The sequence below is a fragment of the Thamnophis sirtalis genome, unplaced genomic scaffold (assembly GCF_051295495.1).
Source record: "Thamnophis sirtalis isolate CommonGarterSnake01/CBP01778 unplaced genomic scaffold, rThaSir2_p1.2 scaffold_4, whole genome shotgun sequence".
NCBI classification, from domain to species: domain Eukaryota; kingdom Metazoa; phylum Chordata; class Lepidosauria; order Squamata; family Natricidae; genus Thamnophis; species Thamnophis sirtalis.
In genome coordinates this window covers 106618013-106762191 of record NW_028261384.1, presented here as the reverse complement: position 1 = coordinate 106762191, position 144179 = coordinate 106618013, and the positions used below count along the sequence as shown (strand labels likewise).

The 144179-nt window shown below is 40.7% G+C and overlaps 1 protein-coding gene and 3 pseudogenes across 1 annotated transcript; all 4 read right to left on the bottom strand.

The window, feature by feature from the left end:
* Positions 1 to 14448: 14448 nt before the first annotated feature.
* LOC148046031 (E3 ubiquitin-protein ligase TRIM69-like) lies at positions 14449 to 16303 on the bottom strand (annotated as a pseudogene).
* A 17730-nt stretch (positions 16304 to 34033) lies between these two features.
* LOC148046030 (E3 ubiquitin-protein ligase TRIM39-like) lies at positions 34034 to 34539 on the bottom strand (annotated as a pseudogene).
* A 43644-nt stretch (positions 34540 to 78183) lies between these two features.
* Positions 78184 to 111291, bottom strand: LOC148046029 (E3 ubiquitin-protein ligase TRIM7-like; annotated as a pseudogene).
* Positions 111292 to 129051: 17760 nt separating this feature from the next.
* LOC148046028 (erythroid membrane-associated protein-like) lies at positions 129052 to 134651 on the bottom strand. The gene is made up of 4 exons (XM_087713694.1): positions 134581 to 134651; positions 133711 to 134009; positions 131497 to 131601; positions 129052 to 130815 (listed from the first exon to the last, which is right to left on the bottom strand). The coding sequence occupies exons 2-4, from the start codon at positions 133985 to 133987 to the stop codon at positions 130292 to 130294; spliced, it is 906 nt and encodes a 301-aa protein (XP_087569820.1). The 5' UTR covers positions 133988 to 134009; positions 134581 to 134651; the 3' UTR covers positions 129052 to 130291.
* Between the last annotated feature and the right edge of the window lie 9528 nt (positions 134652 to 144179).

Genomic DNA, 144179 nt, shown 5'->3' with positions numbered 1-144179 from the left:
AGTCGCGCCCAGCCGCCTTGTTCAGGATAACCCACTCCCTCCTGAAGGGGAGGGATACAGGTAATTCCCTACGAGGTAGAGCTGAGGAATTTGTCCAATTTCTCGCGGATAAAGTTGCTCGGCTTCGGACAGACCTGGACTCCAATTGCGCAGAGCCAGCCGAGGTACTGGGGGTGGGTCTTGAGCGACATCTTTGGATTGATTTTCAACTTGTCACTCCTGAGGAAGTGGACAAGGCCATGGGAGCTATGAGTGCCTCCACATGTGCGCTGGACCCGTGCCCCTCCTGGCTGGTTGCAAACAGCAAGGAGGTGACACGGGGCTGGATCCAGGCGATAGTTACCGGCTCCCTTTGGGAGGGGTTCTTTCCCCCCCCCCATTAAAGGAGGCGGTGGTGAGACCCCTCCTGAAGAAGCCATCTTTGGATCCAGCCATTTTAAATAACTATCGTCCAGTCTCCAACCTCTCCTTTGTTGGGAAGGTTGTTGAGAATGTGGAGGCCTTTCAGCTCTGGCGGTCCTTGGATGAAACCGATTATCTAGACTCCTTTCAGTCTGGATTCAGGCCTGGCTACAGCACAGAAACTGCTTTGGTCGCACTGACTGATGATCTCTGGCGAGCCAGGGACGGGGGTCATGCCTCCGTCCTAGTGCTCCTTGACCTCTCAGCGGCCTTCGATACCATCGACCATGGTATCCTTCTGCGACGGTTGCGAGAGGTGGGAGTGGGAGGCACCGTTCTTCGGTGGTTCTCCTCCTACCTCTCGGACAGGTCGCAGTCAGTGTTGGTTGGAGGGCAGAGGTCAACCTCTAGGCCCCTTAAATATGGGGTGCCGCAGGGTTCGGTCCTGTCTCCCCTCATGTTTAACATCTACATGAAGCCGCTGGGTGGGATCATTCGGCGGCACGGGATAAAATATCATCAGTATGCAGACGATACACAGTTGTATCTGTCCCCCCTGTGCCAACTCAGTGAAGTGATTGACGTGATGTGTCAGTGCCTGGAGGCTGTTAGGGTCTGGATGGGGGTAAACAAGCTTGCACTCAATCCTGACAAGACCGAGTGGCTTGTGTTTTTTCTTCCCAACAATTGGTCATGTATTCCATCTCTCAGGCTGGGGGGTGAAATTTTACGCCCCTCAGACAGCGTTCGCAATTTGGGAGTCCTCCTGGATCCACAGCTGACTTTAGAACATCATTTGTCGGCTGTGACCAGGGGGGCATTTGCCCAGGTTCGCCTGGTGCACCAATTGCGTCCCTACCTGAACCGGGAGGCTCTTGCAACAGTCACTCACGCCCTTGTGACCTCAAGACTGGACTACTGCAATGTGCTCAACATGGGGCAGCCCCTGAAGAGCATTTGGAGACTTGAGCTTGTCCAGAATGCAGCCGTGCGAGCGATCGTGGGTGCGCCTCGGTACACCAACGTTACACCTATCCTCCGCGAGCTGCACTGGCTACCTATCGGCCTCCGGATACGCTTCAAGGTGCTAGTCGCAACTTATAAAGCCCTTCGTGGTATTGGACCTGGGTACTTGAGAGACCGCCTGCTGCCAATTACCTCCCAAAGACCTATTAAATCCCACAGACTAGGCCTCCTCTGAATTCCATCCACCAGCCAATGTCGATTGGCAACCACTCGGAGGAGGGCCTTCTCTGTGGCTGCTCTGGCCCTCTGGAACGAGCTCCCTGTGGAGATCCGGACCCTCACCACTCTTCAGGCTTTCAGCAAAGCTGTTAAAACCTGGCTGTTCTGGCAGGCGTGGGGCTGATGAGTTGCCATCCCCGCTCGAATTGTGTGGCTGTTGATTGTTTTTAAATTGTTTTTGTATTTTGTTGCTTGTCCTTTGTTTTTTGTTTTGTACTATCCCCTCCCTGGTTTGTTAGCAGCCCTGAGTCCCTCTGGGAATAGGGCAGCATACAAGTGAAATAAACCTTTGAAACCTTTGAAATCTTTTCCATTACCATTTTTTTCTTTTTGATGAGCACATTTTGCTGATTTCCTTCAATGTCAGATTCAAGCCTTTACAAATCAGCAGTTAGGTGCTTCTGAAGCAGAACTTCAAGCTACGCCAAATGTGAGTGTGAAGCAGTGTACTACTTTGAATCTTATAACTCTGCTTTCTGAAACTACTAATGAAGGCAGTTGCCAACATCACTGTTCCCAGACCATAATCCTGGTAGAAAAACTTTGCTTAGATATATGTCCTGCAGAATCAGTAATGGGTTTATTCAAAATCCTGAATCTGAATTCCTTTCAGAATAAATCTTCTATTTTGAATCTATTTAATGGTGGCTGCATTTTCTTTCATTAATACACACACACACACACACACACACACACACGTGTGTGTGTGTGTGTTTGTGTGTGTGTTTGTTTGTTTGGTTTTTTTTATTTGTGCTGATAAATAAATAAAGGGAGACTAGTGTAGATCTATTTCAAGCTATTTAGCTCTCATCAGCTAGCCATACCCTTACTGGGATTTGAACCTGGGCTATATTACATACTAGGCAGACTTCTTAGCCGTTAGGCCACAGGCTCTTATCCGTTATCAGCAAAGATATATATATATATACTTAAAGTCACAACCCCTGGTATGCCCAAGTATGGGAGGAAGGTCACACTTCCACTCTCTGTCATTAGGCTCGTCACAAGAGACCATACAGACGTGTGACGAGCCTAATGACAGAGAGTGGAAGTGTGACCTTCCTCCCATACTTGGGCATACCAGGGGTTGTGACTTTAAGTATATACCTTCCACCCTGGCTGGCTGATAAAGGAGTCGTTCTCTGTAGCTCAAATGGTTAACTCCCTGCCTGGGAGGCAATGGAGCACAGGTTCGATTCCCAAACTTGGGTATGGCTAGCTGATGAGAGCTAAATAGCTTGAAATAGATCTATACTAGTCTCCCTTTATTTATTTATCAGCATAAATATAATATACTTTAAGTATATATATATATATATATCTTCGCTGATAACGGATAATATATATATTATCTCCCGGATGAAACTCTTACTAACTTTCTGGGAACCTTGGCAGCTGAATGTATTCTTTCATTGCCAGATATTAAAAGGTTAACATCTTTATTGGCTACAAATATGGTTTTGGTGTTTGCCATGCTTCAAGTACTTTATGGAAGCTTAGAGGATTCTTCAGTACCTAATGGGTAATTGATTGCCCCATGTACTTTTCTTTGCGTTTGGACATTTTGGTACTTAAGGTATTACAGACTGACATGTTCCTGGATCCTATGTGGAAACTTCCAGCAATTTCTTCTAGTAAAATTGATGGGCTATTAGGTACCAAATATTTGAGAAATACCTAACTTGAATTTGTTGGCCCCAATCTCATCTATCTCTCTCACACGCACACTCCCCAAACAAAAGAGAAGCAATTCTCTACTTCCCCCTTCACTGGACAGTCACACTTTGTGGCACCCCAAGGGTGGACCTGGAGTTGGGCTTGGACCTCATGTCAGTCTTAGTTACACAACTGCCCTTCAAAAAGGTGGCCTCAGTGTTCCATTCCCAGAATCTCATCACTTATATTCCGGCAGTGGCTTTTTTTTCCTGTCGACAGGCCCTTGTAGCCTATCTGAAGTTCCGGCATGCACAAGGCCTTCATTCTTGAACTTCCTTTTGAGATTCATCTTCCATGACCTCTGAAACCACTGAAAAGAATATTAATTCTTTGGGGATTTATCATTTTTAAGCAATCAAGACTTCTGTGAGACTTATGCTACTTTTATAATCCTTTTATGCAGCGAATGGGTGAGACAGGGTGGAGAGCAATGTTGGGAGGAAAAATCAAAGATGTGACTGAGATCCTAACCAAAATAATTAGGTCCTCAGATTAATACCCTTTCCTCCTCCTTTACGTTGAGACAAATGACCCTACACAAAGGTCTCTTGGCAAGGGATAGCCTGCACTTCACAAAACAGGAAAAGTGTACTCAGAAAAATGCTTGCACAATTTATCAAAAGGACTTTAAACTATATGCATTGCCAAAGGTGTATCTTATAGGCAACCCAACAAATGAGAAGAAATAGATCAACTCTTTGCCAACCAGTTAGCAAATGTATGTAGGAAGCATACAACCGAAGTAATAGAAGACTTTAACTGTCCAAATATCAACTGAAAGACAAATTCTGCTGCAAATGGAGGATCAACCTTATAGAGACCTTTGTCATCTAGAAGGTAGAAGAGGGAACTATAAGTAAAGCTATACTGGATTTAATTCTTATTAATAAAGAAGAAGTGATAGAGGGAATTGAAGTTGGTGAAACCTTGGGTGAAAGTAAGCACATCATACTGGAATTCAGTCTAATGCAAACACAAGCAATAGAAAATAATCCAACCGATGTCTTAAAACCACACCTAGAATACTGCAACCAATTTTGGTCACCATACTACAAAAAAGTCATTGAGACTTTGAACAAAGTGTAAAGAAGAGCAACTAAGACAATTAAAGGCCAGGAGACTAAAACATATGAACGGTTGCAGGATTTGGGTTTGGTTACTGTAAAGAAAAGAAGAATTAGGAGCAACATGATAGCAGTATTCCAATATTTGAGGCGCTGACATAAAGAAAGGGGGTTAAATTAATGTAAAATGCACCAGATCTCAACAAGAAGCAATGGTTGGAAACAAATCAAACAGAGAAGGAAACTGGGATTAAGGAAAAACTTCCTAAGAGTGAGGAGATTTAACCAGCTTCCCTTCAGAAATCATGGGGGGGTCAATCACTGGATTTTTTTAAAGAAGAAACTAAACCAGTGATGGCTAACTTTTTCTAGACAATGCTCAAAGTGCGTGCATGCACCCAAATCCCCAATATTCAATGCACACGCACCGCAAACATTCACTCACCTCTGTATATGTGTACATGGCCCCACATATCCTTCACCCCACATATGCATGTGAGGCTCCCACGCAAGCACCCCATCCTCTGAGCATGTGTGGCAGAGATCCGAAGACCATCTCGCTGGCACATGTACATTGTGGTGGAGTTGAAATGAAGCTATGGGTCGCATTCCCACCGACAGTGTGCTACATGCCACCTTTGGCACACATCCCATAGGTTTGCCATTGTGGGATTAGAAAGATCAGAAATAGTATAGTTTCTCTTGCTTAAGCAGGAGGCTACACCAATGGTGGGATTCAAATAATTTAACAACTGGTTCTCTGCCCTAATGATTACTTTCAACAACCAGTTCACCAAACTGCTCAGAAAGTTAACAACCAGTACCCGCAAAGTGGTGTGAACTGGCTGAATCCAACCAGTGGGTCAGACTAGAAGTCCCCCATGGTCCTTCTAGATTCTGTTTTGTTTTGTTTGATCCTTCTGTATCTTTAGCCTATCTTCCTTCAGAATCCTGGGGTGTAATCCATCCAGTCCTGGTGATTTGAACTCAATCTAGGGTAGACAGGTGCTAACTTACCATTTTCTTCCCTATTTCAACTCGTGTTCCTAATCTGATTTTTGTGATGCTGTTTTTGATATGTTGGACTGTTTTTCCCTTTGTGTAAACACAGATGCAAAACATGAGTTAAATAGTTTGCTTTCTCTCTGTTGCTTGTCACCTTCTTGCCACTTTCTCCCAGCAATGGACCAATTGTTTCCTTATTTTTTTTATTCTTTTTAACTTGTTGGAAGAAGCTTTTTTTATTATTTTTTATTTTGTGGCAAGCTTTTCTTCATTGTGAGTCTCAGCTTTCCTCACGTCATCTTTACATGCTCAGGCTATTTGCTGATATTTTGCCTTAGTTATATGCTCCTCTTTCCATTTTTTATACTTATCTTTTTTGTCTTTCAATTTGTCAGAGAGTTCTTTATATAGCCATGCAGGTTTCTTTTGGGAGCTGTTACTTTTCTTCTTCATTGGTATTGTGCTAGACTGGGCCTTTGTAATCTAATTTTTCAAAATTTCCCAAGCTTCTTGAATTGTTTTCCCCTTGAGGATTCTCATCCATGAAATTTCTCCCAAGCTCTCTCTAAGTTTATTGAAATTAGCTCTCTAAAAGTCTTAGACCCTAGTTTGACTTTGTTCTTCTACTTGTGTTTGCATAATGTTGAATTCCAACATTGCATGGTCACTTGCCCCCAGGGTTCCTGTGGCTTCAACACCTTCTATCATTTCCTCTCTGTTAGTGAGAATTAAGTCCAATATGGCTGATCCCCTTGTTCCCTTCTTTACTTTTTGGGAAACAAAGTTGTCTGTTAGGTTTGTTAGGAACCTGTTGGGTCTTTCACTTGGTGCATAGTTTGTTTCCCAGTTAATGTCAGGATAGTTAAAATCCCAATTACTATTGTGTTGTGCTTCCTACATACTTTAGTTAGCTGACTAGCAAAAAGTTCATCTACTTCCCCTGCTTGGTTGGGTGGCCTGTAATATAGACTTATGGCAATGTCATTTCCCCCTGCAACCTTTAATATTGACCCAAATGCATTCAAGATAGTTCTCATCATTGTTGTGCTCTATTTCTGTAGATAGGTAATTATTTCTTATATATAGTGCAACTCTAATAAGGATGAGGTGAAAAGAGATCTTAGTAGTTTGATCTCTGGGATCAGATTGGTGCCACAATATCCTTTGTGCGAGGATGGTGGAAAAAATCTTCCAATGCTCCAACTGAGGAATGAAGCCTGAGCAGAGGACACCTGGACACGATTCATTTGTCTCTTGGAAGCTGTCTGAATTGCAGCATTACCTCCTGAACATTTTGGAAAGAGAATCGTAGTTTGGATGCATTGTTTGGACATAATTCAAAGTGGGACAAATTGATTCTTATCTAAGGACATGAGGCAGCTTTTAGAATGCACATTTCCACAGGTATGAGAGGGAATTATTTGCCTTCTACATTTGCATTTAGACCAATATGATTAGCTATATCAGCAAAGTCCATCCACAAAACCATTTCAGGGGGTCCATCATGTAAAATATGTTAGCTTGCCTTACTTTTAATTTCAAATGCATTATATGTGTTGATAGCATATATGACCAAATTAATTTCTAATTCATTACATAGAGGGAACACATAACCAAAACTCTTTGGAGTCCTCCATCATTTTCAAGAATATAAAATGTTCTGGAGATCAAAATGTTTGAGAAACAGGGGTAGTTGTTACAAGGAGCATCCATGGATTAAGTGCATTAAATGTGGACCTTGCATTTGCTGGAAAGCAGGAAGAATAAACGGAGGATGAGGAGTTGTTCAAAGATGGTAGCTAATCCTTAGAGGACTTACAGATTTTGTTTCAGAGAACTTGATTCATGAAAAATCTAATCCGAATCTCATATCTGTTATTCATGTTGTTTGAACAGACCAATACAGAGCATGATGTTACTGAGTCTGGTAATGATTGTCTGCAAACAAACAATAAAACTCAGAGTTCACTAAAAACTCAACATTTCATCCCTGCGTTACTTATTTTTTTCTTTTTTATCTATTTTTTATTTGATAAAAGTTAAAATACAAAACTACAGAAAAATTATTATTTTTATTTTCATTACAATTTAAAAATAACAAGAACAACAAAACAAATAAGACATTAAAAAGTTCATTTAAAGAAAAAAGGTTATATGACACACACATACTGAGTTTCCCCACAAAATAAGGTCAGACCTTATTTTCTTTTGGGCCCCAAAATAAGCACTAGGACAAATTCTTGGGAAAACATGATTTCAGGATGATTAGCCCAGCTGGGCACCCTGCTCCCTCGCACACACAAAACATCTGGCAACCACACGCGGTCCAGGCAGCAGCTGCAGCATGCTCGTTCCTTGGTCATGTGTTCATGGCATGTGTCAGTTTGATTTGCGTGGTGGTCAAATGAGGGTGCAGCAGTTGGTGATGCTGTTCTGGTTTGATGTCTGGATTGTGGTTGCATTTCGTCTACGGGGTGGGTTTGGGTTTGAGTCTGGTGAGGTTGATTGGTGATGGCGTCCTGGGTTGTTCTGGGTTCAGTGTCAGTTTTCGTGGCTGGGACTCGTTTGATGACTAGGGCTAGTTTCCAGATGTCTGGTAGGCAGGAAATATTGTCATGTTTATTCATGTTGTGGGGGTGTTTCTCTATTTTGATGGCTTCCATGATGGTGATGCCATTGTGTCTCAGTTCTTGGGGGGAGTCTCCCTTTGGATTAGATTGGTAATTGTGTTTCTTTGGAATCTGTTGGAAAGTAATACATTTGGGAGAGTGTGTAATTCAGTTTTCAAGTGGTATGTGCAAAGAACAATTTACATCTAACAGTGCACACGACTAGCAAATGAGTGCACACACAGGTTGCATGTGGATTGCGAACCAGTAATAACACTGGCAGCAGCCCTTTTATTTCCAGATGTAAAACAGTTAACATCTTTATTGGCTATTAATATACTTTTAGTATTTGCCATTCTTTAAGTACTTTACGGAAGCTCAGAGGACTCTTCAGCACATAATAGGTAATTGATTGCCCCAGGTATTTTTCTTTGTCTTTGGGCTGAGCAAGTCCATTTGAAAGGACATTGTGGTACTTAAGCTATTACAGACTGACATGTTCCTGGAGCCTATGAGGAAACTTCCCGGAGCCTATGAGGAAACAATAACACTGAAAAAGAAAAACAGAAAATCAGGAAGAAACCAGCATGGCTGCACAAAGATCTTTCTGATAAACTGAAAGACAAAAAGGACAAGTACAAAAAATTGAAAGAGGGACAGGAAAATTCAAAGATATAGATAAAGATTAGGAGAGACCTGGCTCAAAAACGATGAGAGGGACTTTGGAGTTCTAAAGGATGATCAATGGAATATGAGCCAGCAGTGTGTAGCAGCAGCCAAAAAAGCTCATACAACCCTGGGTTGTATAAACAGTGGGATAGAATCAAGTTCACGTGAAGTCTTAGTACCTCTGTATGAAAGCCAAGTAAGACCACACCTAGAATACTGTAACCAATTTTGGTCACCATACTACAAAATGATGTACCATATGTTGGTTTGACCTATTTAAAGAGCAAAAATATATTTTAATATGCAGATGAAATCTCAAAAAATTTCACTTTTGTAAATAGTCCTTGCTTTCCCTTTCTGTAATTTCATTTCAATTATAGATAGTATTTTCACTTTTAGATAAGTCTTCTAATTCTGCCTATAGCCTTTTGCCTATTACAGGTAGTTCTTGTTTCAAAACCATCTCCTTAGTACCCATTCAAAGTTACTGGCACTGAAGGAAATGTCTTACAACTAGTCATTGCACTTGCAACTATCCTAGGATTCCCAGGATGACAGGATCAAATTCATGCAGTGGGCAATGGAATGACATGGTGTCTAAAATGGTTGGAGTCATGGTATTTGCAATCTTCCCCATCACCTTTCAGCAAGCAGTCAACAGGAGAAGTCAGACTCACTTAAGAACATCAACAACTCATTTAACAATTGTGGCCAAAAAGGCCACATAGTTGGTCATGATTCACTGGACAATCACCTTGTTTAGCAATTCTGGAAATTCTGGTCTCAGTTTTGGTCAGAAATGAGAACTACTTGATGATGATGGTGATGATGATGGTGATGGTGATGATGGTGATAACAACAACAACAACAACAACAACAACAACTACGCCGTTGCCGGTCCCAAGCCCGGATGAGAAAGGAGGAGGGTTGGGGTCAAAAAATTAAGCCAAAAAATTAAGGACAGATGCTAGTAACTTAAAGAACATGCATGAGCAACAGCTTAAAAACAACAAAACCATAGATCGGCTAATCAGAAGGTATAGATTGGATACAAGAAACATCAATGAAGCTGTAGACATTGTAAAACAGCGGATAACAGCAACAGCTAGAAAAATTGAAAGATATGAGGCACGAATCATCCAATATAAACAAATCAGCAATTTCGATTAGACCAACGGCGTTTTTATCAAAGACTTAATGTGAATGGTGACACCAAAAGTGAAAAACCGGAAAAGCAGGTCACAGTTGAATTCTGGAAAGAATTTTGGGAAAATGCAAAGGACTACAATAAGGAAGCAAAGTGGATACATGACTTTGAGAAAAGCATTGGCAACAAACAAATGCAAGTATTAGAAATAACAACTGAGATGGTCAAAAATCGAGTAAAAAAGGTAAAGAATTGGACATCACCTGGAAAGGACCAATTACATGGTTTCTGGCTCAAATATCTGACCATTTTACATGCAATATTGGCCAGGCAACTGAATGAAATTTTACAAAAGGGCCAAATTGATGAATGATTGACAACTGGAAAAACATACTTGATTCAGAAAGATGCAACTAAAGGGATAACAAGGGAAAATTACAGACCAATAACATGCTTGCCAATAACCTTCAAATTACTCACAGGCATTATTGCAGATAACATGATGGATTATTTGGAAACAAACAACATCTTGCCAGTAGAGCAAAATGGCAACAAAAGAAGGAGCAGGGGCACAAAAGATCAGCTCCTAATTGATAAAATGATATTAGAAAATTGTAAGAACAGAAAAAAGAACTTGAATATGGTCTGGATTGATTACAAAAAGGCATTTGACTCACTGCCACATAGTTGGATCATAAAATGCTTAGAAACAACTGGCATTAGTAAAAATATTACATCCTTTACTGAAAGGCGATGAAACAATGGAGAACTGAGTTGGCAGTAGGGAATGAGATCTACGGAATGGTTAATATCAAGTGAGGAATTTTCCAGGGTGATTCACTTTCACCCCTTCTCTTCATCATCACAATGATCCCACTATCAGTAATCTTTAAAAAAAATGAAATTATGCTACCAAACAGCCAAAGAAGCTGAAAAAAATTTCGCATTTACTATATATGGATGATCTATGGAACGTCAGAAATAGAAATCCAATCATTGACAAACACAGTCCGAGTATTCAGCATCGATATTTCAATGCAGTTTGGCATGGAAAAATGTGCCACTGTATCCATAAAAAGGGCAAAATCACTGCATGTGAGGGAATTGAAATGCCCAATGGCCAACTAATTAAATGCAACGAAAATGAAGCCTACAAATACTTAGGCACTCTGCAGTTGGATAATATCAAGCATGGAGAAGTAAAAACTATTGACCGAAAAACCAGGAAACTAATGACAATGCACTACAGTTTACATCCATGTGGTGATACTGATAGACTATATCTGCCCCGAAAGTCAGGTGGCAGAGGATTATTACAAGTGAAGCAAACAGTTGAAGAAGAAAAACATGCACTGGCTGATTATTTAAAAGAAAGTCAAGAACATCTATTAATTGAAGTAAAGAACAAAAAACCACTGAAGGCCCAACAGATGAAACAAGAATACAGAAAGCATGTGATAAAATCAAGAATGGAGAGATGGCAGAACAAAGCACTGCATGGCCAATTTCTGGAAAAAATAAAAGATAAAGTGGACAGTGAACAAACTTGGTTATGGTTAACAACAAGTATATTAAAGAAAGAAACAGAGTCACTAATCCTGGCTGTGCAAGAACAAGCTATCCGCACCAATGCCATTAAGGCCAAAATCGAAAAATCCTCTGATGATGCCAAATGCAGACTTTGCAAAGAAGCTGATGAAACTGTTGATCACATACTCAGCTGCTGTAAAAAAATCGCACAGACTGATTATAAATTGCGGCACAATTCAGTAGCACAAATGATCCATTGGAATTTGTGCAAAAATTATAATATTAAAACAGCAACAAACTGGTGGGAACATCAGCCTGAAAAAGTCACCGAAAATCAGATGGTCAAGATCTTGTGGGATTTTCGCATACAAACAGACAAAATACTGGCGCATAATACAGCAGACATCACACTGGTTGAGAAAAATAAGGTCACAATCATAGACATTCGCAATACCAGGTGATAGCAGGGTCGCCGAGAAGGAACATGAAAAAAATCGCAAAATACCAGGACTTAAAAATTGAAATTCAACGACTATGGCACAATCCAGCAGTGGTAATTCCAGTGGTAATTGGCACACTGGGTGCTATTCCAAAAGCACTGGAATTACATTTAAAACAGTTAAAAATTGACAAAATCACCATCAGTCAAATGCAAAACGCCGCACTGCTTGGATCGGCACGTATATTACGAAAATACGTTACGACATCCTAGGCTCCTGGGTGAGGCCCGACTAGTAACCAATGCCAAATCCGGCGAAACAACTGGCTGCTCTGATACACTTGTATAACAACTCCGCCGTTACCGGTCCCAAGCCCGGATGAGAAAGGAGGAGGGTTAGGGTCAGGTTGGCAACCTGGCCCTATAAAAAAAACCCGCCAACCCATGCAATATGGTGAAAGAAATGAATAAAAATTTTATACCACATCGGTCGTCACATGGGTTAACAAAGGCCACGGCGGATGTTGGGGTCCCTAGACATCCGTCAACAAGTGGGCTACAAGTGGACCAGCCAACAAAACAACAAAAATATAGTGCAAATGAAAACCGTGCCATAATGGCCTGTTACTACAACTCAGAGCCGGAAAAAAGAGGTTATTTAAAGCGAATGTATGAATTATGGAAACAACAATATCCAGATTCAAATGTTAGTAAACAACGACTAGCAGATCAAAGGCGATTTATTATACGGAATAAAGTATTAGGTGAAGTTGAACTTGAGGAAATTCAGGCAAATTGCAAAACTAAAAAAACAACATCACAAATGGAAATAACTGATATTCAAGACACAACTAAAGACATTGTAGTAGAACTCCCAGAAGAAGCTGTGAGGGAGGAAATAACAACACTACCACCAGAACCAGTTATCACTGAAGCAACTGATGAACTAACTCAAAAACAAAAAGAATTAAAGGAGAAGATCATGGAGCATTTTCTGTCTAATGAGGAAAGGCAACGTTTACCATCATTAAAAACTGTCCCTAAGAAAATTTTGGCCATTATCATGAAAATGGTTATTGCAGTGTTTTCAACAATTGAATCGGGATCCATCTTGGAAATGAACCAGTTAATGTACAGTCCAGCTGTAATAGTCACTAATGAACTAGGCATTAAAGTCAAAGCACCTAATCACACAAGGGAAAAAGCATCGAAGCCAAAGTGAGATTGAGTGTTTCGTAGGATTATTGTCAGTGGAATTAATGTGATGTTGAACAGTAGTGGTGAAAGTGAGTCTCCTGGAAGATTACTCATTGATGTTGACTTCAGGTGGCCCGCCTCTATGTTGGAAATAGCAGCAGGGCAGGCAAAAGAAAGCCGGCGGTGGGCTGCCGCTTTCTTTCTTTTGCCCAGAGGCTGCAGTCCTCCTGAGCTGCCCGCCTCTGGACAAAAGAAAAAAGCGCCAACCCACCGCTGGCTTTCTTTTGCCCACCCCGCCACTATGTCCGACATAGAGGTAGACCGCCTCTATGTCTGACATAGTGGCGGGCAAAAGAAAGCCAGTGGCGGGCTGCCGCTTTCTTTCTTTGCCCAGAGGCTGCAGCCCGCCTGAGCTACCCGCCTCTGGGCAAAAGAAAGAAAGTGGCAGCCTGCCAGCAGAGGCAGTTAAAGGACCCGCCTCTGCTGGAGGGCTGCCCTGGACACAGAGAAAGAAAGCTGGCAGGCTGTCCTCCCTGCCTCTTCTATCTCCATCCCTCTCTTCACTTTCAAACAGTCTCTCTCAAATTGATAGACATTTTGTTTGAGTGAAGAAACAAACACACGCACGCATACACACACACACACACACACACACACACACACACACACACAAATTACTTACAATTACTTACAAATTACATTAATTTTGAATTCCTCCCTCCGACCCACATAGATTTTCCAGCTGTTTCACAATCACAGAGGATTTCAACTCTGCTCTTGCCTGCCATCATAAAAATGTAAAAATGTAAAAGGAAAAAGGAAGAACTGCTGAGATCAGGCTGGGCTAGCTGCTCTCAGAGTCCCCAATGGATGACTCTGCTTAACTGTTTTAAAAAAGCCTAAAAAAAACACCCTCTACAGTAGGTGGCAAGAGAACCACGTGCCTCATCTACATAAGGAATTTTTCAGCTTTTAACCCTTCCTTAACTCTGCTCGAGTGATCATAAAGTCAGACTAAATGAGGCACGTGGTTCTCCTGCCTCCTCCTGTAGAGGGCACTTTTTAGAGGCTTTTTTAAACAGTTAAGCACTAAGCAGAATCATCCACTGTGACTCTGGCAGCAACTACCTCAGCCTTTTTCCTTTTACATTTTTTTTATTTTTATTTGATTTGATTTTGATTTGATTTTATTATATTTATATGCTGCCCTTTTCCCCCGAAGGGGACTCAGGGCGGCTCACAATTCAACTTATGATGACACTGGTGAGGCTCTGCCTCCCCTGCCTCCCCTGACTGCACATCACTGATTGTATTTATTCAAAAGTAAGATTCTCTGAATCTAATAGCAATCACTTCAAGGTCTGAACATACCATTCCTCAGGTTGGGTCATTTCCCAGAGCTGTTTCTTCTTGTTCTTCCTCAGATTATTTGATGGAGTTATCTGTACTGATTTTTAATGGATTCTTTTTGTCCCAAGTCAAGAAGAAAGGGAGCATTTTCTCATAAAATGGATTGTTGAAAGTAAAGATAATCTCCATAGAGTCCAAATCATAAGAGGATAATTTGCCTAAACAAAGGTAATGAGAATCCGTTGTACTGTCTTCCACAGTGGAAGAATTGTTTTCGGTGTGGTGATGACCTCGTTTTCTCCATCCATCAGATGCAATAGCCAAAACCCTTCAGTAGCCCTTATATGTAAATGTCCTTTTTTTAAAATGGATTTACGCACAACACCAATGGCCCATTGTTTGGCCTTGCCCATCCACTGTGAAGTCCCAGAATTTATGCTTTCTATTTCCAGGATGCAAGGAAAATAATTAATGCATTCAAGATTGTCAGGAAAGTCCTGGGCTTGTTCACCCATGTACAGGGCGGGGCATAACCTTTTCCTAGGGGGTCACAGCAACACTTGTAATAACAACACAAATAATTCATACACCATTCGAAAGCCCATCAAAAACTGAGTTTATTGACACGATTTAATAGTCAGTATGACCACCATTAGCCCTTCGAACAGCATTCAAACGAGGTGGATAAGAACACAACAAATCTTCAAACAGTTCCGTTCGATTTTCCAGATTTTTCAACACAGTTTCCAAATTCATTCTCAAAGTTTCAACCGAATATCGATTTTGACCTTGCTCCTGAATCATCAGAGCTTCCACTTCATCCTTAATTATGGCCCCAATGTTCTCTGCCGGATTGAGATCTGGCGAATTTCCCGGCCAGACGTCATTGCCCCAAAATTCGACATTGTTTTCCTTTAACAATTGCTGAGTCGCATTTGCACGCATGCAAGGAGCTTTGTCATGAAGAAAGACAGCCTCACCAACCACCAAGACATTGTCTGGATCACTGAGAAATGGAATGACATTCTCCAATAAAATTTTCTCACGGAAATAACTGCCATCCCAGGATTCCCCTTTATCCTTCAAAACCCAATGCAGTTTCTTGGCTGTGAAAATGACGAAAATCCCGATGCAAGTCGGATTGCGAACGATTTGTCGATATCGTTCATGTTTGGCGATGTCGTCGACGTCTTTAGCCCAAATTCGATCGTTCTGGAAATTCGGTTTTCGAATGGCATAAACGAAGAATTCATCAGATGGCGCCAAATGAAGAAAATCTTCCTCGGTCCATTCAGACAACCAATCGCACAACCAAAGCCGATCTTGAACGTGTGTTTGAGTTTTCAATGGTTTGCAAATGACGTGGAATGGCTTCAAACCTTCTCGTTCTCGATATCGGCCGATTGTCCTTTGATCAACTCGTTTTCCACGAATTTGAAGGATTTCTTGGGCCACTTTTCGGTTTCCTTTTCGTTGTTTGCGACTGCCAGTTGCAATGATGGCTTTGCTTTCTTGGGACAGTTGCAGAGGACGCCCTTCTCCAAATTTTGTGAAACATTCTTGGGCTGTTTTGTTCCAATTATCAGTAACCCAATCCGGATGACGTTTCAATTTGTTTGCAATCCATTTTCGATTGATAAACGTCGCTCCAGCATCGCGAGCCTCTCGAAAGGCAATACATTTTATTCTGTCAATGATCCTTTGTTCTTCCGAATCGAATTTTCCAGCCATTCTTAAAGCAAATTTAACATTTAATAGCTCATTCAATTCAGTTTTTTATGGGCTTTAAAATGAGGTGTCGCTGAAGTTGTAAACTGCTGTCGATCTTGCTGTGACCCCCTAGGAAAAGGTTATGCCCCTCCCTGTATATGCTTTCCCAAACTTCTGAAAGGATCAGGGTGGGAGAAGCTCTCTTGGTATCCAGCATCATCCCCATTAAAGAGAAGAGATGGGAAAAGGTTAAAATGACATTAAAACAGCTCTCTAAACCTTAAACCTCCAATTTGGAGCTACTGTCCCATACGTTCCCTGTAAGCTGCACGGCTGTGCATTGCAACAAAACACCGTGCAGCAATTTTCAACTGCCACACAATGGTTTTTGTGAGACATTCAAAAAATTATTTTTCTGTCAAAAAATTTTCTGACTCTGTCTTATATACAGGAACTTGTAGCCCACTGTTAGCGAGGGACTTGGAGGAGATCCCGTACTGAATCTGGAGAGGTGCCCATTTTGGAAACCGCCACTCTGAAGGCGCTGGGACGGGCTGGTGGCGGCGTTCAGCTTCGGTGTTCGGCTTCGGTGTTTCTGCATGCGCGTGAACAGCTGCGGCTCGCTGGGAAGCACCCCCTCCCCTTGCACGATTGGCAGCTGAGTTTGGGCTATGCCTGCCTCTGGCATGAAGAGAGCGTGGAGAGTGCTTGGGGCATAGTTTGTCGATTGCTGGGGGGCTGCTGTGCTCAGTGGGAGATTGATTGACTTAGCGGGAGATAGACTGGCCACGGGCTGTGGAACTGCTGCTCCTGCTCCTGCCGTTTTGTGAGGAAAGAACTTGGTAGCTGTACTGGCTGCTGGGACTGCCGCTCCTGCCATTTGCGAGAAAAGAACTTGGTAGCTGCACGGGCTGTTTGGATTGCTTGGACTGCCGCCCCTGATTGGTTTGTGCCCCAAACAGCACCAAGGGGTGGGCGGCCGGCGCTGGGTTCCATGCAGGGGAAGCACCCCCCCCCCTTCTTAGGAAGGCTAGACCATTTTGCGGACCATTTTGCTGATTTTGTGGTGGCCACTTTGAATCTGCTGTGACGAGCGACTGGCTTGAGACTATTCTGACCACCAGAACCTGGAGGAGCATATTGGAGCCTGGAAGAGCTGGCTGAGACCGCCATTGGCTTCTGTGGGGACAGCTACCGGAGACTGGTCTTGGGGGGGCTCGACCCCTTGGACTTTCTGACACCTCCAACCGCTGTTTGTGCTGCTGCAGGGTCAGGCTAGGGACAGGGCTAGGGTTAGAGTTAGGATTAGTTAGGTTAGGGTTAGTTTAGGATTAGGGTTAGGGGTAGGAGTAGGGGTAGGTATATCTGATTAGGGTTAGGGCTAGGGTTAGGGCTGAGCTTAGGGATAGGGTAGGGTAGGGTTAGGTTCAGAGTTAGGGTTAGAGTTAGGGTGAGGGTAGGGGGTGAGGTTGCTAGCCTGACAGCCTACAGGTTGGCTGCCACCACTGAGAGCGCTGCGACCCAGCTGGGAGTGGGGTTCTCCCCCCCCTTTTTACCGTGGGGTGTCCCTGGCTTCCTTTGTTCCTCCTGTTTCTGAGGGAAGGAGTGGTTGCCTGACCTGTCATCGCTCATGGCTGGCCCTACGATCCTTGCCTTTGCTTTTATATCCGCCACCTATGGCCTACTTGTCTCCCAGCTATTTTTCTCCTTTGCTTTGTCCTCCGGATCATCTTCGGGGAGCGAATCGAGACTTACGACCTTGTCACCGGCCCTTCTGAGCCCCCCATTTATACCTCTACCGACTATTCTTCAAGCCTATTCTGGCAGAGAGAGAGGGCACTGGACGGAAAAGACGTGGTTGGGAAGTGTGGCTCCCTCTCCAGTTGCTATTAACATTCTGTCTCCCAACTTTTGGACGTTGGGCCCGGCGAGGGAGGACCGGGACATTAATTTCCTCTCTTACATCAGACCAATTTTGAGCAATTTTCACTTTTCTGCGCAGCTTATATTTTAAAATGTATGGGGAGTGTTTGGTATGACTGGTTGATTGAATGTACCCACTTTTACTGATTATATTGTTGGTTCTTGTTTTTAACTCATTTGTGGGGATTGACTGATTGTATGTGTGTGTATGTGTGAGTAGGCTGGGACTACAGCTGGGTACATCCTACACTGAGTGTTTTGCAGAAGTTAGGGGGGACCGGGCCCATTCCCGGCCTTAGGATGTCTGTGTCGAAGGGCCTGCCGGGGAACTCGGTGGCCAGGGGTGGTAGTGGAGGGACCATAGACGCAGGAGTGGGCCGGAACATTAAGGTCATAATGGGGAGGGGCAGATATGGCGGGGACTTTAGGGCGAGCCATTACCGGGGAAGGAGGGTTCGCTACGTCACAGAGATCCCTCCTTCCGGCCCTATTAGTCCCACTCCAAGGCCAGATGACGTGAGTAGTCAGGACCCTGGTCTCAGGCTGTTGTCGCTAAATGCCAGGTCTGTGGTTCACAAGGCTCCCCTCGTCTGGGACCTAATTTTAGATGAGAGGGCAGACCTGGCATGTATTACTGAAACCTGGCTGGGCCCGGAGGGAGGAGTCCCCCTCACTGAAATGTGCCCAGAGGGTTTTCAGGTGCTTCATCAGCCGCGACCTCAGGGAAGGGGTGGAAGAGTGGCCATTGTTATCCAGGAGTCTTTAGTTCCTCGTAGGATCCCTGCTCCGGAGCTTGTCGGGTGTGAGTCCTTGCTGGTGAAGTTGGACCTTGCGGGTCAAGTGGGCTTGTGGTTAATGTACCTGCCTCCCAACAGCGTGACAACAGCTCTCCCCTCACTTCTCGAGTCAGTAGCTGAGCTAGCAGTTGAGTTCCCCAGGCTTATGGTGCTGGGGGACTTCAATTTGCCTTCGCTCGGTGAGCACTCCGATGGAGCGCAGGAGTTCATGGCTTCCATGACAGCCATTGGCTTGACCCAAGTAATTCGGGGCCCGACTCACTCAGCGGGTCACTCGCTCGACCTCGTATTCCTCTCGGAGAGTTGTGATCTTGGTTTGAGGGGTATTGAGTTCTTGCCCCTGTCATGGTCGGACCACTTTCTACTGAGCCTTGACTTTCGGAGGCCAATCCCCCACTGTAGGGAGGAGGAACCAATTAGGTGGTTCCACCGGAGGAGCCTTATGGACCCTCAGGGCTTTCAGACGGCGCTTGGCGTTGTACCTGATTCTCTCGTCCACAGTCCGGCAGAGACCTTGGTCGCTGCTTGGAACTCAGCAGCGTTGGAGGTTCTCAACTGGATTGCACCTTTACGGCCGATCCGAGGCAGTGGATCCAGGAGGGCTCCTTGGTTTACTGAGGATCTCTGGGAGATGAAACGCCAAAAGAGATGCCTAGAGCGCCGCTGGAGGTCCAGTAAATCAGAGTCAGACCAAGCACTGTTAAAAGCCTGCACCAGAGCTTACCTTCTGGCAATTCGGACTTCTAAAAAACACATATATTGCCGCTCTGATTACATCCATTGAGTCGCGCCCAGCCGCCTTGTTCAGGATAACCCACTCCCTCCTGAAGGGGAGGGATACAGGTAATTCCCTACGAGGTAGAGCTGAGGAATTTGTCCAATTTCTCGCGGATAAAGTTGCTCGGCTTCGGACAGACCTGGACTCCAATTGCGCAGAGCCAGCCGAGGTACTGGGGGTGGGTCTTGAGCGACATCTTTGGATTGATTTTCAACTTGTCACTCCTGAGGAAGTGGACAAGGCCATGGGAGCTATGAGTGCCTCCACATGTGCGCTGGACCCGTGCCCCTCCTGGCTGGTTGCAAACAGCAAGGAGGTGACACGGGGCTGGATCCAGGCGATAGTTACCGGCTCCCTTTGGGAGGGGTTCTTTCCCCCCCCCATTAAAGGAGGCGGTGGTGAGACCCCTCCTGAAGAAGCCATCTTTGGATCCAGCCATTTTAAATAACTATCGTCCAGTCTCCAACCTCTCCTTTGTTGGGAAGGTTGTTGAGAATGTGGAGGCCTTTCAGCTCTGGCGGTCCTTGGATGAAACCGATTATCTAGACTCCTTTCAGTCTGGATTCAGGCCTGGCTACAGCACAGAAACTGCTTTGGTCGCACTGACTGATGATCTCTGGCGAGCCAGGGACGGGGGTCATGCCTCCGTCCTAGTGCTCCTTGACCTCTCAGCGGCCTTCGATACCATCGACCATGGTATCCTTCTGCGACGGTTGCGAGAGGTGGGAGTGGGAGGCACCGTTCTTCGGTGGTTCTCCTCCTACCTCTCGGACAGGTCGCAGTCAGTGTTGGTTGGAGGGCAGAGGTCAACCTCTAGGCCCCTTAAATATGGGGTGCCGCAGGGTTCGGTCCTGTCTCCCCTCATGTTTAACATCTACATGAAGCCGCTGGGTGGGATCATTCGGCGGCACGGGATAAAATATCATCAGTATGCAGACGATACACAGTTGTATCTGTCCCCCCTGTGCCAACTCAGTGAAGTGATTGACGTGATGTGTCAGTGCCTGGAGGCTGTTAGGGTCTGGATGGGGGTAAACAAGCTTGCACTCAATCCTGACAAGACCGAGTGGCTTGTGTTTTTTCTTCCCAACAATTGGTCATGTATTCCATCTCTCAGGCTGGGGGGTGAAATTTTACGCCCCTCAGACAGCGTTCGCAATTTGGGAGTCCTCCTGGATCCACAGCTGACTTTAGAACATCATTTGTCGGCTGTGACCAGGGGGGCATTTGCCCAGGTTCGCCTGGTGCACCAATTGCGTCCCTACCTGAACCGGGAGGCTCTTGCAACAGTCACTCACGCCCTTGTGACCTCAAGACTGGACTACTGCAATGTGCTCAACATGGGGCAGCCCCTGAAGAGCATTTGGAGACTTGAGCTTGTCCAGAATGCAGCCGTGCGAGCGATCGTGGGTGCGCCTCGGTACACCAACGTTACACCTATCCTCCGCGAGCTGCACTGGCTACCTATCGGCCTCCGGATACGCTTCAAGGTGCTAGTCGCAACTTATAAAGCCCTTCGTGGTATTGGACCTGGGTACTTGAGAGACCGCCTGCTGCCAATTACCTCCCAAAGACCTATTAAATCCCACAGACTAGGCCTCCTCTGAATTCCATCCACCAGCCAATGTCGATTGGCAACCACTCGGAGGAGGGCCTTCTCTGTGGCTGCTCTGGCCCTCTGGAACGAGCTCCCTGTGGAGATCCGGACCCTCACCACTCTTCAGGCTTTCAGCAAAGCTGTTAAAACCTGGCTGTTCTGGCAGGCGTGGGGCTGATGAGTTGCCATCCCCGCTCGAATTGTGTGGCTGTTGATTGTTTTTAAATTGTTTTTGTATTTTGTTGCTTGTCCTTTGTTTTTTGTTTTGTACTATCCCCTCCCTGGTTTGTTAGCAGCCCTGAGTCCCTCTGGGAATAGGGCAGCATACAAGTGAAATAAACCTTTGAAACCTTTGAAATCTTTTCCATTACCATTTTTTTCTTTTTGATGAGCACATTTTGCTGATTTCCTTCAATGTCAGATTCAAGCCTTTACAAATCAGCAGTTAGGTGCTTCTGAAGCAGAACTTCAAGCTACGCCAAATGTGAGTGTGAAGCAGTGTACTACTTTGAATCTTATAACTCTGCTTTCTGAAACTACTAATGAAGGCAGTTGCCAACATCACTGTTCCCAGACCATAATCCTGGTAGAAAAACTTTGCTTAGATATATGTCCTGCAGAATCAGTAATGGGTTTATTCAAAATCCTGAATCTGAATTCCTTTCAGAATAAATCTTCTATTTTGAATCTATTTAATGGTGGCTGCATTTTCTTTCATTAATACACACACACACACACACACACACACACACGTGTGTGTGTGTGTGTTTGTGTGTGTGTTTGTTTGTTTGGTTTTTTTTATTTGTGCTGATAAATAAATAAAGGGAGACTAGTGTAGATCTATTTCAAGCTATTTAGCTCTCATCAGCTAGCCATACCCTTACTGGGATTTGAACCTGGGCTATATTACATACTAGGCAGACTTCTTAGCCGTTAGGCCACAGGCTCTTATCCGTTATCAGCAAAGATATATATATATATATACTTAAAGTCACAACCCCTGGTATGCCCAAGTATGGGAGGAAGGTCACACTTCCACTCTCTGTCATTAGGCTCGTCACAAGAGACCATACAGACGTGTGACGAGCCTAATGACAGAGAGTGGAAGTGTGACCTTCCTCCCATACTTGGGCATACCAGGGGTTGTGACTTTAAGTATATACCTTCCACCCTGGCTGGCTGATAAAGGAGTCGTTCTCTGTAGCTCAAATGGTTAACTCCCTGCCTGGGAGGCAATGGAGCACAGGTTCGATTCCCAAACTTGGGTATGGCTAGCTGATGAGAGCTAAATAGCTTGAAATAGATCTATACTAGTCTCCCTTTATTTATTTATCAGCATAAATATAATATACTTTAAGTATATATATATATATATATCTTCGCTGATAACGGATAATATATATATTATCTCCCGGATGAAACTCTTACTAACTTTCTGGGAACCTTGGCAGCTGAATGTATTCTTTCATTGCCAGATATTAAAAGGTTAACATCTTTATTGGCTACAAATATGGTTTTGGTGTTTGCCATGCTTCAAGTACTTTATGGAAGCTTAGAGGATTCTTCAGTACCTAATGGGTAATTGATTGCCCCATGTACTTTTCTTTGCGTTTGGACATTTTGGTACTTAAGGTATTACAGACTGACATGTTCCTGGATCCTATGTGGAAACTTCCAGCAATTTCTTCTAGTAAAATTGATGGGCTATTAGGTACCAAATATTTGAGAAATACCTAACTTGAATTTGTTGGCCCCAATCTCATCTATCTCTCTCACACGCACACTCCCCAAACAAAAGAGAAGCAATTCTCTACCTCCCCCTTCACTGGACAGTCACACTTTGTGGCACCCCAAGGGTGGACCTGGAGTTGGGCTTGGACCTCATGTCAGTCTTAGTTACACAACTGCCCTTCAAAAAGGTGGCCTCAGTGTTCCATTCCCAGAATCTCATCACTTATATTCCGGCAGTGGCTTTTTTTTCCTGTCGACAGGCCCTTGTAGCCTATCTGAAGTTCCGGCATGCACAAGGCCTTCATTCTTGAACTTCCTTTTGAGATTCATCTTCCATGACCTCTGAAACCACTGAAAAGAATATTAATTCTTTGGGGATTTATCATTTTTAAGCAATCAAGACTTCTGTGAGACTTATGCTACTTTTATAATCCTTTTATGCAGCGAATGGGTGAGACAGGGTGGAGAGCAATGTTGGGAGGAAAAATCAAAGATGTGACTGAGATCCTAACCAAAATAATTAGGTCCTCAGATTAATACCCTTTCCTCCTCCTTTACGTTGAGACAAATGACCCTACACAAAGGTCTCTTGGCAAGGGATAGCCTGCACTTCACAAAACAGGAAAAGTGTACTCAGAAAAATGCTTGCACAATTTATCAAAAGGACTTTAAACTATATGCATTGCCAAAGGTGTATCTTATAGGCAACCCAACAAATGAGAAGAAATAGATCAACTCTTTGCCAACCAGTTAGCAAATGTATGTAGGAAGCATACAACCGAAGTAATAGAAGACTTTAACTGTCCAAATATCAACTGAAAGACAAATTCTGCTGCAAATGGAGGATCAACCTTATAGAGACCTTTGTCATCTAGAAGGTAGAAGAGGGAACTATAAGTAAAGCTATACTGGATTTAATTCTTATTAATAAAGAAGAAGTGATAGAGGGAATTGAAGTTGGTGAAACCTTGGGTGAAAGTAAGCACATCATACTGGAATTCAGTCTAATGCAAACACAAGCAATAGAAAATAATCCAACCGATGTCTTAAAACCACACCTAGAATACTGCAACCAATTTTGGTCACCATACTACAAAAAAGTCATTGAGACTTTGAACAAAGTGTAAAGAAGAGCAACTAAGACAATTAAAGGCCAGGAGACTAAAACATATGAACGGTTGCAGGATTTGGGTTTGGTTACTGTAAAGAAAAGAAGAATTAGGAGCAACATGATAGCAGTATTCCAATATTTGAGGCGCTGACATAAAGAAAGGGGGTTAAATTAATGTAAAATGCACCAGATCTCAACAAGAAGCAATGGTTGGAAACAAATCAAACAGAGAAGGAAACTGGGATTAAGGAAAAACTTCCTAAGAGTGAGGAGATTTAACCAGCTTCCCTTCAGAAATCATGGGGGGGTCAATCACTGGATTTTTTTAAAGAAGAAACTAAACCAGTGATGGCTAACTTTTTCTAGACAATGCTCAAAGTGCGTGCATGCACCCAAATCCCCAATATTCAATGCACACGCACCGCAAACATTCACTCACCTCTGTATATGTGTACATGGCCCCACATATCCTTCACCCCACATATGCATGTGAGGCTCCCACGCAAGCACCCCATCCTCTGAGCATGTGTGGCAGAGATCCGAAGACCATCTCGCTGGCACATGTACATTGTGGTGGAGTTGAACTGAAGCTATGGGTCGCATTCCCACCGACAGTGTGCTACATGCCACCTTTGGCACACATCCCATAGGTTTGCCATTGTGGGATTAGAAAGATCAGAAATAGTATAGTTTCTCTTGCTTAAGCAGGAGGCTACACCAATGGTGGGATTCAAATAATTTAACAACTGGTTCTCTGCCCTAATGATTACTTTCAACAACCAGTTCACCAAACTGCTCAGAAAGTTAACAACCAGTACCCGCAAAGTGGTGTGAACTGGCTGAATCCAACCAGTGGGTCAGACTAGAAGTCCCCCATGGTCCTTCTAGATTCTGTTTTGTTTTGTTTGATCCTTCTGTATCTTTAGCCTATCTTCCTTCAGAATCCTGGGGTGTAATCCATCCAGTCCTGGTGATTTGAACTCAATCTAGGGTAGACAGGTGCTAACTTACCATTTTCTTCCCTATTTCAACTCGTGTTCCTAATCTGATTTTTGTGATGCTGTTTTTGATATGTTGGACTGTTTTTCCCTTTGTGTAAACACAGATGCAAAACATGAGTTAAATAGTTTGCTTTCTCTCTGTTGCTTGTCACCTTCTTGCCACTTTCTCCCAGCAATGGACCAATTGTTTCCTTATTTTTTTTATTCTTTTTAACTTGTTGGAAGAAGCTTTTTTTATTATTTTTTATTTTGTGGCAAGCTTTTCTTCATTGTGAGTCTCAGCTTTCCTCACGTCATCTTTACATGCTCAGGCTATTTGCTGATATTTTGCCTTAGTTATATGCTCCTCTTTCCATTTTTTATACTTATCTTTTTTGTCTTTCAATTTGTCAGAGAGTTCTTTATATAGCCATGCAGGTTTCTTTTGGGAGCTGTTACTTTTCTTCTTCATTGGTATTGTGCTAGACTGGGCCTTTGTAATCTAATTTTTCAAAATTTCCCAAGCTTCTTGAATTGTTTTCCCCTTGAGGATTCTCATCCATGAAATTTCTCCCAAGCTCTCTCTAAGTTTATTGAAATTAGCTCTCTAAAAGTCTTAGACCCTAGTTTGACTTTGTTCTTCTACTTGTGTTTGCATAATGTTGAATTCCAACATTGCATGGTCACTTGCCCCCAGGGTTCCTGTGGCTTCAACACCTTCTATCATTTCCTCTCTGTTAGTGAGAATTAAGTCCAATATGGCTGATCCCCTTGTTCCCTTCTTTACTTTTTGGGAAACAAAGTTGTCTGTTAGGTTTGTTAGGAACCTGTTGGGTCTTTCACTTGGTGCATAGTTTGTTTCCCAGTTAATGTCAGGATAGTTAAAATCCCAATTACTATTGTGTTGTGCTTCCTACATACTTTAGTTAGCTGACTAGCAAAAAGTTCATCTACTTCCCCTGCTTGGTTGGGTGGCCTGTAATATAGACTTATGGCAATGTCATTTCCCCCTGCAACCTTTAATATTGACCCAAATGCATTCAAGATAGTTCTCATCATTGTTGTGCTCTATTTCTGTAGATAGGTAATTATTTCTTATATATAGTGCAACTCTAATAAGGATGAGGTGAAAAGAGATCTTAGTAGTTTGATCTCTGGGATCAGATTGGTGCCACAATATCCTTTGTGCGAGGATGGTGGAAAAAATCTTCCAATGCTCCAACTGAGGAATGAAGCCTGAGCAGAGGACACCTGGACACGATTCATTTGTCTCTTGGAAGCTGTCTGAATTGCAGCATTACCTCCTGAACATTTTGGAAAGAGAATCGTAGTTTGGATGCATTGTTTGGACATAATTCAAAGTGGGACAAATTGATTCTTATCTAAGGACATGAGGCAGCTTTTAGAATGCACATTTCCACAGGTATGAGAGGGAATTATTTGCCTTCTACATTTGCATTTAGACCAATATGATTAGCTATATCAGCAAAGTCCATCCACAAAACCATTTCAGGGGGTCCATCATGTAAAATATGTTAGCTTGCCTTACTTTTAATTTCAAATGCATTATATGTGTTGATAGCATATATGACCAAATTAATTTCTAATTCATTACATAGAGGGAACACATAACCAAAACTCTTTGGAGTCCTCCATCATTTTCAAGAATATAAAATGTTCTGGAGATCAAAATGTTTGAGAAACAGGGGTAGTTGTTACAAGGAGCATCCATGGATTAAGTGCATTAAATGTGGACCTTGCATTTGCTGGAAAGCAGGAAGAATAAACGGAGGATGAGGAGTTGTTCAAAGATGGTAGCTAATCCTTAGAGGACTTACAGATTTTGTTTCAGAGAACTTGATTCATGAAAAATCTAATCCGAATCTCATATCTGTTATTCATGTTGTTTGAACAGACCAATACAGAGCATGATGTTACTGAGTCTGGTAATGATTGTCTGCAAACAAACAATAAAACTCAGAGTTCACTAAAAACTCAACATTTCATCCCTGCGTTACTTATTTTTTTCTTTTTTATCTATTTTTTATTTGATAAAAGTTAAAATACAAAACTACAGAAAAATTATTATTTTTATTTTCATTACAATTTAAAAATAACAAGAACAACAAAACAAATAAGACATTAAAAAGTTCATTTAAAGAAAAAAGGTTATATGACACACACATACTGAGTTTCCCCACAAAATAAGGTCAGACCTTATTTTCTTTTGGGCCCCAAAATAAGCACTAGGACAAATTCTTGGGAAAACATGATTTCAGGATGATTAGCCCAGCTGGGCACCCTGCTCCCTCGCACACACAAAACATCTGGCAACCACACGCGGTCCAGGCAGCAGCTGCAGCATGCTCGTTCCTTGGTCATGTGTTCATGGCATGTGTCAGTTTGATTTGCGTGGTGGTCAAATGAGGGTGCAGCAGTTGGTGATGCTGTTCTGGTTTGATGTCTGGATTGTGGTTGCATTTCGTCTACGGGGTGGGTTTGGGTTTGAGTCTGGTGAGGTTGATTGGTGATGGCGTCCTGGGTTGTTCTGGGTTCAGTGTCAGTTTTCGTGGCTGGGACTCGTTTGATGACTAGGGCTAGTTTCCAGATGTCTGGTAGGCAGGAAATATTGTCATGTTTATTCATGTTGTGGGGGTGTTTCTCTATTTTGATGGCTTCCATGATGGTGATGCCATTGTGTCTCAGTTCTTGGGGGGAGTCTCCCTTTGGATTAGATTGGTAATTGTGTTTCTTTGGAATCTGTTGGAAAGTAATACATTTGGGAGAGTGTGTAATTCAGTTTTCAAGTGGTATGTGCAAAGAACAATTTACATCTAACAGTGCACACGACTAGCAAATGAGTGCACACACAGGTTGCATGTGGATTGCGAACCAGTAATAACACTGGCAGCAGCCCTTTTATTTCCAGATGTAAAACAGTTAACATCTTTATTGGCTATTAATATACTTTTAGTATTTGCCATTCTTTAAGTACTTTACGGAAGCTCAGAGGACTCTTCAGCACATAATAGGTAATTGATTGCCCCAGGTATTTTTCTTTGTCTTTGGGCTGAGCAAGTCCATTTGAAAGGACATTGTGGTACTTAAGCTATTACAGACTGACATGTTCCTGGAGCCTATGAGGAAACTTCCCGGAGCCTATGAGGAAACAATAACACTGAAAAAGAAAAACAGAAAATCAGGAAGAAACCAGCATGGCTGCACAAAGATCTTTCTGATAAACTGAAAGACAAAAAGGACAAGTACAAAAAATTGAAAGAGGGACAGGAAAATTCAAAGATATAGATAAAGATTAGGAGAGACCTGGCTCAAAAACGATGAGAGGGACTTTGGAGTTCTAAAGGATGATCAATGGAATATGAGCCAGCAGTGTGTAGCAGCAGCCAAAAAAGCTCATACAACCCTGGGTTGTATAAACAGTGGGATAGAATCAAGTTCACGTGAAGTTTTAGTACCTCTGTATGAAAGCCAAGTAAGACCACACCTAGAATACTGTAACCAATTTTGGTCACCATACTACAAAATGATGTACCATATGTTGGTTTGACCTATTTAAAGAGCAAAGATATATTTTAATATGCAGATGAAATCTCAAAAAATTTCACTTTTGTAAATAGTCCTTGCTTTCCCTTTCTGTAATTTCATTTCAATTATAGATACTATTTTCACTTTTAGATAAGTCTTCTAATTCTGCCTATAGCCTTTTGCCTATTACAGGTAGTTCTTGTTTCAAAACTATCTCCTTAGTACCCATTCAAAGTTACTGGCACTGAAGGAAATGTCTTACAACTAGTCATTGCACTTGCAACTATCCTAGGATTCCCACGATGACAGGATCAAATTCATGCAGTGGGCAATGGAATGACATGGTGTCTAAAATGGTTGGAGTCATGGTATTTGCAATCTTCCCCATCACCTTTCAGCAAGCAGTCAACAGGAGAAGTCAGACTCACTTAAGAACATCAACAACTCATTTAACAATTGTGGCCAAAAAGGTCACATAGTTGGTCATGATTCACTGGACAATCACCTTGTTTAGCAATTCTGGAAATTCTGGTCTCAGTTATGGTCAGAAATGAGAACTACTTGATGATGATGGTGATGATGATGGTGATGGTGATGATGGTGATAACAACAACAACAACAACAACAACAACTACACCGTTGCCAGTCCCAAGCCCGGATGAGAAAGGAGGAGGGTTGGGGTCAAAAAATTAAGTCAAAAAATTAAGGACAGATGCTAGTAACTTAAAGAACATGCATGAGCAACAGCTTAAAAACAACAAAACCATAGATCGGCTAATCAGAAGGTATAGATTGGATACAAGAAACATCAATGAAGCTGTAGACATTGTAAAACAGCGGATAACAGCAACAGCTAGAAAAATTGAAAGATATGAGGCACGAATCATCCAATATAAACAAATCAGCAATTTCGATTAGACCAACGGCGTTTTTATCAAAGACTTAATGTGAATGGTGACACCAAAAGTGAAAAACCGGAAAAGCAGGTCACAGTTGAATTCTGGAAAGAATTTTGGGAAAATGCAAAGGACTACAATAAGGAAGCAAAGTGGATACATGACTTTGAGAAAAGCATTGGCAACAAACAAATGCAAGTATTAGAAATAACAACTGAGATGGTCAAAAATCGAGTAAAAAAGGTAAAGAATTGGACATCACCTGGAAAGGACCAATTACATGGTTTCTGGCTCAAATATCTGACCATTTTACATGCAATATTGGCCAGGCAACTGAATGAAATTTTACAAAAGGGCCAAATTGATGAATGATTGACAACTGGAAAAACATACTTGATTCAGAAAGATGCAACTAAAGGGATAACAAGGGAAAATTACAGACCAATAACATGCTTGCCAATAACCTTCAAATTACTCACAGGCATTATTGCAGATAACATGATGGATTATTTGGAAACAAACAACATCTTGCCAGTAGAGCAAAATGGCAACAAAAGAAGGAGCAGGGGCACAAAAGATCAGCTCCTAATTGATAAAATGATATTAGAAAATTGTAAGAACAGAAAAAAGAACTTGAATATGGTCTGGATTGATTACAAAAAGGCATTTGACTCACTGCCACATAGTTGGATCATAAAATGCTTAGAAACAACTGGCATTAGTAAAAATATTACATCCTTTACTGAAAAGGCGATGAAACAATGGAGAACTGAGTTGGCAGTAGGGAATGAGATCTACGGAATGGTTAATATCAAGTGAGGAATTTTCCAGGGTGATTCACTTTTACCCCTTCTCTTCATCATCACAATGATCCCACTATCAGTAATCTTAAAAAAAATGAAATTAGGCTACCAAACAGCCAAAGAAGCTGAAAAAAATTTCGCATTTACTATATATGGATGATCTATGGAACGTCAGAAATAGAAATCCAATCATTGACAAACACAGTCCGAGTATTCAGCATCGATATTTCAATGCAGTTTGGCATGGAAAAATGTGCCACTGTATCCATAAAAAGGGCAAAACCACTGCATGTGAGGGAATTGAAATGCCCAATGGCCAACTAATTAAATGCAATGAAAATGAAGCCTACAAATACTTAGGCATTCTGCAGTTGGATAATATCAAGCATGGAGAAGTAAAAACTATTGACCGAAAAACCAGGAAACTAATGACAATGCACTACAGTTTACATCCATGTGGTGATACTGACAGACTATATCTGCCCCGAAAATCAGGTGGCAGAGGATTATTACAAGTGAAGCAAACAGTTGAAGAAGAAAAACATGCAGTGGCTGATTATTTAAAAGAAAGTCAAGAACATCTATTAATTGAAGTAAAGAACAAAAAACCACTGAAGGCCCAACAGATGAAACAAGAATACAGAAAGCATGTGATAAAATCAAAAATGGAGAGATGGCAGAACAAAGCACTGCATGGCCAATTTCTGGAAAAAATAAAAGATAAAGTGGACAGTGAACAAACTTGGTTATGGTTATCAACAAGTATATTAAAGAAAGAAACAGAGTCACTAATCCTGGCTGAGCAAGAACAAGCTATCCGCACCAATGCCATTAAGGCCAAAATCGAAAAATCCTCTGATGATGCCAAATGCAGACTTTGCAAAGAAGCTGATGAAACTGTTGATCACATACTCAGCTGCTGTAAAAAAATCGCACAGACTGATTATAAATTGCGGCACAATTCAGTAGCACAAATGATCCATTGGAATTTGTGCAAAAATTATAATATTAAAACAGCAACAAACTGGTGGGAACATCAGCCTGAAAAAGTCACCGAAAATCAGATGGTCAAGATCTTGTGGGATTTTTGCATACAAACAGACAAAATACTGGCGCATAATACACCAGACATCACACTGGTTGAGAAAAATAAGGTCACAATCATAGACATTCGCAATACCAGGTGATAGCAGGGTTGCCGAGAAGGAACATGAAAAAATTGCAAAATACCAGGACTTAAAAATCGAAATTCAACGACTATGGCACAAACCAGCAGTGGTAATTCCAGTGGTAATTGGCACACTGGGTGCTATTCCAAAAGCACTGGAATTACATTTAAAACAGTGAAAAATTGACAAAATCACCATCAGTCAAATGCAAAACGCCGCACTGCTTGGATCGGCACGTATATTACGAAAATACGTTACGACATCCTAGGCTCCTGGGTGAGGCCCGACTAGTAACCAATGCCAAATCCGGCGAAACAACTGGCTGCTGTGATACACTTGTATAACAACTCCGCCGTTACCGGTCCCAAGCCCGGATGAGAAAGGAGGAGGGTTAGGGTCAGGTTGGCAACCTGGCCCTATAAAAAAACCCCGCCAACCCATGCAATATGGTGAAAGAAACGAATAAAAATTTTATACCACATCGGTCGTCACATGGGTTAACAAAGGCCACGGCGGATGTTGGGGTCCCTAGACATCCGTCAACAAGTGGGCTACAAGTGGACCAGCCAACAAAACAACAAAAATATAGTGCAAATGAAAATCGTGCCATAATGGCCTGTTACTACAACTCAGAGCCGGAAAAAAGAGGTTATTTAAAGCGAATGTATGAATTATGGAAACAACAATATCCAGATTCAAATGTTAGTAAACAACGACTAGCAGATCAAAGGCGATTTATTATACGGAATAAAGTATTAGGTGAAGTTGAACTTGAGGAAATTCAGGCAAATTGCAAAACTAAAAAAACAACATCACAAATGGAAATAACTGATATTCAAGACACAACTAAAGACATTGTAGTAGAACTCCCAGAAGAAGCTGTGAGGGAGGAAATAACAACACTACCACCAGAACCAGTTATCACTGAAGCAACTGATGAACTAACTCAAAAACAAAAAGAATTAAAGGAGAAGATCATGGAGCATTTTCTGTCTAATGAGGAAAGGCAACATTTACCATCATTAAAAACTGTCCCTAAGAAAATTTTGGCCATTATCATGAAAATGGTTATTGCAGTGTTTTCAACAATTGAATCAGGATCCATCTTGGAAATGAACCAGTTAATGTACAGTCCAGCTGTAATAGTCACTAATGAACTAGGCATTAAAGTCAAAGCACCTAATCACACAAGGGAAAAAGCATCGAAGCCAAAGTGAGATTGAGTGTTTCGTAGGATTATTGTCAGTGGAATTAATGTGATGTTGAACAGTAGTGGTGAAAGTGAGTCTCCTGGAAGATTACTCATTGATGTTGACTTCAGGTGGCCCGCCTCTATGTTGGAAATAGCAGCAGGGCAGGCAAAAGAAAGCCGGCGGTGGGCTGCCGCTTTCTTTCTTTTGCCCAGAGGCTGCAGTCCTCCTGAGCTGCCCGCCTCTGGACAAAAGAAAAAAGCGCCAACCCACCGCTGGCTTTCTTTTGCCCACCCCGCCACTATGTCCGACATAGAGGTAGACCGCCTCTATGTCTGACATAGTGGCGGGCAAAAGAAAGCCAGTGGCGGGCTGCCGCTTTCTTTCTTTGCCCAGAGGCTGCAGCCCGCCTGAGCTACCCGCCTCTGGGCAAAAGAAAGAAAGTGGCAGCCTGCCAGCAGAGGCAGTTAAAGGACCCGCCTCTGCTGGAGGGCTGCCCTGGACACAGAGAAAGAAAGCTGGCAGGCTGTCCTCCCTGCCTCTTCTATCTCCATCCCTCTCTTCACTTTCAAACAGTCTCTCTCAAATTGATAGACATTTTGTTTGAGTGAAGAAACAAACACACGCACGCATGCACACACACACACACACACACACACACACACACACACACACAAATTACTTACAATTACTTACAAATTACATTAATTTTGAATTCCTCCCTCCGACCCACATAGATTTTCCAGCTGTTTCACAATCACAGAGGATTTCAACTCTGCTCTTGCCTGCCATCATAAAAATGTAAAAATGTAAAAGGAAAAAGGAAGAACTGCTGAGATCAGGCTGGGCTAGCTGCTCTCAGAGTCCCCAATGGATGACTCTGCTTAACTGTTTTAAAAAAGCCTAAAAAAAACACCCTCTACAGTAGGTGGCAAGAGAACCACGTGCCTCATCTACATAAGGAATTTTTCAGCTTTTAACCCTTCCTTAACTCTGCTCGAGTGATCATAAAGTCAGACTAAATGAGGCACGTGGTTCTCCTGCCTCCTCCTGTAGAGGGCACTTTTTAGAGGCTTTTTTAAACAGTTAAGCACTAAGCAGAATCATCCACTGTGACTCTGGCAGCAACTACCTCAGCCTTTTTCCTTTTACATTTTTTTTATTTTTATTTGATTTGATTTTGATTTGATTTTATTATATTTATATGCTGCCCTTTTCCCCCGAAGGGGACTCAGGGCGGCTCACAATTCAACTTATGATGACACTGGTGAGGCTCTGCCTCCCCTGCCTCCCCTGACTGCACATCACTGATTGTATTTATTCAAAAGTAAGATTCTCTGAATCTAATAGCAATCACTTCAAGGTCTGAACATACCATTCCTCAGGTTGGGTCATTTCCCAGAGCTGTTTCTTCTTGTTCTTCCTCAGATTATTTGATGGAGTTATCTGTACTGATTTTTAATGGATTCTTTTTGTCCCAAGTCAAGAAGAAAGGGAGCATTTTCTCATAAAATGGATTGTTGAAAGTAAAGATAATCTCCATAGAGTCCAAATCATAAGAGGATAATTTGCCTAAACAAAGGTAATGAGAATCCGTTGTACTGTCTTCCACAGTGGAAGAATTGTTTTCGGTGTGGTGATGACCTCGTTTTCTCCATCCATCAGATGCAATAGCCAAAACCCTTCAGTAGCCCTTATATGTAAATGTCCTTTTTTTAAAATGGATTTACGCACAACACCAATGGCCCATTGTTTGGCCTTGCCCATCCACTGTGAAGTCCCAGAATTTATGCTTTCTATTTCCAGGATGCAAGGAAAATAATTAATGCATTCAAGATTGTCACGAAAGTCCTGGGCTTGTTCACCCATGTATATGCTTTCCCAAACTTCTGAAAGGATCAGGGTGGGAGAAGCTCTCTTGGTATCCAGCATCATCCCCATTAAAGAGAAGAGATGGGAAAAGGTTAAAATGACATTAAAACAGCTCTCTAAACCTTAAACCTCCAATTTGGAGCTACTGTCCCATACGTTCCCTGTAAGCTGCACGGCTGTGCATTGCAACAAAACACCGTGCAGCAATTTTCAACTGCCACACAATGGTTTTTGTGAGACATTCAAAAAATTATTTTTCTGTCAAAAAATTTTCTGACTCTGTCTTATATACAGGAACTTGTAGCCCACTGTTAGCGAGGGACTTGGAGGAGATCCCGTACTGAATCTGGAGAGGTGCCCATTTTGGAAACCGCCACTCTGAAGGCGCTGGGACGGGCTGGTGGCGGCGTTCAGCTTTGGTGTTCGGCTTCGGTGTTTCTGCATGCCCGTGAACAGCTGCGGCTCGCTGGGAAGCACCCCCCTCCCCTTGCACGATTGGCAGCTGAGTTTGGGCTATGCCTGCCTCTGGCGTGAAGAGAGCGTGGAGAGTGCTTGGGGCATAGTTTGTCGATTGCTGGGGGGCTGCTGTGCTCAGTGGGAGATTGATTGACTTAGCGGGAGATAGACTGGCGACAGGCTGTGGAACTGCTGCTCCTGCTCCTGCCGTTTTGCGAGGAAAGAACTTGGTAGCTGTACTGGCTGCTGGGACTGCCGCTCCTGCCATTTGCAAGAAAAGAACTTGGTAGCTGCACGGGCTGTTTGGATTGCTTGGACTGCCGCCCCTGATTGGTTTGCGCCCCAAACAGCACCAAGGGGTGGGCGGCCGGCGCTGGGTTCCATGCAGGGGAAGCACCCCCCCTTCTTAGGAAGGTTAGACCATTTTGCGGACCATTTTGCTGATTTTGTGGTGGCCACTTTGAATCTGCTGTGACGAGCGACTGGCTTGAGACTATTCTGACCACCAGAACCTGGAGGAGCATATTGGAGCCTGGAAGAGCTGGCTGAGACCGCCATTGGCTTCTGTGGGGACAGCTACCGGAGACTGGTCTTGGGGGGGCTCGACCCCTTGGACTTTCTGACACCTCCAACCGCTGTTTGTGCTGCTGCAGGGTCAGGCTAGGGACAGGGCTAGGGTTAGAGTTAGGATTAGTTAGGTTAGGGTTAGTTTAGGATTAGGGTTAGGGGTAGGAGTAGGGGTAGGTATATCTGATTAGGGTTAGGGCTAGGGTTAGGGCTGAGCTTAGGGATAGGGTAGGGTAGGGTTAGGTTCAGAGTTAGGGTTAGAGTTAGGGTGAGGGTAGGGGGTGAGGTTGCTAGCCTGACAGCCTACCGGTTGGCTGCCACCACTGAGAGCGCTGCGACCCAGCTGGGAGTGGGGTTCTCCCTCCCTTTTTACCATGGGGTGTCCCTGGCTTCCTTTGTTCCTCCTGTTTCTGAGGGAAGGAGTGGTTGCCTGACCTGTCATCGCTCATGGCTGGCCCTACGATCCTTGCCTTTGCTTTTATATCCGCCACCTATGGCCTACTTGTCTCCCAGCTATTTTTCTCCTTTGCTTTGTCCTCCGGATCATCTTCGGGGAGCGAATCGAGACTTACGACCTTGTCACCGGCCCTTCTGAGCCCCCCATTTATACCTCTACCGACTATTCTTCAAGCCTATTCTGGCAGAGAGAGAGGGCACTGGACGGAAAAGACGTGGTTGGGAAGTGTGGCTCCCTCTCCAGTTGCTATTAACATTCTGTCTCCCAACTTTTGGACGTTGGGCCCGGCGAGGGAGGACCGGGACATTAATTTCCTCTCTTACATCAGACCAATTTTGAGCAATTTCCACTTTTCTGCGCAGCTTATATTTTAAAATGTATGGGGAGTGTTTGGTATGACTGGTTGATTGAATGTACCCACTTTTACTGATTATATTGTTGGTTCTTGTTTTTAACTCATTTGTGGGGATTGACTGATTGTATGTGTGTGTATGTGTGAGTAGGCTGGGACTACAGCTGGGTACATCCTACACTGAGTGTTTTGCAGAAGTTAGGGGGGACCGGGCCCATTCCCGGCCTTAGGATGTCTGTGTCGAAGGGCCTGCCGGGGAACTCGGTGGCCAGGGGTGGTAGTGGAGGGACCATAGACGCAGGAGTGGGCCGGAACATTAAGGTCATAATGGGGAGGGGCAGATATGGCGGGGACTTTAGGGCGAGCCATTACCGGGGAAGGAGGGTTCGCTACGTCACAGAGATCCCTCCTTCCGGCCCTATTAGTCCCACTCCAAGGCCAGATGACGTGAGTAGTCAGGACCCTGGTCTCAGGCTGTTGTCGCTAAATGCCAGGTCTGTGGTTCACAAGGCTCCCCTCGTCTGGGACCTAATTTTAGATGAGAGGGCAGACCTGGCATGTATTACTGAAACCTGGCTGGGCCCGGAGGGAGGAGTCCCCCTCACTGAAATGTGCCCAGAGGGTTTTCAGGTGCTTCATCAGCCGCGACCTCAGGGAAGGGGTGGAAGAGTGGCCATTGTTATCCAGGAGTCTTTAGTTCCTCGTAGGATCCCTGCTCCGGAGCTTGTCGGGTGTGAGTCCTTGCTGGTGAAGTTGGACCTTGCGGGTCAAGTGGGCTTGTGATTAATGTACCTGCCTCCCAACAGCGTGACAACAGCTCTCCCCTCACTTCTCGAGTCAGTAGCTGAGCTAGCAGTTGAGTTCCCCAGGCTTATGGTGCTGGGGGACTTCAATTTGCCTTCGCTCGGTGAGCACTCCGATGGAGCGCAGGAGTTCATGGCTTCCATGACAGCCATTGGCTTGACCCAAGTAATTCGGGGCCCGACTCACTCAGCGGGTCACTCGCTCGACCTCGTATTCCTCTCGGAGAGTTGTGATCTTGGTTTGAGGGGTATTGAGTTCTTGCCCCTGTCATGGTCGGACCACTTTCTACTGAGCCTTGACTTTCGGAGGCCAATCCCCCACTGTAGGGAGGAGGAACCAATTAGGTGGTTCCACCGGAGGAGCCTTATGGACCCTCAGGGCTTTCAGACGGCGCTTGGCGTTGTACCTGATTCTCTCGTCCACAGTCCGGCAGAGACCTTGGTCGCTGCTTGGAACTCAGCAGCGTTGGAGGTTCTCAACTGGATTGCACCTTTACGGCCGATCCGAGGCAGTGGATCCAGGAGGGCTCCTTGGTTTACTGAGGATCTCTGGGAGATGAAACGCCAAAAGAGATGCCTAGAGCGCCGCTGGAGGTCCAGTAAATCAGAGTCAGACCAAGCACTGTTAAAAGCCTGCACCAGAGCTTACCTTCTGGCAATTCGGACTTCTAAAAAACACATATATTGCCGCTCTGATTACATCCATTGAGTCGCGCCCAGCCGCCTTGTTCAGGATAACCCACTCCCTCCTGAAGGGGAGGGATACAGGTAATTCCCTACGAGGTAGAGCTGAGGAATTTGTCCAATTTCTCGCGGATAAAGTTGCTCGGCTTCGGACAGACCTGGACTCCAATTGCGCAGAGCCAGCCGAGGTACTGGGGGTGGGTCTTGAGCGACATCTTTGGATTGATTTTCAACTTGTCACTCCTGAGGAAGTGGACAAGGCCATGGGAGCTATGAGTGCCTCCACATGTGCGCTGGACCCGTGCCCCTCCTGGCTGGTTGCAAACAGCAAGGAGGTGACACGGGGCTGGATCCAGGCGATAGTTACCGGCTCCCTTTGGGAGGGGTTCTTTCCCCCCCCCCATTAAAGGAGGCGGTGGTGAGACCCCTCCTGAAGAAGCCATCTTTGGATCCAGCCATTTTAAATAACTATCGTCCAGTCTCCAACCTCTCCTTTGTTGGGAAGGTTGTTGAGAATGTGGAGGCCTTTCAGCTCTGGCGGTCCTTGGATGAAACCGATTATCTAGACTCCTTTCAGTCTGGATTCAGGCCTGGCTACAGCACAGAAACTGCTTTGGTCGCACTGACTGATGATCTCTGGCGAGCCAGGGACGGGGGTCATGCCTCCGTCCTAGTGCTCCTTGACCTCTCAGCGGCCTTCGATACCATCGACCATGGTATCCTTCTGCGACGGTTGCGAGAGGTGGGAGTGGGAGGCACCGTTCTTCGGTGGTTCTCCTCCTACCTCTCGGACAGGTCGCAGTCAGTGTTGGTTGGAGGGCAGAGGTCAACCTCTAGGCCCCTTAAATATGGGGTGCCGCAGGGTTCGGTCCTGTCTCCCCTCATGTTTAACATCTACATGAAGCCGCTGGGTGGGATCATTCGGCGGCACGGGATAAAATATCATCAGTATGCAGACGATACACAGTTGTATCTGTCCCCCCTGTGCCAACTCAGTGAAGTGATTGACGTGATGTGTCAGTGCCTGGAGGCTGTTAGGGTCTGGATGGGGGTAAACAAGCTTGCACTCAATCCTGACAAGACCGAGTGGCTTGTGTTTTTTCTTCCCAACAATTGGTCATGTATTCCATCTCTCAGGCTGGGGGGTGAAATTTTACGCCCCTCAGACAGCGTTCGCAATTTGGGAGTCCTCCTGGATCCACAGCTGACTTTAGAACATCATTTGTCGGCTGTGACCAGGGGGGCATTTGCCCAGGTTCGCCTGGTGCACCAATTGCGTCCCTACCTGAACCGGGAGGCTCTTGCAACAGTCACTCACGCCCTTGTGACCTCAAGACTGGACTACTGCAATGTGCTCAACATGGGGCAGCCCCTGAAGAGCATTTGGAGACTTGAGCTTGTCCAGAATGCAGCCGTGCGAGCGATCGTGGGTGCGCCTCGGTACACCAACGTTACACCTATCCTCCGCGAGCTGCACTGGCTACCTATCGGCCTCCGGATACGCTTCAAGGTGCTAGTCGCAACTTATAAAGCCCTTCGTGGTATTGGACCTGGGTACTTGAGAGACCGCCTGCTGCCAATTACCTCCCAAAGACCTATTAAATCCCACAGACTAGGCCTCCTCCGAATTCCATCCACCAGCCAATGTCGATTGGCAACCACTCGGAGGAGGGCCTTCTCTGTGGCTGCTCTGGCCCTCTGGAACGAGCTCCCTGTGGAGATCCGGACCCTCACCACTCTTCAGGCTTTCAGCAAAGCTGTTAAAACCTGGCTGTTCCGGCAGGCGTGGGGCTGATGAGTTGCCATCCCCGCTCGAATTGTGTGGCTGTTGATTGTTTTTAAATTGTTTTTGTATTTTGTTGCTTGTCCTTTGTTTTTTGTTTTGTACTATCCCCTCCCTGGTTTGTTAGCAGCCCTGAGTCCCTCTGGGAATAGGGCAGCATACAAGTGAAATAAACCTTTGAAACCTTTGAAATCTTTTCCATTACCATTTTTTTCTTTTTGATGAGCACATTTTGCTGATTTCCTTCAATGTCAGATTCAAGCCTTTACAAATCAGCAGTTAGGTGCTTCTGAAGCAGAACTTCAAGCTACGCCAAATGTGAGTGTGAAGCAGTGTACTACTTTGAATCTTATAACTCTGCTTTCTGAAACTACTAATGAAGGCAGTTGCCAACATCACTGTTCCCAGACCATAATCCTGGTAGAAAAACTTTGCTTAGATATATGTCCTGCAGAATCAGTAATGGGTTTATTCAAAATCCTGAATCTGAATTCCTTTCAGAATAAATCTTCTATTTTGAATCTATTTAATGGTGGCTGCATTTTCTTTCATTAATACACACACACACACACACACACACACACGTGTGTGTGTGTTTGTGTGTGTGTTTGTTTGTTTGGTTTTTTTTTATTTGTGCTGATAAATAAATAAAGGGAGACTAGTGTAGATCTATTTCAAGCTATTTAGCTCTCATCAGCTAGCCATACCCTTACTGGGATTTGAACCTGGGCTATATTACATACTAGGCAGACTTCTTAGCCGTTAGGCCACAGGCTCTTATCCGTTATCAGCAAAGATATATATATATATACTTAAAGTCACAACCCCTGGTATGCCCAAGTATGGGAGGAAGGTCACACTTCCACTCTCTGTCATTAGGCTCGTCACAAGAGACCATACAGACGTGTGACGAGCCTAATGACAGAGAGTGGAAGTGTGACCTTCCTCCCATACTTGGGCATACCAGGGGTTGTGACTTTAAGTATATACCTTCCACCCTGGCTGGCTGATAAAGGAGTCGTTCTCTGTAGCTCAAATGGTTAACTCCCTGCCTGGGAGGCAATGGAGCACAGGTTCGATTCCCAAACTTGGGTATGGCTAGCTGATGAGAGCTAAATAGCTTGAAATAGATCTATACTAGTCTCCCTTTATTTATTTATCAGCATAAATATAATATACTTTAAGTATATATATATATATATATATCTTCGCTGATAACGGATAATATATATATTATCTCCCGGATGAAACTCTTACTAACTTTCTGGGAACCTTGGCAGCTGAATGTATTCTTTCATTGCCAGATATTAAAAGGTTAACATCTTTATTGGCTACAAATATGGTTTTGGTGTTTGCCATGCTTCAAGTACTTTATGGAAGCTTAGAGGATTCTTCAGTACCTAATGGGTAATTGATTGCCCCATGTACTTTTCTTTGCGTTTGGACATTTTGGTACTTAAGATATTACAGACTGACATGTTCCTGGATCCTATGTGGAAACTTCCAGCAATTTCTTCTAGTAAAATTGATGGGCTATTAGGTATCAAATATTTGAGAAATACCTAACTTGAATTTGTTGGCCCCAATCTCATCTATCTCTCTCACACGCACACTCCCCAAACAAAAGAGAAGCAATTCTCTACCTCCCCCTTCACTGGACAGTCACACTTTGTGGCACCCCAAGGGTGGACCTGGAGTTGGGCTTGGACCTCATGTCAGTCTTAGTTACACAACTGCCCTTCAAAAAGGTGGCCTCAGTGTTCCATTCCCAGAATCTCATCACTTATATTCCGGCAGTGGGTTTTTTTCCTGTCGACGGGCCCTTGTAGCCTATCTGAAGTTCCGGCATGCACAAGGCCTTCATTCTTGAACTTCCTTTTGAGATTCATCTTCCATGACTTCTGAAACCACTGGAAAAGAATATTAATTCTTTGGGGAGTTATCATTTTTAAGCAATCAAGACTTCTGTGAGACTTATGCTACTTTTATAATCCTTTTATGCTGCGAATGGATGAGACAGGGTGGAGAGCAATGTTGGGAGGAAAAATCAAAGATGTGACTGAGATCCTAACCAAAATAATTAGGTCCTCAGATTAATACCCTTTCCTCCTCCTTTACGTTGAGACAAATGACCCTACACAAAGGTCTCTTGGCAAGGGATAGCCTGCACTTCACAAAACAGGAAAAGTGTACTCAGAAAAATGCTTGCACAATTTATCAAAAGGACTTTAAACTATATGCATTGCCAAAGGTGTATCTTATAGGCAACCCAACAAATGAGAAGAAATAGATCAACTCTTTGCCAACCAGTTAGCAAATGTATGTAGGAAGCATACAACCGAAGTAATAGAAGACTTTAACTGTCCAAATATCAACTGAAAGACAAATTCTGCTGCAAATGGAGGATCAACCTTATAGAGACCTTTGTCATCTAGAAGGTAGAAGAGGGAACTATAAGTAAAGCTATACTGGATTTAATTCTTATTAATAAAGAAGAAGTGATAGAGGGAATTGAAATTGGTGAAACCTTGGGAGAAAGTAAGCACATCATACTGGAATTCAGTCTAATGCAAACACAAGCAATAGAAAATAATCCAACCGATGTCTTAAAACCACACCTAGAATACTGCAACCAATTTTGGTCACCATACTACAAAAAAGTCATTGAGACTTTGAACAAAGTGTAAAGAAGAGCAACTAAGACAATTAAAGGCCAGGAGACTAAAACATATGAACGGTTGCAGGATTTGGGTTTGGTTACTGTAAAGAAAAGAAGAATTAGGAGCAACATGATAGCAGTATTCCAATATTTGAGGCGCTGACATAAAGAAGAGGGGGTTAAATTAGTGTATAATGCACCAGATCTCAACAAGAAGCAATGGTTGGAAACAAATCAAACAGAGAAGGAAACTGGGATTAAGGAAAAACTTACGAAGTTTTTCTAAGTGAGTGAGGAGATTTAACCAGCTTCCCTTCAGAAATCATGGGGGAAATGAAGTTTTGATAAGCGGTGGTTCAGAACAGAGCTGTAAAAATGAACTCGAAGAACTCATTAAAATGGTAAAAATACATCCTTGTATATCCAATTATTCATTAACAAGATCATATTAAGAATATTATGCGATAACATGAACACTTACATGGAACAAATATACTACTGATCATAGTCTCTCGATGCATTATGACTCAAATTATGCTAGCCAATCAGAGCATAAATTCCAAAGCCAAAAATGTTTGAACAGTATATAAAGTGATTTTCCCCTTCTCTAAGGGTCTTTCTGACTTGTACCTGTGGCAGACGTATCCTTTACTTAGAATAAGTATCTACCTTTTCTACTTGGTTGTCTTTTTGGTTAGGAAAATACCAGACTAAAGAACCTTATTATCATTTACCGCTAACAATCCCAACCAAAATGGAATCAAAAATGCTGACCTTTAAAATAAAATCATTGGATTTTCTCTTTGGACATTCCATGAAGGTAAGTCCTCTCCTCCTTCTCCTTTGCTCTGAGCATTGATTGGCGAGTAAATCACATTATTGCAACACCTCTGTCATATCACTCAAGTCTTCTTTTCATTCACCAAATTCCAGCAAGTGGTTTTTATCAGTTCATTCCATCAAGTTTCAATATTGGCAATAATATCATACCTGCCCTCATGTTCTTTGGTTTCTAATTCATTGTGTTTACTCCTCCTATTTTGTGGATTATCTAAATGACTTTGAGTCTTTTTTGATTGACCCGGTGTTTGTTTTCTAAATGGCCTGTTTTGTATCTGAGTTCCCCTTCTTCCTTTTCCCTTCTTTTTTTTAGTGTCCATGACATGGAATACCATACGTGTTGTGTGGCCAATGATATAGCACTCCCATGTTTGTATTAATCCAGCTAGTTATGTAGCAGCTGGCATGTTACCACACAAACCTGCATAGGACAATTGGCTAAACATGACCACATTTGTACTTTAAAGAATCTTGCCTGTAACAGTAACACCCTGAGCCCTAGATTATCTCATGGATTGCAGTGGACATACAACAATAATGGCTTTAAAACTTTACCTTACAAAGAATTTGTATTTTTTTCCCTGCTATTACTTGGCTATAATCAAGAGGAGTTCCAGTCCTATAAGAATAAATTAAATGGTCATTTAGATATAACTGTAAAACTTGAAAGAAGAGATGATTGTAGCGCAGGGTTGAACTGTGGGTCTCAGAGTTTAGTTGTTTAATGCTCAGTCTGAATTATTTGGGGATTCATAGTTTTTGGTGGGTAAGGAAGTCCCTTTGCAATGGCAAATGTGTCTCAAATTCAAGGATGAAGTTTTTACCAGTTTGACACCAAACTTGGTGTTTCAGGCAAAATCCTCACTGATCCCTTGAACTCTACCACCATCATAGCAATAGCAATAGCAGTAGACTTATATACCACTTCATAGGCCTTTCAGGCCTCTCTAAGCGGTTTACAGAGAGTCAGCATATTGCCCCCAACAATCTGGGTCCTCATTTTACCCACCTCGGGAGGATGGAAGGCTGAGTCAACCCTGAGCCGGTGAGATTTGAACCGCTGACCTGCTGATCTAGCAGTAGCCTGCAGTGCTGCATTTAACCACTGCGCCACCTTGGCTCATCAGCTGCAGTTTCATAGACCCATCTTTAGTTTGTTATACTTCCCCTGGAGGGTCATGAATGCAAACATTTGCTAAATGAGGCAGTCACTCACTGAGACCCACATATTCTCTCAGCATTTGAATAAGTACTTTAATCCAACCACCTCCAATTAATCCCAACTACATGTTAAACTGGGATCCCTAGAAAATCTCTTATACCTCTGTTCTAATGGGTTGTGGTGCTGGTGGGGGATCTAGTCTTTGTCTGTGAACTCCAGAAGAAAGCCTCAACTGTGCAGAAGAAAGAAATTTTCTGTCCTGAAGCAAATGTTCAAAAAAACCTGACCGTCTAGTATCAATAATATCCTTTTGAATGCATTTTGGGCATAAACAGAAAGTTTTGGGAGATGGCTAAACATTCTAATTTAACTGTGTTGACACTTGCCTCAACTCCACGCCACTTTAAGAAGAAGGATTGGTAGATGCTGGTTGCCCTTAAACAGGTCTTTGAGGATTTCTCCTTGTCCATTGCCTTCATCACCTGGGAATCTGTGGTCAATTTCAAAGCAGTGTTCAGCTGTCATTCAAGTGCACTTTGGTAAGGTGTTTATACTGTTAGGCTTCCATGTCTTATTTTATTGAATAATAATTATCTATATTAAATTATGTTATAAAATTGCTGTATATAACATTTACAATAAAATCTCATCTTTTCCAGAATCTTCTTCTTACCTTAGTTTTCTCATCCATCATTCTTAATTTGTGTCATGGAATTTGCTTTTATCGACAAATAAGACGCATAGATGATAAAGGTAAAAATGGTAATGTTATGCCTATTGTGCCCTTCTATGTTTCTTTGAATTGTGTAACTTGAATATGTTTGTATTCAGTGCAGTTTCATTGAATCTTTAATTCATAAGTGATCTATGCTGGCTTCTACTTTCTTTTTGAGTGCAATTCCAGGTGCTGATCATCACCCTATATAATACTGGCATATGTTATCTGCAGAACCATCTTTCTCAAGGACCTTTATTGCCCTACAAGGTCAGATAGAGTGGTCTTAGTCCTAGTCCCATCCCCAAAATATTGCCATTGGATGAGAACTAGGCACGGTGTCTTTTCGTTGCAGTCCCTCCCTTTGGAACACCCTGCCCCTTGAAGTTCAGTAGGGCTCCATCCTCCTAGCCTTCCCTAAAGCTTTGAACACCTGGTTGTTTGACCAGGGTGTGCGCTCCTTACCTGTGCTTTAAGCTTTTGGCACTTCCAGCATGTGCATGGCATGTATGGTGCCTGCGTGGTGCTCTGCTGAACAGCTGGAGTGTTGTGGAGGCTTGCGGAAGCATCATTTGATATTACAATGCATGTGCGCATGTGCCATGTGCATGCATGTGGGTAACTCCGGGGCAATTCCATCTATATCGGTTGGAACGGAATCTGGAACCCACCACTGGGCAGGGACGTGCAGTCAGGGGAGGCAGCGCCTCCCCACTGTCATCATGAAAAATGTAAAAGGAAAAAGGCAAGAGCGGAGGTCAGGCTGAGCTAGTTGCTGCCAGAGTCACCATGGATGACTCTACTTAGTGCTTAACTGTTTAAAAAAGCCTCTAAAAAAGTGCCCTCTACAGGAGGAGGTGGGAGAATGATGTGCCTCATCTAGTCTGGCATTTTATGATCAGTCAAGCAGAGTTAAGCAAGGTTAAAAGCCAAAAAATTCCTGACATAGATGAGGCACGTCATTCTCCCGCCTCCTCCTATACACTTTTTTAGAGGCTTTTTAAAACAGTTAAGCACTAAGCAGAGTCATCCACGATGACTCTGGCAGCAACTAGGTTAGCCTGACCACAGCTCTTGCCTTTTTCCTTTTACATTTTTTTCTTTTCATGATGGCAGGCAAGAGCAGAGTTAAAATCCTCTCTGAAACAGCTGGAAAAGATATGTGTGGGTCGGAGGGAGGGGGAGGAATTCAAATTTCATCTTCCTGGTACGGGGCTTTGGGCAAAAACTGGAGGGAAATGCTCTTCCTCCCCAAGTGTAGTTTGATTGCAGGCAGAGCCACATTGTCTTTTCAAACCTGTAATCAGTGAAGCTGGGCTGCATCCTTCCGGCACTGGGGGAAAGTTTGTTTGCTCCAGTATGGCTCTTTGACTGGCTTCCTGCCTCCTCCTGTGGTCTCCCTGACTCCCTCCAATCCAACTTTGTGTGTGTTTGTGTGTATGCTTGTTTGAGAGAGAGTTTGTTTGAATGAGAGAGGGAAGGGGGTAGGAGAGATAGTTCAATTCAACTTCTGTCTGTGTATGTGTGTGTGATTGAGAGGGGGGAGGGAGGGAGAGAGGGAGAAAGGAGGGGAAGGGAGAAGAAAAAGAAAATGAATGAAGAAAACTTATATAGCAAAGGAGAAAAACAAATGCTGTTGCTTTAAATCGGAACTGAGCATGCCTGGCTGTGGGATTCTGGGAGTTGAAGTCCACAAGTCTAAAAAAATTGCTGTCTCACTATCAATACATCTCACCGCATGTCACTGCCATTGGGCAATTGAAAAAGGAACAATAGAAAATGGGATAACTGAACACAAGATAACTCTACTATTATCTGTCATTGTGGTTTTTAAATATTATTTGTCTCTCCTTTAGAATTTTTTCAAAAATGATTCTTTCCTTAATGATTCTGTTCTGCCATTTCTTTGATATTAGTATAACTCTTGTATTTCTTTTTTTATAAAAAAAGTTTTTATTTTAGACAAGCATAAAACATACAGACATAAACACAGACAAAATAAAAAACTTTCTCCAATTACTTACAGTGTGTCGACTGGTTACAAAACTTATATGCTTTCTCACAATAATCTTCACTTGCAATTTACATAAAAACTCATATCATCATTCTAATATATATGCATACAATTATTATGGTTATTAAACATTCATTTGACTACAGCTATTATTACATCCTTTTAATGTAAAATATTCTAAATTTCATATAAATTTATATTTTAGCATTTACATCATCCTGAATTCATCTAATAGTATTACATGTTTATGTTCTATTCTATATATAATTATTTATCTTTTATGACAAAGCTTTTAAGCATCCTCTCCATATTCCTCACTTACAATTTATATAAAATTTCATATTATCAATCTAGTATATGTATGTATGTATGTATGTATGTATGTATGTATGTATGTATGTATGTATGTATGTATATATATATATATATATATATATATATATATATATATATATATATATATATATATATATATGTGTGTGTGTGTGTGTGTTTATATATATATATATATGTGTGTGTTTATATTCATTATTAATCTTATTTAGCTTTAACTATTATTACTTTATTTTATACATAATACTATAAATTTAACTAAGCTTAACTTAATTTTTATTTGAACATTTCATTTCTTCCTCCTGTATCCTCCCAGTAGTAGTGCAGTCCTATATCTCTTGCCATTTGTGGTATTTGTATTCTAATTGTTTTCTTGATAAGTCTTATGTGGACTTCTCTTGGCACCTTGTTGTTCCTTGCATATCTTGTAAAGACTTGAAACCCTCCATCTGTTCCTTCCATCCGCATGCCTTTGGTTATCACCAGTGCTTCTGCCAGAATTTCTCTCATTGTTTCTGCCAAATTTTCTCCCTTTTCTTCTTCCATATTTTGGCATTTGAGATAGAGTTCCAGTTCGTTAATATCTCCTTTCAACATTCTACTTATGTCGTTTCCAACCAGGCTCAATTTGCTGTCAATGTTAACAATTTTCCTATCACTTTGTTCCTATTTTTCTTCAATTTTTTGAACTCTATCTTCAAATTTCATCATCATTTTATAAATATTCTCAAGTCTTCTCTCTATTTTTTCTGTTTTTTGTTGTATGTTCTCCATCCTCTCTTCAATGTTTTTTGTACTTATTTGTACTTTTTGAATTTCAAACATGATCATTTGCAATGTTAATTCTTTCCCTTCTTCATATTGCGCCTGTCAGTGTTCCAAATACCATGTAGAATCAAATCAGAATCAAAGGCAAAACTATGCTTAAAGTTCCAATTTAATAAAGCAGGCATGTTGGCACATAGCTGTGTGATCCCAACTCTGGAAGTTACATCAGAATCCCACCCAGTTAAAAGTTCATTATCCACACCCATGTGGTGGTCTCTCATAAGGAATAAGACACTCAGGCAAGATGTCGGGATGAGAGCGTTCAGAACAGACTCTGAAGCCCCCTTTTATTCTTATTACATTCATTACCATACAATGTTATCACCAGAATTGCCTATGGCCAGTTATTTTTAGGATTCTTTTTTTAAAAAAAAATTTCCCCCTAATTTAAAGTTATAAAAAAAGGCAAGATTTACAAAATACAAGATACAAAAAGAGATAAAGCTCTTTACATATTTACAGCGCAGACGGCGCTGTTCATCTCCCATAGTTCATCTCGCCTTATCTAGTATAAGACTAGGTTACTCATTCCATGCAGGTAGTTATAAAGGATTTCCTATCAGATTTTCAAGTTTTTCCAACATTGTGGTCTAATGGTATTACTCGTCGGTGCATTCTCACCTCTAATACATTTCTACTCTCGTTTGTCACTCAGTCTTTGTGTATTGTATATTTAAGTTGTTGCTTAGATCATTTTAAGTTAGTCAACTATCTCCTTTTATATCTTAATCCTCACTGTCTTGTCAAGCCATTTGTATAATTTCTCTCAGACTTTGTAGAAGTCTGAGTCTTCTTTTTCATTAATCCGCATTGTCAAGCTGTTCATTTCCGCTATTTCTAGGATTTTATTCATCACCATTGTGCTAGTGGGGGCATTTTCATTCTTCCAGCACTGCACATAAGCGATCCTTGCCGCCATCAAGATATGGACGAGAAGGTATTGATTGGTTTTACTTATTTTTTGATCTGTTATCCCTAATAGAAACATTTCCAGCTTGAAACTTAATTTAATTGACATAATTTCATTCAGCCATCTTAGCGTTCACTTCCAATATGTCTTAGCCACCGGACACGTCCACCACATGTGGTAGTAAGTGCCAAGTGCTATTTTGCATTTCCAACATTTGGCCGATAATTTTGTGGAAATTTTTGCCAGTCTTGTCAGAGAGAGATGCCAGCATTTTGTATGCATTTTCTTTATAGGCCGTTAGTTTCAGATTCCAGTCATCTAGGTCAATTGTATGGCCAATATTCTGGGCCCAGGTTACCATAACTTCTTTCACTCTTTCTGTTTCCATTTTTCGAATCAGGAAACAGTTATATATTTTCAAGATTAATTTCTTGTCTGGTCCTATTAAAATTTTATCCAATTACTGGTCCTTGTCCTGAAAGCCAAATTGTGCTAGATCTGATTTGTATTTATTTTGTATTTGAAAGTATGGCCACCAATCAATATTTATTCCCATTTCAGCCAAATTTTCCCTGGAATTTAGTTTATTTTGGTCATCTAACAGTTATTTGTATGTAACATTTTTGTCAAAATTTATCAGATTTGGGTATATCAGGGCTTCCGTCGGGGATATCCATTTGGGTAGTTGGATATAGAATTTCCTTCTAATTTCAAGCCAATCATTAATCAGTACCACTCTTAAATGGTGTCTTTTAAAATAATTGTGGACTTTGTTTCCCTCACACCATAAGTAATTGTGCCACCCCCATTGCAAGTCGTGGCCCTCTATCGTTAGGATTTTTTTGTTGGTTAACATTACCCACTCCTTTATCCACATTGTTGTTGCTGCTTGATGATATGATTTCCATTCCGGTAGACCCATTCCACCTTGCGCTCTTTTATCTTGAAGATGTTTATATTTTATCCTAGGCTTTTTGCCATTCCACACAAAATGTTGTACCATTTTATCCAAATAGTTATAAAAATTTTCTCCTAATTTGACCGGTGCCATTTGAAATAAATAAAGTATTTTTGGCAAGACATTCATCTTGATTACTGCGATTCTTCCCATCAACGATATTTGTAGCTTCGACCAATTTTTAAAAACTTTTGGAGTTCAATTTTTGGATGTTCCGCAATAGTTTATCATAGTTATCTTCTTTTATAGAAGAACATTTCGCAGATAGCCAAATCTCTAAATATTTGACCTTTTTAGTTACCTTTAATTCCATTGCTTTCTCTAGTTCTTCTATCTGTTTTTTGGGAAAGTTCTTTATAATCATTTTTGTTTTTTCCTTATTTATTTTTAATCCGGTCACACACCCAAAGTCCTCAATGTCCTTCATTAATTTCGGTCCTGAGGTTAGGGGGTCTTCAATAATAAAGACCATGTCGTCAGCGAAGGCCTGTGTTTTATATTGTTCTTTTTTTATGGTCAAACCCCTAATTTCCTGATTTGATCTTATCTGATTTAGGAGTACCTCTAACGACATAATAAATAATAATGGGGAGAGCGGACACCCTTGTCTAACACCCTTTCCAATTCGTATCCTCTCTGTTAATTCTCCATTAATTATAATGTTTGCTAATTGCTGTGAATATATAGTTTCTATGATCTTAATTTGTCGCCAAATTTCATCATTTTTAGTTTTGTGATTAAAAAATTCCAATCTAAGTTATCAAATGCTTTCTGCACATCAACAAAAATTAATGCTAATTGTTTCTCAGATCTTGTTTCATAGAATTCCAGGGTGTTAATTATTATTCTTGTGTTGTTCCGAATGTGCCTTTTAGGGAGAAAGCCATTTTGATCCGAATGAATGTTTTGATTTAATATTATTTTTAATCTTTCCACCAGAATTGATATAAAAATTTTGTAATCTGCGTTTAACAAGGATATAGGTCTATAATTTTGGATTTTACTACTGTCCACCTCTTCTTTTGGTATTAGGGTAATGAAAGCTTCCCCCCATGATTTTGGGACCTTACCTTTTTGTAGTGCCTCATTAAATAATTCTAATAATTTGTCTTCTAAGGTATTTTGGAGTTTTTTATAGATTTCTGACGGAAGCCCATCTGGACCAGGTGTTTTATTGTGTTTTTTTGTTTTTGAATGGCCTTTTTCAATTCCTCTTGTGTAATTTCCTTGTCAAGATCTCTCTCATCTCCTCCGGCAAGACTGGAAGTTTCTGTTCTATTAGGTATTTTCTGATGTCTTGTTCACTAATTTCATCCGGTTCATATAGTTTCTTATAGTAGTTCTGTACAATCTTTTTCTTTCCCCCTATTTCCTGTTTCCGGTTTCCCTCCTCGTCCCTCAGCTGTTTAATAGTTCTTTTTGCATGGTCTTTTCTTATTTTGTGAGCCAGCCATCTCCCAGTTTTATTTGCATGTTCAAAGTAGTTCTGCTTCATTCTCTTTATGTTTCGTGCTACTTCCTCTTGAGAGATCAGATTTATTTGGTGTTTAATTAACTCTCCTTTTTCCCTGTATTTGATAGTGTCTGGCTCTTTCTGAATCAGCAGTTCTATCTCTCTCAATTCTTTGTTCAATGTATTAGGTTTTTCCCTATGCATTTTATTTCTTCTTGCTATATAAGCTATTGATGTTCCCCTCACGACTGCCTTCATCGTACCCCAGACATTTTGTGTTGATGTCTGCTCTTTACCGTTTTCTTGGAAAAAGTATCCCAATTCCTTTTCTATTGATTGTACAAATTGTTTCTCTTGTAATATGTTCTGGTTTAATGCCCACCTAGGTTTTATCTTTGTCTTTCCTTTCCATTGCCATAGGACTGGATGATGGTCAGCCCATTTGTTTGTTGTTATTTCAATATTTACAGTATCCATAAGTAGTGCCGGGTTTGACCAGACCATATCAATACGTGACCAAGAATTATGTGGTTGAGAGTAGAATGTGTACTGTTGTATCTTGTCATTCAGTGTTCGCCAGACATCATAGAGGTCTAGTTCCTTCACCATATTTGCATAAGCAGTCGGTAGTTTCCTTCTAGTGCTTTTCTTGTGTATACCCTTATAATCCATTTTACCATCTACTACTGCGTTAAAGTCCCCTAGAATACATATATTTTGCCACTTTATTTCATTTATCCTCTTGTGTAAATTTACATAAAATCTTTCTTGTTTTTGGTTTGGGGCATAAATTCCAACTAGTAAGATTTTTTCCCCACCATTCGTTATCTCCACCATTAATATTCTACCCTCTTTATCTACATATTTTAATTTTGTGTTTAACCATTCTTTTATGTACATCACAATTCCCCTTTTTCTAGTTTGTTGTATTGTTGTATTTTTCTTTAATGTGGGTTTCCTGAAGACAGATTACATCTAACTTTTGTTTCAATAAATCCAACAGTACACGTTTTCTTTTTAATGTTATGTTAAAACCATTTATATTTGCTGATAGTATATTCGTTTCCCATTCCTCAACTTCTTTACATGTTGTTTGCTTTGAGGGCACCTTTAGATGTTGTCTCAATTGGTGACTTTGCTCTTGATTCTTCTCTGCCATATATCTCTCGTTCTCTGACCTCTCTCGTCTCTCACTCCTCCAGTTGGGATTCAGTTATAGTCTCTTCCTGTCCTCTACTTGAGTTTCCTTCTTTATTAAACTCTCTTCGTCTGCAAATAAAAGTTCCTGGAATTCTTGCGCTTTCTCCAAGGTATCTATCCAGTACTTCTTTTCCCTTCATATTACTAGCATTCCTTCCAGAAGGACAGGATTCTATGTCTATTTAATTGTGAGTAGAGGAAGTTATATTTCCTTCTTTTCTCTCTAACTCTCCGGGGGATCTGCTTTAAAATAAGGATTTCTTAAGTTAATGAATCCCCTCTTATTGTGCTTAAGATATCCTCTCTCAATTGTCTTCTTAGAACCCTCACATGGATCTCCCTTGGAAGTCAATGACGTCTCGCAAAGCTTGTGTTAATTCTGTAAACTTCATCCAATTCATTAATGATCTTGTTTTGGGGTCTGTCGAGTACTAGTCCCAGGATTTCTGCAATCAGTTCCCGAAGATTTTCATCTCTCGCTTCTTCTACATTTTGTAATCTCAAATAAAATGCTGATCTCTCTAATTCTAGGTGGAGGATAGCCTCCTCCAGATTTTTGTTTATGGATTCCAGTCTATCCTCTGTCTTGTCTATTCTTTTTTCTGCTATTTCCATTCTCCCCTTAACTTCTTTTATTTCCTGTTCATTTCTTGACAAAACTGCTTGGATAGCCCCTACACGCTCTTCAATCCTCCCCATATTGTTTTTGACTTCACTCATTTCATTCTTTACTCCCTCCAGGCCTTTGGTGATGTTTTCATTCATCTTCAATATTGCTTCCTGTAGAGAGCCGATCGTTACCTCCTGGCCTTGTGAAGTTGAGGCTGTCTTATCTCCCGTCAGCCTGCCCTCAGGTGACTTTTCCCTCACCGGAGTGGATAGAGAAGTTTGTTTTTTGCTTCCTTTAGTTAAGGTTACTATTCTTGTTGCCATTTAACCTAATTCAGCTATCCCCCTTTAATCTGTAGTTCCAGTACCTTCTAGTTGCTGTTAGAGTATTTATACAATTCTATTACATTAATCTATAAACTTTTTAAATAACTTATACTTAATTAATTAATTGATTAACCAATGAGTTAAGTATCTAGTCAGTAGTGTTAATAATATATCAGTTACCCAAGTCTCAATATGTTGTTCAACAATCAATCCACTATAATGAACACCCCCCAAAAAAGAGAGATAGTTAAATTAGAGCAGTACTATACAGTAGAACAGTTCTATAATATCTAAGAGGCGTCCACTAGATAGGGAGAGAACATTTCAGTGGAGAATCAAGAGACTGGAGAGGTCAGAGCTCACAATAGTCATTTCAAAGCTCACCCATCAATTACTTCTTGTTGTCAGTGAAATAAAGAAAGAGGCAGGGAGAGAGATGATTTCCCCCCCCCCCCGCCGCTCAGTTTTCGCTTTCAAGATATCGCCCCTCTGTTGTCTCTATCAATAGAGTTTTAAAGAGTTTTAAAGCTGATTCAAACCCTCGTGGCTCGCGGATCTTCTTCCCCCTTTTCCATGAGGAGGGCAGATCCAACCCACTGTCTTTCTCTTCACCATCTCGCCCACTGTTAATCCTCCAAACTTAAATATTCAAAAACTCAGTTCTTCTCTATCTGATCTGCCGCTCAGCTCTCTTAAATCTTTCCGTTCTTCTTTATTCGCCGCTTGAACTCAATGCACCCACTTACGTATCCGTGCTCTGATTTATTAGGTTCTTAATTTCTTCAAATTTAGTCTCTTAAATCAAGGTCTTTCGTTTACCGTCTTCCAATCCAATATGTTCCCTGCAGCTGTCTTTCCCTTCCTTGTTAAAGGCTGGCAGTCACGTCTTATGGTCGGCCATTAATCAGCCGACCTCCTTTGCACTCAATCTGAGGGAGCCTCTCGCTTCGTGGGGGAGATCGCCTTTCTCCCTCCGCTGCTCCACTGCTTCCCCTCTCCACTGGTCCTCACACCTCAAAAAGACCTTGCCTGCTATGGCCACACTCGTGCAAAAGGCCGGGCGAACCGAGCAGAGGATCTGTCAGCAGCTCGCACCAGCGTGACGCCAGACCGGAAGTTAAAATCCTCTCTGAATCCTCTCATTCATCCTGTTTTCCACATTCCCATGCGCTTTCATTGTTTCGTGTACACTATGGGACATCCTGTGGGAGCATTTCTCTGTAATTATTCCCACATCTCCTCCTTTTTTATATTATCAACAGAGACCTCCTCTAAGTTCAAACGGACCTTGGTTTCCATGGCCAAAGCGTCTGCCCTATTAGAGGAAAGAAGGGTTTTGCACACTTGTAGCAGGGATGGGAGGCATTGGATACAACAACAGAGTAACACCAGCAATACAATGATGGTTATTATCACAGGAATCAGTGATCTCAACCAGGAGCCATCAGGTAGCCAGGACCACAAAGCCCCCCATAAGTTGATGGTACCAGAGCCATCACTATGCAGGGGGTTGTTACGTACCAAGGACTCCATTTTTTCCACTGTGGCAGAAATATTAGGTTGATTATCATGAATGTACATGCAACAATGTGGATGAATCAAAGCACAAACACCACCTTTTGCAGCCAAAATAATATCCAAAGCAAAACGATTCTGCAATGTTACACTACGTATATCCCCCAGTTCCTGATTAATTAATTTTAGAGCAGTAATAGTTTCATTAAACATAACAACAGTCCAATTATTTAACAAATGCAAATCTCTATAATTCATTGCAACACCTAGTGGAGGGAGAACACCTCTAGAAAATTGAGTCCAGGATGATTCTCCCAATGTCAGGGGGGATTCGGAGAAGGTGTCTCGTTTATTTCGAATTCTTCCACTAGGTAATTCTTTCATAGCATATATAGCCAGGGCCCACAATCCCAACGTACATACACCTTGACAATTTCTTGGAGTCTGTCAGTAAGCCCTTCTACCACATATGAGCCACATATTAGGTATGTCATAAGTTCTTTTTTTCGAGGAGTTGGCAAACTGTACCATGGCCTGCATTTGACTGCAAGCCCAGTATTTATTGACTCCATCTGGCGCTGTTGTATTGATGGCATTACAACAAGTAGCCAATCCATTCCACGGAATCAGAGTCTTACAATTAGTGTAGTTGCCAAGATATGTTGTATTCCTCCATCAGCCTGTGCTGGAAAAACAGTAATGAGCAGGTTTCTGCACACAAGTGGCTACAGCATATGTGATGTCGAGCAAACTTTGCGTTCTAGGCCAGGTAGCTTGTTTCCATCCTGTTTCATTAAAGGGAATAGCATATAACACCATGCCACCTTTGCTATCAGCCGGGATATGTAAGCAAATCCAACAATTAGTTAAATTAAAAAGGTGTGAAACCTTCTTCAAGTCCTGTAAATAAGAATTGGGATTCCAGGCCCCCAAGTCATGTGTACTACACCGAGGGAACGTTAGCAAGAACCATGTAAGGCTGAACACAGCGAGCAGGAGTCCAGATAATTTCACCCTGGTCTTCAACTGCAGCGTAACCACAGCCCCAAATAATGAGGGAGGCAGGGCCTTTCCAGGACTGGTCCGGCAGACGTCGGTAGTATACTTGTGGACATGGAGTGTCTGCAGGAGAAGCAGAAAAAAGCCTGCTGGTGGCCGTGAGACCCGGGGTGCCAGTAACATTAAGAAAGTTGAGAGTGTAAAGAGTAAGATTTAAAACATTTTGTATTCCCGGTAAGCCGGGTTTATTTTTCCCTTTATGTTTGGAGTGTGCAGCAAGAGCAGTTTTCAAAGTTTGATTAGCTCGTTCCACAATGCCTTGACCAGTGGAGTTATAAAGAGTACCAAATTTATGGATAATGGACCAGCGATGGCAAAGCGCCGCAAAGGCGGAACTAGTGTAAGCTGGGCCATTATCAGTTTTCAACTCTGTTGGGTTACCCAAAATACAGAAAGTCCGAATACAATGATTAATAACATGTTTGGTGGCCTCACCCCATTGGGGGGTGGCCATAATAAAACCTGAATGGGTGTCAATGGAAACATGTAAATATTTCCAAGGGGCAAATGGCAAATATTGAGTCACGTCCATTTGTCACAATTGACAACTTTGCATCCCCCGAGGGTTGACACCTTGGGGAACTGCATGTGCTTGAAGGCTACAGGTAGAACATAGTTGAATAATAGCTGATGCCTCCTGAGCTGAAAGGAAAAATTGTTTCATAAGAGCTTTTTTATTCTGATGAAAATATGCATGACTATCCCATGAAGTAACCGGGGAAAGGACTAAAATGGAGGAGGCTGCAGAAGCAGCTCCATCCACCCGGGCATTGCCCTCTTGAAGCATGCCTGGAAAAGGCAAGTGGCTACGAAAATGGGCGGGGAAGAAGGGACAAACACGACCGTGACCCGTCAAAAGCGCGGACGGCAAAAGCGCGATCGACAAAATCGCGCCTTTGACGTCATCACAGCGCGACGAAAAAGATCGAAAAATTCAAATAAAAATTAATAAAAATTAAATTAAAGCAAGCCGATTCACATAAAGGTAAGGGTTAGGGTTAGGGTTAGGGTTAGGGTAAGGGTAAGGGTTCGGGTTAGCTTTAGAGCGTTAGCGTTAGCGTTAGGGTTAGGATAAGGGTTAGCGTTACGTTTTTCGTTACTTTAACGGTTAGGTTTAGGGTTAGGTTTAGGGTTAGGTTAAGAGTTAGGGTTAGGGTTAGGTTTAGGGTTAGGTTTGGGGGGGTTAGGGGAAGGTTTTAGCTTTATTTTTACATTTTTTCGATCTTTTTCGTCGCGCTGTGATGACGTCACAGCGCGCTTTTGTCGAGCGCGATTTTGTCCTACGCGCTTTTGTGGTGGAACCAAACACGACATTGCAAAAGGAGTTGAAAGGTAAAAAAAAGGCTTAGGAGAGAGTCGTCCAAAGAGGGAGAAACATAGGAATTATGCAAAGAAATAAGAACACGATACACATAAAGGCTATCCAAAATCAAATTAAAGGGTAAATGGGGAAAAGTCTGAAAAGCCAAAATCGTAGCGGCAAGTTCAGCACGTTGAGCAGAGGATTGAGGCGGGGTGATTTTTGTGTGCCAGGATCCATCCTGTTGCCACACACAAGAACCATATGTTTTTCCCCCATCCACAAAAAGCATCAACGTATCTGAGAGAGGGGAGGTTACCAAGGAAGTAGACAGAAAAAGGGGAACATTAAGGAAAAGTTGAAAATGGGAATCAGAAGGTAAATGACAAGACACAAAACCTGACCAATCAGCCAAGGAAAGTTGTAAGACATCAGATGTAGCTAAAAGGGGTTCCCAAACAGTAAGAGAAATGGAGACATACAAACCAGCAAGATCAAAACCAATAAGGCATTTAGCTCAAAAGCGAGCCTTATTTATTAAAAGAGCCATCAAATGAGGCTGGGAACTGATGGACTTACATGGGGTATGAGGGAGGTGTAACCATTCTACAACGTAAACTTTTTTGTCATGGCATTAAAACAATGTACATCATTCCTAATCTCAGTTAATTTATTACTTGCAGGATTTCAAACTATGTTGAAACCAAGTAGGTTAATCAAATGGAATTCTACTCTAGCTAGGGGCCTTATCTCTTTATCTAAATATCTGTCCATTTCCAAACCTTTAATTTGTCCCTTTTACCTCCTTCTCTATAAAGCAATTTAAACACATCTCAAATACTTCTCTTGGTTTCCTTTTCCAACTCCTCTCATCCTGCCTCTACCCGTGTCCATATATATATATTATTTTCATCCGTACTCCTCTCATATTTGCTCCGCCTTCCTGCGAACTCTCTGGGTATATCCTTCCAAACATTATATTCAAATAACAGTTTATACAAAAATCAACTTACTTTCTGGCTCAAAATAAGCTCTAGTTGAACCTTCACTATCCTCCCATCTACACCACACTTCCCAACTCCATTCATCCTAAACCACAATCCAAGAACATCACGATCTCTGCCCTCCTCACCCTAGAGAATAAATCATAAACAATTTAAATAAAAGTTCAAAGTTATCCATCAAGTCTTTTTTAAGTCCCATACAATATATTTTCCGAGGAAATCAGCATCACTTCTTTCAGCCTTAATGTCTCTTCATCGGTATACAACTACCATTTTATACAAGACAGAAATCACAAAGTATTATTCAGGTTAAAAATTAAGCAAATGTTTTGGAAGCATAACTAAATCCTTGTTCTCTGCTCTTCTGCCCTTCCGGAGGGGGAAAGCGATACCTCCCACCTTGTAGTTGTGTGTTTTGTTGTTTCTCTTCTACTTCTCCTTGTCTTTCTCCAAGTCCGGGTAATTCAGGAAGTCCCGCTTTCAGGATCTTGTAATAAAAATCTCGGGCTTCCCAAACAGAGTTGAGGCGATGTTTTTGGTCATCAAATGTAACTGTAATACCAAATGGCACTTCCCATCTATACTGTATCTGAGAATTTCTGAGTTCTTTAGTTAGAAAAGCATAGTCTCTCCTGGCTCTTAACATTTGGGGTGGTATTTCTTTGAAAACGACCAAGTCCTGTCCATCAATTCGCAACCTGTTATTATAAAATAGGATTATCTTGTAGCAAAATATATAATTATATCTCTCGGAAGCTGTCTCTGTTTTGCTGCCCATGAATTATGGCGGTAAATTTTTTGGATCTGCCAATCAAAGTTGAGTCCCGGACTTCCCACCGAACGACTGAAAGCCTCAAAAAAAGTCTGTTTCAAATTCTCCTGTTCGTTTTCATGCAACCCCCTAACTCTTATTGCAAACGCAGTCTTCTTATAATTTGTCATAACAAGTTGTCTTTCTGCGTTTTCAACTTCCTGTTGCAACATTTCAATTTTAGATGTCAGGTTAGAATTAGTTTCTTCCAAAAGCTCCAGTTTATCCTCCATTCCAGCAATATAATCTGTCATTACAGTTATGACCCCGATCATATCCTCCTTTGTTTGAGCAATCTTAGCATCAAGTTTGTCACATAAGTCCGAAATAAGTTGCTTCATTTCCTCCCTAAATTCTTTAAGGGTTTCAAAAAGAAATTCTTTCGTTAACAAATCTCCAGTAGAGGGCGTAGAAGGCAAGAGCTGCGGATTTATCGCAATTGCTTGGGATGTATTGTTAAAAAACATTTAGATTGCTTTGACTTCGGAGCCATTATAAAAAGGAAACAAACAAAGTCTCTGCTCACCTTGATTTAGGATAAGATACTTTCAATAAACTTTTGGCAGTTCGTAAAAAGAAGTCTTCAAGAAAACAAGGCTGGTTAAATATGTCATGTATAAAATGCGGAAGCTATAAAATCGCCATTTTGAAAAGCAGTTAAACAAAGGAGTTTTTTATAAAATTGAAGCTGGTATTTTGAATAATAATAATAAAAAGGGTTCTCAGGAATGGTCGCTGCTCGGATTGATTTTAAATAACTTAGTTTCAAAAATTTGTCCTGGGGGGGGGGTAAACCTGCCTTGAGCTGAAAAAAACAGCTGAGAAGATTTGGCCGGAGTAAAAAAAAAACCCCAGCTTTTGTTGAACCCTCTTCTCCGTTCACAGCTAACAAAAAAAAGCTGTGAACTACAAAGAGGATTCTAACGACTGAGTTCCTCCCTGCTTCTTTCTTGCCTGAAAGAAGAGATATCTATAGATCTTGTAGATATACGAACCAAAACTCTGAGGGCAGCTCCGTTGAGCCACCGGCAATGGCAGCCCCTCCCCCGGAAGCCTCCAACAACAACAAAAAAGAAGTCCTCTGGAGCAGTGACTGGTAATTCCATAATCCTTTACCGCAGTTTTTAATTCTTTAATCATTACCAAAGGCATGGGTTCCCAGTCCAAAACAATACCTGCTTGTGTATTTTGGTATGTGACTGGAAACAACTCAGTATCCTTCAAATCGGAGGTGTCTAAACCTCCTTCTTTTATTGTTTTTTGATAAGCTCCTCTAATAATTCCTGGCTGTTGGGCTTGGCTAGAGGGGCTGTCAGCAGCAGTCTGACACCACGTGGGTTGGGAAAGACCCTCAGGAGCTGTGGGTTGGCAAACCCGTATGTCTGGAGCAGGAGTTGTTAACTTAACAGACGTTGTTGAATAAGGAGGTGGATTCAACAACGGCTGAAGAGAGGATTCAGCATGTGTCTGAATCAATGTATAGGCAATTTTCCACAGACAAAGAACATCTGGGGGAGCCCTCGGAAATTGGTGGAGGACTGCGCCAATTTTCCTCCATATGTCGGCTTTTGAGGAGCCATGTTCCGGATAAGATGGACAGTTAGCGCAAACATAAGCAAGCAATTTGGCAGCCTCTCGGGATGAGAGCGTTCAGAACAGACTCTGAAGCCCCCTTTTATTCTTATTACACTCATTAGCATACAATGTTATCACTGAGGGCCAGAATTGCCTATGGCCAGTTATTTTTAGGATTCATTCATCCTGTTTTCCACATTCCCATGCGCTTTCATTGTTTCGTGTACACTATGGGACATACTGTAGGACCATTTCTCTGTAATTATTCCCACACACCCACAATCCATCACATGGTCGAATCTCCTTCTTCCACGCTGGCGTCCATGCCCAGCTTCTTCCGGTCAGGTGTACTGGTGTGGAGACAAAGGATGACCTTGGTTTCTAGCAAAAAATGAAAACAATACGTTCAAAAATCCTACTCCTTCTAATCCCCCCTCCCATTGACTATACTTAAAGAAACAGCATAATGAAATAATGAAAAGTGTGGCAAGCCAAAATTCTAAAAGGAATATAAATGCAGGCCTGACAGGCGGCCTCTCCTCAGAAGAAAAACATTTCCTGAAAAGAGAACAACATAAAAGTTAACATATAAAAAATTAACCACCTACTTCTACCCCTAGGGGACCCTTTGGCTTATTGGGAAACTTCTTGTGGAATTGTTCTACTATGTTTTCCACTTTTAAGTTCCAACTTTTCACCCAAGTGGCTTCAGACAAAGGGTAGCCCTTCCATTGCATTAAATACTGCAAGCGACCCCTATTCAACCTAGAGTCTACAATCTTTTCCACCTCAGATTGTGGTTCCCCTCCTATCACTATAGATGGTGTTTCCCCTTCTATCTCTAAAGGAGGAGATAATGTTTGGGTGGATGCTCTTATGCTAGACCCATTTACTGGTTACAACAAGCTACAATGAAATTCTGGGCCAAATTTACCTAGACTTCTCGGTAGACTGAGCTGAACTGTAAAAGGTGTGACTATCTTCACTATCGGGAATGGACCTAGAAATCTTGGACCAAATTCCTTGCTAGGCATTCCTAATCTTAAGTATTTGGTAGATACAAAAACTTTGTCCCCCCAAGGAAGAGGTTTTGGAGCAAACAGTGTTTCTCAGCTTGTTTCTGGTAGGCTTCTGCTGCATCTGCTAGAGCCTTCTTCGTATTCTCGAAACCTTTCTTTAGTATGTCCATCCATTCATTCAAAGACATGGAGGAGGGAGGTTCCTTAGGCAGCTCAGGCATGGGAGCAAATTCCATGCCATGGTAATCTGGAAAGGAGTAAATCCAGTGCTGCTGTGAACCGCATTGTTATGTGCCACTTCGGCGAAGACCAGTTGTCTTGCTGATAGTCCACAAAACACCGGATGTATTGTTCCACCAACGCATTGGCTCTCTCTGCTGCACAGTTCATGCTGGGATGAACCTCTGAACTCAGTTCTTGTGTGGACCCCATGGATCTCAGGACCTGGCTCCAGAACTTGGCTGTGAACTGGACTCCGCGGTCTGAAATGATCCTCTTGGGCAATCCATGCAGGCGATAAATATGTTTCACAAACATTTTTGCCAATTCCTTTGTGGACAGCAACTCTGAGCAAGCGATGAAGTGCCCCTGCTTAGAAACCAAGTCCATAATTGTCCAGATTACTCTGTTTCCACTGCTGTCTGGGAGTTGTACGATGAAGTCCATTGCGACCCCTTCCCATGGTCTGTTAGGGCTGGCCACTTGTTGTAGCAGTCCAGATTGGTCTGTTGGGAGTGCCAATTTCATAGCTGTCATCAGCTTATCCTGGCTTTCATTACTATTATGCTGCGGTTTCTCAGCAAAACATCCCCCAACAAGCTTTTGGGTTCTTGTTGGACAGCTGGGTTTTTTCTCTGCTGCAGGTTCTGGGCTCTTGAATTCAATCATCCCTGGCTGGCCCTTTTCCTCCATTGGTGGTACTGGCTCATCCACAATCATCAATTTCCTACCACCGTCTTCCCACTTTATCGTAGGTTTCCACTTGTCAAGCCATGCAAGCCCCAAGATTATTTTCTCCGGCATCTTTGGAGCAACAATGAATCTGAGAAGTTTGCAGTGGCGGCCCACTTGTAACTTCACCAGTTCAGTTACTAGCGTGGGTTGGGCCCCTCCAATTAGCATTCCATCTACCTGTTCACCCCAAATGGGACAGGCTAGAGGTCTTGTGCTTATGCCTAGTTGCTCAACAATCGACGTGCTGATTAAGCATCGAGCACAACTGGTGCTCACAACTGCTTCAACTTCCTGCTCCAACCCCACCATAGGCACTTGGAGGTTGACTTAGAAGGTGAAGGGGCGGATGGGTGCATTCACCATTGGGTCATCTTCAGCAATTTCCTCCTCCGAGGCCTCCCCCTTGGTAGGACTCTTTGTCACCTTAAGTTGGGGGTCCTCTTCCAGAGGTTGTTGACCCTTTTCCTCCTCTGAGGCCTTCCCCTTGGTAGGACTCTTCGTCACCTTAAGTTGGGGATCCTCTTCTAGAGATTGTTGACCCCTTTCCTCTTCCGGTAGGACTCTTCATCACCTTAAGTTGGGGATCCTCTTCTACAGGTTGTTGGGCTAGATGACTCTTTTCTGGTGGCATCTGGGGCCTTCTCTTTTCCGCCGTGCTGGTTGATGCACACATTTGTGGCAATGGGGCTGGAAGCACTCTGTTGCTTTGTGGCCAAGTTAACAGCAAAGGTGGCATTTTGTTTGGCCCCATGAGGAAAGGGACCTAGTTACATCTCTAAACTTAGGAACTGCCTCATCACATTTTTCCACCATCCATTCTGTAGCTAACCCCTTGGTAATCCCTTCTTCCATTGCTGAGAACCTTTCTCTGTAGGAAGGTTGGGCAAGAACCTTTTGGGGCGTTGTAGGGGAGACTGGAACTGGTGGGGAAGTCAATCACTTGGTTGGCCACTGCCCAGTTGTCTGCCATGGTGCCATCTGCTGAGGAAGGGCAGGTACCAATTGGAATCCTTTCCATCCATGACCTGGGATTAAGACCCATCCCGAGGGTGCCTGATTCACAGGTTGCAGTTCACCCAATGATGGCTGGTTGGTCCAGGATCTCCATTGGAGCTGACTGCATTCATTCCTCTTCTTTCCATCCCCCACAGGCTAGGCTTCTTGCCAGCGGCAATGATTTTTAAAAGCGAAGCTGCTTTTCCTTTGCAGATTTGCAGAGAAATGTCTCATCTCAGCTTCTTATCTCAAAAAGCTTTCTCCTAATTGTTTGCTGATGTTTTACGCTGACCTGTGTGGTTCAGCATTGGAGAAACAGCAAACCTCACCAGCCCCCCCGCGAGGAAGGGGTGCTGTTGATTTATTTTGAAGAGAGAGTTGGGATGATGTCAGCATCCCAAATACCATGTAGAATCAAATCAGAATCGAAGGCAAAACTATGCTTAAAGTTCCAATTTAATAAAGCAGGCATTTTGGCACATAGCTGTGGGATCCCAACTCTGGAAGTTACATCAGAATCCCACCCAGTTAAAAGTTCAGGATCTTGTCCCCACACCCACAATCTCCTTCTTCCATGCTGGCGTCCATGCCCAGCTTCTTCCGGTCAGGTGTACTGGTGTGGAGACAAAGGATGACCTTGGCTTCTAGCAAAAAATGAAATCAATACATTCCAAAATCCTACTCCTTCTAATCCCCCCTCCAGTTGACTATACTTAAAGAAACAGCATAATGAAATAAGAAAAAGTGTGGCAAGCCAAAATTCTAAAAGGAATATAAATGCAGGCCTGCCAGTGCCATTCTTCCAAGTTATAAACACTGCCACTAAGACATCCAAAGCTTTTTTGTTAAGTTTCAAACAAGTTCACTATAATCTTTCAAGTCAAGGTTTTCTCTTCATTCCAATCCAGCTATTGATAGTACTCCAGAAGAGCACCTGCATAAACAATCTGTACTCCTCCCACTATCTCTTTAAATAAACAAAATCAAGAGCCTTGAAATATTAGATATGAGTCGAATGTTGAAAGGAGATAAAAATTGATGTTTCCAAGCTTCCAGCCTCTAGATGGGAGTGCTGCTTTTTTCCTCTGCCTCTACCCCTCTCTTTAAATTCTGAACTTTAAGAAAGAAAAAAAGTGCTGAAAAGCAAACAATCCAGCTGAGGGTTGTAAAAAGAAAAGAAAGAAAATCATAATCCACAAATATGAAAAAGAAAAAAAAATAGAAGAGGGAAAAGAGAAACCAGTTCAATTTAAAAAGTAAGAGGCATTTGTAAAAGTTCCATCCAAAAAAAAGCAAAATTAAAAAAAGATAACACACTAAGTTTAATTCAGGCTTAATCCATGGCTTGCTGTCTTTGGCCTTCAATTTTAATTTTACTCTAAGTCTTTTTGGGTGTTTTCTTCTCTAATAGTAAAAATTTGTCTCCCCATTTTGCTACTCTCTCTCTCCTACTTTTCTTCCATTCAGGGGCTGTCCCAACCTTCTGCAGCTTAAATGACTGCTTCTCTTTTGCCAGAAAAAAGAGTTTCTCCTGGATCAACGAGGGACTATGCGATGTCCCTGACATCAGCAGGACATGCCCTTCTCTATGACCATCTCTATGGGATGGTTTAGGTCCAAAAGGACCATCTAGCAGCAGAGATATCGACAGCAATCCTGGTGTTCCAAGATTGCATGTCATGTCATAGTGACATCATCCCCACGCTCTCAACTCTTGTATTTCTTGATTCATCAGAGAGTTCGATAGTGAATCCTGCTGAAACATGGATTTACCCGATGACAGTGGGTATATCTGCCATTGCCCAAAAGGCACTCTTGTGGGCCTTAATTGCCAGTAACAAATACTAAATGAATTGAGAAATGCAAGAGTTACATTAAAATCAAAGAAATGGTTGTATGGAATCATTGAAGAAAGGATGCTAAAGGAATGTGAATGACAAAAATGAAAATCATGTCAAAAAATAGTAATGTGTAACATGTTCATTTTATAATTTTACTATGGTTTCTGTCCTGAATTAGTTATAGGATGGATAGCAATGTCAATGTTTTCACTAACCAGAGGTGGATGGCTCCTGGTTCGGCCCAGATTTGTTGTGGTTGTGGTTTATTTGACTTGTATGCCGCCCTATTCCCAAAGGGACTCAGGGTGGCTGACAAACCAGGAGGGAAGGGAACAAATACAAAAAAGTAAAACAAAACAGAACAACGATACAAATAATTTAAAAGTCACAACAAGCACAACCAGTTCGAGTAGGGGTAGAACTGAACAACCCCAGGCCTGCTGTCACAGCCAGGTCTTAACGGCTTTACGGAAAGCCTGAAGGGTGGCGAGGGTCTGAATCTCCACAGGGAGATCGTTCCAGAGGGCCAGAGCAGCCACAGAGAAGGCCGTCCTCCGAGTTGTCACCAGCCGGCATTGGCCGGCAGATGGAATTCGGAGAAGGCCTAATCTGTGGGATCTAATGGGTCTATGGGAGGTGATTGGCAGAAGGCGGTCTCTCAAGTACCCAGGTCCAATACCATGTAGGGCTTTATAAGTGACGACTAGCACCTTGAAGCGTATCCGGAGACCAATAGGCAGCCAGTGCAGCTCGCAGAGGATAGGTGTAACGTGGGTGTACCGAGGCGCACCCACGATCGCTCGGGCGGCTGCATTCTGGACAAGCTGAAGTCTCCGAACTCTCTTCAAGGGCTGCCCCATGTAGAGCGCATTGCAGTAGTCCAGTCTTGAGGTCACAAGGACGTGAGTGACTGTTGTAAGAGCCTCCCGGTTCAGGTAGGGATGCAGTTGGTGCACCAGGCGGACCTGGGCAAATGCCCCCCTGGTCACAGCTGACATATGATGATCTAAAGTCAGCTGTGGATCCAGGAGGACTCCCAAATTATGAACCCTGTCTGAGGGGCATATAATTCCACCCCCCAGCCTGAGAGATGGAGTACCTAGCCAATTTGTGGGAGGGAAAAACACAAGCCGCTCGGTCTTGTCATGATTGAGACCCAGCTTGTTCACCCCCATCCAGACCCTAACATCCTCCAGGCACTGACACATCATGTCAACTGCTTCACTGAGCTGGCATGGGGCGGACAGATACAATTGAGTATCGTCCGCACACTGGTGGTATTTTATCCCATGCCGTCAGATTATCGGCTTCATGTAGATGTTAAAAAGGAGGGGGGACAGGACCGACCCCTGCGGTACCCCATAATTAAGGGGCCTGGGGGTCGACCTCTGCCCTCCAACAAACACTGACTGCGACCTGTCCGAGAGGTAGGAGGAGAACCACCGAAGAACGGTGCCTCCCACCCCCACCTCTCGCAACCGCTGCAGAAGGATACCATGGTCGATGGTATCAAAGGCTGCTGAGAGGTCAAGGAGCATCAGAATGGAGGCATGGCCCCCGTCTCTGGCTCTCCAGAGATCATTGGCCAGTGCGACCAGAGCAGTTTCCGTGCTGTAGCCAGGCCTGAAACCAGATTGAAAGGCATCTAGATAATCGGTTTCCTCCAAGGACCGCTGGAGCTGAGAGGCCACCACTTTCTCAACAACCTTCCCAACAAAGGGGAGGTTGGATACTGGACGGTAGTTATTTAAAACGGCTGAATCCAAGGACGGCTCCTTCAGTAGGGGTTTCACCACCGCCACCTTTAGGGGGGGGGAAGGAAAGTGATTGGGTGAATAACTAGTAGTGGTGTTGGAAGGCTTCACCCTGCCGCCCGGACGCTTCTGCACATGTGCAGAACAACAGAAGCGCTACCGAACTGGTAGTGAAAAAATGGCAACCCACCTCTAATTAACAAAGTTGCACAATGGTAATAATTATTTTTTTCCAACATCCGATTTTTAATTAGGGGAACTGTTACATTTAGAATGGAGAAATACTACTGTTAAAAAGAAGCTCAGAAATGAGAATAGCTCTTTTGGGAAGAGCTGTGTAGTTTCCAGGTTTCTGGATTCAGTTATCAACATCTACATATGCTGTATATATTTTGTATTTATAAAATGTATTAGTTGCCCAAAGGGGACTTCTGGTGCCTTACAATATGCAAAGATAAAGCCTTATAAATACTGATCTTCTGGTCAGATGAGACTGATTGGAATTTTCTTCCCTAGGGACGATATGCATCGACCCTTTTGGTAAAATGAAGCATTCGTTAGGATCTTCATGGGAGTTTAAAACACCGTGCATTCGATGTTACTGTAGATTGGATGGAATACGTTGTTGTACCAGGTAGGTAAAATATTGGAAATGGCACCTCTTATAAATTTTTTTAAAGTATTTTGCTGAGACAAAGTATTACACATGCTCCTAAATGAAAAACAAGGTAGTTGAATCAAAACTAGAAACCTATGGATGGAAATGATAATTTTCTCTCTGTGGTAATTTAAAGTTGATTAAGATGACAATGTTGGTTTGAATTTGATAACACTATTATGTTATCAGACACTATTTTTTTAAGGAATTAAACTATAGGTGAGAATCTTTGGGTCACCAAAAATAGATTATGTAGATCATGATGGAAAGCTACTATTTTAGTCTACCAAGACATTAAATCAGGATTTTCTTTCAATGTTACAGAGAATTTTATCTTTATATGTGCAAATTTGTATTGTATATAGTTGTGGACAAACTGATAATTTAATGTGCAACTCCCAAACCGGGATTGTTCTGTCCATGGATTGGCTTCTCCATGAGTATATATAGTAATATTTGTAAGTACTCATACCTCCTCTGTTTACATGCAGATAAGCCCATCCATGCATAAGGAGAATCTCAAAAATTTAAATACCATGCAAAGTGCCAATCAGCAATTTCCAAAGTATTTTGGTTAAAAATTTGCAGATAGGTTTGTATGTTGCACATATTTGGTAAATGAGGTTGAGTGTATACATATGCTTCCAACATTTTAAAAAAATTTTATAGCACCAGTTACATATATCCCGCCTTCTTTTTCTTTTTCTTATTTTTTAATTATCGCCTCTGATATTCACTGTCAGACATTCCAAGAAGAATATTTTATCTCATAGAAATTGGAATATAAGATTCTATTGTCTACCACAACAAATGTCACTAACCTTATTTGTGGAAATAAACCTTGTAAGAATGCGCAAAATATGTGGTAAATAATTTTTATCCAAACCTGAATTTCTCCAAGACTTATTCCTTAGATGTGTTTACTAAATTTATAAATTTCATCCAATTAAACTGAATCTGCCTTAAATACTTATACCACATAAAAATCTAGGTACAAATCAGTTTTTAAGAGATGTCAAAAGCAAAGCAAGGAGAGGCCCTTCCTCCTGAAGGTTTTACAAATTCGAAAACAGCTGCTACTTTGCAAGTTAAGTAAGACTGGCTAAAATTCTGATAGGTAAAACTGTAGCTACTTTAAAGAACAAATGTATTTAATGTTTTGAATAGCTTAATTTTCCATGTTTAACAGAGACCTCAATTTGTTATATAATTTTGTGTTTTTTTAAAGGGATCAAGGAACAGATTCTATTTCTGAATGCACATCTGTATTAGATCCAAAGACTTGTAAGTTTGATTTCTTTTGTAAAGATGACCCCACCAAGGAATGTTCAATTTAAAGAACAAAAATATCTTTTCAAGTATAGAAATCTCAAAAGTTTCTACTTTTGTCGGTCAAATATTTATTTTATTTCTTTAAAAACAAAAACAAATATTTCATCATTTGTCAATCATTAAGACATTGAAGTACAATTTTTTGTGTGTGTGCCCCTCCCTCCCTCCACCCCCAACCCCCCTCCTCCTTCCCCCCCCGACTTCCCAGAACCCGTACACGGTATGGATTTTTAACTAACACAGTCTAAAATCTATTGAGAAAAAAGAAATAAAGAAATTAATGACATTCTACATTGACCTTAGCTTCTTCTTACAGAACTAACTTTTAACAGTTTAAATCATTTCTGATCTTAAGCATAGGCTAACTGGAATTTCTTGGTCCCGTATTTATTTTGTATATAGTCAATCCATTTTTTCCAGTCTCGTTTATATATCTCATTTAAATGATCTTTGAGATATGCCGATATTTTAGCCATTTCAGCTAAGTTTGTTACTTTCAATGTCCATTCTTGGATTGTAGGCAAGTCTTCCTTCTTCCAATATTGCGCCACCAACAGTCTTGCTGCAGTTATCAGGTGCAGAATCAAATTGGTCTCTACCACTTTAAAGTCAGTACATATACCTAGTAGAAATAACTGAGGACTAAACTTTATCCTTCTTTTAAAAATATTTTGCATGACCCACCATATTTTTATCCAGAATGCCTTAACCTTTTGGCAGGTCCACCATATATGATAATATGTAGCATCGAGAGAACCACACCTCCAACATTTAGGCTGTACATTCGGATACATAGAAGCCAACTTTTTAGGATCTAAATGCCATCTATAGAACATCTTGTAAAAATTTTCTCTCAGATTTTGTGCTTGTGTAAATTTCACATTTCTTACCCAGATTCTTTCCCATGTATCCAACATTATTGGTTGCTCAATATTTTGAGCCCATTTTATCATATAATCTTTAACTAATTCTGTTTCTGAATCCATCTGTATTAATACATTATATATCCTCTTTATATGCATTAACTTTGATCTCTTATTTGTTTAAACAGATTTTCCTCAACTTGGATAAAACCAATTTTTTGATCTATTTTCCACCTAGCCTGTAATTGCCCATACTGGAACCATGTGTGAACTACCTTCTCCTCTTTTAATACCTCTAAAGATTTTAATTGTAATACCCCCCTTTCCGAGGTAAGAAGCTGTCTGTAAGTAATTCTGTCCTGTTTTTGTGCTGTATTCATATTTTCAATTGCGCGTCTAGGAATTGCCCACATGGGTATCTTGTCATTTAATTTATATTGGTATTTCTTCCAAACCCGCAATAAAGCATTTCTTAAAATATGACTTTTAAAATTCTTATCCAATTTTTTGTTGAATAACAGGTAAGCATGCCAGCCAAATACCAGATCGTGTCCCTCAATATTCAATATTCTATCATTGGTTAAATGAGTCCAATCACTAATTACAGATAATGCCACTGCATCATAATATAGTTTTAAATTAGGTAGTTTCAATCCTCCTCTCTCACGTACATCTTGCATTATTTTCATCTTTACCCTCGGCTTCTTTCCTGCCCACACAAATTTATTGATACCCTTCTGCCATTCTAAAAGGTTCGCATCTTTTTTAAGTATAGGTAACATTTGGAAAAGAAATAAATTAGTATTGTATATAGTTGTGAACAAACTGATAATTTAATGTGCAACTCCCAAACTGGGATTGTTCTGTCCATGGATTGGCTTATCCATGAGTAAATATAGTAATATTTGTAAGTACTCATACTTTCTCTATTTACATGCAGATAAGCCCATCCATGCATAAGGAGAATCTCAAATATTTAAATAAAATACCATGCAAAGTACTAATCAGCAATTTTCAAAATATTTTGGTTAAAAATTTGCAGATAGGTTTGTATGTTGCATATATATAGTACATGAGGTTGAGTGTATACATATGCTTCCAACATTTTAAAAAATAGTTTATAGCAGCAGTTACATATATCCTGCCTTCTTTTTCTTTTTCTTATTTTTTAATCATCGCCTCTGATGTTCACTGTCAGACATTCCAAGAAGAATATTTTATCTCATAGAAATTGGAATATAAGATTCTATTGTCTACCACAACCTATGCCACTAACCTTATTTGTGGAAATAAACCCGTGTAAGAATGCGCAAAGTATGTGGTAAATAATTTTTATCCAAACCTGAATTTCTCCAAGACTTATTCCTTAGATGTGTTTACTAAATTTATAAATTTCATCCAATTAAACTGAATCTGCCTTAAATATTTATATCACATAAAACTCTAGGTACAAATCAGTTTTAAGAGATGTCAAAAGCAAAGCAAGGTTTCTTGCTGAAGGTTTTACAAATTCAAAAACAGCTGCTACTTTGCAAGTTAAGTAAGACTGGCTAAAATTCTGATAGGTAAAACTGTAGCTACTTTAAAAAACAAATGTATTTAATGTTTTGAATAGCTTAATTTTCCACGTTTAACAGAAACCTCAATTTATTATATAATTTTGTTTTTTTTTAAAGGGATCAAGGAACAGATTTTCATACTGAATGCATATCTATATTAAATCCAAATACTTGTACATATGATTTATTTCGTAGAGATGATCGCACCAAGAAATGTTCAATTTAAAGAACAAAAATATCTTTTCAAGTATAGAAATCTCAAAAGTTTCTACTTTTGTAAACGTCCCTTGCTTTCCCTTTCTGTAATCTTCATTTGAATTATAGATAAAATTTTCATTTTGAGATAAGCGTTCTGATTCGGCATAAAGCCTTTTGTCTATTACTGGGAACAGGTCTGCGACTAAAAACCTGTTTGATTATTTTCATCTAATTTCCATGTATTTTGGTGTGCTGAAAACAAATAAAATATTGCAAAAACTCATAGACGTCATGATTTACTACAACGTGCAAAACTCTCTTCAAATTTATCATTTTTTAAAAAAAAAAATTGTATTTTTTATATTATGGGTTTTTAACCAAATTTAAGTTCAAATTACTATTAATTAATTCACATTAGTTCACTACGATATAAAATGCCAAAAAAAACCCCTTAAGGGGTTTGTCCGAGTTATGTAAAAAAAAATAGCACTGTAAATCTGATGGTCAGCAATCTATACATAAGCTAAGCAAGTTTTAAGTCTGTGCTTCTATGGTAGAAGGGGTTAATCTTTCCTGAGGAATCCAGTGGGAGGGAGACATGGGGCAGATAGCAGTATCTCTGGTCAGTGCAGGGGGCATGGCCTGCACTGTGACATCTCGTGTACAGACACAGAGCCGCTCTCTCCTGCATGCCACACTTGTGCACGAATCATCATAAGTTTCTTGGTTCTAGGCTGTTCACACTTTTTCATCGCAAATCATGTTAGCTTGTCATTGTTATGGCTCCGCGAAAGTGTATTAATTCACCAGACAGTTTGTGTTTCCTCTGTGGTGAATATACAGTGTTGAAGCAACAGCAGAATATTAAAGACTTTGTGAAAAAAGTATACTTTGCATACTTTGGACTAAAAATTGGAGATGAAGATAAAGTTTGGGTGCCTCATAAAGTGTGCAAATGGTGTGTTGAGTCCGCTGAAACTGGTTCAAGGGTAAGACAAAATCTTTCCTTATGGGATTCCTATGGTATGGTGAGAGCAAAAGAACCATAGTGATGACTGTTACTTTTGTTCATGCGATGTGAATGGATTTAATTTCAAATGGAAGCATTCCATTTCATACCACAATCTTCACTCAGCAATTTGTCCCATCCCCCATGGCACAGATATACCAGTACCCAAGCCCCCTGCTACCTTGGAAGAGATACCTAGCTCCGATGAAGGTGGAGTCATACCTGAACCAGATGATGAATCAAGTTCTGACTTTGAAGATGTTACAAGACCAAAATTGTTTTCTCAAGAGGAGATGAATGATTTGGTAAGAGACTTGAATCTTTCCAAAGATGCTGCTGAGTTACTCGGATCAAGGCTGAAAAGCAGAAATTTATTGTTGCCAGGAGTGTCATCTTCATGCTTCAGACATCGTGAAAAGGAGTTCATTCTTTACTTTGCCCAGGAAGACAAGTTGGTTTATTGCTTTGATGTCAAAGGTCTGATGGGTAAATTTAAAATCCAATATGATTCAGAACAATGGGATCTTTTTATAGATTCTTCAAAAAGAAATCTCAAAGCAGTTTTACTCCACAACAGTTTTTACGCTTCCATACCTGTAGGTCATTCCTGATGAATTTGAAAGTGCATTTCCTCCAGTCCCACCTTGACTACTTTCCTGAAAATTTGGGAGCAGTGAGCGAGGAACAAGGTGAACGATTCTACCAAGATATTAAAGAGATGGAAAGGAGATACCAGGGAAAATGGAGCATTACAATGATGGCAGACTACTGGTGCATGCTTCAGAGAGACATTCCAGATGCTACTCACAAGCGTAAATGCACCGAGGAGCCTCACAAATTGAGTTTATTGTGTGTAGATGAGCTCGTTTCAGTTCAAAAAGGATTTTCATGAAAATATTGTAATAAAACTTTAATTTTATGTCTATTTCCAGTTATTTTGAGGTATTGCCTTATTTAACATAGTTACCTAAATTGTCAGGAATAATGATGTCCTATGACAAAATGGAGGTCATTTTCGGATTCCGCACACCAAAAAGCATAAAGATTAGGTGGAATAACCAAAACAGCTGTCGATTTTTTTTTTTGCCAGCCCTGTAATCCTTGTTTCAAAACCATCCACTTAGTGCCCATTCAAAGTTACTGGCACGGTCTTACAACCAGTCTTTGCACTTGCAACCATCCTAGGATTCCCACGATGACAGGATCAAATTCATGCAGTGGGCAATGGAATGACATGATGTTTACAATGGTTGGAGTCATGGGATTTGCAATCTTCCCCATCGCCTTTCAGAAAGCAAAGTCAACAGGGGAAGCCAAACTCACTTAAGAACCACAACAATTCATTTAACAATTGAGGTCAAAAAAGGTCATAAAATTGGGCATGGCTCACTGAACAATCACCTTGCTTAGCAGTTCTGGAAATCCTGGTCTCAGCTGTGGTCAGAAATGAGAACTACTTCTACAGCATTCATGAGCTTTGAGTTACCTCATCAGGTTACTGGAGTTGGCGGTTTTTTTTAAAAAAATAGGAATTAGTTTATCTATAAGGTGAAGTGGCAGAATTGCTCTAAATCAATCAAATAAGCAAGCAAGCCCAGGAAGATGTAGGACGCTCATAAATCTTTTTAAAATAATAATTTAATGAATAATAATAATAATAGCAGCAGCAGAAGTTAACATTTTTTGCAGATTTTGAATAGGCAATCTTTGACAGTGCCTTTGTTTCTGAGATGTGCTTACTAAATTTATAAATTTCACCCAATTAAACTAAATCTTCGTTAAACAATCATACTACATAAAAGTGCAAATCAGTTTTTAAGAGATGTCAAAAGCAAAGCAAGGTTTCTTGCTGAAGATTTTACAAATTCAAGAACAGCTGCTACTTTTGCAAGTTAAATAATACTGGCTAAAATTCTGATGGGTAAAACTGTAGCTACTTAAAAGAACAAACGTATTTAATGTTTTGATTAGCTTAATTTTCCAAGTTTAACAGAAATTTCAATTTTTTATTATAACATTTTCTGTTTTTTTTTAAGGTATCCTACAACAAGTCCTACTCCTGGATGCACATTTGTGTTAAATCTAATGACATGTGAATTTCAGTTGTTTTGTATTGATGATCCCAGCAAGGAATGTAGAACTTAAAAGAACAAAAATATCTTTTTACATATGGAAATCTCAAAAAAATGCCACTTTTGTAAATGGCCCTTGCTTTCCCTTTCTGGAAATTATAGATAATATTTTCACTTTTAGATAAGTCTTCTATTTCTGCCTATGGCCCTTTGCTTATTACAGGTAGTCCTTGTTTCATAACCATCCACTTAGTGCCATTGAAAGTTACTGGCATTGAAGGAAATGCCTTATAACCAGTCCCTGCACTTGCAACCATCCTAGGATTCCCACAATCATAGGATCAAATTCATGGAACTTGACAGACTTGAACATTGGTCCCATCTATCAAAATGAAATTCAATGTAGAGAAATGTAAAATCTTATACTTAGGCAAGAAAAACCAAAAGTACACATATAAATTAAGTGAAACTAGGCTTAATCACAGTAACTGTGAGAGGGGTCTTGGAGTCTTAGTGGACAACCAGCTAAATATGAGCCACCAGTGTGCAGCCAAAAAAGCCAATGCAACCCTGAGCTGCATTAACAGAGAAATACAATCATGATCAAGTTAACTGCTATTACCATTCTATAAAGCCTTACCTAGAATACTGCATCCAGTTTTGGTCATTACACTATTAAAAGATGTTGAGCCTCTAGAAAGAGTGCAGAGAAGTGCAACCAATATGATTAAGGGACTGGGGACTGAAACCAGTGGTGGAATTCAAATATTTTTTTCTACCGGTTCTATGGGTGTGGCTTGGTGGGCATTGCTTGGAGTGGCTTGCTGGTGTATAAGGGAAAGGATATTGCAAAATCCACATTCCCTCCCCACTCCTTGAGGAAGGATACTGGAAAATCCCCATTCCCGGGGAAGGTTACTACAAAATCTCCATTTCCTCCCCACCTCCCTAATCTGCTTTCTAGCTCCATTTTCTTGTGCAGTGCAACAAAAGCCCTAGTGATCAGCTAAGAGGCAACAAAAGACTGACCATCAGCTGTGACTCAGAGCTGGGAGGCAGCGAATAGATCTGGGGCAAGGCCCCTCAGAGGTGGTGTTTGTGTCCAAACTACTCAAAATTTCTGCTATGGCTTCACCAGAACCTGTCAGAACTGGTTGAATACCACCTCTGACTAAAACATTTGAAGAATGGTTACAGAACTGGGCATGGCTAGTCTAGTGAAGAGAAGGACCAGGGGAGACATGATAGAAGTATTCCAATATTTGAGGGGCTGCCACAGAGATGAAGAGGTCAAGTTATTTTCCAAGGCACCTGAAGGCCAGACAAGGAAACTGACCAAGAAGTTATTCAATCTAGAAATAAAGAGAATTTTTCTGACAGTGAGATCAATCAACCAATGGAACAGATTGCCTTCGGAAGTTGTGGGAGCTTCATCCCTGAAGGCTTTCAGGAAGAATTGGACTGTCATTTGTCGGAAATGGTGTAGGGTCTCTTGCTGGGGCGGGGGGAGGTTGAACCAGGTGACCTACAACATTCCTTCCAATTCTGTTAATCTGTTAAATTATTGTATTTTATTTCAATTCCATTTTAAATTGTTTTTATTGGACTTTAGTAATAATTTATGCTAGGAAGTCTGCACTTTGATATGGGCCATGGGCTAATCAATAAAGTAAACTAACTGAAATATCATGAAATATAAGGTTGACTTATTTTCAGGTGATACATTTTTCATAGTAAAAATTTGCAAATAGGTTTATATGCAAGTATATATGGTATATTGGGGTTGATTGTAAACATCTGCTTCCAAGAGTGTTTTTTAAAAAACACTGATTTTTAAAAAAAACTGATTTTTAAAAACAAAAACAAAAAACAAATAGCCCCAGATATCTCTATTTAGCCTTATTTTTCCTGTTTTTCTAATAATCGCCTGTGCCATTCACTGTGAGACATCCCAGAAAGAATATTATATCTGACAGAAATCTGAATGTAAGATTCTGTTTTGCATCACCACAAATGTGATTAACATTATAGAAATAAACCTTATAAAAATTTCAGAAAAATAATTCGTTAACAATTCTTGTCTAAATGGCCAGAAAAAAGCAAAGCAGGGAGAGCCAATCGTACATTTGCCTGATTTCCAGATTCTAGAACCACTGCTATTTTTGCAAGTTAATATAAGACTGGCTAAAATTCTGGTGGATAAAACTGTAGTTACTTTATAAAACAAAGATTGCTAAAGTTTGTCCAAGTTTAATGAAATGGGAATCTGTATTATAATTTTAAAAGGCATCATCATATACATCGTCAATCTGTATTATGTATTTTTAAAGGCATTGTCATATATCATCGTTTTGGAGGCAAACCTTTGTCCTGATGACCTCACAAAGCTTAATTTTGAAAACAAAAATATCTTTTTCTTTTTGTCAGTAAAGGTGTGTGTCTGTTTTTACCCCCAAAACATGATTAGCCCATTCTGGCTAAACAACCATCAAGTAAACTAACCTAAGCAACTAAAATATTAAATCCTGAGCTGCATATATTTTTGTTTTATATTTTAAAATCAGAAAGACGCTTAAAACAAAATCATCAGTTAGTACAATAAACATTAAACATTATAGAAAATACGCAGAACACAATAATGAGAAAACAGCAATTTTGTTGTTGTTAATTGTGAAGTCGCGTCCGACCCATTGTGACCCCCTGGACAATGTTCCTCCAGGGCTTCCTGTCCTCTACCATTGTAGTCCATTTAAGCTCACGCCTATTGCTTCGATGACTCCAGCCAGCCACCTCATTCTTTATTGTCTCCTTCTTCTTTTATCCTCAATCTTTCCCAGCATTAGTCTCCTCTCCAGAGAGTCCATTCTTTTCATTAAGTGGCCAAACAGCAATAGAAAGTTAAAATATATATGCATTTAAACAAAAAACCAATCTCTATCTCTTTACTATCTATCTACATATTCTTTATTAAGATATAGATTGAAGACAAGGAGAAATGAATCAAAGATTAATAAAACATTAAACTAACTTATCCAAAAAGAAACTCCTCCAGAGCAAATAAACAAATGATTCAAAAACTCATTTTCCTTTTTTTTTCTCCATGTCTTGTCACACTGAAGTTCTTGGAGAAATTTTCAAGGGAATCTCTTTGTCCCTCACTAGGAGAAAAGGGAACAGTTTCTCAGAAAATGGATAATTAAAAGTAAAGATATGATCCCTTGAGTCAGCATTATAAAAGATGAGCCTATCAAAATCATGCTCCAGGATGATCAAGACACTTTGTGGTGATTTCCAAAGTGTAAGTTTGATTGGAGGGCTTGTAGATGCTTGGTATTCTCCTTGTGCTAGCTGCAGTACCCAGAATCCTTGAGTAATGGTGATATCTTCTGAATTTTTTCTTTCCACTGATTCCCGGGCAACTCCAATAGCCCACTCTTTGGCCTTGCCCACTTCCACCACCCATTCCCAGAGAGGGAAAGTGAAAGTGGACGGCGAAGCTGGAGGGGACGTCATCTTGAGTTTCCCCGCACACAGACTGTCGCCGTCCCGGCACTCAGATGTTAATTAGAAAATCAATGAGGGGGGGAGGAGCACGGGATGCCCAGCTATGTGGGTGACTTTGGGGAAGGAAGCGAAGACATGCAGCCTCGGAAACAGACAAGAGGTGCATCAGCTCCCAGTATTGTAAAGGTGTTAGGATTCGCCCTAAATTGTTCAGACGGTTAAAAGTGGCGGCGGAAAGTTTGTACTTTCAGATTTGCAAGTTCTGTTAATGTCGCTTTACAATAAATAATAGTGTTTGTTTTCTTTGGGGGAAGGCTGATCCCTGCCAATGGAAGAGTTTCCCAGGACTGGTGCCCGCAATTCCCGATGGGTTGAAAAATCACCACCATCCCTGAGCCAGCCAGTTTCTCTAATAGCTTGATCTACAAACATACATAAATAAAGAGACCATGCTTTGTAAGTGTAAAACTGCTGCCTTCCTATGCCAACCCCCCAGCCCTGCCAAGGCTTTTAGAACATTTTTTAAAAATTCCAACTTCAAAAGCACTTTTGCTCCTTTTCTTTCATTGAAGCTTGTAGGAAAACAGAGAAGTTTGTACACGTGGTACGGGGTAGCCCAAAGCAGAGTAGGAATAAGAAATTGCCTAGTGTAGGTTTTTCTAATTTGCATGCCTACCATACCATGGGTGTACTGTATACCAGTATGCAGTTGCTTGGGGCTTAACTTCTAACCATTAATCTGTTTGTAGTTTGAGACCTTTTGTTCCTGTAAAGTAGATATAGCTTACATTTTGGTGGTGGGAGGGTTTCCCTCTCCAAATCCACCCTCCAAATCCACCCTGAGAGGATTTTGTCCTGTCTTTTTTTGTGACAGACCACCAGGCTCTGCAATATTTACAAACAAAACTATCTGCCTTCCTGGTCTTCTCAGTAAAAGAATGAACTCTTATTAAAACAGCTGGAGAGGGAGCTCTGGATTTCAGGTGCCATTTCCAATGACCTGTGAAATAATGGTGATACTCCCAACATTCTGAACGCATTCTTATTCTGGAGGCTTGATGCATTTTTGCAGAACTGCATTTTTGTGGTCTTCTAAATCTCACTTTTTTGAAATCTCTCTTCTGAAGTGGTGCTATAAATGTGGTTCCTTACCTTTCCATTATTGCTTCTTGACCTTTAAATAAAAACACATAATTTTTATTGACCAACCTATCCGTTCCCATTTAGGGTTATCCTAAATAAACTACCTCCCATAGTACTTTCTATAATTTTTTAAATCTGTATCCTCCTATTCTTGAAATGAGTTCACACCAAGTGCAGGAATACAATAGAGGGAGATATGATCCAGTATTTCTACAATTTAATTAGCTCTTACAATACATTTGCAGAATTGGAAGGGACCTTGCAGGTCTTCTAGTCCAATCCCCTGCCTGGGCAGGAAACCCTATATCATTTCAGATAAATGGCTACCCAATATCTTGTTAAAGACTTCCAGTATTGGGGCATTCACAATTTCTGGAGGCAAGCTGTTCCACTGATTAATTGTTCTAACTGTCATGAAATTTCTCCTCAGTTCTAAGTTGCGTTTCTCCTTGATTAGTTTCCACCCATTGCTTCTTGTTCTACCCTCAAGTGCCTTGGAAAATAGTTTGACACCCTCTTCTTTGTGGCAACCCCTGAGATATTGGAACACTGCTATCATTTCTGTGATGCCGTTTTTGATATGTTGGACTGTTTTATCCCTTTGTGTAAAGACAGATGCAAAACATGAGTCAAATAGTTTGCTCTATTTGCTTGTCACCTTCTTGCCACTTTTTCCCAGCAATGGACCAACTGTTTCCTTAACCTTTTTCTTCTTTTTAACTTGTTGGAAGAAGCTTTTTTTGTTATTTTTTATTTTGTGACAAGCTTTTCTTCATTGTGAGTCTCAGCTTTCCTCACGTCATCTTTACACGCTCAGGCTATTTGCTGATATTTTGCTTTAGTTATATGCTCCTCTTTCCTCTTTTTATACTTACCTTTTTTGTCTTTCAATTTGTGAGAAAGTTCTTTATGCAGCCATGCTACACAATACAAGTTTTTATTGGCAACTTGGTACAATTTGAAGGGAAATGATGATTTAAAAAACTTGTGTTTAAAACAATTGCTTTCTCCTGTTCAGCGGGGATCAGGAGGCAGCGTGTCTGTTTTTTTTAATACAAGGATAAAGCTAAAAGATTGAGTCACACAAGCAAGATTTAAAAGCCTCCAGGGCAGGTCGGGTTGGTCTCCTTTGGCTACGTCCCACCTAGAATTGTAGAAAACAATTACATGGCAGACCATTCATAGATAAGTTGATCCAAGGTAAATAATTCTTTATGAGGAAAGAAACCGAGGCAGTATCCAACCAAACATTTCAGGTGGTTACAATGCTAGCTGGTCTAGTCTTCATCAGGAACATTTAATACATTTGCTTCAGAGCTTCCCCGCCCTTCTCAGCGGACTTTGCTTTTCCCCTCTTAACCTGGAGCTATTGTACATATTAACAAAAATACAATGACCAAGCAACACTTTAGAAACTAAACAGCTCCTAACTCCAATTCTTAGCAACTTTCTGGATACAACCCCTTATTACCCCTTATACATGGCAGTTTCTTTCATAGGCAAAACTAGTTCACAATTGCATATCAGTTCTAACCATTTGTTACAAAGAAGGGCAATCCACAATCCTGGTCCAATGTTGATCTGGAATGCAAGCCCAGCTGGTTTGTTCACTCTGTGCAGAGGGAAAGGGGGACAGGTGATCTTGGTCCAAGCAAAAATCATTACTCTTCCCACTGCTGGCATCAGTTGGGACACGGAAACCACTTGAAAGGATCTTCATGGCTTGCCAATAGCTTGGTGGCAAAAAGGTGATGGACATTAAGCAAGTAAAGGATTACATGGTTAAAAGCATCAATCAAGGCTAATCAATACAATTAAAATCAATCCTGAGAGGGTCATTCATTTTCTTGATTTTAAAAACAAGGGATTTAGTGTGGTGGTTTGCTAGGGAAGCACAAGGGCTCCCTTAGAAGTGAAACCCGCTACATTGCAAAGGCTCCCCCCAAAGCCCCAGCATGCTCAGCCGGGGCTCCCCCCACAGTCCTGGCGGGCTCGGCCGGGGCCCTCCGCACAGCCCCGGAGGCCTTAGCTCGGTGCTTCCAGCGTGGTGCATTGGATACAGGAGGCAGAAAACTCGGGGAGGCAAAAAGATCGATGGCACTGTATGGAGGTGGATCAGCCGGATAAGGTGGAGGTGGGTATCCCCATTCGGTCTCACGGAGCCTGCTACGGGCTCCGCCCTCAGCCCCACAGAGTCGGGGCAGGGATGCCCCCTCGGTTGGGCCATCCTAAGTGGTGCATTGGTCGCAGAAACCGGCAAAGAGGCGAGAGGGTCAATAGCACTGTACGGTGGTGGGTAATCAATAGAGCATGGGGAAGAAGAGGGAGGTAGGAGAATGGGGGAGGCGAAACTTGAGAGCGACGTTCCACCATCTCGATCTCTCCTTCCTCTTCCTCTTCTTCATGGTCGCCACAGACTCTCGGATACTTCAAAATGCTGTAATTGCGGCAAAGGCTCCACAGGATAATGGTGCCAACCAAGATCCCATTAAAACACCAAAGGATGTTCAGCCGCCGTGCATAGTTGCCTGGGGAATTCTGGGAGTTGAAACCCAGACGTCTTCAAGTAGCCCAGGTTACAAAATAGGGGACGGATTAAAGAAGGGAAATGGGCGATTTTGGACATTTGACCCTCAAACGACAGGTGGATTTTAAGTGAGAAGGCCAGCTTTTTCGGATGGAAGAAGGCACCATCAATGGGGCCGAGGGATAGGAGACCTGGAAAGAAAATAAACACCCAAGCCTTTCCAGTATCCATTGTTACAGGGGGAAGAAGTTGTTTAGAAAACTCCTGCTTTTCTTTCATTCCTGGCATTTCCTGGTGGTCTCCTGTTCATGAGATAAAGCAGCCCAAGCCTGCCTCGTTTCAGAGAAGGTCAGCCAGGGAGCAGGTGCCTTCTAAAACGTGGGCAAAGGGGACGAAATGAGGCAGCTGAAGCTGGGGTACCACATTTTCAACATCCAAGGTGTTTTCTAGCCCAGAGAAGACGCTCTTTACCATCCTCTCCAAGCGCGGGTGTGGTCGGACTGGTCACCTCGGGAACCGGGTGGAAAGCAGGACAGCGAGTCGGATCCAAGCTGTGCTCTTGGGAGAATCAGCAGAAGGGCTCACTGCAGGTTCCACAGCAAAACCGGGCATTGTTATGGTCCTGGAACCCAAGGCAATAGTAAGCTACAAGGTGGGACTCAGGCCCCTGTAGCGGGTGGTAGCACAACTCACCCAGCAGCTGCCCACTCCCTCCCCTGGAAGCCACCAGGAAGAAAAAGATGCGTAAAAGGGGCCCCTCCATAGTGAACCCACCCTCTGCCTCCCAACCCAACCTCCACCCCGGGAAAAACAAATGAGCCCCCCAAAAGGCAGTTATATGCTCCTCTTTCCACTTTTTATACTTATCTTTTTTGTCTTTCAATTTGTCAGAGAATTCTTTATGCAGCCATGCTGGTTTCTTTTGGGAGCTGTTACTTTTCTTCTTCATAGGTATTGTGCTAGACTGGGCTTTTGTAATCTCATTTTTCAAAATGTCCCAAGCTTCTTGAGTTGTTTTCCCCTTGGGGATTCTCATCCATGGAATTTTTCCCAAGCTCTCTCTAAGTTTATTGAAATTAGCTGTCTTAAAGTCCAAGACTCTAGTTTGACTTTGTTCTTCTACTTGTGTTTCATAATGTTGAATTCCAATATTGCATGGTCACTTGCCCCCAGGGTTCCTGTGGCTTCAACACCTTCTATTATTTCCTCTCTGTTAATGAGAATTAAGTCCAATATGGCTGATCCCCTTGTTCCCTTCTTTACTTTTTGGGAAACAAAGTTGTCTGCTAGGTTTGTTAGGAACCTGTTGGATCTTCCACTTGGTGCAGAGTTTGTTTCCCAGTTGATGTCAGGGTAGTTAAAATCCCCCATTACTATTGTGGTGTGCTTCCTACATACCTTAGTTAGCTGACTAGCAAAAAGTTCATCTACTTCCTCTGCTTGGTTGGGTGGCCTGTAGTATAGACTTATGGCAATGTCATTTCCCCCTGCAACCTTTAATATTGACCCAAATGCTTTCAAGGTAGTTCTCATCATTGTTGTGCTCTATTTCTGTAGAGAGGTAATTATTTCTTATATATATAGTACAACTCTAATAAGGATGAGGTGAAAAGAGATTTTAGTGGTTTGATCTCTGGGATCAGATTGGTCCACAATATCCTTTGTGGGAGGATGGTGGTAAAAATCTTCCAATGCTCCAACTGAGGAATGAACCATTCATCTGACTCTTGGAAGCTGTCTGAATTGCAGCATTATCTCCTGAACATTTTGGAAAGAGAATCGTAGTTTGGATGCATTGTTTGGACATAATTCAAAATGGGACAAATTGATTCTTATCTAAGGACATGAGGCAGCTTTTAGAATGCACATTTCCAGAGGTATGAGAGGGAACTATTTCCCTTCGACATTTGCACTTAGGGCAGTATGATTAGCTATATCAGCAAAGTCCATCTACAAAACCATTTCAGGGGGTCCATCATGTAAAATATGTTAGCTTCCCTTAGTTTTAATTTCTAATGCATTATATGTGCTGATAGCACATATGACCAAATTAATTTCTAATTCATTACAAAGATAGAACACATAACCAAAACTTTTTGGAGTCCTCCATCATTTTCAAGAATATAAAATCGTCTTGAGATCAAAATGTTTGAGAACCAGGGGTAGTTGTTAGAAGGAGCATCCATGGATTAAGTGCATTAAATGTGGACCTTGCATTTGCTGGAAAGCAGGAAGAATAAACGAAGGATGACATTAAAAAGTACATTAAAAGAATTATATATATATATATATATATATATATATATATATATATATATATATATGTGTGTGTGTGTGTGTGTGTGTGTGTGTGTGTGTGTGTGTGTGTGTGTGTATGTATGTATGTATGTATGTATGTATGTATGTATGGATATGGATATGGATATGGATATGGATATGGATATGGATATGGATATGGATATGGATATGGATATGGATATGGATATGGATATGGATATGGATATGGATATGGATATGGATATGGATATGGATATGGATATGGATATGGATATGGATATGGATGGATGTTGTATTTGTGCTGATAAATAAATAAAGGGAGACTAGTATAGATCTATTTCAAGCTATTTAGCTCTCATCAGCTAGCCATAACCTTACTGGGATTCGAACCTGTGTTGTATTGCATCTTAGGCAGATGTGTTAACCACTAAGCCACAGAGTTCGACTCCTTATCATCTGAGCCGGGGTGATAGGTATCTATTTAGAGTTACAACACAATACACATACAAACACATACACACACAGAGAGACACATACAAGCACACATACACACATACTGAGTTTCCCCCCAAAATAGGACCAGATCTTATTTTCTTTTGGGCCCCAAAATAAGCACTAGGACAAATTCTTGGGAAAACATGATTTCAGGATGATTAGCCCAGCTGGGCACCCTGCTCCCTCAAACACACAAAACAGCTGCCAGCACACGCGGTCCAGGCAGCAGCTGCAGTGTTCTGGTTCCTTGGTCATGTGTTCATGGCGTGTGTCAGTTTGATTTGCGTGGGGGTCAAAGGGGGTGCAGCAGTTGGTGATGCTGTTCTTTTTTGATGTCTGGATGGTGGTTGCATTTTGTCTATGGGGTGGGTTTGGGTTTGACTCTGGTGAGGTTGATTGGTGGTGGCGTCCTGTGTTGTTCTGGGTCCGGTGTCAGTTTTCGTGGCTGGGACTCATTTGTTGACTAGGGCTAGTTTCCAGATGTCTGGTAGGCGGGAGGTCCCGTTTATTCATGTTATGGGTGTGCTTTGCTATTTCGATGGCTTCTATACTTATTCTCTTGTTGAAGTGTTCACTTTTGGAGATTAATTTGGTTCCTTCAAAATCAATTTCATGTCCTGTTGCCTTGAAGTGCTGGAAAGGGGAGGATGTTTTTTTCTTTTTTTCTGACTGCATTGTTGTGGTCTGCAATGTGTGCATTTATTCTCCTATTAGTTTGTCCAACGTATGTGGCTGGGCAGATTTTTCATGGTATTTCATAGATTCCTTGGTTTTCTAGTGGAATCTTATCTTTGGGATTTCTTAATATGTTGGGTATTTTTTGGTCAGTGCCAAAGGCTGTCTTGATATTGTATTTGTGGAGAATTTTGCTGATTTTATCTGTGGTTCTTTTGATGTAAGAGAGAAGGGTGATGCCATTGTTTCTCGGTTCTTGGGGGGAGTCTCCCTTTGGATTAGATTGGTAATTGTGTTTCTTTGGAATCCATTGGAAATTAATACATTTGTGACAGTGTGTAATTCAGTTTTCAGATGGTCTGTGCAAAGAACAATTTACCTCTAACAGTGCACACGACTAGCAAACTGAGTGCACGCACTGGTTGCATGTGTGTTCTGAACCGGTAATAACATTGGCAGCAACCCTTTCATTTCCAGATGTAAAACAGTTAACATCTTTATTGGCTATAAATATACTTTTGGTATTTGCCATTCTTTAAGTACTTTATGGAAGCTTCAGTACATAATAGCTAATTGATTGCCTCAGGTATTTTTCTTTGTGTTTGGGCTGAGCAAGTCCATTTGAAAGGACTTTGTGGTACTTAAGCTATTGCAGACTGACATGTTCCTGGAGCCTATGAGGAAACTTCCTGGAGCCTATGATGAAACAATAACACTGAAAAAGAAAAATAGAAATTCAAGAAGAAACCAGCATGGCTGGTCTTTCTGATAAACTGAAAGACAAAAAGGACAATAACAAAAAATTGGAAAGAGGGACAGGAAAAACCAAAAGTATAGATACAGATTAGGAGAGACCTGGCTCAAAAACTATGAGAAGGACCTTGGAATCCTATAGGATGATCAATGGTATACGAGCCAGCAGTATGCAGCAGCAGCCAAAAAAGCTCGTACACTTTTGTAAATGGCCCTTACTTTCCCTTTCTGTAATCTTCATTTCAATTATAGATAATATTTTCACTTTTAGATACGTCTAAGGCAGAATGTCCTTCATTAAAGGGTACAAATGTTCACACAGATGGTAGTAATCCCCCAAAAGTCTACACAGTGGCGTAAGCCACCATCCTTTTTCTCCCAGAAAAGAATGGGTGCTCTTTTCAAGTTTTTTTAATGTTTGAGGTATTTGGAGCCAACATTGAAAGAAAAATTAAAGAAAATAAACTTTATGTCAACCCTGAAAAGAATTGGCCATTTTCTTTTTTTGCCTTCTCTAGAGAGGTTTCTTTTCTCACTGCTTGAGGACTGACATGGTGAATGCAGGTGTCCGCAGGGTGGAGAGGTCATGTACCAACTGGGCTGTATGTTGATTGGACCATGTGCCTGAGACTCAAGGGGGGGAGATTTATAAAGTTTTATTTTTATTGGGAGAAAAACCGGCACAAACTTAGAGCTAGTTTTACACCCGGAATTTGCAAATACAATATGTTCTAATAAAAATGTCCTTTCAGGAATTTTCCAGCCCTGCAATTCTTATGGAACTTGGGTATACTTGGAATCCTGACATTCTAAGGGCAAGTAAAAAATAAATGCAAAAGCTCCATGGTGAGAGTTCAAGCTTACTGCAAATCAAATAAAAGCTCTTCACCATCCCAGAGCACTCTATTTTCATATGGAAAAGCAAAAGTTAGTTAGAACAATAGCATCAATCAAAGGGGAAAAACAAATAAGAAAGTCCAACTGGAATCCAGCAGAGGGTTAAAAAAATTCACCATTCAGCCAGCCAGTGTATTTTTAAAACTAAAAAGCAAACAAAAAGTTCCAAAAGCCAAGTTAAAACCCAGAGGGGTTTAAAAGAACAAAAAACAAAATGTCCATAAAACGATGCCATCTATGAGTTTCTGACCACTCCCAAAAGAACTGGAATCTTCAAGTCTCACATTCTCAATATCTTTTCCAAGAATTTCCAAGGTATTGATGTCATGCAGATTTGTCTGTAGCTTCCTGGATTCATTGTTTTTTACTTTTTCTGAAAAGTAGGAACAACACAGACTGCTTTCCAGTCATTTGGTAGCTCCCCAGTAAGATATTTCTTCAATTTTGATATTTGCATAAAAGGTAATTCTTTGAAAAACTATAACAATTTTTTAACATTTAAAACTAATTCTATATTTAAACATTTTAAAAATTATTTTTCTGTTCTCTGTCAAAAAATTTTTTGCCTCTCACTACTATAGAGCAATCTGTAGCCCACTGTTCTACAACAGCCAGACCCTACAGCTTTTTGGGGAAATAGGATGCTGGAGAACCTGGGGTGCTACTATCATTCATGCTCAACTGTTACAAGACTTGGTTATGGGTTTTCCATTACCAATTTTTCTTTCATTCTGATGAGCACATTTGGCTGATTTCCTTCAATGTCAAACTCAAGCCTTTATATATCAGCAGTTAGGTGCTTCTGAAGCAGAACTTCAAGCTACACCAAATGTGAGTATGAAGCAGTGTACAACTTTGAACTTTACAACTCTGCTTTCTGAGACTACAAATGAAGGAAGTTGGCAACATCACTGTTCCCAGACCATAATCCTGGTAAAAAAAAACCTTGCTCAGACATATGTCCTGCAAAATCAGTAATGGGTTTATTCAATATCCTGAATCTGAATTCCTTTCAGAATAAATTTTCTATTTTGAATCTATTTAATGGTGGCTGCATTTTCTTTCATTATAGATAGATAGATAGATAGATAGATAGATAGATAGATAGATAGATAGATAGATAGATAGATAGATAGATAGATAGATAGATAGAGATAGATAGATATAGATATAGATATAGATATAGATATAGATACACACACACACATATATGTATATGTATATGTATATGTATGTATGTGTGTGTGTGTGTGTGTGTGTGTATATATATATATATATATATATATATATATATATATATATATATATATATATATATATATATATATATATATATATATATATATATATATATATATATATATATATATATATATATGATTTTTTACAACCCCTGGTAAGCCCCAATTATGGGAGGAAGCTAACTGCTTCCATCATCTGTCCTTCGGCTCGTCACAAGAGTCCATCATGACAGAAACCCAATATTTTTACTGTTGCCTTTGTTATATTTGTGCAATTTCTTCTAGTAAAATTGATGGGCTATTAGGTATCAAATATTTGAGAAATGCCTAACTTGAATTTGTTGGCCCCAACCTCATCTATCTCTCTCACATGCACACTCCCCAAATTTTAAGTATTGGGTGGATGGAAACGCAGGAGCCATGGATAGCCAGTAAGATGGTCTTTATTGTTCCAGGAGTAAGAGAACAACGATTCAAGGTTTCACAAAACATGCCCAGTATTTATAGTAATTGTAACAATCACATTAACCAATCAGGGCCAGGTACTGCACAGCACTGCTGATGCAGTACCTTAGCCCATCAGGGAAGATTAGCAGTTAAGGAAAGCAGTTGCTGGCCCGTTTGCAAGTCTCCTAATACATAACACCCCTTCCCCCCCAGATCTGCGCAAGCTTGGCTAAAGAGCATGCGCAGACGATCTCGGACCAGGCCTCTTCGTTGTAGATGGACTTGGAGAGGTGGTGACTGTTTGAAGGGGGGGACACACAGGATCCTAACAAGGAGCTTTGAATGTTCCAGAACATTGTAAGAACATTAACTCAGTTTGTCCGTGTGTTACATTTGCGTGTGTGTGTATAACATTTTAGAACTAAAATTACCCAGAAGCAATTCAATTCTGCTTTGTTGTTACCAAGAAATCACAAGAATCATGCATTCTGGGATCTGTAGTTTAGATTTTCACTTCTCCTTTCCCCCAGTTAATTCACATTTCAAGTACAGTTAAATTCATTCTACATTTCCTCTGCATACTCTATTTTTGACTTCTAATTTACATTACCCCATTTAAGCAAATTACTCATTCCCCTTTCCCCCTTGTTCTACGAATGCCCACAAAACCCCATTGAAAACCCTCCGATCCTGGGCTGTAAGCCACACGGAGTTGTCCAGAGAAAAAAAACTGTTGGTGAGGTCTTTTGAACAGTTTCTGTCCATGGGGGAGGGGAGGTTCTTAGATGCCGGAGGCTAGGTGGACCGAGCGGCTTTGTGGATTAGCTTTTGCTCGATCGGCATGCAGGCAGGTTGAAGAGATTAGCAGCTTTTCTCGGAGATTTGGAAATGGAGGCAGCGCCCTGGAGGCGGATGAGATGGGGAGGCATGAGTATTGGCGATCAGAGTCAGCACAGCAATTTGAAGCAATTGAGAACGGAGCTAGTGAGTTGAGATCGGAGAGGTTTGAGTGAGGAGCGTAGAGAGCGGCCGGCTCGGGAGGCGGAGGCGGATGAGAGCCGGCAGGGTGGCGAGGAGGTCCGGCGGGAGGAAAAAGCTGGCAGGGCAGGCTGCGCAGGCAGTGAGGGCGCGGAGGCCGCAGCGGCTTGAACACGGCTGGCCCCGAAGCTCCTCGAACTTCTCGTTGGGAGGCAGGCGGAGTAGCGGGTGGCTCCAGCAGCTGAGAGGGGAGGCCGGCAGTAGAGGGAGGAGGCAGGCAGGCAGTGGCCTGGTTTCTCGGGCTGCTCGTGGCGTCGGGAACAGCGAGACTTCGGCGGCTCTTGGGAGGCAGCTCTTCAGAAGGCAGCGAGGATTTGCAGGCAGGCTGCGGAGGCAAGGCATTGAGCTCTTCACGGCAGGAAGGGTTGGCTCGAACGGGAAGCAGCAGGCGGCTTCTGAGCGAAAAGTTAGGGTTGCTCCCTGGTAGGCAAGCTTCGCAGGCAGGCTGAGTGGCCAGATCACGAAGCAGTTTGTGCTTTCGGGACAGCTGGCTGGATCCGTGAGGTGCACGGAAAACCCAACGACTTCGGACCCAGGCAGTTCTGGCCGAGGTTGGCTTCTGCAAATTGAAGCTTCTCGTTGGCTGGATACTGCTGTAGCTGGGCGCATGCTGGCCTTCGGGTCCGGCAGGTCCTTCACGGGCTCTTCTCCGTGGTTGAGCCTCACGGTCCATTGCTTGTCCTTGCGCATTGGCGGCGCTCCGTCCGAGGTGGGCGCGGGACACCCCCTCGGGTAGACGGAGGCTGCGTCTGATCGATGCCAAGTTGGCGGAGACGCTGGCAGGCTCCAACGGCGGTGGCTACGGCTGCTGCTGCTGCTGGAAGGTAGCCTCTGGAGTTGTGTGAAGGTAGCTCGGGTAGCCTCTGGAATTGTGCGAGGTAGAGGTGGCTGCGACTGGCTGTTTTTTCTTGTTCCAGGCCCTGCGGGAATCGTGTATCCCATCCTTGTCACCAGTTTTAAGGATTGGGTGGATGGAAACGCAGGAGCCATGGATAGCCAGTAAGATGGTCTTTATTGTTCCAGGAGTAAGAGAACAACGATTCAAGGTTTCACAAAACACGCCCAGTATTTATAGTAATTGTAACAATCACATTAACCAATCAGGGCCAGGTACTGCACAGCACTGTTGATGCAGTACCTTAGCCCATCAGGGAAGATTAGCAGTTAAGGAAAGCAGTTGCTGGCCCGTTTGCAAGTCTCCTAATACATAACACCAAACAAAAGAGAAGCAATTCTCTACCTCCCCCCTCACTGGACAGTCACACTTTGGGGCACCCCAAGGGTGGACCTGGAGTTGGGCTTGGACCTCATGTCAGTCTTAGTTACACAACTGCCATTCAAAAAGGTGGCCTCAGTGTTCCACTCCCAGAATCTCATCACTTATATTCCGGCAGTGGGTTTTTTCCTGTTGACAGGCCCTTGCAGCCTATCTGAGGTTCCGGCATGCACAAGGCCTTCATTCTTGAAGTTCCTTTTAGTCTTCTATGACCTCTGAAACCACTGAAAATAATATTAATTCTTTGGGGAGTTATCATTTTTAAGCAATCAAGACTTCTGTGAGACTTACGCTACTTTTATAATCCTTTTATGCAGCGAATGGGTGAGACAGTGTGGAAAGCAACTTTGGCAGGAAAAATCAAAGATGTGACTGAGATCCTAACCAAAATAATTAGGTCCTCAGATTAATACCCTTTCCTCCTCCTTCACATTGAAACAAATGACCCTACACAAAGGTCTCTTGGCAAGGGATAGCCTGCACTTCACAAAACAGGAAAAGTGTACACAGAAAAATTGCTGGCCCAATTCATCAGAAGGACTTTAAACTAAATGCTTATATACAAATGCTCAAAGCTTGCAAAACAAACAATATAAAAGGAAACAAAGTGACATTGCCATATGTGTATCTTATAGGCAACCGAACAAATGAGAAGAAATAGATCAACTCTTTGTCAATCAGTTAACAAATGAATGTAGGAAGCATACAACCGAAGTAATAGAAGACTTTAAGTGTCCAAATATCAACTGCAAGACAAATTCTGCTGCAAATGGGAGATCAACCTTGTAGACATCTTTGTCATCTAGAAAGTAGAAGAGGGAACTATAAATAAAGCTATACTGGATTTAATTCTTATTAAGACCCGAGGCGGCGCAGTGGTTAAATGCAGCACTGCAGGCTACTTCTGCTGACTGCAGTTCTGCAGTTCGGCTGTTCAAATCTCACCGGCTCAGGGTTGACTCAGCCTTCCATCCTTCCAAGGTGGGTAAAATGAGGACCCGGATTGTTGTTGGGGGCGATATGCTGACTCTGTAAACCACTTAGAGAGGGCTGAAAGCCCTATGAAGCGGTATATAAGTCTAACTGCTATTGCTATTGCTAATAAAGAAGAAGTGATAGACGGAATCGAAGTTGGTGAAACCTTGGGTGAAAGCAAACACATCATACTGGAATTCAGTCTAATGCAAATACAACCAACAGAAAATGATCTAACCAATGTCTTAAAACCACACCTAGAATCTCTTGAACTCTACCACAATCATCAGCTGCAGTTTCATAGACCCATCTTTAATTTGTGATAATTCCCCTGAAGGGTCATTTGCTAAATGAGGCAGTCTGTCAGTGAGGACCACCTATTCTCTCAGCATTTGGTCTGCAGTTGTTCTGCATGGATATATCAGTTTGGCTTGAGCAAGATATATGCTGGTGGGGGATCTGGTCTTTGTCTGTGAAGTCCAGAAGAAAGCCTCAACTGTGCAGAAGAAAGATATTTTCTGTCCTGAAGCAAATGTTCAAAAAACCTGACTGTCTAGTATCAATAACATCCTTTTGAATGCATTTTGGGCATAAACAGAAAGTTTTGGGAGATGGCTAAACATTCTAATTTAACTGTGTTGACACTTGCCTCAACTCCATCCCACTTTAAGAAGAAAGATTGGTGGATGCTGGTTGCCCTTAAACAGGTCTTTGAGGATTTCTCCTTATTCACTGCCTCCATCACCTGAGAATCTATGGTCAATTTCAAAGCAGTGTTCAGCTGTCATTCAAGTGCACTTTGGTAAGGTGTTTATAATGTTAGGCTTCCATGTCTTATTTTATTGAATAATTATCTATATTAAATTAATGAGTCCTTGGGAGGTAATTGGCAGCAGGCGGTCTCTCAAGTACCCAGGCCCAATTCCATGAAGGGCTTTATAAGTAATAACTAGCACCTTGAAGCGTATCCGGAGACCGATTGGAAGCTAGTGCAGCTTGCGGAGGATAGGTGTAACGTGGGTGTATCGAGGTACACCCACAATCGCTCGCGCGGCTGCATTCTGGACAAGTTGAAGTCTCCGAATGCTCTTCAAGGGCTGCCCCATGTACAGTGCATTGCAGTAGTCCAGTCTTGAGGTCACGAGGGTGTGAGTGACTGTTGTAAGTGCTTCCCGGTTCAGGTAGGGACGCAACTGGTGCACCAGGTGAACCTGGGCAAATGCCCCCCTGATCACAGCCGACAAATGATGTTCTAAAGTCAGCTGTGGGTCCAGGAGGACTCCCAAGTTGCGAGCCCTGTCTGAGGGGCATAAAATTTCACCCCCCAGTCTGAGTGATGGAATACTAACCAAATTTTTGGGAGGGAAACACAACAGCCACTTGGTCTTGTCTGGATTGAGCACAAGCTTGTTAACCCCCATCCAGACCCTGACAGCCTCCAGGCACTGGCACATCATGTCGACCGCTTCACTGAGTTGACACGGGGCGGACAGATACAACTGAGTATTGTCCACGTATTGATGGTATTTTATCCTGTGCTGTTGAATGATCTCACCCAGTGGCTTCATGTAGATGTTAAACAGGAGGGGGGACAGGACCAAACCCTGAGGAACCCCATATTTCAGGGGCTTAGGGATCAACCTCTGCCCCCCGACCAACACCGACTGCGACCTGTCTGAGAGGTAGGAGGAGAACCACCGAGAAACGGTGCCTCCCACCCCCACCTCTCGCAACCGTCGCAGAAGGATACCATGGTCGATGGTATCGAAGGCCACTGAGAGGTCAAGGAGCACTAGGATGGAGGGGTGACCTCCATCCCTGGCTCTCCAGAGATCATCGATCAGTGCGACCAAAGCGGTTTCCTTGCTGTAGCCAGGCCTGAATCCTGACTGAAAGGAGTCCAGATAATCTGTTATAATGTTATCTGCAGAACCATCTTTCTCAAAGACCTTTATTGCCCTACAAGGTCAGAAAGAGTGGTCTTAGTCCTAGTCCCAACCCCAAAATATTGCCATTGGACTAGGCACGATGTCTTTTCATGGCAGTCCGTCCCTTTGGAACACCCTGCCCCTTGAAGTTCAATAGAACTCCATCTTCCTAGCCTTCCCTAAAGCTTTGAACACCTGGTTGTTTGATCAGGGTGTGTGCTCCTTACCTGTGCTTTAAGCTTTTGGCACTTCCGGCATGCGCATGGCACGTATGGTCCCTGTGCGATGCTCTGCTGAGCCACTGGACTGTGGTGGAGTGTCTTCAATTTGTGGAACTCTATCTTCAAATTTCATCATCGTTTTATAAATATTTTCAACACTTCTATTTTTTCTGTTTTTGTTGTATGTTCTCCATCATCTTTGTAAAGATTTTTTGTACTTATTTGTACTTTTTGAATTTCAAATATAATCATTTGCAATGTTAATTCTTTTTCTTCTTCATATTGCCCCATTCTTCCAAGTTATAAACACTGCCACTAAGACATCCAAAGCTTTTTTTGTTAACTTTCAAACAAATTCACTATAATATTTCAAGTCAAGGTTTTCTCTTCATTCTAGTCCAGCTATTGATAGTACTCCAGAAGAGCACTTGTATAAACAACCTGTACTCTTCCCACTATCTCTTTTAATAAACAAAATCAAGAACCTTGAAATATTAGATTCGAGTCGAATGTTCAAAGGAGATTAAAAAAACGATGTTTCCAAGCCTCAAGCCTCTAGATGGGAATGTTTCTTTTTTATGCTACCTCTACCCCTCTATTTAAATTCCAAACTTTAAGAAAGAAAGAAAGTGCTGAAAAGCAAACAATCCAGCTGAGCATTGTAAAAAGAAAAGAAAGGAAATCATAATCCACAAATACGAAAAAAGAAAAAAATAGAAGAAGAGGGAAAAAAGAAAAAAGTCCAATTTAAAAAGTAAGAGGCATTTGTAAAAGTTCCACCCATAAGAAAAGCAAAATTAAAAAAAAACAAAACACTAAATTTAATTCAGGCTTAATCCGCCACTTGCTCTCTTTGGCCTTCAATTTTAATTTTACTCCAAGCCTTTTGGGGTGTTTTCTTCTCTAATAGTAAAAATTTATCTCACTATTTCGACACACTCTCTCTCTCCTACTTTTCTTCCATTCAGGGACTAACCCAACCTTCTGCAACTTAAATGGCTGCTTCTCTTTTGCTGGAAAAAAAGAGCTTCTCCTGGCTCAACGAGGGACTTTGCGATGTCCCTGACATCAGCAGGATGTGCCCTTTTCTATGACCATCTCTATCGGATGGTTTAGGTCCAAAAGGACCATCCAGCAGCAGAGATATTGACAGCAATCCTGGAGCTCCTAGACTGCATGTCATGTCATAGCGCCGTCATCCCCACCCTCTCAACTCTTGTATTTCTCGATTCATCAGAGGATCCGATAGTGAATCCTGCTGAAACATGGATTTAGCCAATGACAGTGGGTATATTTGCCATTGCCCAAATGACACTCTTGTGAGCCTTAATTGCCAGTAACAAATAATAAATGAATTGATAAATGCAAGAGTTATATTAAAATCAAAGAAATGATAGAATAGAATCATTGAAGAAAGGATGCTAAAGGAGGGACAAAATAAAGTGTGAATGACAAAAATGAAAATCATTTCAAAGAAATAGTAATGTGTAACATGATCATTTTTATAATTTTACTATGGTTTCTGTCCTGTTTTAAATTTTGATTGGAAGCTGCACAGAATTAGTTATAGGATGGATAGCAACGTTAATGTTTTCACTAACCAGAGGTGGATGGCTCCTGGTTCGGCCCAGATTGGGTGAACCAGTAGTAGCAGTGTTGGGAGGCTCCATCCTGCCACCCGGATGCTTCTGCACATGTGCAGAACAACACAAGTGCAACCGAACTGGTAGTAAAAAATTGGCAGCCCATCTCTAATTAACAAAATTGCACAATGGTAATAATTATTTTTTTCCAACATCCGATTTTTAATTAGGGGAATGGTTACATTTAGAATGGAGTAATACCACTGTTAAAAAGAAGCTCAGAAATGAGAAGAGCTCTTTTGAGAAGAGCTGTGTAGTTTGCAGGTTTCTGGATTCAATTATCAACATCTACATATACTGTATATATTCTGTATTTATTTATAAAATGCATTGTTTGCCCAAAGGTGACTTCTGATGCCTTACAATATGCAAAGATAAAGCCGTATAAATACTGATCTTCTGGTCAGATGAGACTGATTGGAATTTTCTTCCCTAGCGGGGATATTCATCGACCCTATTGATAAAACGAAGCATTTGGTGGAATCTACATGGGAGTCTAAAGGGTGCCTTCGATGTACCTGCAGATTGGATGGACTATATTGTTGTTCCTTGTAAGTAATATATTGGAAATGGCATCTTTTATAAATTCTTTTAAAGTATTTTGCTGAGACAAAGTATTACACATGCTCCTAAATGAAAAACAAGGTAGTTGAATCAAAACTAGAAACGTATGGATGGAAATGATAAATTTCTCTCTGTGGTAATTTAAAGTTGATTAAGATGACAATGTTGGTTTGAATTTGATAACACTGTTATCAGACACTATTTTTTTAAGGAACTAAACTATAGGTGAGAATCTTTGGGTAACTAAAAATAGATTATGTGGATCATGCTGGAATGCCACTATGTTAGTCTACCAAGACATTAAATCAGGATTTTCTTTCAATGCTACAGAGAAATTTATCTTTATAAGTGCAAATGTGTATTGTATATAGTTGTGAACAAACTGATACTCCCAAACTCCCAAACTGGGATTGTTCTATACATGGATTGGCTTATCCATGAGTAAATATAGTAATATTTGTAAGTATTCATACAGCATGTTCTGCTGAATCGCCGGTTCGGAAGGCGTGCCGGCAGTTTAAAGTGGCAGCGCGCCTCTCCGCCATAGAGCAGGTTGTTCTCTGCTTTAAGAGGGCTTTGAGAGGGAAGGGGGGGATCTGCTTGGCTTTCCCCTCTCTCCTCAGGTGCAGCTGAGCTGAGGGGGGGTGGATGGCGTGTGCGCGCACACTCATCTGGCGGGGGGGAGGCGAAATCCCACAAGGAAAATCCTGGCGCGTGAGTGTGGGCAGAGTCAGGGGGCTCTGCCAACGCCAGCCGCTGCTGCCCCACCTCAGTGCTTCTGGTGTGTGAGGCTGCTTGGGGAGATTATTCATTTCTTGCGTTCAGACGCTTGGCTTAAAGCCCACCCCCACCCTCCTCACGCAGCTATAGCAAGTGCGTGCTCAAAGAGGCAGGCTCCGAGGTGAGCCCTCCGATCCTTATGCAGTGGGGAGATGAACCCCATAGCTTGTCATACCCCCCCCCCCCAAGCAGGTGCCCTCCTCCTCCTCTTCCTCTCCTTCAAAGGCAAGAGGCGTGCAGGTTTTTTTTCCCGGAGCAGCTTGGACCCTGCCTAGATTGGAGGGGTGAGAGGAGGAGAATATAGAGGTCCTGCCCGCTTGCCTCACCGGCGGTGAACCTCATGGCACGTCACTGCTTCCAACATTTTTAAAAATAATTTATACCACCAGTTACATATATCTGGCCTTCTTTTTCTTTTTCTTATTTTTTAATCATTGCCTCTGATGTTCACTGTCAGACATCCCAAGAAGAATATTTTATCTCATAGAAATTGGAATATAAGATTCTTTTGTCTACCACAACAAATATGACTAGCCCTATTTGTGGAAATAAACCTTGTGCAAAATATGTGGTAAATAATTTTTATCCAAACCTGAATTTCTCCAAGACTTATTCCTGAGATGTATTTACTAAATTTATAAATTTCACCCAATTAAACTCAATCTGCATTAAATACTTATACCACATAAAATCTAGGTACAAATCAGTTTTTTAGAGATGTCCAAAGCAAAGCAAGGGGAGGCCCCTCGGCCTGAAGGTTTTACAAATTCAAAAACAGCTGCTAATTTGCAAGTTAAGTAAGACTGGCTGAAATTCAGATAGGTATCAGCATATGCAGGTCTTCGCATAGTTGGGTCTTTTCCTGTGTAAGATTGAGAGTATCTTGGCGATGATTCGACGAGGTCCCACTCACCATCTTCAGGCTGGTGCCTTTGGCTTTGTGCTTGTGCATGTAAAGCGTGATCAGAGCTGCTGTCTTTCTATAAATATTGGTAGTGGTGGTGGTGGAGTGCTGGCTGTGTTGCTTTAAGTGCTTTGGTTGGCTGTGTTGTTACATCTTGATTAGTTGATGGAGTTGATGTATGCAGATTAGTCGGCTATTTCATAATGTCCTGTATGGCTGAGGTATTAGATATGTGCCCATTAGTCTTTTGTGTTGTAACAACCTGGGTAATGGGCTGTATGATGACATTCTGAGCTCTAGTGTAGTGATATCCCGAGTCCTGTGCTGCAACATCCTGGGAGGTTGTAGCATTCTGAGCCTTTGTCCTGAGCTCTGTGATGTAGTGTCCTGAGCAGATGGATGTGATGTAACATTCCGGGCTTTGGTTTGGTTCCGAGTTTTCGGTCTGGCCGTGTGTTCATGTCATGTGTCAGTTTGCTTTGTGTGGGGGTCAAAGCGGGGTGTAGCAGTTGGTGATGCTGCCATGGTTTGGCTTCTGGATGGTGGTTGCATTTCGTCTATGGGATGAGTTTGGGTTTGAGTCTGGTGAGGTTGATTGGTGGTGGCATCCTGTGATGTCAACTCATTTGTTGACTACGGCTAGTTTCCAGATATCTGGTAGGTAGGAGGTATTGTCATGTTTATTCATGTTGTGGGGGTGGCTATTTTGATGGCTTCCATAATTATTCTCTTGTTGAAGTGTTCAGTTTTGGAGATCAGTTTAGTTCCTTCAAAATCAATTTCATGTCCTGTAGCTTTGAGGTGCTAAAAAAGGGAGGTTTTTTCTTCTATTTTGGCTATGTTCTTGTGTTCTGTGACAGGTTCATTTATTCTCCTATTAGTTTGTCCAACGTATGTGGCTGGGCAGATTTTGCATGGTATTTCATAGACTCCTTGGTTTGCTAGCTGGATCTTGTCTTTGGGGTTTCTTAAGATGTTGGCTATTTTTTGGTCAGTGCCTAACTCTGTTTTGATATTGCGTTTGTGGAGAATTTTGCTGATTTTATCTGTGGTGCCTTTGATGTAAGGGAGGAGGGTGTGTCTTAGTTCTTGGTGGGGGAGTCTCCCTTTGGATTAGATTGGTAATTGTGTTTCTTTGGAATCCTTTGGAAAGTAATACATTTGTGAGTGTGTAATTCAGTTTTCAGATGGTCTGTGCAAAGAACAATTTACATCTAACAGTGCACACGGTGAGCAAAGTGACTGCACACACAGGTTGCATGCGGATTGCAAACTGGTAAAAACACTGGCAGCAACTTTTTCATTTCCGGATGTAAAACAGTTAACATATTTATTGGCTATTAATATACTTTTGGTATTTGCCATTCTTTAAGTACTTTACGGAAGCTCAGAGGATTATTCAGTACATAATAGGTAATTGATTGCCCCAGGTATTTTTCTTTGTGTTTGGGCTGAGCAAGTCCATTTGAAAGGACATCGTGGTACTTAAGCTATTACAGACTGACGTGTTCCTGGGGCCTATGAGGAAGCTTCCTGGAGCCTATGAGGAAAGAATAACACTGAAAAAGAACAGAAATTCAAGAAGAAACCAGAATGGCTGCACAAAGATCTTTCTGATAAACTGAAAGACGAAAAGGACAAGTACAAAAAATTGGACAGAGGGACAGGAAAAATCAAATGTATAGGTACAGATTAGGAGAGACCTGGCTCAAAAACTATGAGAGGGAGTTTGGAGTCCCAAAGGATGATCAATGGAACATGAGCCAGCAGTGTGCAGCAACAACCAAAAAAGCTAATACTTTCCTGGGTTGTATAAACAGAGGCATAGAATCAAGATCACATGAAGTCTTAGAACCTCTGTATGAAAGCCAAGTAAGATCACACCTAGAATACTGTAATGAATGTTGGTCACCATACTACAAAATGATGTACCATAAGTTGGTTTGATCTATGTAAAGAGCAAAAATATATTTTCATATATAGAAATCACCAAAAAAATCCACTTTTGTAAATGGCCCTTGATTTCTCTTTCTGTAATCTTCATTTTAATTATAGACACTATTTTCACTTTTAGATAAGTCTTCTAATTCTGCCTAAAAACCTTTTGCCTATTTCAGGTCATCCTTCTTTCAAAACCATCCGCTTAGTGCCCATTCAAAGTTACTTGCACTGAAGGAAATGTCTTACAACCAGCCCTTGCACTTGCAACAATCCTAGGATTCCCATGATGACAGGATCAAATTCATGCAGTGGGCAATGGAATGACATGGTGTTTACAATGGTTGGAGTCATGGGATTGGCAATCTTCCCCATCGCCTTTCAGCAAGCAAAGCCAACAGAGGAAGCCAGACTCAGTTAAGAACTGCAACAATTCATTTAACAATTGAGGTCAAAAGAGGTAATAAAATTGGGTATGATTCACTGAACAATCACCTTGGTTAGCAATTCTGGAAGTTCCAGTCTCAATTCTGTTCAGAAATGAGAACTACTTGTACAACATTCATGAGATTTGAGTTACCTCATTAGCTCATTGGTGTTGGCTTTTTTAAAATTGGGTGTTATTTTATATCTAAGGCGAAGTGGCAGAATTACTCTAAATCAACCAAATAAGCAAGCAAGCCCAGGAAGATGTAGGATGCTCATAATTGTCTCCTGAAAGTTTTGAAATGAGAATCATAGTTTGCATATATTATTTGGACATAATTCAAAGTGGGACAAATTGATTCTTATGTAAGGACATGGCACAACTCTTAGAATGCACATTTCCACAGGTATGAGAGGAAACTATTTCTTCTTTACATTTGTATTTAGGCCATTTGTGACAACAAATGAGAAGAAATAGATCAACTCTTTGCCAACCAGGTAACAAATGTACAGTATGTAGGAAGCATACCACCGTAGTAATGGAAGACTTTTAACTCTCCAAATCTGAACTGCAAGACAAATTCTGCTGCAAATCGGGGATCAACCTTGTAGACACCTTTGTCATCTAGAAAGTAGAAGAGGGAACTATAAATAAAGCTGTACTGGATTTAGTTCTTATTAATAAAGAAGAAGTGATAGAGGGAATCGAAGTTGGTGAAACCTTGGGTGAAAGTAAGCACATCATACTGGAATTCAGTCTAATGCAAACCCAAGCAATAGAAAATAATCCAACCAATGTCTTAAAACCACACCTAGAATACTGCAACCAATACAAAAAAGTCATTGAGACTTTGGACAAAGTGTAAAGAAGAGCAACTAAGACAATTAAAGGCCAGGAGACTAAAACATATGAACGGTTGCAGGATTTGGGTTTGGTTACTGCAAAGAAAAGAAGAATTAGGAGAAACATGATAGCAGTATTCCAATATTTGAGGTGCTGACATAAAGAAGACGGGGTTAAATTAGTGTAAAATGCACCAGATGTCGACAAGAAGCAATGGTTGGAAACAAATCAAACAGAGAAGGAAACTGGGATTAAGGAAAAACTTCCTAAGAGTGAGGAGATTTAACCAGCTTCCCTTCAGAAATCATGGGGGGTCAATCACTGGATTTTTTAAAGAAGAAACTAAAGCAGTGATGGCTAACTTTTTCTAGACAGTGTGCTCAAAGTGCATGTATGCACCCAAATCCCCAATATTCAATGCACACGCACCCCATACATTCACTCACCTCTGTATATGTGTACATGGCCCCACATATCCTTCACCCCACATATGCATGTGTGACTCCCATGCAAACGCCCCATCCCCTGAGCATGTGTGACAGAGATCCAAAATCGCTGGCACATGTACATTGTGGCACATGAACTGAAGCTATGGGTCACATTCCCACCGAGAGTTTGTAGCGTGCCACCTTTGGCACACATCCCATAGGTTTGCCATTGTGGGACTAGAAAGATCTGAAATACTATAGTTTTTCTTGCTTAAGCAGGAGGCTACACCAGTGGTGGGATTCAAATAATTTAACAACTGGTTCTCTGCCCTAATGATTACTTTCAACAACCAGTTCACCAAACTGCTCAGAAAGTTAATAACCGGTATTTGCAAAGTGGGGTGAACTGGCTGAATCCCACCAGTGGGTCAGACTAGAAGCCCCTCATGGTCCTTCTAGATTCTGTTTTGTTTTGTTCTTTTCTGTTCTATTCTATTCTGACTGATGGGAGAAAGAAAGGAGGCTCTTTGGGTATCTGTTTTCAGTTAAAGGAAGCACCTTTGATTAACGTCTCTAATGTTTCTGTCTTTTAATATGAAATATATTCCTCATGGGGAAAATGAAGTTTTGATAAGAAGTGGTTCAGAATGGAGCTTTAAAAATGAACTCAAAAAACTCATTAAAATGGTGAAAAAAATCCCCACCCTTGTATACCCAATTATTCTTTAACAAGATCATATTAAGAATATTATGTGATAATATGAACACTTACATGGAACAAATATACAAGTGATCATAGTCTCTCGATGCATTATGACTCAAATTGTGCTAGCCAATCAGAGCAGAAATTCCGAAGCCAAAAATGTTTGAACGGTATATAAAGTGACTTGTACCTGTGGCAGACCTGTCCTTTACTTAAACATAAGTATCTACCTTTTCTACTTGGTTGTCTTTTTGGTTAGGAAAATACCAGGCTAAAGAACATTATTATCATTTATAGCTAACAATCCCAACCAAAATGGAATCAAAAATGCTGACCTTTAAAATAAAATCATTGGATTTTCTCTTTGGACATTCCATGAAGGTAAGTCAAGTCCTCCTTCTCCATTGCTTTGGTCATTGATTGGTGAGTAAATCACATTATTGCAACACCTCTGTCATATCACTCAAGTCTTCTTTTCATTCAACAAATTCCAGCAAGTGGTTTTTATCAGTTCATTCCATCAAGTTTCAGTATTGGCAATAATATCATACCTGCCCTCATGTACTTTGATTTCTAATTCATTGTCTTTACTCCTCCTCTTTTGTGGATTGTCTAAATGCTTTTGAGTCCTTTTTGATTGATCCTGTGTTCGTTTTCTAAGTGACCTGCTTTGTGTCTGAGCTCCCCTTCTTCCTTTTCCCTTCTTTTTTTTTTAGTGTCCATGACATGGAACACCATATGTGTTGTGTGGCTAATTATATAGCACTCCCATATTTGTATTAATCCAGCTGATTATGTAGCAGCTTGGGATATTACAGGACAATTGGCTAAACATGACTACATTTGTACTTTAAAGAATCTTGCCTGTAACAGTAAAACCCTGAGCCCTAGATTACCTCATGGATTGCGGTGGACATACAGCAATAATGGTTTTAAAATTCTACATTGCAAAGAATTTGTATTTTTTTTCCTGCTATTAGTTGGATAATGTTCAGTCTGAATTATTTGGTGATTCATAATTTTTGGTGGGCAAAGAAGCCCCTTTGCAATTGCAAATGTGGCTCAAATTCAGGGATGAAGTTTTTATCAGCTTGACACCAAACTTGGTGTTTCAGGTAAAATTCTCACAGATCCTTTGAACTCTATCACAGTCATCAGCTGCAGTTTCCTAGATCCATCTTTAGTTTGCTATACTTCCCCGGAGAGTCATAAATGCAAACATTTGCTAAATGAGGCAGTCACTCAGTGAGACCCACCTATTCTCTCAGCATTTGAATATGTACTTTAATCCAACCAGCTCCAATTAATCCCAACTACATGTTAAACTGGGATCCCTAGAGTTGAAAGGCAAAAAATCTCTTATTTCTCTATTCTTACGGGTTGTGGTTTGCAGTTACTCTGCATGGATATATCAGTTTGGTTTGAGCAAGATATATGCTGGTAGGGGATCTGGTCTTTGTCTCTGAAGTCCAGAAGAAAGCCTCAACTGTGCAGAAGAAAGATATTTTCTGTCCTGAAGCAAATGTTCAAAAAAAGATGACCATCTAGTATCAATAATATCCTTTTGAATGCATTTTGGGCATAAAGAGAAAGGTTTGGGCGATGGCTAAACATTGTAATTTAACTGTGTTGATACTTGCCTCAACTCCACCCCACTTTAAGAAGAAGGATTGGTGGATGCTGGTTGCCCTTAAACAGGTCTTTGAGAATTTCTCCTTGTCCATTGCCTTCATCGTCTGGGAATCTATGGTCAATTTCAAAGCAGTGTTCAGCTGTCATTCAAGTGCACTTTGATAAGGTGTTTATACTGTTACGCTTCCATGTCTTATTTTATTGAATAATTATCTATATTAAATTATGTTATAAAATTGCTGTACATATCTTTGACAATAAAATCTCATCTTTTCCAGAGTCTTTTTCTTACCTTACTTTTCTCGTCCATCATTCTTAATTTGTGTCATGGATATTGCTTTTATCGACAACAAAGACCCAAAGATGGTAATGTTATGCCTATGGTGCCTTTCTATGTTTCTTTGAATTGTATAACTTGAATATGTTTGTATTCAGTGCAGTTTCATTGAATCTTTAATTCATAAGTGATCTATGCTGGCTTCTACTTTCTTTTTGAGTGCAATTCCAGGTGCTGATCATCACCCTATATAATACTGGCATATGTTATCTGCAGAACCATCTTTCTCAAGGACCTTTATTGCCCTACAAGCTCAGATAGAGTGGTCTTAGTCCTAGTCCCATCCCCAAAATATTGCCATTGGATGAGAACTAAACACGGTGTCTTTTCATGGCAGTCCCTCCCTTTGGAACACCCTGCCCCTTGAAGTTCAGTAGGGCTCCATCCTCCTAGCCTTCCCTAAAGCTTTGAACACCTGGTTGTTTCACCAGGGTGTGCGCTCCTTATCTGTGCTTTAAGCTTTTGGCACTTCTGGCATACACATGGCACATATAGGGCCTGCGCGATGCTCTGCTGAGCAGCTGGACTGTCGTGGAGGCTTGCGGAAGCATCATTTGACATCACAGCGCATGTGCGCACGAGCCATGCTCATGCATGTGGGTAACTCCGGGGCAGTTCCAACCATACCATCATGGACAACTGACCAAGGCGGCAATAGAAAATGGGATAACTGAACATAAGAGAACTCTACTATTATCTGTCATTGTGGTTTTTATAATATTATTTGTCCCTTTTAAAAAATGATCCTTTCCTTAATGATTCTCCTCTGCCATTTCTTTGATATTAGTATAAGTCTTGTATTTTTTTTATAAAAAACTTTTTGTTTTTAGACAAGCATAAAACATACAGACATAAACACACACAAAATAAAAAAAATTTCTCCAATTACTTACAGTGTGTCAACTGGTTACAAAACTTTTATGCTTTCTCACAATAGTCTTCACTTGCAATTTACATAAAATCTCATAACATCATTCTAATATATATGCATACAATTATTATGTTATAAAACATTCATTTGACTCTAGCTATTATTATATCCTTTTAATGTAAAATATTCTAAATTTAAGATAAATTTATATTTATACTACAGCATTTACATCATCCTGAATTCATCTAATAGTATTACATGTTTAACTTCAATTTTATATAGAATTTTTGTCTTTTATAACAAAACTTTTAAGCATAATTAACTAATTAACAAAATTGCACAATAGTAATAATTATTTTTTTCCAACATCCGATTTTTAATTAGGGGAACGGTTACATTTAGACTGGAGAAATACCACTGTTAAAAAGAAGCTCAGAAATTAGAAGAGCTCTTTTGAGAAGAGCTGTATAGTTTGCAGGTTTCTGGATTCAATTATCAACATCTACATATGCTGTATATATTTTGTATTTTTTGATAAAATGTATTGGTTGCCCAAAGGTGACTTCTGGTGCCTTATAATATGCAAAGATAAAGCCGTATAAATACTGATCTTCTGGTCAGATGAGACTGATTGGAATTTTCTTCCCTAGGGGGGATATGCATCAACCCTATTGATAACACGAAGCATTTGGTAGGATCTTCATGGGAGTCTAAAGGGTGCTTTCGATGTGTCTGCAAATCGGCTGCACTATATTGTTGTTCCTTGTAGGTAAAATATTGGAAATGGCATCTTTTATAAATTCTTTTAAAGTATTTTGCTGAGACCAAGTATTACACATGGTCCTAAATGAAAAACAAGGTAGTCGAATCAAAACTAGTAGCCTATGGATGGAAATGATAATTTTCTCTCTGTAGTAATTTAAAGTTGATTAAGATGACAACATTGGTTTGAATCTGATAACAGACATAATTTTGTAAGGAATTAAGCTATAGATGAGAATCTTTGGGTAACTAAAAATAGATTATGTAGATCATGCTGGAAAGCTACTATTTTACTCTACAAAGACATTAAATCATGATTTTCTTTCAATGCTACAGAGAAATTTATTTTTATATGTGCAAATTTGTATTCTATATAGTTGTGAACAAACTGATAATTTAATGTGCAACTCCCAAACTGCGATTGTTCTATCCATGGATTGGCTTATCCATGAGTAAATATAGTAATATTTGTAAGTATTCATACTTCCTCTATATCCATGCAGACAAGCCCTTCCATGAATAAGGAGAATCTCAAATATTTAAATAAAATACCATGCAAAGTGCCAATCAGCAATTTTCAAAGTATTTTGGTTAAAAATTTGCAGATAGGTTTGTATGTTGCACATATTTGGTAAATGAGGTTGAGTGTATACATATGCTTCCAACGTTTTTTAAAATAATCTATAGCACCAGTTACACATATCTGGCCTTCTTTTTCTTTTTCTTATTTTTTAATCATTGCCTCTGATGTTCACTGTCAGAGATTCCAAGAAGAATATTTTATCTCATAGAAATTGGAATGTAAGATTCTATTGTCTACCACAACAAATATGACTAACCTTATTTGTGGAAATAAACCTTGTAAGAATGCGCAAAATATGTGGTAAATAATTTTTATCCAAACCTGAATTTCTCCAAGACTCATTCCTGAGATGTATTTACTAAATTTATCAATTTCACCCAATTAAACTCAATCTGCATTAAATACTTATACCACATAAAAATCTAGGTACAAATAGTTTTTAAGTGATGTCAAAAGCAAAGCAAAGAGAAGCGCTTCAGCCTGAAGGTTTTACAAATTCAAAAACAGCTGCTACTTTGCAAATTAAGTAAGACTGGCTAAAATTCTGATAGGTAAAGAACAAATGTATTTAATGTTTTTAATAGCTTAATTTTCCAAGTTAACAGAAACCTCAATTTGTTATATAATTTTGTGTTTTTTTTAAAGGTATCCTACTGCAAGGGCTATTCCTGGATGCACATTGATGTTAAATCTAACGACATGTCATTATGATTTGGTTCGTACTGATGATCCCACCAAGAAATGTTGAATTTAAAGAACAAAAATATCTTTTCATGGATAGAAATCTCAAAAATTGCCACTTTTGCTTTCCCTTTCTGTAATCTTTATTTGAATTATAGGTAAAATTTTCATTTTGAGATAAGTCTTCTAATTCTGCATAAAGTCTTTTGCCTATTACAGGTAACTGGTCTGCAACTAAAAAGCTGTTTGATTATTTTCATCTATTTTCCATGTATTTTGGTGTGCTGAAAACAAATAAAATATTCAAAAAACTCCTAGACTTCATAATTGCCGCAACATGCAAAATTGTCTTCAAATTTATCATTTTTTAAATATTGGGTATTTTTTATATTATAGGTTTTTAACCAAATTTAAAGTCCAAATTACTATTAATTAATTCACATAAGTACATTTAAGATATAAAATTCCAAAAAATCCTTAAAGGGTTTGTCCGGGTTATGTAAAAAAAAAATAGCACTGTAAATCTGATGGTCAGCAATCTATACATAAGCTAAGCAAGTTTTAAGTCTGTGCTTCTAATGGTAGAAGGGGTTAACCTTTCCTGAAGAATCCAGTGAGAGGGAGACACAGGACAGATAGCAGCATCTCTAGTCAATGCAGAAGGCATGGCCAGTACTGTGATATCTCGTGTACAGAAACAGAGCTGCTCTCTCCTGCATGCCACACTTGTGCATGAATCATCATCAGGTTCTTGGTTCTAGGCTGTTCATAGTTTTTCATCGGAATTCATGGTAACTCATCATTCTTCAACGGTGTATTTGGCTCCGTGAAAGTGTATGAATTTGCCAGACAGTTTCTGTTTCATCTGTGGTGAATATACAGTGTTGAAGAAACCGCAGAATATTACAGACTTTGTGAAAAAAAAATATGGTTGGAGTCATGGGATTTGCAATCTTCCCCATCGCCTTTCAGAAAGCAAAGTCAACAGGGGAAGCCAGACTCACTTAAGAACCGCAACAATTCATTTAACAATTGAGGTCAAAAAAGGTCATAAAATTGGGCATGGCTCACTGAACAATCACCTTGCTTAGCAGTTCTGGAAATCCTGGTATCAGTTGTGGTCAGAAATGAGAACTACTTGTACAGCATTCATGAGCTTTGAGTTTGTTCATCAGGTTACCGGAGTTGGCAGTTTTAAAAAATAGGAATTAGTTTATCTATAATGTGAAGTGGCAGAATTGCTCTAAATCAATCAAATAAGTAAGCAAGCCCAGGAAGATGTAGGACGCTCATAAATCTTTTTTAAATAATAATTTAATGAATAATAATAAAAAAAAAATAGCAGCAGCAGAGGTTAACATATTTCTTGCAGATTTTGAATAGGCAATCTTTGACAGTGCCTTCATTTTATTCCTTGTCTTCTATTTAAAAGTTATTGGGATCTAAAAGGTATTAGAATCAGTCACCAGTACTGGCATAGTTGAAGCTACATTCCTTCCCCTGTGAAATAGCTGATATTGCTCAGAGCTGCCTTGTCAGAAAATAAAGTGCTCAAGGAAAAACAGGAGAGCATTTGAGGCAACCTGAGAGGAAAAGTTTATGTACTTTCACATTGCAGCAGGAAAATGCAGAGGAAAATAAAATTTGCAACTGAAAGTCAGTAAAGGTAGATGTGTCTTTCTTCTACCCCCAAATTGTGGTTCCACATTCTAGTGATGGAGTAACCAGGCAAGGCAGTTTGTGGTGTTATTTGACTAAGGCAAAGTAAACTAGTGATCTCTATGATTGAATTTGAGTCCATCAACCAAATCATGCTATCAACCTGAATTAAATTATTCTAGTTAAAAAACTTATTATTTTCTATAGAATAACAGCTATAGTTTAATTCAAAATTACTTGCAAAAGATTTTGGGAAACACTTCTTGAATCAAAGACATCGCAGTTGCTTTGAGCAAAGTGCAGAAATCACACTCTGCATTCTGGAAGTTGTTAATATTATCCATCCTTTGAAGATGCCTAAATCTTTTCTCCTTTTAAGAATGGTTATACTTGGACTCATGATCAACAAAATGTTCTTCATTGAGAGTTTGGTGGTTTTGTATTTTATTTTTTCTTCCAGAAGAGCCCAGAAATCCTAATTTCTTCCTCCCCTTGTTGACCCATATTTTAACTGCAGGCCAGAATTGTTTTATCCCATTCCTTATTTTTAAAGTTTGTTTTTTTTAAAAAAATTGAAGTGGACATATATTATTTTTTATGGAATCCTCTAGCACATTGGGTAAATGTTTCATAAACTTTATTTCTCACATTTTTTTTTCATACATAAGATTCTCATGAAGAGAATAAATGGAACAGAAATCAGAAATTAACAACACTATTCTATTGTATTTATTCAAAAGTTAGATTCCCTAAATCTAATGGCAATCACTTCAAGATCTGGACAGATAATTCCTCAAGTGGGACATTTCACCCAAAACCCTTTAGTAGCCCTTATATGTAAACGTCCTTTTCTTCCTATGGATTCACACAGCACAATGGCCCATTGTTTGTCCCTGCCCACTTCACTCACCCACTGAGAAGTCCAAGAATTGATGTCTCCTGTTCCCTGGACGCAAGGGGAAAAAAATTAAAGTGTTCAAGATGGTCAGGAAAGTTCTGGGCTTGTTCACCCAATTATACGCTTTTCTGATCTTATGAAAGGATGAGGGTGGGAAAAGCCATCTTCAGATCCAGCATCACCTCCACTAAAGAGAAGAGACGGAGAAAAGGTTGAACTGGTAGCAACTCAATTGATGGCGTACAGAATTAGGAAAAAGAGTATTGATACAGGTTAAGGACAAAAGAGTTATGAGAACTGTTGAAGTGTTTCATAAGCTCTAAGCTTATTTTTTATTACCACTTGAAAATGGGAGCCAATTGGAAGGGGCAGTGTTGCACAATAATTTGAAAAAAATAATTGTAGGCTGATCCATAATGTCACCAATAACACTGTATACAAATACATCCATTAAAGTTACGTGTGCTTTCATTATAAGAAATTCTGAAAGATTGGGGCATTCCTTCTAAAATATCCCATTGCAGAAAATGATTCCTGGTTTTTTTAGGAGAAAGATGACAGGATTATCAAGAACCTAAAGATACAAAGAAATGGCATGAAAAACAAAATCTTTAAACAAATCCTTTTGACCATGGATCCTTTTAAGAAAAAGCTGCTATGAAATAGTATTGGGTGGTGATGTGCTCACCAAACTAAAGCAAGATAAAAATACTGGAAATCTCATGAAATGTTATGCAAAAATACTGAATAGTTGTGATGTTTGTGGATCTTGACAGATTTCACTTATTGGTTTTTGAATTAATTTGGCACTAGGGGGTAATCATTCAGGGGGATATTATGGGAGCTATGACTTTCATTCATGCAGAAGGCTAGTCCATGTCCTAAAACAATGGCAACTTTTGGAGCTTTTTCTGATGGGACTCCACTCCTGGTATCCACTTTCTCCCCAGCCACGTCATTTAGAAAAGAGTTGGAACAAAATGCTTTTCATTTTGAAATCTTGAGATCTGATTCCGCAACCAGTCACCTGCAGACTAGTCATCATTCTTTTTTTCTTATTGATTCAAGTCTTGTAATTTGAAAACACTTAACGCATCTGTGGACAACTAACCTTTATTTTGAGGTTCAGAAAACATCTCGTGTGATTCTGCAGACTGAAGAAAATCACGTCAGCTTCCCCAGTCCCTGGATGAAGCTGTCTACCTGGATCCATTTCAGTAGGGTTTCAGGCCCGGATACAGCATGGAGATGGCATTGGTCGCGTTGGTCGATGATCTCTGGTGGGCCCGGGATAGGGGCTGTTCCTCTGTCCTGGTCCTATTAGACCTCTCAGCTGCTTTAGATACCATCGACCATGGTATCCTACTGTGACGACTCGAGGGGTCGGGAGTGGGGGGCACCGTTTTATGGTGGTTCTCCTCCTACCTTTCGGATCAGTCGCAGTTTGTGTTGACTGGAGGGCAGGGATCGATCCTGAGGCATGTCACTTGTGGGGTGCCCCAGGGGTTGGTCTTCTCACCCCTCCTGTTCAACATATATATGAAACCACTGGGTGAGTCATCCGTGGTTTTCGGGTACGGTATCATCAATATGCTGATGATACCCAACTTTTCATCTCTACCCCAAACCACCCAAACAAATGCCCTCGACATGATGTCCCGATGCCTGGAGGCTGTGTGGATCTGGAGGGGGAGGAACTCAAGCTCAATCCCTCCTAGACAGAGTGGCTGTGGTTTCTGTCATCCCGATTTGTGCATCTTGTTCCATCTTTGATGATAGGGGGAGAAATTTTAGCCCCCTCAGAGAGGACCCGCAATCTGGGCGTCCTCCTGGATATGCGGCTTAGTTTAGAAGAACACCTGATGGCCGTGATCAGGGGGGCTTTTTACCAGGTTTGCCTGGTATGTCAGTTGCGCCCCTTCCTGGGTCGGGTTGCTCTGTGCACAATTACCCATGCCCTCGCCCTTTCTTGCCTGGACTACTGTAACACTCTCTACATGGGGTTGCCCTTGAAGAGCACCTGGAAGCTTCAACTGGTCCAGAATGCAGCTGCGCGGGTTGTCATGGGGGCACCCAGGTACTCCCATGTTACACCCCTTTTAGAGGGGCCTGCACTGGTTGCCAGTTGTCTTTCGGGTGCGATTCAAGGTACTAATTATGCCATTTAAAGTGCTCCATGGCTTAGGCCCAGGGTACCTGCGAGACCACTTACTGCCACCGGTAGCCTCCCATCGTCCAGTGCGATCCCACAGAGTTGGCCTTCTCAGGGTGCCGTCAGCCAGACACTGTCGACTGGTGACCTCCAAGGGGAGAGCCTTCTCTGTGGGAGCGCCTTCCCTCTGGAATGAGCTGCCCCCGGAGGTTCGTATAATCCCCTACCTCCAGTCCTTCCGACGCGCCCTAAAAAGTTGGCTTTTCCAGCAAGCCAGCTTGGCCTGAACAAAACAAATCAAAGTATTGATTATTGTTAATTTTAATTTGAATTATTTTTTTTAAAAAATGTGTCATTGTTAATTTTAATTGGGTTTGGGGATATCCTTTTTAATTTCTTTTTAACTTTTGCAGTATGTGTTTCTTTTAATGTTGTACGCCGCACTGAGTCCTTGGGAGAAGGGTGGCATATAAATCAAATAAACCTCAAACCTCAAACTTCTGGGTTCCCCGTAGGTCCATTTTTTGCCCTCTGCAACCTTCAATGGCCTTCAAAAGGCTTCCCCGAATGCTCTGGACAGCTGAAAATGGATCTACAGAAAAACCGGAAGTCACTTCCAGTTTGCTCGTAGGTCTGTTCTTCACCTTCTGGAGCCTTCAGGGCCTTCAGGAGGCTTCCCTGAAGCTTGCGGAGGGCAAAAACTGGTCCCCGAAGCCTCCTGAAGACTATTGTTATTGTTATTGCTATTGCTATTGCTATTGCTATTGTTATTGTTATTGTTATTGTTATTGTTTTTTCTTCTTCAAAATACGTTTATTTCCATTTCCATTTCATTTCATACAATCACATGTATACTGTGCATGACCGGGGCATATAACATTGAATAATAAACACAGCCCTTGCTTTCATAGACCATACCCCCCAAAATACAAACCCAATATGCCACCTTGACCCACCATACACCCTCTTTCACCCCCTCCAACTTACATTCTTCCTTCCAACATTCCCCTCTACTACCTACTTCCCCTCCCCCTCTATCGCTCCTCTCTCCCAATACATTCCCTCCCTTCCTTCTCCTCCTACCTCCAATCCTCTCTCCCACCCTCGCTACCCCTCTTTCTTCTTTCACTCTACTCCTCCCTTCGGTGTATTTCTATTGTCTATCAATATATTCAGCTTGTCCTATTTTTACACTAACATTAAAAAGCCACAGTATACAAGTGCAATCATGTGCTTTGAGATCTAAGACATATTATGTTTCCCCCCTCCCCCTAAAACCCCACCTCCCTCCCCTCCCCCCAACTTCCCAGAGCCCGTACAGGGTATAGCTTTTTAACAAACACAGTCTAAGGTATCTTAAAAACAAAGCAGAAGAAAAGGATCGAAAGGATCTCTGCATTGAACTCAGCTTCTTACTGTTACCCAAACTTTAAACAGTTTAAGTTATTACTAATCTTAAGCATATGCTATCTGGAATTTCTTAGTCCCATATTTGCTTTGTGTATGGTCAATCCATTTTTTCCAGTCATGTTCATATCTCTCGTTTGAATGATCTTTAAGATATGCTGAGATTTTTGCCATCTCGGCTAAGTTTCAAAGTCCATTCTTGAGTTGTAGGTACGTCTTCCTTCTTCCAGTATTGTGCCACCAACAGTCTTGCTGCAGTTATTAAGTACAGAACCAAATTAGTCTCTACCGCTGTAAAATCAGTACATATACCTAGTAAAAATAACTGAGGGGTGAATTTTATCCTTCTTTTGAAGATATTTTGCATAATCCACCACAGTTTTATCCAAAATGCCTTAACTTTTCGACATGTCTACCATATATGAAAATATGTAGCATCAAGGGAACCACATCTCCAACATTTAGGCTGTACATTCGGATACATAGAAGCGAGCTTTTTGGGATCTAAATGCCATCTATAAAACATCTTATAAAAATTTTCTCTCAAGTTTTGTGCTTGTGTAAATTTCACATTTCTTACCCATATTCTTTCCCATGTGTCCAGCATTATTGGTTCCTCAATATTCTGTGCCCATTTTATCATACAGTCTTTAATCAGTTCCGTTTCGGAATCCATCTGTATTAATACATTATATATCCTCTTTATATGCATTAAGCTTTGATCTCTTATTTGTTTAAACAAGTTATCCTCAACTGTTTCAAAGCCAGTTTTTTGGTCTATTTTCCACCTAGCCTGTAATTGGCCATACTGAAACCATGTCTGAACTACCTTCTCCTCTTTAAGTGTCTCTAAAGATTTTAATTGTAACACACACACCCCTTCTGAAGTGAGAAGTTGTCTGTAAGTGGTTCTATCGTGTTTTTGTTCTAAATTCATATTTTGAATTGCATGTCTAGGAATTGCCCACATGGGCAGCTTATTGTTTAGTCTGTGTTGATATTTTTTCCAGACCTGCAATAAAGCATTTCTTAAAATATGATTTTTAAAATTCTTATCTAATTTTTTGTTGAATAACAAATAAGCATGCCAACCATATACCAAATCATGTCCCTCGATATTCAATATTCTATCATTGGTTAAATGGGTCCAATCACTGATTGCAGATAATGCCACTGCATCATAATATAATTTTAAATTGGGTAATTTCAATCCTCCTCTTTCACGTACATCTTGCATTATTTTCATCTTTACCCTCGGCTTCTTTCCTGCCCCTACAAATTTGTTGATACCCTTCTGCCATTCTAAAAGGTTTGCATCTCTTTTAAGTATTGGTAACATTTGAAAAAGAAATAAAAATTTTGGTAAGATGTTCATTTTTACTGCCGCTATCCTACCCAGCAAGGATAGATGCAATTTCTCCCACCTTTTCATCTCCATCTGTATACTATGCCAAAGTGGTTCATAATTATGCTTGTATAATTTCCCATTTGAAGTTAGAATATTAACTCCAAGGTATTTGACTTTCTTAACTACCTCACATCCTAGCATCGCTCCTAATTCTTCCTTTTGTTTAGTATCCATATTTATGGCTAATATTTTAGTTTTTCCTAAATTTATTTTAAAGCCAGAGACTTGACCATATTGATTAATTGTATTCATTAAGATCGTACTGGATTCCTGCGGTTGTTCCAATATTATAACCAAATCATCCGCAAAAGCGCGGACTCTGTATTCTTGCTGCCTAATTTTGATCCCTTTTAAACCATCCAAGCCCCGCATTTTATTCAACAATACTTCCAAAGTTATAATAAACAATAATGGGGACAAAGGACAACCCTGTCTTGTACCTTTTCCAATTTGAAAAGAGTCTGTTAAACTTCCATTGACTATGATTTGTGCTGTTTGCTGTTGGTATATTGCTTTAATTGACTGTAAAAAATTATCTCCTATCTGCATTTTTTGCAATATCTTCAACAGGAATTGCCAATTAACTCGATCAAAGGCCTTCTCAGCATCCAAAAATATGAGTGCGGCAGGGATTTGATTATTCTTTCCCAAGTATTCTAAAGCATTAATGATTAATCTAACATTGCTCTTCATCTGCCTCCCCTGTATAAAGCTTGTTTGGTCGGTATGTATCAATTGTTGAATAACCACCATTAACCTATTTGCTAATACTTTAGTAAAAATTTTATAATCTACATTAAGTAATCAGATAGGTCTATAATTTTTTGGCTGGATAGTATCTTGATCTTCTTTGGGTATCAACGATATAAACGCTGTCTTCCATGATGGGGGCACTTTACCTTCCGATTGAATTTTATTAAATAATTCTCTAAGAGGTTCTACCATTTCTAACTGTAAGTTTTTATAATAAACCGCTGTTAAACCATCTGTACCCGGTGCTTTCCCTAACTTTAGTTGTTTGATTACCTGCAGGATTTCCCCAGAGGTTATTGGTTGGTTCAACTTTTGCCTGTATTCTTCTCTAACTAGGGGGATTTTCTCTTTATCTAAATATTTATCTATGTCTAAACCCCTAATTTTGTCCTCCTTGTACAGTTCTGTATAAAATTCTCGAAATCCCTTTTGAATCTCCTCCTGTTGAAACACCTCCTTCCCTCTATAACGCAATTTGGATACGTTTCGATTTTTTCTTTTTTTCCTAATCTGGTAAGCCAACCACCTGCCTGGTTTATTTGCATTGCAGAAAGTATTGTGTTTTGCATATAATAAACTGGTGGCTACCTGGTCAGAAATCAGCATATCGAATTGGGATTTTAATATGGAGATTGCTTCCTTAACCTTTATATCACCTGGATTTAATGTTAGTTCCAACTCTTTCCCTTTAATTTCCTCTTCCAATTCTTTTTGTTTTTGCCCTTGTTTGTGTCTATGTATTTTGTTTATATTCATCAATACTCCTCTCATATACGCTTTGCTTGCATCCCATACATATTCCATAGATGTACCCTTATTCATGTTAAGAACAAAGTATTCAGATAAGAACTTTTTACAATCATTAATATACTTTTCATATCTAAATAAATTTTCATTCAACCTCCAAGACCTTCTTGCCTGCACTACCCTTCCCAGTTCCATCCAAACTGGGTTATGATCCGAAAGAACCCTTGCCATAATCTTTGTCTTCTTCACCCTAGAAAGTAAATCATTAGTAATTAGGATGAAATCAATCCTTGAAAGAGATTGATGTCTATCAGAAAAAAAGGTGTAGTCATATTCCTCTGCATTCCTTTCACGCCAAACATCTCGCAATTCGAAATTGTCCATCATATCCAAAAAAGATTTGGGTAACTTAGCTCGGATTTTGGTGTTCGGGCGAGATGTCTTCTTATCTCTTTTAGTGTCAATGACGCCATTCCAGTCACCCAATAGTATACAAGACTTAAAGTCCCACTGTACTAATTTGGCATGAAGATTTCTATAAAATCCATCTTGCTGTTGATTAGGAGCATAAATTCCCAAAAGTAATGTCTTTTTCCCTTCTAAGATTATATCTAGTGCAATATATCTTCCAAAGGGATCTGCTTCAATCAGCTCGGCTTTAATGTCTTTTCTTAAGTATATAACTATGCCATTTTTCTTTTCAGGGGCAGAGATCACAAAATGTTGACTAAGTTTGGGGTTAAACAAGTATTTTTGATCAGTTGTTTTGATATGAGTTTCTTGCAAGCAAATTATATCATTCTTAAACTGTCTGAGATAATGAAATATTTCCTTTCTCTTCTGTGGAGAGTTCAGTCCGTTAACATTCCATGTCAAAATCTTAGTTGTCATTTTTGGTTGCCTGAAGCTTTTTTAGAGCCTCCCGCATGGCTTGTCTCACCTTTGGTCTGGCTCCTCCCACGGCTTCTGAGCTTGTCGCTGTAACTCCTTGATCGATGGCCGGTGATTGTTGAGATTGTTGTGTTGTGGTTTGTTTTTCCTTTTGTCTAGTAGTCGCACAGTTGGGTCTTTGTTCCCTGACCCCTTGCCCTTCCGGAAGGGGGAGATGGTACATTTTATCTGGTAGTTGTGTGGTTTGCTGTTTGCCTTGTCCTTCTCGTGGTCTTTCTCCATATCCAGATGATTCAGGGTGTCCCACCTTCAGAATCTTATGATAGAAATCTCGAGCTTTCCATACAGAATTGAGATGGTATCTTTGCTTATCAAATGTAACTATGATACCAAATGGGACATCCCATCTATACTGTATCTGATGCTTTCTGAGCTCTTCCACCAAAAAAGCATAATCTCTCCTGGCTCTTAGCATTTGAGGTGGTATTTCCTTCAAGACAATCAAGTCCTGTCCGCCAATTTGAAGTCTGGTATTATAGGACTCTTGTAATATCATGTTTCTGAACTCTCTTGTAACAAAGTATATTACCACATCTCGGGGGAGTTGCTTCTGTTTTGCCGCCCACAAATTAACACGATAAATTTTATCAATCTGCCAATCAAAATTGGATCCCGGTCTTCCCACTAGACAGTCAAAAGCCTCTGAAAACATCTGCTTTAAGTTCTCCTGCTTCTCTTTGCGCAGCCCCCTGACTCTTAATGCAAGCTCCATCTGCTTATACTGTATCATAATAATTTGTTTTTCAGCGTTTTCAACTTTTTGTTCTACCACTTCCGTTTTAGATGTCAAGTTAGTTTTAGCTTCATTAAGAACCTCTAAGTTATCTTCCATTCTGGATACATATTCTGTCAGTACATTTACAATTCCCATCATATCCTCATTCATTTTAGTAATCTTAGTATCAAAGTTGTCATATAAGACTTTTATCTCATTCCTTATTTCATCTCTGAATGCTCTGAAAGTTTCTAAATTCTGTTCTCTAGATTCTCTAAACATTTCCAAAAAGAATTCTTTCGTTGGTACATCTCCACTAGGGGGCATAGAGGGCAGAAGCTGCAACTTTGTGCCAGGTATGGGGGACATAGCTCTCGGAGGTAATTTCGCAGGATTTGGTTTTGATGCCATTATGTTTTGCTTTAAGCACTTAATCAAATTTTTCTAGCCTGCTGTGCAGCTTACAAGAAAAAAAGAGAAATTCCTCCCTTTTTGCAAAGTTTACAGTAGGTTTCAAAGGATTAGCATTACGTCAAAACAGTTCAGCAAAGAAAAAAAACCCAAAAACCTCTGTTTGGAATGTCTCTATATTAGCAAAAGAGTCTTTGAAAACTTTTAGAGATTGATAAGAGGAAATCTTCAAGGGAGTGGAGCTAATTAATTTGTTAGAGGTTATTCCTTTGATTCTGTGCCAGGAAGTTAGAGATATACAAATGCGGAAGCTATAAGATCGCCATCTTAGAAGCAATTACACAAAGGAATTTTTTATAACGTTGAAGCTAGTATTTTGGTAGGAAAAGCAAATAAAGTTCTCAACAAAGAGTCTTTGAAAACTTTGATAAGAAAGAGTCAAGTGGAGCTAATTAGTTCGTGAGAGGCTGCCAAGGAATTAGAGATATAGCATTATTGCAAATGCGAAAGCTGGAAAATCGCCATCTTGGAAACAAATACACAAAAGAAACTCTGTAGCTTTATAACACTGAAGCTAGGATATTTCCTAGAAAAAACAAATAAAGTTCTCAGATACGGGCTCTGCTTGTGTTAATAATTTCAAATAAAGTAGTTTCAAAAATTGTCCTAAGGGGGGGGTTTCTTTGTCTTGTGCTGTGAAGACAGCAGAGATTTCCGGCCGGAGATATGACTCAGCCTCGGTTATCTCTTCCCTCTGTTCACAGCAAAAAAAAAAAAAAAGCTGCAAACTTCAAAGAAAGCTCTTACCAGCTGTGCCGCTCTCTACAACCTTCTTGCCTGAAGATATGAGATATCTACGGGATGTTTAAGTAGATAACGAACCAGAAATCTGGGAGCAGCTCAATTAAGCTGCTGCCGACAGCAAAGTCTCTCCCTGGAAGCCCTGAAGACTCTTGAGGTTGAAAAGCGGCCTTACGGACAAACCAGAAGTCACAATAACTGAACTTCTAGGTTTCCTATACGTCCATTTTGTTCCTCCAGAAGCTCCTGAAGCCTCTAGGAGGTATCTGCGGGGGGCTGGGGGACACTGTTTTCACTCTCCCCAAGCTCTTAGAAAGCCTCAGGAGTCTGGGGAAAGCAAAAAAAAACAATGCCAAAAGTGTGTGTGTGTGTGTGTGTGTGTGCTTGTCACACATGCATGTGTGTGCATGGGGACAGGTCACATGCATAGCATTTTGTGTGTGGCACACCAGCATACCATACCCTTGTGTTCCCCCTGCATTTTGGAATGGGAGCCAAAAAAGCTTAGCCATCACTGCTCTAAGAGCTACACTCAAGATCCAGAGGGATCTTGACAGATTTGAACATTGGGTCCTATCTAACAAAATGAAATTCAATATAGAGAAGTGTAAAATCTTATACTTAGGCAAGAAAACCCAAAAGTACAGATATAAATTAGGTGAAACCAGGCTTAATCACAATAAATGTGAGAGGGATCTTGGAGTCTTAGTGGAAAACCAGCTAACTATGAGCCAGCAGCGTTCAGCGGGAGCCAAAAAAGCCAATGCAACCCTGAGCTGCATTAACAGAGGGATACAATCAAGATCAAGTGAAGTGCTAATTTTATTTTTTATTTTCAAAACAAACACAACATATTGTAGAAAGTGTATCAGTTGGTTACAAAAGGCTTTCGTGCATCTCTTCCACAGTCATCAAGCATAATTCATATTAGCTCAAGTATTTTAACTCAGATATTTATATATGTTACCCTTATACCTTCATTTTTATTTGACTATAATTGTTTAAACATCCTTCATCATAAAATATACCAAGATTTACTACATAACCACATACTGGTATTTCATTTAATATTTCTGAAATCCTCCAATAACACTGAATCCTTATGTCTTATTCTAGCTAAACATCCATAATATTTAATGACAAACTTTTCTAATCCTCCTTTCCAAATCACTGTTTGCAATTTTCATCCAGTTTCTTTATATTGTACGCATACACATATATAGGTTATCATCATTATCCCTCCTTTATTTAACTATATCCTGCTTCATAACATTTTCGCCCTAATAATCAAAACTTAACTCTATCTAACTTAGTTCTTTTTTTATTAATCTTTGTATATAATCCAAAAGGATTTCTAATCTTCCTTTCATGGGTACCATTCAATATTCATATTCAATTATTACTTGTCACAACACTACACATTGTAGTGTTGTATACATTATTATCATTATCAATTATTTATTTAACTACATCTGTTATCATTATTTTCACTAAGTTTAACTAGTTTTATGTTATGTTTCTTCTATCAACCTGTATCTTTCCAATAACAAAACAATTTCATATCTTCTGCCATTTTTTGTACCAATCCTCTAATCATCTTCTTGATCTACTTTGTATGGTAAATTACAGCGAGTCTCAAGGGGAAGGTAGAAGAAGAAAACTTAATCCATCTGTTTCAAAAGGTTTGCATAGATTCGATCAGTGAAAATAACATTTAAAAAGTAAGATAACCACTGTCCAAAACCATTCCAAATTTAATTCCACCACTTGATTCTTCTATTCTTAAATTTAAATTGATTTTTGAGTTTTTATAGGCAGTCTCTTTTTTAAAACAATAAAAATTCCTCACCAGCTGGAAACAATTTCTCTTTCCGTATCCTTTCATTTTGGAGCCACCCTGACTTTGTCAGCATTGGCTGGATTTTTTGTTGCTGGCTTGAAGAACTTCTCTTACTTTTTTCAGGGATTTTGCAGTATCCCCCAGATCAGCAAGATGTATTCTTCCTGTTCACTGTCTTTTCGGAATGGTTTAGGTCCATTTAGACCACCCAGTGGCAAAAGTGTTGGCTGTGGTCTCAGAGCATTGAAACTGCACAACCATATCGTCGTGACATTGGCTCCTTCTCTGCTAATACCACTCTATAAAGCCTTAGTAAGACCAACCTAGAATACTGCATCCAGTTTTGGTCACCACACTATAAAAAAGATGTTGAGCCTCTAGAAAAAGTGCAGAGAAGTACAACCAATATGATTAAGGGACTGGGGACTGAAACCAATAGTGGAATTCAATTTTTTTTTTACTACCGAATCTGTGAGTGTGGCTTGGTGAACATTGCTTGGTGTGGCTTGGTAAACATGGAAGGATACTGCAAGATCCCCATTCCCACTCCACTCCTGGGAAGGATACTCCAAAATCCTCACCTCCACCCCACTTGTGGGGATAGGATACTGTAAAATGCCTATTCCCACCCCCACTCAAGGGGAAGGATACTGCAAAATCCCCATTCCTTCCCCACTCCTTGGGAAGGTTACTGCAAATTCCCCATTCCCTCCCAACCCCACTAACCTGCTTTCTAGCTCCATTCTGATGAGCAGGGCAACAAAAGAAGACCTAGTGATCAGCTGGGAGGCAACAATACACTGACAATCAGCTGGGACCTAAGAGGCTGGGAGACAGCAAATAGATCAGGGGTGAGGCCAGTAAGAGGTAGTATTTGCCGGAGCTCAAAATATTCAAAATTTCTGCTATGGCTTCACCAGAACCAGTCAGAAGCGGCTGAATACCAACTCTGACTAAAGCATATGAAGAACGGTTACAGTAACTGGGCATGGCTAGTTTAGTGAAGAGAAGGACCAAGGGAGACATGATAGCAGTGTTCCAATATTTGAGAGGCTGTCACAGAGATGAATGGGTCACATTATTTTCCAAGGCACCTGAAAGCCAGACAAGAAAACTGACCAAGAAATTATTCAATCTAGAAATAAAGAGAAATTTTCTGACAATGAAATCAATCAACCAATAGAACAGCAGCCTTCAGAAGTTGTGGAAGCTTCATCACTGGAGGCTTTCAGGAAGAGATTGGACTGTCATTTGTCTGAAATGATATAGGGTCTCTTGCTGTGGGGGAGGTTGGACTAGATGACCTACAACATCCAACTCTGTTAATGTCAGCCTTTGCTTCGCTTACTTGCTATCGGCTGCCATAGCAATGGGGAGGGTGTGGGAATGAAATTTGGGGTGGGAATAAATGGTACTGGAGGTGATATGGCAAAGGGAGTTTTCTTCTCACCATCTTCTGCGCATGCTGATGGTCAGTGTTTGGAACTGGTCAAGGCCAACTGTCCTGCATACCAATGTGATGATGCTGTCTGGAGATGCAACCCACATGACACCTTAGGAAGTTGAAGATTGGACACTGGGGTGGGGGTCATTGTAGGGTGGGGGTTGGGTAATTGTTTGATATGTATGTGTTCACACCTTTCTGACTCAGATCTTCCTTTACTTTCGCTGCTATCTTTTCATAACCAGTAAAAATTTTAATTCCACAAACAATGGAATTGGGAGTTTTCTTTCTTGATTACTGAAGGAGACACGCCTGACATTAAGCAAGATCTCACTTCGTGCTCATTCCAAAGCTAACACCTTCTGTGGGGAGTGCACTTAAAACAAAAACCCACCTAAGAAATGTCCAATCCAGGCAGTGACCAGGAGGACTACATGGGGGCTGTCGGATCCTCATGCCCCTTGGGAATGGAACAGATGGCTGAACTGAACTTGGAAGAAAGATCCCCTTGTCCCCAGTGGTCATTGGGAGTGGGGCAGAGGAGTGATCCTGAGAAGATGCTGGCTGGAGTTTCCACCAGCCAACGCTGGCGACCTGAGACTGCCTGGCAGGAAGCTGAACAAGAGAACCTCATGATGTCCCATGCTAAGAAACTTTTTCAAGAGCCATGGGAGAAACACCATTTCCATGAGAGCCGTGCTGAGAGGGAAGCTGATTTTGCTGATCAAGAAGAGGAACATGTGGAGGACCTGCCTAACCCTTGGAGGACTCTGGGGAAAGACAGAAGAGCTGATCAGGATGGGAGAGCCCCAGCTGCAGCAGCTGTCTGAGTCCCTCCAGTGGGGAGGGGTCCCCCGCAGATGCTGAATGCCAAAAGTTCCTCCCCTTTATGTGAAATTCAGAGGAGACCCCAAAGAGCTAGGATTTTTCCTGGTCCCAGTTTGGAATTACATGCAACAGTATAAGGAGGATTTCCCTAATGAGGAAGCCAAGGTGAGAGCTGTTACCATGGCATTGGAGAACAAAGCGTCAGCCTAGATGGTCGCTTTGCATAATGATAACTCCTTCCTGCTGAGGAACTGTGTTCATGGCTGCCCTAAGGAAGCACTTTGATGATTGAATAGCCTAGAGTAAGGCAAGAACTAGGATGAAATCTCTGACTCAGGGAAGAAGTCCAGTGGCTGAGTACATCCAAGAATTTCGTGAGTTGTCTGCAGGGTTGATTCGAGGAGGCTTTAATGGACAATTTTATGGATGGTCTGAACAAAGATATATATCAGAGCTGTGTGAATAGATGGGCCTCACCCAATCTGCAACACTTGTATGAGATGGCAGCAGATGTCAAAATACAGGGGAGGCAGTGATAAAGGCAAAAATCTCCCACTCACCTCCGCAAAGGAGCTCCGAGGTGAGAAAAAGGATGGTTTATAAGCAAGCCCTGATCTACTGCTTGTTTCCAATGCAGGAAGGAGGGGCCCCGAGCAGCAAGCTGCTACTCAAAAATTGGCCCAAAACCCATTGCTGCTGGAGAGAAGAAACCAGACAGCCAGACAGAGAAATGAAAAGAAACTGCCTTGAAAGGGATGGAAGCTGTTGAGGATTTCCCTCCCAGCCAAGAGGAAGAAACCTCCTTTCCTTCAGGAGAAAGTGAAATTGATTCCGATGATGACCACTTGGTAAACCCCTGATTGGACCCCATGACCATTCTAGTAGAACTTAAAGTGCCCTGGAGCCAAAGGGAAAATGCTGGCCCTCTTAGATTCTGGATGGACCTGATGTGTACTTAGCCCAGAAGTGGTGGAGAAAATGGGGTTAAGACTGAGGATTTTGAAAGTACCCATTGCCTTTTGCCAATTGGACAAGTCGGTGGCTGGAGGAGCCCCTGCTCATTTTGTAATGGAAACAATAGAAATGTGGATGGGGGATCACCAAGAAATATTGAGTTTAATTGTTACATCTGGGATGGATGGGCTCCTCATACTGGGATTACCCTTGCTATGGAAATTTGTATTTGTATTTATTTGTCTTGTATGCCGCCCACTCCCGAAGGACTCTGGGTGGCTCACAATAGACAAGGGAAGGAGAAATAACTAGACAAAGACAACACTTTAAAAAAACCTGCAACATTCACAGTTTCCATGGGGCTGGATGTTTCACAAGCCCCCCGGCCTGCTGGAGCAGCCAGGACTTCATTCCAGAGGGCTGGAGATGCAACAGAGAAGGCTCTCTCCCAGGGAGTCGCCAGCCGACATTGGCTGGCGGATGGAATCCGGAGGAGACCTAACCTGTGAGATCTAATCGGTCTATGGGAGGTTATCGGCAGGAGGCGGTCTCTCAGGTACCCAGGTCCGTTGCCATGTAGGGCTTTATAGGTAGTGACCAGCACCTTGAAGCGGATCCGGAGACTAATGGGTAGCCAGTGCAGCTCGCGGAGGATAGGTGTGACGTGGGTGTACCTGGTTGCACCCACAATCACTCGCGCGGCTGTGTTCTGGACTAACTGAAGTCTTCGAACACTTTTCAAGGGCAGCCCCATGTAGAGCGCGTTACAATAATCCAGTCCAGAACCATACATGAACTGGAGGAAAGGGTGGTTACACATCCATTCCGCTAAACCCCCAGAGGGGAAGGGGAGGATCTCCCACATAGCCAAGGCCAAATCAAACCTAGCTGCAGCTGTGCAAGAACAAATTGAGAGGGAAGAAAAAATCCACAAAGAATATTGGGACCTCAGTGAGGTTTTCAGTGAAAGGGCTTCTGATAAACTACCCCCCCCCCCACCGGACCATGAACTGCAGCATTGAGATTCTTGTGGGGGAAAAGTTCCCTAAGCCTCAAATTTACTCAATGACCCCAGGTGAAATGGAGGAATTACAGAAATTCATTGACAAAAATTTAAAAGGGGGGTTCACACAACCAGCTAGACCACGGGTGGCTGCACCTGTATTGTTCAGAGAAAAGGAAGATGGCGCTTTTCATTTATGAGTTAATTATAAAAATCTTAATGCCATTTGCGTGAAAAAACGTCTACCCTTTGCCACTCATGAAGGACATGTTAGCCCAGTTGGGCAAAGGGAAATTTTTCACAAAGTTGGACCTAAGGGAAGCCTACTTCAGGATCAGAATGAAAGACGGAGATGAGTGGAAAACTGTTTCAACTGCTCTTTGAGATGTTTCCAGTTTAGAGTACTCCCGTTTGGACTGGAGGGGGCGCCAGCAGTTTTCATGCAATTAATAAATGAAGTTTTGCATGAGGACCTCTACAAGGGTGTGTTAGTTTACCTTGATGACGTTCTTATCTACACGGAAACATGTGAGGAACACGTGACTTTGGTGCGCTCAGTCCCCAAACAACTCCGGGCCACTGAACTTTATGCCAAATTGTCTAAATGTGAATTTCACCAGGAGATTGATTATTTAGGATACCGTATCTCCTACAAGGGTATCGAAATGGAACCGGCAAAAATCCAGGCCATCACTGTGCGGGCAGCTCCTTGCACTCGCAAGCAACTACAACCTTTTTTGGGATTTGGAAATTTTTGTTGCCAATTTTCCCCCTCGTTCACTAGCATCGCATTACCAATTACAAATCTCCTAAAATCAAAGAGAGAGGCTAAACCTAAGCCGGTAAGCCTCTGAACTTGACTATGGAGTGAAAAGCAGCTTTCAAGAAATTAAAGCGACTTTTCACAACTGAGCCTGTTTTGAAACACCTAGACATGGATGCACCATTTGTGATTCAAGTGGAGGCCAGTGATGTGGCAGTGGGGGCAGTATTTCTCCAAACAAACTCAGAGGGGAAATTACAACCTTGCGCTTACACCTCATGTAAACTTACAGAAACTGAAAGGAGATGGGCCATATGGGAGAAGGAAGCTTTTGCTGTCAGATGGGCCTTGATGACCTGGCAATATTTCCTAGAAGGAGCAAAACACCCTTTTGAAGTATGGACTGATCATAAAAACTTGGAAGCATTGAAGACCCCATGTTAAGTTATTGCCTAAACAAGTATGCTGGGCACAGCATTTCAACCATTTCAACTTTACACTCAAATGCATCCCAGGAGGGAATAACTTTATGGCTGATGGAAGGAGATATTGATGGATTTTATTGTCGAGTTACCAGAAAGTCTTGGAAATACCATTATTTGGGTAACCACTGATTTGGTCTCCAAGCAGGTCCATTTTGTGCCTTGCTCCAAGAGCCGAGGTGGCGCAGTGGTTAAATGCAGCACTGCAGGCTACTGCTAAGATCAGCAGTTCAGCGGTTCAAATCTCACCGGCTCAGGGTTGACTCAGCCTTCCATCCTTCCGAGGTGGGTAAAATGAGGACCCAGATTGTTGGGGGCAATATGCTGACTCTCTGTAAACCGCTTAGAGAGGCCTGAAAGGCCTATGAAGCGGTATATAAGTCTACTGCTATTGCTATTGCTATTGCTATCCCATCAGCAAAGTCATTGGCTAAATTGTTTATTTTACATGCATATAGGTTGCATGGAGTGCCTGAACACATTATTTCAGACAGGGGATCCAATTGACCTCCCCATTTTGGAAAGAGTTCCTGAAATTGATTGGCTCTGCCCAGGGACTAAGCTCCGCCTATCATCCTCAGACTAATGGGGCTTGTAAACAGGCTAACTCGGTTCTTGAGCAGTACCTATGATGTTTTATCCACTATCAACAGGATAATTGGGCTGAACTTTTACCACATATAGAGATGGAGTACAATAATTCAGTGCACAGCAGTATCAGAATGATCCCTTTTAAAGTTGTGTTTGGTCAGGACTTTGTGCCGATTCCTGAATTGCCTCATGAAAAACCGTAAATTTTATCCTTATCCAAGTGGAGTGATCAACTTCGGCAGTTTTGGCCCATGACCCCCAGAGCTCTAGATGCAGATCACCAAGCTCAAAAAAAAAACAACAAAAAAAACCAGGTGGATAAAAAAGGGCCCAGCTGAAAGAGTACCAAATTGGGGATAGGGTGTTTTTGTTCACCAAGTTTCTGCAGACTTCTTCCAGAAATCAAAGAAGCTGGGACTGAAATACCTGGGTCCGTTTCCCATTGTGAAAATCATAAATCTTGTATCAGTAAAATTGGAATTACCAAAGACCCTTAGGAGGATTTATCCAATATTTCATGTGAACCTGCTAAAACCAGAGCACACTTCTTCCTTTCATCCATCCCAACCCTCAACCCTGTTTCCTCTTCTTTTTGAAGAACAACATTTTGAGATTAAAGAAATCTTAGATTCCAGAAAGCAGAGAGGACACTTTTAATATTTTGTGTCCTGGGGACATTTTCCCCTTTCCCAAGATGAATGGGTGGACAAATCCCATGTCAGGGCTCTCAAACTTTTACAGAAATTATACACCAAATATCCTGATAAGCCTTGAATTTCATGCAGATGCTAAAGCTGGTTATTGGTCTTTTGTGTTGTTTTCTCTTTCTCTTGGGATGAAATCCTTTTCTGAAGGAGGGCCGAATACCAGCCTCTGCTTTGCTTAGTTGCTTTTGGCTGCAATAGAAATAGGGAGGGTGGGGGCATGATATTTGGGATGGGAATAAATGGTACTGGAGGTGATATGGCAAAGGGAGTTTTCTTCTCACCATCTTCTGTGCATGCTGATGGTCGGTGTTTGGAACTGGTCAAGGATAACTGTCCTGCATACCAATGTGACGATGCTGTCTGGAGATGCAACCCACATGACACCTTAAGAAGTTGAAGATTGAACACTGGAGTGGGGGTCGTTTAAGGAGGGAGTTAGGTAATTGTTTGATATGTATGTGTTTGCGCCTTTGTGACTCAGATCTTGCTTTACTTTCACTGCTATCTTTTCATAATCAGTAAAAATACCTTTGAATTCCACAAACAATGGAATTGGAAGTTTTCTTCTTGGTTACTGAAGGAGGCATGCCTTACAGTTAATCTATCAAATTATTGTATTTTATTCCAATCTCATTGTAATTGTATTTTATTTCAATTCCATTTTAAACTGTTCTTATTAGACTTTAATAATAATTTATGTTTGGAACTTTGCACTTTGATATGGGCCATGGGCTAATCAATAAAGTAAACTAACCAAAATATCATGAAATATAAGGTTGACTTATTTGCAAGTGATACATTTTTTCATAGTATTTTGGTTAAAAATGTGCAAGTAGGTTTATATACAAATATGTAGGGTATATTGGAGTTGATTGTAAACACCTGCTTCCAAGAATGTAATGACTGATTTAAAAAACAACAACAAATAGCCCCAGATATCTCTATTTGGCCTTATTTTTCTTGTTTTTCTAATCATCGCCTGTGCCATTCACTGTGAGACATCCCAGAAAGAATATTATATCTGACTGAAATCTGAATGTAAGATTCTGTTTTGCATCACCACAAATGTGATTAACATTATAGAAATAAACCTTATAAAAATTTCAGAAAAATAATTTGTTAACAATTCTTGTCTAAATGGCCAGAAAAAAGCAAAGCGGGGAGAGCCAATCGTACATGTGCCTGATTTCCAGATTCTAGAACCACTGCTATTTTTGGAAGTTAATATAAGACCGGCTAAAATTCTGGTGGATAAAACTGTAGTTACTTTATAAAACAAAGGTTGCTAAAGTTTTTCAAGTTTAACAAAATGTCAATCTGTATTATAATTTTAAAAGACATCGTTATATACATCATCATTGTCAATATGTATTATATTTTTTTAAAGGCATCATCATATTTATCATCATTTTGGAGGCAAACCTGTGTCCTGTCATAAAGCTTAATTTTGAAAAGAAAAAAATCTTTTTCTTTTTGTCAGTAAAGGTGTGTGTCTGTTTTTACCCTCAAAACATGATTAGCCCATTCTGGCTAAACAACCATCAACTAAATTAAACTAAGCAACTAAAATATTAAATCCTGAACTGCATATATTTTTGTTTTATATTTTAAAATCAGAAAGACGCTTAAAACAAAATCATCAGTTAGTACAATAAACATTAAACATTATATAAAATACGCAGAACACAATAATGAGAAAACAGCTATTTTGTTGTTGTTAATTGTGAAGTCACGTCCAACCCATTGCGACCCCATGGACAATGTTCCTCCAGGGCTTCCTGTCCTCTACCATTGTAGTCCATTTAAGCTCACGCCTATTGCTTCGATGACTCCAGTCAGCCACCTCATTCTTTATTGTCTCCTTCTTCTTTTATCCTCAATCTTTCCCAGCATTAGTCTCCTCTCCAGAGAGTCCATTCTTTTCATTAAGTGGCCAAACAGCAATAGAAAGTTAAAGTATATATGCATTTAAACAAAAAACCAATCTCTATCTCTTTACTATCTATCTACATATTCTTTATTAAGATATAGATTGAAGGTTCAAAAACATTTCAGACAAGGAGAAATGAATCAAAGATTAATAAAACATTAAACTAACTTATCCAAAAAGAAACTCCTCCAGAGCAAATAAACAAATGATTCAAAAACTCATTTTCCTTTTTTTTTTCTCCATGTCTTGTCACACTGAAGTTCTTGGAGAAATTTTCAAGGGAATCTCTTTGTCCCTCACTAGGAGAAAAGGGAACAGTTTCTCAGAAAATGGATAATTAAAAGTAAAGATATGTTCCATTGAGTCAGCATTATAAAAGATGAGCCTATCAAAATCATGCTCCAGGATAATCAAGACACTTTGTGGTGATTTCCAAAGTGTAAGTTTGATTGGAGGGCTTGTAGATGCTTGGTATTCTCCTTGTGCTAGCTGCAGTACCCAGAATCCTTGAGTAATGGTGATATCTTCTGAATTTTTTCTTTCCACTGATTCCCGGGCAAACCCAATAGCCCACTCTTTGGCCTTGCCCACTTCCACCACCCATTCTAGAGTCCCAGACTCAATGCCTTCTGCTCCCAAAACACCTGGTAAAAAACAGAAACGCTCAGGGTTGTCAACAAGGATCTGGGTTTGCTCCCCCATATGTACTCTTTTCCGATCTTCTGAAAGGATGAGGGCGGGATAAGCTGTCTTGGGATCCAAGATCACTTCAACTAAAGTTGTAGATAAAGAGATTAGAATGGTATTTTCTGTAAGGGTAAGGTTAAAAACAATATAGAACAATTCAACCAAAGTTCTGTTCTTTATTTGCTTACACACAATATGGTGGCGGCTTTCAAAATGGCATCCACTTTCCTACACGTGGCCTCTTTGTAGGAAAATGTCTCTTTCTCAAATGGCACTTGTAAGGGGGATATAAGTGTGAGCCCTCAGACAAAAGGCAGTAAGATACTATAAGCATTTACATTTCTAGAGAAACAGAGAGCTAAGTTTGGAGTAAAAATGTGGCATTTAGAAAAAAAAACCTGAATTAAATCCCAGAAAGAAAGAACTTACTAGCAAGAAATTTAACTTGATTTGATTTTCTATAGAGATAATCCTTGACTTATGACCATAATGGAGCTTGTCCATTATAGTCTCAGATTGTGATGGCCAGTAAGTGAGGCACTGACATGACTGCCTTGCCTAATAACACCTACCCCTCCCCTCCCCAATGCATTTGTTAAATGGAGTGGGAGGTGCCTCAGGTAGTGGAAGCGTTAACGCAGGGGCAACTAGATGCACAGCAATTCAAACTGGGGCAAGCGTTCAGATCAATATTCTTTGCCCTTCTTGCTGCAGCAGCCCCAAAACTTTTATTTAGGAACACATTAATACATTCAGCAGCAACTAACCTTTCTTTGGGATCCCAAAAAATTTGTCATGTAGATTCGACAGTATTGTCTTTTCTCGTTCCTTTTTTTCTTTCTTAGTCATGGTGGATGGTTTTGGAAGGAAATCTGTCAGAAATAAATGGTTGTCCTTATATTTAAAAATAAATGAAGAAAATGAATCTACTTGGTTTCCTTTGTTCCTTCTGTAACCATCTGATAGGCTAAACCAGGGGTAGTCAACCTTTTTATACCTACCACCCACTTTTGTATCTCTGTTAGTAGTAAAATGTTCTAACCGCCCACCGATTGAACAGTAATGGTAATTTTATGAAAACCTAATGAAAATGTTTTTAAATAATGCTATGAAACTTTTTTAAAAAGTCAATTAAATTAAAAAAAAGAAAAGTCCTTCAGTATCGGACAAAACCCCTACCGCTCACCAGGAAAGCTGGAATGCCCACTAGTGGGCGGTAGGGACCAGGTTGACTACCACTGGGCTAAAGAAATAAATGCATTAGCACAGAATTAATGCAATGAGCATCAACTGATAAAATGAGCAACAAGCAATATTCGCTAGAACAATCCCCCCACCTGCCAACCAGACGTCTCCCACTCCCATCGTTTTGGACAACACATCTGGAAGGGCAGAGAGTTAGTAGAATCTCCTGCAACTGTGGGGTCCAAAAAAGAAGAAATGAATTCCAGCTCTTCTTTTGCCATCAGTTTTCCAGTAAGCAAACAGACTAAAGTAATTATAATGTAGTGTTTTAAAAATAAAAACACTTAATGTTATTTTTAGTATGTTCAGTTTGTTTTCTATGATCACATGTGCCTATGTTTGAATAATCCATAGAGTGCCTGAGTATCACGCATTGAGAAAAACTGGCCAATAGAATTTTTCATCAAAATACCAAGTTCAAAAATAAAAATGTAAAAGGATTTCTGCAGATGTCTCAGCTAAAACAAAGGGGATAACTATTAAATCAAAGAACACCCTGTAGTAATTTTTGTTTGCAAGATTAGCAACTCAGCCAAAAGAAGAGGTGGGAATATTTTTGGACCATATACGAAGGTTATTAATCACAATAATTATCACTATTAAAAAATAAAATAAAATATATATAGTTACGATATACGATATAATTACATAAAGAAGGGAGAATGATAATAAACTATACTGCATGGAAGATGGAATTTTTGGTATTAAATATTATGGATGTTCAGCTAAAACAGGATATGAGGATTTGATGTTAATAGAGGATATTACAAACAAGTAAATGAAATGTCAGCATGTGGTTATGGATTAAATCTTTGGAATAGTTAAGGATGAAGGATGTTTAAATAACTGTAATCAATTAAAAGTGGAGGTATAATGATGTCAATATGGTAAACATTTGAGTTAAGATATTTGAATTAATATGAATTAATGGAAGAGATGCACCAAAACATGTTGTAACCAGCTGATATACTTTTTTTATAATATATTCCTGTGTTTTTGTTTTCTCTTTTGTTTTTCTTTTTTTTTTCCTGCCTTGTTTTTTGTTCCTTTTGTCTTCTTTGGTTTTTTTTCCTTTTCCCACTGGTGTGGGCATGTGTTGTTTGAGTAACAAAAATTATTATTATTATTAATAATAACAATTATAGTCAAATGAAAATGGATATACGATGATGGTGACATGTATGAATATTTGAGTTAAAATGCTCGAGTTAACATGAATTATGTTTGTTGACTGTGGAAGAGATGCACAAAAGTCTATTTGTAACCAACTGATACACTTTCTATAGCATGTAAAGAAGGATGTTGTATTTGTTTTAAATTAAAAATTAAAATTTTTTAATAAAAAAAATAAAAAATAAAAATGTAAAAGGATTTCTGAGGAAGCAGATGTCTCAGCTAAAACAAAGGGGATGACTATTAAATCAAAGAACACCCTGTAGTTGTTTTTGTTTGCAAGATTAGCAACTCAGCCAAAACAAGAGGTGGGATTTGAGCTGCAAAAAACAAGACGAATATCACAATACTACTACTAAATACTACATTCACTACTTCACATTTACTTCCCTTTTCCTCTACCTGTCTGACATGCTTGCTTTACACTCCAAAGTGACAACATGTAAAGACTGTTCTCACATTGATTTGGAGAGAAATATTATTAGAAAGCCAATGGGAAAGAGGAATAGGAACCAACAAAGGAATTAAGCTTAAGAGTAGCCAGTTGGGCTTTTCCTACATACATTCAGGCATCTCCTTTCGGATTCTTGCTGCCAGATCCTTTTTATTTATTCTGTCTAGAATGCTGACGGTCATCTTCACGGCCTTGGTATCATCAAATGCCTCAATCATGTATCGGGCTATTTCAATGTGGGAAGCTTTCTCAGTCTTGGAGCGGCAAATAGGCTTGTAGCCCTTCTCTACTGGGTAGTCCTCCAGGTGCATCTTAAATTTCTCAAATTCCTCTTCATTCAGCTCTTCCAAATAGTCAACTAGTTTGCAGCGGGGAGTGTGTGACATTGTGCCCCTCAGTCAAATGTACCTGGGAGGGAAAAAGGTGTAAAAACTTCAATTGAAACCAGATTAAAGGGATGAAACCTAGTGTGGCCAAAGTTTAGGTAGGTCTATGGAGAGGAAAGCAAGTTAAATATAGTTCCACCCGTCTCTAACTCCTTTCAAATAGGGTACCAAAAAAAGTGGAAAAAGCACAAACGGGGGAGGGGGGGCTCTCACCCATTTCTCCTCGACTCTCTCCGTTTCTGGCCTCCTGCATGCTACCTTAACTATAACCGAGATGGGATCCCCGAGAACTATCTTTGGAAGCTGGGGAGACTATCGCTTTCCTTTCCCCACGGACCGCTTGTGATTTTCGTGCTGCTCAGGATAGAAGGCGGCGGGGTGGGGGTGGGTGGGCAGGTAGGCACTGTCTCTTGCCATCCAGTGAATAAGCGGGCAGCGCTTTCTTAGAAGGCAAGGCGTCGGAGTTGGAGGCTAATTCCTGCCCAATGGGTTTGCTTGCAGTCAAGCTACCTTGGGGGCCGGGGAAACCGGCGCCGGTCCAGGAAGGGAGAGGAAGGCACCTTTCTCGACTCTGCGCCCATTCCCTCGCTTACCACTGTCCTCCGCCTGCCGCCGTGCTGGAGAATTTGGAGCAACAGAAGCAAGCGGGACCCCGGAAGGAAATCGCCACTCAGGCGCCGCTGCTTCTGCCCGCCCAGCGCGGAAAGGGAAAGGGAAAGTGGACGGCGAAGCTGGAGGGGACGTCATCTTGAGTTTCCCCGCACACAGACTGTCGCCGTCCCGGCACTCAGATGTTAATTAGAAAATCAATGAGGGGGGAGGGGCACGGGGTGCCCAGCTGTGTGGGTGACTTTGGGGAAGGAAGCGAAGACATGCAGCGTCGGGAACAGACAAGAGGTCCATCAGCTCCCAGTAATGTAAAGGTGTTAGGATTCGCCCTAAATTGTTCAGACGGTTAAAAGTGGCGGCGGAAAGTTTGTACTTTCAGACTTGCAAGTTCTGTTAATGTCGCTTTACAATAAATAATAGTGTTGTTTCCTTTGGGGGAAGGCTGATCCCTGCCAATGGAAGAGTTTCCCAGGACTGGTGCCCGCAATTCCCGATGGGTTGAAAAATCACCACCATCCCTGAGCCAGCCAATTTCTCTAGTAGCTTGATCTACAAACATACATAAATAAAGAGACCATGCTTTGTAAGTGTAAAACTGCTGCCTTCCTATGCCAACCCCCCAGCCCTGCCAAGGCTTTTAGAACATTTTTTAAAAATTCCAACTTCAAAAGCACTTTTGCTCCTTTTCTTTCATTGAAGCTTGTAGGAAAACAGAGAAGTTTGTACACGTGGTACGGGGTAGCCCAAAGCAGAGTAGGAATAAGAAATTGCCTAGTGTAGGTTTTTCTAATTTGCATGCCTACCATACCATGGATGTACTGTATACCAGTATGCAGTTGCTTGGGGCTTAACTTCTAACCATTAATCTGTTTGTAGTTTGAGACCCTTTGTTCCTGTAAAGTAGATATAGCTTACATTTTGGTGGTGGGAGGGTTTCCCTCTCCAAATCCACCCTCCAAATCCACCCTGAGAGGATTTTGTCCTGTCTTTTTTTGTGACAGACCACCAGGCTCTGCAATATTTACAAACAAAACTATCTGTGTTCCTGGGGGTCTTCTCAGTAAAAGAATGAACTCTTGTTAAAACAGCTGGAGAGGGAACTCTGGATTTCAGGTGCCATTTCCAATGACCTGTGAAATAATGGTGATACTCCCAACATTCTGAACGCATTCTTATTCTGGAGGCTTGATGCATTTTTGCAGAACTGCATTTTTGTGGTCTTCTAAATCTCACTTTTTTGAAACCTCTCTTCTGAAGTGGTGCTATAAATGTGGTTCCTTACCTTTCCATTATTGCTTCTTGACCTTTAAATAAAAACACATAATTTTTGTTGACCAACCTATCCGTTCCCATTTAGGGTTATCCTAAATAAACTACCTCCCATAGTACTTTCTATATTTTTTTTAAATCTGTATCCTGCTATTCTTGAAATGAGTTCACACCAAGTGCAGGAATACAATAGAGGGAGATATGATCCAGTATTTCTACAATTTAATTAGCTCTTACAATACATTTGCAGAATTGGAAGGGACCTTGGAGGTCTTCCAGTCCAACCCCCTGCCTAGGCAGGAAACCCTATATCATTTCAGATAAATGGCTACCCAATATCTTGTTAAAGACTTCCAGTATTGGGGCATTCATAACTTCTGGAGGCAAGCTGTTCCACTGATTAATTGTTCTAACTGTCATGAAATTTCTCCTCAGTTCTAAGTTGCGTTTCTCCTTGATTAGTTTCCACCCATTGCTTCTTGTTCTACCCTCAAGTGCCTTGGAAAATAGTTTGACACCCTCTTCTTTGTGGCAACCCCTGAGATATTGGAACACTGCTATCATTTCTGTGATGCCGTTTTTGATATGTTGGACTGTTTTATCCCTTTGTGTAAAGACAGATGCAAAACATGAGTCAAATACTTTGCTATCTCTCTATTGCTTGTCACCTTCTTGCCACTTTTCCCCAGCAATGGACCAACTGTTTCCTTAACTTTTTTCTTCTTTTTAACTTGTTGGAAGAAGCTTTTTTTGTTATTTTTTATTTTGTGGCAAGCTTTTCTTCATTGTGAGTCTCAGCTTTCCTCACATCATCTTTACATGCTCAGGCTATTTGCTGATATTTGCCATATTTTATACTTATCTTTTTTCAATTTGTCAGAGAGTTCTTTATGTAGCCATGCTGGTTTCTTTTGGGAGCTGTTACTTTTCTTCTTCATAGGTATTGTGCTAGACTGGGCTTTTGTAATCTCATTTTTCAAAACATCCCAAGCTTCTTGAGTTGTTTTCCCCTTGAGGATCCTCACCCATGGAATTTTTCCCAAGCTCTCTCTAAGTTTATTGAAATTAGCTCTCTAAAAGTCCAAGACTCTAGTTTGACTTTGTTCTTCTACTTGTGTTTCATAATGTTGAATTCCAATATTGCATGGTCACTTGCCCCCAGGGTTCCTGTGCTTCAACACCTTCTATTATTTCCTCTCTGTTAGTGAGAATTAAGTCCAATATGGCTGATCCCCTTGTTCCCTTCTTTACTTTTTGGGACACAAAGTTGTCTGCTAGGTTTGTTAGGAACCTGTTGGATCTTCCACTTGGTGCAGAGTTTGTTTCCCAGTTGATGTCAGGGTAGTTAAAATCCCCTATTACTATTGTGGTGTGCTTCCTACATACCAGAGCCAAGGTGGCGCAGTGGTTAAATGCAGCACTGCAGGCTACTGCTAGATCAGCAGGTCAGCGGTTCAAATCTCACCGGCTCAGGGTTGACTCAGCCTTCCATCCTTCCAAGGTGGGTAAAATGAGGACCCAGATTGTTGGGGGCAATATGCTGACTCTCTGTAAACCGCTTAGAGAGGCCTGAAAGGCCTATGAAGCGGTATATAAGTCTACTGCTATTGCTATTGCTATTGCTTAGTTAGCTGACTAGCAAAAAGTTCATCTACTTCCTCTGCTTGGTTGAGTGGCCTGTAGTATAGACTTATGGCAATGTCATTTCCCCCTGCAACCTTTAATATTGACCCAAATGCTTTCAAGATAGTTTTCATCATTGTTGTGCTCTATTTCTGTAGAGAGGTAATTATTTCTTATATATAGTGCAACTCTAATAAGGATGAGGTGAAAAGAGATTTTAGTGGTTTGATCTCTGGAATTAGATTGGTGCCACAATATCCTTTGTGGGAGGATGGTGGTAAAAATCTTCCAATGCTCCAACTGAGTAATGAAGCCTGTGCAGAGGACACCTGGACACCATTCATCTGTCTCTTGGAAGCTGTCTGAATTGCAGCATTATCTCCTGAACGTTTTGGAAAGAGAATCCTAGTTTGGATGCATTGTTTGGACATAATTCAAAGTGGGACAAATTGATTTTTATCTAAGGACATGAGGCAGCTTTTAGAATGCACATTTCCACAGGTATGAGAGGGAACTATTTCCCTTCTACATTTGCACTTAGGCCAGTATGATTAGCTATATCAGCAAAGTCCATCTACAAAACCATTTCAGGGGGTCCATCATGTAAAATATGTTATCTTGCCTTAGTTTTAATTTCTAATGCATTATATGTGCTGATAACACATATGACCAAATTAATTTCTAATTCATTACATAGAGAGAACACATAACCAAAACTCTTTGGAGTCCTCCATCATTTTCAAGAATATAAAATCGTCTTGAGATCAAAATGTTTGAGAAACAGGGGTAGTTGTTAGAAGGAGCATCCATGGATTAAGTGCATTAAATGTGGACCTTGCGTTTGCTGGAAAGCAGGGAAAATAAATGGAGGATGAGGAGTTATTCAGAGATGGTAGCTAATCCTTAGAGGACTAACTACAGATTTTGATTCAGAGAACTTGATTCATCAAAAATCTAATCTGAATCTCATATCTGTCATTCATGTTGTGTGAACAGACCAATACAGGGCATGATGTTACTGAGTCTGGTAATGATTGCTTACACATAAACAATAAAACTCAGAGTTCACTAAAAACCCAACATTTCATCCCTAGCTACTTTTTTTTAATCTATTTTTTTATTTGAAAAAAAGGTAAAATACAAAACTACAAGAAATTGTTTTTTTTTATTTTCATTACAATTTAAAAATAACAAGAACAAAAAACAAATAAGACATTAAAAAGTACATTAAAAGAATATATGTATGTATGTATGTATGTATGTATGTATGTATGTATGTATGTATGTATGTATGTTGTATTTGTGCTGATAAATAAATAAAGGGAGACTAGTATAGATCTATTTCAAGCTATTTAGCTCTCATCAGCTAGACATACCCTTACTGGGATTCGAACTTGTGCTGTATTACATTTTAGGCAGATGTGTTAACCACTAAGCCACAGAGTTCGACTCCTTATCATCTGAGGCGGGGTGATAGGTATCTATTTAGAGTTACAACACAATACACATACACATACATACACACACACACACACAGACACATACAAGAACACATACACACATACTGAGTTTCCCTCCAAAATAGGACCAGATCTTATTTTCTTTTGGGCCCCAAAATAAGCACTAGGAAAATTCTTTGGAAAAACATGATTTCAGGATGATTAGTCCAGCTGGGCACCCTGTTCCCTAGCACACACAAAAAAGCTGCCAGCACATGCGGTCCAGGCAGCAGCTGCAGTGTGCTGGTTCCTTGGTCATGTGTTCATGGCGTGTGTCAGTTTGATTTGCCTGGGGGTCAAAGGGTGGTGCAGCAGTTGGTGATGCTGTCGTGATTTGGCTTCTGGATGATGGTTGCATTTTGTCTATGGGGTGGGTTTGGTTTGACTCTGGTGAGTGTGATTGATAGTGGCCTCCTGTGTTGTTCTGGGTCTGGTGTCAGTTTTCGTGGCTGGGACTCGTTTGTTGACTAGGACTAGTGTTCAGATGTCTGGTAGGTGGGAGGTATTGTCCCGTTTATTCATGTTATGGGGGTGCTTCACTATTTCGATGGCTTCTATACTTATTCTCTTGTTGAAGTGTTCACTTTTGGAGATTAATGTGGTTCCTTCAAAATCAATTTCATGTCCTGTTGCTTTGAAGTGCTAGAAAGGGGAGGATGTTTTTTTCTTTTTTTCTGACTGCGTTCTTGTGTTCTGCAATGTGTGCATTTATTCTCCTATTAGTTTGTCCAATGTATGTGACTGAGCAGATTTTGCATGGTATTTCATAAACTCCTTGGTTTTCTAGTGGAATCTTGTCTTTGTAGTTTCTTAATATGTTGGGTATTTTTTGGTCAGTGCCAAAGGCTGTCTTGATATTGTGTTTGTGGAGAATTTTGCTGATTTTATCTGTGGTGCCTTTGATGTAACGGAGGAGGGTGATGCCGTTGGTTCTTGGGGGGAGTCTCCCTTTGGATTAGATTGATAATTGTGTTTCTTTGGAATCCGTTGGAAAGTAATACATTTGGGAGAATGTGTAATTCAGTTTTCAGGTGGTCTGTGCAAAGAACAATTTACCTCTAACAGTGCACACGACTAGCAAACTGAGTGCACGCACTGGTTGCATGTGTGTTCTGAACCAGTAATAACATTGGCAGCAACCCTTTCATTTCCAGATGTAAAACAGTTAACATCTTTATTGGCTATAAATATCCTTTTGGTATTTGCCATTCTTTAAGTACTTTACGGAAGCTCAGGAGACTCTTCAGTACATAATAGGTAATTGATTGCCCCAGGTATTTTTCTTTGTGTTTGGGCTGAGCAAGTCCATTGGAAAGGACATTGTGGTACTTAAGCTATTACAGAGTGACATGTTCCTGGAGCCTATGAGGAAACTTCCTGGAGCCTATGATGAAACAATAACACTGAAAAAGAAAAATATAAATTCAATAAAAAACCAGCATGGCTGGTCTTTCTGATAAACTGAAATACGAAAAGGACAAGAACAAAAAATTGGAAAGAGGGACAGGAAAAAACAAAGGTATAGATACAGATTAGGAGAGACCGGGCTCAAAAACTATGAGAGGGACCTTGGAGTCCTATAGGATGATCAATGGAATATGAGCCAGCAGTATGCAGCAGCAGCCAAAAAAGCTCATACACTTTTGTAAATGGCCCTTACTTTCCCTTTCTGTAATCTTCATTTCAATTATAGATAATATTTTCACTTTTAGATACGTCTAAGGCAGAATGTCCCTCATTAAAGGGTACAAATCTTCACACAGATGGCAGTAATCCCCTAAAAGTCTACACAGTGGCGTAAACCACCATCCTTTTTCTCCCAGAAAAGAATGGGTGCTCTTTTCAAGTTTTTTCTATGTTTTGGGTATTTGGAGCCAACATTGAAAGAAAAATTGAAGAAAATAAACTTTATGTCAACCCTGAAAAGAATTGTGACCATTTTCTTTTTTTTGCCTTCTCTAAAGAGGTTTCTTTTCTCACTGCTTGAGGACTGACATGGTGAATGCAGGTGTCTGCAGGGTGGAGACTGAGGTCATGTAGCAACTGGGTTGTATGTTGATTGGACCATGTGCCTGAGACTCAGGGGGGAGGGGATTTATAAAGTTTTATTTTTATTGGGAGAAAAACCGGCACAAACTTAGAGGTAGTTTTCCACCCGGAATTTGCAAATACAATATGTTCTAATAAAAATGTTCTTTCAGGAATTTTCCAGCCCTGGAATTCTTATTGAACTTGGTTATACGTGGAATCCTGACATTCTAAGTGTTTTGCAAGTAAAAAATAAATGCAAAAGCTCCATGGTGAGAGTTCAAGCTTACTGTTAATCAAATAAAAGCTCTTCACCATCCCAGAGCACTCTATTTTCATATGGAAAAGCAAAGTTAGTTAGAACAGTAGCATCAATCAAAGGGGAAAAACAAAGAAGAAAGTCCAATTGGAATCCAGCAGAGGGTTAAAAAAATTCAGCATTCAGCCAGCCAGTGTATTTTTAAAACTAAAAAGCAAACAAAAAGCCAAGTTAAGATCCAGAGCGGCTTAAAAGAACAAAAAACAAAATGTCCATAAAACGATGCCATCCATTACTTTCTGACCATCCCAAAAGAACTGGAATCTTCAAGTCTCACATTCTCAATATCTTTTGGAAGAATTTCCAAGATATTGATGTCATGCAGATTTGTCTGTAGCTTCCTGGATTCATTGTTTTTTACTTTTTCTAAAAAAAAGTAAACTGCTTTCCAGTCATTTGGTAGCTCCCCAGTGCTTCAGGATCTTTGAAAAAATAGGCATCCATGATTCTGGGGGAAATTATCGTTGACTTTTCTTGCAAGCCTTAGTTCATTCTGAGCCTTGTCTTTCCTGACTTTATCTTTGCAAATTTGGGTTATATGCTAATATATTGCCTTAGTTACATGCCTCTCTTTCACTTTTTATACTTGTTCTTTTTGTCTTTCAGATTAACAAAGATTTCTTTGTGCATCCATGCTGATTTTTCTGGGATCTCTTATTTTTATTCTTCACCGGAATTGTGTTAGACTGGGCTTTTATAGTTTCATTTTTCAAAGTATCTCAATAATAATATTGGATTATTTTCCTTTGAGGATTTTGATCCACTGAATCCTTTCTAAGTAATATCTGTTTGTTGAAATCAGCTCTCTTGAAACCCAAGACCCTACTTTCTCTTTATTCTATTGCTTGAGCTTGCAATATGCTAAATTCAAATATTTCATATTAGCTCTGCCCTAAGGTTCCTATAACTTCAACCTCTTTTATCATTTCATGTCTGTTAATGAGAATTAAGTCCACTATGGCTGATAGATATTATATATATAGAAAATATATAATAAAACCATAAATTTTACACACATTGGAAGTTGGATATTGATTTGATATTTCTTCAATTTTGATATTTGCATAAAAGGTAATTCTTTGAAAAACTATAACAATTCTTTTAAAATGTAAAACTAATTCTATATTTAAACATTTTAAAAATTATTTTTCTGTTCTCTGTCAAAATTTTTTTTGCCTCTCACTACTATAGAGCAATCTGTAGCCCACTGTTCTACAACAGCCAGACCCTACAGCTTTTTGGGGAAATAGGATGCTGGAGAACCTGGGGTGCTACTATCATTCATGCTCAACAGTTACAAGACTTGGTTATGGGTTTTCCATTACCAATTTTTCTTTCATTCTGATGAGCACATTTGGCTGATTTCCTTCAATGTCAAACTCAAGCCTTTATATATCAGCAGTTAGGTGCTTCTGAAGCAGAGCTTCAAGCTACACCAAATGTGAGTATGAAGCAGTGTACAACTTTGAACTTTACAACTCTGCTTTCTGAGACTACAAATGAAGGAAGTTGGCAACATCACTGTTCCCAGACCATAATCCTGGTAGGAAAACCTTGCTCAGACATATGTCCTGCAGAATCAGTAATGGGTTTATTCAAAATCCTGAATCTGAATTCCTTTCAGAATAAATTTTCTATTTTGAATCTATTTAATGGTAGCTGCATTTTCTTTCATTATATATATATATATATTATATTATATATTATATATTATATATATATATATATATATATATATATATATATATATATATATATATATATATATATATATATATATATATATATATATATTATATATATATAAAAATCTAATTATATATATATATATATATATATATATATATATATATATATATATATATATATATATATATATATATATATATATATATATATATATATATATATATATATATATATATATATATAGAGCCAAGGTGGCGCAGTGGTTAAAAGCAGCACTGCAGGCTACTGCTAGATCAGCAGGTCAGCGGTTCAAATCTCACCGGCTCAGGGTTGACTCAGCCTTCCATCCTTCCGAGGTGGGTAAAATGAGGACCCAGATTGTTGGGGGCAATATGCTGACTCTCTGTAAACCGCTTAGAGAGGCCTGAAAGGCCTATGAAGCGGTATATAAGTCTACTGCTATTGCTATTGCTATTGCTATATATAATTAGATTTTTTCAGCACAAATAAAAAAAATTCAGCACAAATAAAAAAAAATCAGCACAAATAAAAAAAACACAAATATAACAAAGGCAACAGTAAAAATATTGGGTTTCTGTCGTGATGGACTCTTGTGACGAGCCGAAGGACAGATGATGGAAGCAGTTAGCTTCCTCCCATAATTGGGGCTTACCAGGGGTTGTAAAAAATCTAATAGATACCCTTCACCCTGGCTTCACTGATAAACGGATAAGAGCCTGTGGCCTAATGGCTAAGATCTCTGCCTAGTATGCCTAGTGTGCAATATAGCCCAGGTTCAAATCCCAGTAAGGGTATGGCTAGCTGATGAGAGCTAAATAGCTTGAAATAGATCTATACTAGTCTCCCTTTATTTATTTATCAGCACAAATAAATATATATATATATCCTTTTGAATGCATTTTGGGTATAAACAGAAAGTTTTGGGAGATGGCTAAACATTCTAATTTAACTGTGTTGACACTTGCCTCAACTCCACCCCACTTTTAGAAGAAAGATTGGTGGATGCTGGTTGCCCTTAAACAGGTCTTTGAGGATTTCTCCTTATCCACTGCCTCCATCACCTGAGAATCTATGGTCAATTTCAAGGCAATGTTCTGCCGTCGTTCAAGTGCACTTTGATAAGGTGTTTATACTG

What these genes read in the sequence shown, in the direction of transcription:
- LOC148046028 (XM_087713694.1), bottom strand. Translation starts at nt 133,987, where the DNA reads ATGTCACACACTCCCCGCTGCAAACTAGTTGACTATTTGGAAGAGCTG. An exon ending in CCGAAAGGAGATGCCTGAAT is followed by an intron (nt 131,602 to 133,710) that starts GTATGTAGGAAA and finishes TATTTCTGACAG; the next exon opens with ATTTCCTTCCAAAACCATCC. An exon ending in TTTTGGGATCCCAAAGAAAG is followed by an intron (nt 130,816 to 131,496) that starts GTTAGTTGCTGC and finishes CTACAACTTTAG; the next exon opens with TTGAAGTGATCTTGGATCCC.